Here is a 121,602-nt window from a genome sequence, read left to right on the forward strand (position 1 = left end):
TACCTTATTTTTAAACACTTCTTGATTTACCCTCGGATATATTCACTCGATCGTTTCGACTATCGAATATCCGGTAAAAATAAATGTTCTGCAAGCGGATCATTGTGGATCGCATAGGAATACTGAATCCGATAGGTATCTAAATAGCGATGAAACCTCCTCAATGCCTGTTGATGGAGGAAACAACGTTCTCTATTCTAAAATAGAGCCCTGAGAAATTCGATCGCTTTGCTTCTTCTCAAGTTCTATAAATATGTAGAAATTGTCGAGAGGGGGACGTCTCAAAGAACAAGCACCTAGTTTCTAGCAAACGATTGCATGGCTACGTCTTCTGCTCTAAGAAATTCTCATTTGTATTTTAGTGATTGCCAGTACTTTTCCGTTCGTTTCCTTTTTTTTCCATACCATTGGTTCACTTCTTTGCATATTCCACACGATATACCTTCTTTAGAAGAGCGCAACGCTAAACATTGCTCACTATGATGTTTGAGGTCAAGCGTGTGATGGGACGAAGAAAAGATAATGAAGAATATCCTGAGACTGTACAATTTATCATGTGAGTTTCTAAAAAAATTTTCTGATGCTAGTCGTTAGAAGCTTCTCAACAACGAAATTGGCAGTCAAATGTAAACATAATAAATTAGAATGGCTGGAATTAAAAAAAAAGAAAGCGTACAGAACAAAATGAGTTTTTCGTTCTCATTGTGAACTGTCAATTTATTGCACGCAATGTCAATATCCAAATTTTCTGGCATGTTAGCCACGAAAAATTTTATGTGTGCCTTTTCTAATGTACGTTTCATCTTATCTTCTTGATAACTCAACTACTGGGTCAAGGCCTATCATCCTCTGGTGAAGGTCTAACTCGCTAACTAATTAGTTGCGATGAAGAGCATAAAACGCGGCACAGCCCCCAAACCTGATTATATATCTGTAGACTTTCTTTGGGCTGGTCTCTATCCTCTTCATGCAATTTTAACGGCGTACAGACACCCTGTTCTCTGGACGGAAAGGTGCAAACCAGTAATCTAAGAGCTAATACGTCAGCCGCTTGAGCAGCAGATAACCACGGGCTCACGTCGAGCTCACCAAGCTCTCAATTCGTTACCTGTCGGGATGCTATCATCCTAAACAACGGAAGTCCAGCAATACCGTGCTGCTGTGTGAAAAGGGGATCCACACGAACTCGGCAACTACGGCTTCTAGCATATTTGCGTTATCTACAAACTCCTCACGGGAGTGATCCTTCATAAGCCAAAGAAAAAATGCTGTGTGAAGTACATCCATTCGAGCAAACAGAGTTTCGAAAAGGATTCAGCCTCAGACACCCACTGTTTCCGCACTCATCGAAGTATCACGAGATTGCACGATGACGCTCTGCTTTCCTTTCAACGACTTAAAGAGAGCGTTTGGTTTGGTTGAGACGGAAGCGGTCATGGAAACCTCGCACAGCGCAAGTGTCCCTACTCAATACGTAATAATAGTCCGAGTTCACAACCGAAATCTCATCGTTATACAAGAACATCGGCATCAATGCGAACATATGGGTAGGACAGATTGACGCAATCTCACCCATGATACTCAATCCCACTTTCGAGAACGCAATGTGAAGAGTAGCATGAGATTGAGTGGAAGTTGTTCGGCCGCTACACCCTATTTGTTCCGCTACTTCGTTCTGCTATCGTTTTGGCAACATGTAGCATCAGCCGCAAGCAAGCGGAAGTAACGCTGACTGAATTCAACGAAGCATGTGGAAAGATTAGTCTTCAGATGAGTCTGAAACAAGCGATACTCATGAAGAACCGATAGGTTTGTTCATTATATGATACCTCATTCACACTCAACTATCGTAGCCGAATGGACCATCTCCATGTATTGAGGTCGAGAATTGAACATGATGGACACCCCTCCATCTAGACAGACAGGAAGAAACCAGCAGTTTGAAATTCATACATGACTTTGAGGACATAGCGAAGAAAGCCTGCTTTATGCTCACTTCTTTACCACCATCGTGGCCCCTGGTTCAATCAATTTTTCAGAAACCTGGGCACTTTGCAAGAAGAAGGAGAATGCAGTCAGGATATTTGGACCCCCAACCGGATGAACAATGCTAACCATCTCCTCGCAAGTGAGACAAGGGATTTGAGGTTTTGTTTTACATGCATGACGAAATATTGGAGACACCGCTGCATTTGACGAGGAAATTAAAATAGAGGGGACGGATGCGTGATGTATTTTAACAACATTCGTTGAAAAACAGCAACAAGAAATCGCGTTCTGCGCGATATTGAACGTACTGCAGGAAAACCTCCGTCCGTTGGTCATATCTCTCCACGAAATCCTCTAAAGAAGACTCGATGCTCTTCGTGTCCCTTTCGTGCAATAGGAGGAGTCGCTGAAATACTCTTGCACCCATCTCTCTTCAAGAAAAGTAAGAAAAAAAACTAGAAGATCACAAAATCATGTGAAAGCACGCGAAGCGTGCACCACAAGAAGTTTGAAGTCCGCAAGTGCGTGCTCAACCGCATAGGACAATAAGGGGATGGGGAGGAATTCACATTCGTTACCATTGATTGGCCTTTATTCATTAAGGATGACATCATTCCGTGAAATTCATTCATTAAAAATGTGGAAATAAAATATGAGGAAAGCGGAAAACCTCGGTGGAAGCGAACTCGATGTGTATAACGGACATCTTCGTATGGGGAAAGGGGAAGAATCATAAGCTTCCAACCTAATCTTCATAAGTTAATGTTTCGCTGAAACCGCCCCAGTGCTAACCAAGCCTTTTGTCCTACCGGAATCGATAAAAAGGTACCAGACTTGTCTGGGAAGATGAAAACACTGACTTGATCATCGGCTGGTCCCCGCAATTCATTGTATAGGAAACACGCGTTCGAAAACCTCAACGATTGCGAATTGCAGTAAAATGCGTGGGCGCATCCGGAGTTTATTAATTGACGTTAATGACTTTAGCCTTTATCCTTTTAATGATAATAACAGTAATAATTGTAATAATAGTAATGCATACAGTTGAAAGTGGAGAAGTAGTTTTTACACTAAGCTGGTTCCGGCACTTACAACTGCATAGATCTTTATTTCTATTTCTGGAAAATCAAAGAAAAAGGGTGTTTTTTCAATTCTCATCGATTTTTGACCGATGATTTTCTGCATGGAAAACGACCGAAGTTTCTGCGGTCTTTTGTGCTCTGTTCGATTTCCTCTACTAAACCGATGTCCTCATTTTAGGAGATTATCCGTCGACAGTACGTCGATAGCGTTTCGATCGCATCACTACATGCAACCCATCTGGGAATATTCATTTTGATTCAAACGTAACAGCTAGTTCACTCTCGAAAATCTAGAGGTTCTGAGTCTTCTCAACAATTTTGCACAATAACTTTTGTTTTTGTATAATTTTTTTTTATAAATGAAGAAGTAATTTTAAAGTCACATACGTCCTTTCCACAATTTTAATCGTCGTATGCTCGTCTTTGAGCTGCTGCTAACACTGCTAAGCGCTTTTGAATTATTAACATGGCTGCTTTGGTGAAAGGACTTTCGCAAATCTTTCCCACTGGGTATTCCTCTTCATTCATTCCTTTAGAATAGTGACGTTATCCTATGTGTGTGCATAGTTCATTATCTTTATTCTTTCTCTACATTTGAATATGTACTTTATTAAATGTTGAGTCCATAAAAATTGAAGAAAAGTCTTTTTATTTTGCATAAGCAAAATAATAAATAATCAGTTATATGATATAGAAATTTATTACCTCGACGGGATTATTTATTCTTGTTGTCAAAGAAAAACAGAAACTACTAGAAGTCCAGAAACCTCGTCGTTTGGCTCCTGACATTTCCTCAGTTCGAGAGAACTGTTAAATGGTAACAAGAAAATGCTCTTATGTGAAGATAATCCTTAATACTACTCTTTCTGGACGGATCTCTTTAAAAGACTGGTTTCAATTTCTGCTAAGGGGTTTCCTACCGCTTATAGTCGCTCAGCAGGTGGAAAGCTAGGTCACCTAGATCACATAGAAATAAAAATTATGCTCTTGCAAAATTATTCCATCGATAATCATTTGTTAGAGATTTTTCCGCTCTAGAATACGCTTGTATTTTGACTTTTTTCTTGTTTCCCTTAGTTCGTTAGAATTGAGTGTCGCGACAATAAAATGAAACATTTTTGCCTCACCTTCTGCTCTTTGCATTTATTCTTATTATTATTTATTTTCTCTTCTTGAAACCGCCGATGCTGCTCATGAAAAGGCATCGAGTGAGCCAGAAAAAACCTGAGCAAGAACAAAAGACGTGAAAGAATAAAGAGAAACATGGTGGGAAACAATATGAAATATTGAAAGTTTCAATGAGAGATTGTCGAAAACGAGAACGATCCGAAGAACAAAAAGAAAAAGTTAAAAAAGTACAGGAAAGAAAGAAAGGTGTTAATTAATCCGTTAGAGATGATTTTTGGACAGGCAAAGTTTCTTTGAATGTAGGTGTATGAATAATATTTCTAACAGCTCTTCAAAAACCACTAAAAATTCATTTTTGTGGAAATGTACGAGAAAACAATGAAAAAACAAAAAAAAATTGTAAAAACAATTTTGAAAAAAAAACAAATTATTGATTGATTGATTGAGTTTATTATTATTAAGTAATTGATCTATTTATTGTGTAAAAGAATTTATTGACCTCGAAGCGATGAAAAGCTTGCTCAGCTACACGCCGATCCTGAATAATTGACCGATCGATCGATCGTGTCACAGTCACAGAGGAACCTCTTAACGACTGCGGTACACCCGATCGAAGAGGGAAAATGAGCATACCAATGAGAAACAATGTAGCATCCGTACTATTTTATATTGTTTTGTTAAAATGCTCTCTCTGAGAATATTTTCACATTCATTGTTAGTCATTTCGATGGTGCACAGAAAAATAATCTGGATAAGCGAACAGCGGAGTTTATTCTGCTGTATAATACCTATCAATAACGCATAAAATATGGGTAATTCAGGAAACGAACGGGATCGGTAACTCATTCGTACAGAGGTTTAACAATCAGAGGTTCATGGTAGCTGTTTCAGTGTTTTTTACGTTGTGCTCCGCTCAATCGCAATAAATTAAACTCCTTTCCGAGGAAACATTTTGTTCCACCTAATTATCCATGGATTGTTGTGTAAACTGTTCGCCAATTTGCTATAATTTCAATTTTTTTTTCACAATTTATGTTATTTCCGACGTTGAGATCGTGGAGTAGGGGTTTTCCCTCTTCGGTCGGGTGTACCGCAGTCGTTAACAGGTCCCTCTGTGACAACACGATCGATCAATCGATTATTCGGAATCGCCGCGTAGCTGACCAAATTTTTCATCCCTTCAGGGTCAATAAATTGTTTTTCCACAATAAATAAATCAATAAATTAATAATAATGAGCACAATCAATAAATTGTTCGTTTAGAATTGTTTTTATAATTTTTTTTCGCTTTTTGTTTTTTTATTGTTTTCTTGTGTATTTCCACAGAAATGGATTTCCACAGCGTTCCACACAAATCCAGAAATAGGCTTTCGTAGTAGTCTGGTGTTCGTTTTTTCCTGTAGAAACGGCACATTTTATGACAGAGGACGGGTGACGTCATCGTTGTCCATCCGTTCCCAATCTAACCTATACAATTTAAATAAGAAGTGGAAGCTTTCCCTATCGTACAGTCCGGATCGATCCGTTATAGTTGCGGAGATGGGATGGCAGAAATCAATTCTACGCTACTTTTACTCTATTTAATTATTTAAATACTATACTTTTACTCAAATAAATAGAATAATAATAATAAAAGAGTATATTATTTTATTTAACTATTATAGTCTTTTTTTTTTGAGATTTGTGAATGTGGGGATGTTGAACGTGAATCCTCATAACCTCTCATACTTGTTAACTGCATAATTATCCCTTTCCACTCATACAGAGATCCCGTAATCAGTGGATCTTACTTTTAAATGAACTTGTCACTACTGTATCGATTGGTAAACTTTCAGCTTTTAGGTTCATAGAGAACAATCTATTTATGGTGCTGCTTCCGTTGTGATGCTCCACAAGTTATCAGCTATTAAGAAAATCTTACCAATTCTGCTATTAATTTGTGAGTTTTATCCGTTAGAAATAGTTCAGGACGCATTTTCCAGACTCAAGTAGCGAAACAGAAAGATAGAAGGACATTTGGACTATTTGATGCATTTTATTACATATATTACTTTTATTTATTGTTTTAAACAAAGTTGTTGATTTGTTTAAAGTTTGAAGTAGACTGAAAGAAATAATCGGCAAATTTTTCCTGCAAACACGCAACTTAAGTTGCCTGAAATAGTTCCCAAATTTGTTTGGGCAACAAAATCACTAAAAACAAAAGAAATAAAAGATTTTCTTGTTTTAGGGCAAATATTTTGATTTATTTCGAATGTTGCAGAAGTTATCAATGTTATAACTAGTCCTTTGTTCAAGTGTTCAATCTTGGCATGTTGAATACAAAGCTTTTCTGTTGATTTGCCTAAGCTATAGCCAACATTGTTAGCAGTGAATCAATTCATTTCATTCGACGAATCACAGGCAGGGGCGGGGCTCAAGCGTGGCGCGCTGCAATAGAGGAACCGCATTCCGAAGCCGCCCGTTTAAAGTGATGCAGGGAAAGATGAGCGGAACCACCACTGTATTCATAATCTACGATCCGATATAGGTATACTCCGACGAGATTCCATACCACGTAAGATTCGTGGAGTGATGCCTTTAAATTTTCAAGGGGTTAAAGTTTAACTACTGAACTGAGTACGCACATACTTAGTGATTATCAGAGCTCACTGCCTTAAATATGTTTTCTTTTGTATGGACACTTACTTCCAATATTCAACATTTTTCTTTTTACTCTTGGAACAAAAATTTATACAGGAATAATTTACCTTTTCAGATTGTCTCTTATTACTGGAGTTTAGCATACCGGTGACGTTCTTCAAGCGTAGTACTTTCAACAACATTATTCTTCACGAAATGAGCTTCGTGAATTATTCACTACATTACAAGTATATCATGTTACCAGATCTTTCGTTATGCGATGGATCACGAGGCCAGTGAGTTTTCATTCTTTCAACAGATTTAACATCATTACATCTGCGCAGTACGTTTTCTTAGATATGATAGATTCTTCCAACATTTTTCTTCGGTAAATGTTATAAATTTTATGCACAGGATAAATCTTATTAAAAAAAAACTGTGTCTGGCGTTAATGAATCCGCTTGAGATGCACCACTTCTGTGTTTTTTTTCCGTTATGCTCAAATTTTTCAAGAGTGATTACGATCAAAAAATAAAGAATAGCATTCTTAGCGTGTTTTTTTTCTTCTAATCAGAAGTACCTGCATTCATTACCACGGAGTAGATCAAGCTCGACGTTGTTCACTCCACAGATCGATTTGGTTTTGCCGCCCGAATCCAGTGGCGGGAAAATAGTGGACACTTTTTGGGATGATAATGTCGTTCTTTCCCGCCTCCTCCATATCAGCAGATACCACATTTCAAAATATTTCGCTGTCAAATCGTAAGGTGTTGTCGTATCATCCTATTCAGCTCAACCTGGTTTACTTGCGCACATTCTACTTTTTTGTGTTATTATTTTATTTTATTTTCCTATTCACCAGCTCGAGACTCTCATTAGTGAGTCCGTACTGTTTCCGGAACCTGTACTTTTGGACAAACCTTTTCCACACCTTTCCTATATGCGTCTAAGTCCTTAGAGGCGCAGTCGGTTAGAGATCATGACTTCTTGCAGACAACCATATGAGAGTTCTGGTGCTACTGTTGTGTTGTCGTATATTCCACTGAGAAGCATTGGTACATAAATTTGCACCGAAGTACATATCCTGGATGCTTTGTTAATTTTCTTTTTTTTGTTTTTTTTTTCTGAAGCACTATTCAGATGGTATTTGTGCAAGAAAATAGCTTTGGATGCGCCCTCACGTTCACTTTGGTTCAGAATCGTTTGAGGTTCACGAACGTGTAACTGGCCTATACAATGACTTGCGTTGGCTAGCCGATGTATCAAAAAAAAGTCAAAAATGAACAAGATAGACGCTGAAATTAAAAAGATGGATCGTTTTGCCTCAAGTCAGTGTTTTTATCCTCCCAGACAAGACTGGTACCAATTTATCGACCCCGGAGAGATGAAAGGGTTTGGTGAGCACTAGGGCAGATTCGAACCTCTTAGTGATCGTGCAGGCAGCGGAACCTCCTAACTACTGCGGTAGACCCTCCCCATCCTACGCGTCATACGCCTGTATGTTTATAACGCTTTCGTTATGCCTAATTTCTAAGAAATATGGCCGAATATTCTTACAATATGCCTTTTATAGGGTACAAAGATGTGCATACCTTAATTAGTCAAGCTTGAGTTCAGTAGAATTGAGCTTTATACCTTGTCTTAATCGAGAAATCCCTCATGGCAGTCTTACTGTACTACAATATCTGGACACAATCGGTTATTGTACGGAGAAAATACAGTAACTGCATGATTCTTCCCTTCGCCTACTTCTGCTGAAATCTTGCCAATACGCATATAGCACATCTATCAAATATTTATCTCTGCATATATACACAACGTAATAAATGTTGGAAAGTGAAAAGTGTTGAGACGTGGCTATTTCAGTAATCCTCTAGTCGTCGTCACTGTCCTCTCAACTGCGAACCGTTCAGATACACGACGGGCAATTCGGGAAAGTTGGGCGTCCGCTCGAGAATCCATCTCAGTCAACGTGAGTTGCTTTGAGTGTAAAATTAAACGTGAATGCTCTAGAAACTGTTATCTTAGACTACATTTTCTAGTACTCTCAAAAAAAAAATTGAAAAAAGACCAAAATTTCAGTACTTTGCAGGAAAAGAAGTCCTGTGGAATCAAGAAGGATATTAAAATTCCCTCCTAATTGTTATTCTAGCACAGCAGAAATATTTTTCATACTAGTTATTAATTCAATAGTTCTCTCGAGTGATCATTCCCAATCCACTCTAACGTTTTTTCAGTCCATCTATCGCTTCTCACCACGTGAGCATCTCTGTTTTGTCTTCGATTTTTATTGTATTAATTTGTGAGAAGAAGCATTACTCTTAAGCCAAAAATTTTTGAGCGAATCGGAGTTAGGCGTCATTTAAAAAAAGATAAAGTCACTGGTGTATCAAAATCCACTTGGGATGCATCAACGCGTTTTACTGCGATTCGTAATCGTTGAGGTTTTGGAACGAGCGTTGGCCTATAAGGGGGCTTGCGGGGGCCAGCCGATGATCAAGTCAGTGTTTCTATCCTCCCGGACAGGTCTGGTACCAATTTATTGACCCCGGAAGGATGAAAGGCAAGGTTTGCACTAGGGCGGTTTTCTAATCATTGACCGTGTGGGTACAACGGACCCTAACCGAATGCGCCACACCCTTCCCTAGGTGTTATTTGAGCCGACTAAATTTTCGAAAACACCTTTCAATGTCTATGTCTTTCTAGTGTGCGGGAAGTAGCTTCTTTCTGAAAAACTGTCAAGTTGGTCTAATTGGCGCAAAATCTTGTTCTGTCAGTTTGTCATGGGCTTCGCACGAACCAAATAACGAACCAAGGTTTTTCGCAGGTTTTAGGTCCCCACGACCTTCTCATCTTGCTATTCAGCTTATTTTCCGAGTGGATCTCCATGTTTGTACCATGTCCGAGGTGTATGATGTTAAAAGGATAAAGGATAAAGTCGCTGGCGTATCAATCCACTCGGGATGCGCCAACGCGTTTTACTGGAATTCATAATCGTTGAGGTTTTGGAACGTGCATTGGCCTTTACAATGACTTGCGGGGGGTAGCCGATGATCAAGTCAGTGTTTTTATCCTCCCAGACAAGTCTGGTACCAATTTATCGCCCCCGGAGGGATGAAAGGCTTGGTTCGCGCTAGGGCGGTTTCGAACCCTCGACCGTGTGCCTACAACGGACCTCGAACCGACTGCGCCACACCCGCCCCGTGTATGATGTTATTCTCAATAATTAACGAGCCTTCTATTCGGATTTATCCCCTCTCAGTAGACGATCTTCATACACGATTATAGATCTCCTTTCTGTTCATCCGCAGTTCTATTTTCTTTCACAATTCTGTTGTTTCAGACCGGTCGCGTGTTAGTTTTTTTCCTGCTCTCCGCTCCAACTTCAGTACACGAACTATACGTGCTACAAAAGGAGCAGAAGAAGCATAGCGATATTATTGTTACCGATTTGATGGAGTCCTACGAGAACCTGGTGTTCAAAGTGAGAATTTCGGGAATTCTGATTGAACTTTTCACCAATCCTATATTGTATCCTTTAGGTTTATGCATCTCTCGTGTTTCATCAGCATTACTGTCCCATGGCACAGTTTCTTATGAAAGTCGACGATGACGTTTGCCTCCAGCTTGACCGTATGGTTCAACTATGGAATATGGACGATAAGGTCAACAAATCTATTTACTGTCAAGTATTACCAAGAGCACGTCCGAAGAGAGATCCTTCGAATAAATGGTAGGTTCAAAAAAGCACTCAGTGGTTGCCCTTATTTCTCGAACTAAATAATCAAATCAATCGGGGTCTAAGACCTTACCATTAATCTTAAAGGATCCATGATCTTTCCTGAACTTCGAAAAATTTCATGTAGTTGTAGGAGGATACGTTTATTTAAAGTAGCTATATGTATCTAATTACTGTCCTATGGCACTTCTCCAAAAAGCAAATAAATAAGTAAATAAATAAACAATGGATAGTGATGATTTGCACACGAAGAACAAGAACACAGACAACAACATTTTGACATCATCCTTTTCAGGAATCACAACAATTAGAGTTCAAAGTGATTTATTAAGGTATGTGCCCGATAAGGTATGGCCAGATCAGTACTATCCTCAATACTGCAATGGTCCCATGTACGTAATAGGTAAAATCGCCGGACAAGCTATGCTCGATCAAGCGCAGATTTTTTCACCACTAACAATTGAGGTTTTGATTTTTTAACTAGTATTAATAGATTGTTTTTTTCCACTATAATGAAAGCAGACTATAAAGTTCATAAAGTTCTTCACCCCTATTTAGGATGTGTTTTACACCGGCGTTGTAGCTGAATCGGCTAATGTTCGACGAATTAACTGGGGAAGGAGCATGGTCTCCAACACCAGGGTATGTTTTTTTCTTCCTTGAAAAATGGCACTTGTTCTGGAATGAGAGGAAAGAGAGTGGAAGACTTAAGGGAATGATTTTCCGGAATTTGTCGCTCTTTACGATCTAAATACCTTTTTATCGTTATGTTACCTTCTTTCCTCTTAAGGTCGCGCATATTTTGCTGCTGAGCGTTAAATGACATTTCCAACAAAGTACCAAAATCTATTAACTGTCACTTAAATGACTGTTTTTTTCGTGAATTCGAGTTCTAAAATGAATATGAACCCCTTATGCGCTCCATAAGTTGCTAGCGCTGTATCATCAACAGAAGAAATAGCAATATGCCTTTTTTAAGCATGAAAAGAAGTTAGACTTAGTAATTTAGACTCAGTTTAAAGAAAAAAAACTCTAGAAAATTCTGTATATCAGCTTGTTAATCCAGGAGATAAGGATGAATCAATTTCGCAGCGGATCGCACGTTTTTCATTCATCACTTTCGTAGTTCCGTTTTTCCAGGAGTTTTGGAAAGGACATCTAAGATGTAGCGTGACAAAGGAGCCCCTATTGTTCGCCGCTCACTCATTTGAAACTCCAGACAGCATGCGAAAAGGTTTTCGAATCATGAAGAACTATCAGTGCCTTCAACACAATTCATCCACGAAAAACAAAAAGAAAAGTTTGTCAAAATTAAGTTGAGGATTATGTGCAATCATATATGTTGTAAATATTAAGGTATACATGACTTATGTATCGGGTAAACCTAGATAATGTGCTTACGTAAGGTCTCATTGATGATTGGTTATGCACGCTTTGAAGTTTTTCAGATTGTTACTTTACTTAAAATGTGATATTTCTTTCATTTTTCATTTTCCTGCTATTTTTGAATAAACTTTTTTTAACGTCAGCTTCTTTGAGATTCAGTTAAAATGGACTTGACAACAAAATTTAGTTCGAACTACTAAATAGTTTGGATTCATCACAGCAGGATTCTTTGGCAATGTGGAAATGGATATTCAGTACCAAACTTCTTTATGTTGCTCACTTATTTCGCTTCAGGAGTTGATTTTTGTACAAACTTTCACAGTTCACAACGTGTACAGGATTACTCTGCTGCTGATAGCATTGTTAATATCAATACAGTGATATTCATATTGGTAGTGCTTAGAGTGGCGAGAATTACTATAATTATACATGGAAATATCGTATACTGTACAAGCAGGAGTTACGTGTACAGGCACTGATTTCACTATAGCGTGATCAGGTATGTATCTGAGTATATACCTTGGGAGTAATGGAACTATCACCTCTACATATCATCATACCGAGCAATTTTCATAAATATCGCAAAAGTTGCTGCCGTCGAGTGTACGGTTAAAGCCCATATTCTAATAGGTCAAATCGGACGGTTGCGTGGAACAAGAAATCTTCGGAAATGAACATTACAACGCTGAAATGTCGGTCGTTGTGGAGTGGACTCCAACAAGCCGCGCTGTCGAGATTACTACTACAACTTCATTGCACTAAACAGGCGTCAGAATACGCTTCTTCAGCAGCATCTTTAACCACACCATCTACGGTGGCGATACTGTTGAGAAGAAAGTGAGAGTGTGCGGGATTTCTGTGACGAACAGCCACAGCAACATGTTGAAGGAGTTGTATCAACGTTGTGCCAAGAAGTGGCTTTGTACGACTACGTGATAGACAGAGAGGACTTCAATCCTGGATCGTAACTGTTCATGCACCTATGGAAACCGCTGAAGTTCCTAAGAAGGACGCCTCTCATAATGAACTCAATACCTTGATGTCCATGCTTCCGCAGTAGTTGTCGATGTGGGACCCGAGCAACTGTGCTTGGAAAACCGTATTAATCTGTGAAACAAACGTCACTCACGGATATCGTCCTTCGGAATTTTGCACTCGGATTCCATCATTGCTCTCACGTTCAATAGGAATCGTCGACGCTATCTGCTTACATAACAAGGGCTAACAAGGGTCAATCTCTCTAACGCTTGAAGGGCAGCACTAGCTGAAGATGACAATTCTTAAAATTCAGCTCGACTGCGCTTTTACAACGAGGATTTCTTCGTCAGATATCCGAAAATATAGAGCTCACTGCTCATTTTCGTTCGATTCCGACCACCGTCCAGTTCTTCGCATTGTACGGTACGGTCCTAGGGAAAGAGTAAAGGAGTTGCATATCAGTCAAAGCACGAATGCGTCTTTCACCCGATCCACAATGGGGCAGACAATCTTTGATTGTGTGCTTAGTAGAACTGTTCATCTGCAAGTTATCAACGCCCGACAGTCGACTGGAGATGACACTTCCTTGAGAAGAAGAATGAAATTAATCCCCGGTGTAGGTGATTTCAGCAACATTTGTCCTGCCTCTTATCTTTCACTTTATTAAATAACAACCTGTGTTGTGACGAGGTATTTCAGGGAAACGGGTATAATCGAAATGACGTGATTGTTTAATTTTTGGTAAGCCGCTACCTACATTTTAGAAGATTATCCTCTCACAACTCTGGTAACATTCATCCGATAACAACTCTGCACTTCATCATTGAACGCACCAATTCATAATTGTATCCCCGAAATAATTGTTATCCATTTCCCCTTTTACAACATTATTTTTCTTTAGCACTCTTCAATTCCTTCAGACAATTTTCTTAGCGTGTTAGATAATATTCATGAAAATCCTTGTTTCTCCGAGGTGCCAACTTTTCTGTTGCTCGAATTACTTTGTAGCGTTAGTAATGTAATGAGAATATAAGTACAATTTAATGTTTTTTGTTTCTCAGAAACAAGCAAATAGATTATTCAAGTGTAGTAAAATAAAGATTTGAATATGCAAGTTTGTTTTGTTCTAGTTTACAAAAGTTGTGAAAAGATCACATTTTATAGTCGAAGAATGCTTACAAAATCACTCTTGATATATTTCGCTGCGTACTTTTCGACTTTCTCTTAGTTCTTCCGTACTCAGCGTCTATTCGTATAACGATCTAAAACATCTTGAAAGGGTTTTACTATTCTGTACTTGGTGGAGTAGATTCTTCTGGTATACACATTGCACATTTGAAAGGTATATGTCCTTACGTCGACGCATATTGCATCGAAATCTATTTTTGTTAATAAGTTCTGTGTGAGCAAGATAGGGGATCGACTAATCTGACGCCAACCACAAAAACCCAAGACGAACAAGCCGGTATTCGCCTTGTTCAATCGACGATTAATCAGATGTTAGTTGTGAGGAGAGTGATTGATGTGTGGCAGCGGTATTCGAAGCCTCTACAGTTAGCTTTTTTGAACTTTGAAGCCACTTTCGATTCTACTCACAGAGATCGTTTTCTCAATGCGCTTCGCGCCGATGGAGTTCCAGAAAAATTCGTACGCCTAATAAACGACATAAAGAGAAGAACAACTGCTGCGGTTCGAACACAAGCAGGATGTATTACACCGGGTTGTATGTTCAAAGTGGAAACTGGAGTGAGAGAAGGGACCGTGGCGGTTTCTGTTCAACTATAACTCGATAGCTATAACTTTCTGTTTAACCCGATAAATTGGAACCAGACCTGTCTGGGCAGTGACCCTTGACACACCGGCTAGCCACCGCAAGTTATTGCACAGGCCAATTACACGTTCGTAAACCCTAAACGATTCTCAATTGAAGTGAACGTGGTGGCGCATCCTAAGCAGATTGATTAACGCCAAAACCCGTATCCTTTATCTCTTATGTACAAGAAACTCTCGCCATATAGCGCTAGCGGGAAACTACATAATGTTCGTTTGAGTATACTTGGATGCCGTTCGGTGAAAACAACGTCATCACCTGCTGGAGAAGTCACGAAGGCTGTGTGAGAAAGTCTGGAAATACTGCATTTTGCCGAATGGTAAGAGTGATAGGAATTGAATGCACGACCTCAGGCTTGTAGAGAGGCTCTTATTCGCAACACAGCCTGTTGATATGCCGCATGAGGACTCGTGCATTCGAAACAATGCATTTTTTTTGGTCTCTTTCAAAGAAAATCAGAGTTATTTCAGCTACTAGATGTTGCTTCGTAGGGTCTCAAAACGATCATAGGAATAAACTTAACATATGAGAACGAGATAGAAATGCGATGATTGCGTGATCGGTAGACTCCTTACTCTGCTCTCATTTTTTCTCATCTCTTCGATCTCTTTAAAGATATTTCGGAATCTCTGTTAATATACTACCCATAAACAAGTGTATTCACGTGCTTGTACTACTTGAGCGCTCTCCTTTGCACTCTAAGTTTCAGGTTTTAGCCGTTCTCATACCTCATCACTGTTTTTTTTTTCTCATCACCATGTTCTACAGGCATACAATCGTTAAAAGGTTCGGAGTCATCTTGTTGCTTGTCTGTGAGTTGCGTTTATTGTTGAGAGCCATTAGGAACTTTACAAATGTAAAAAAAAAATTGTTCCTTAATTTTGTGTTCTCTCCCTTGGGTAGGTTAGGTTCTAGCGAATTTTTTTTTTAATGCTTCCTGGATTTTCACATACCTGGAGGATTCATCTGCCTCGCTGAGTTGTAAAGTAACTAACCAATAGGATTTAGTCGGATAAACCAGTAACACAGTTGTGCCGGAATATCCTAATACGTTTTTTTTCACACACTCAAGAAAATGAATTATTTCAAATGTCAAAAACTCAGAAATATTAACTTAGAATACAGAAGAATTTCAGATTTGTACTATCTTAGAAAAAGGCCGCTTTGTGAGGGTCGAATTGGGAAATTTCCAAAAAATCTCGTGCTTTACTCGATTTATAAATTTTGTAAATTTGTAAATTGTAAATTTTCCAGCATCTTAGGCTCGATGCACCGATGCTCTTTCAAATGTGTGCACTTCTGTTTTTCTCCGTAGAACCACGAACCAAGTAAAAATAATGCGGTATTTCTGTCTGATAAGTTGAACAATCACGTTTTCAAATATTCTGCTATCTCTACTCTTCAAAAATTCATTCCTCTTAGAATACGAAATCTGGATCGTTTAAACTTAGCTTAGAAAAAAACAACAAGGTGAGGAAATATTTCGCAGATGGTGATGATATCAAAATATAATATAAAGTACCGTGTAATATAATACAATGTAATATCCAAATATAAAATGATATAATGTAGGATGTTTCGGGCTTACGGTAATCCCAGTGTTGGATAATGAAAGATTTTATCATTGGTCATTCTTAAAAATCCCTAAGAATCTGTTTTTAGGCTCACTGTTTCTACTGGAATCTAACGTTCCCGTGCTCTTCGTGAGACGCAGTAGCATGCACGAATATATTCTTCACGAAATTAATTTCCATAATTATACACTCTACTACAAACATATTATGTTGCCAGATCTCTCAATGTGCAATGGATTACAGGAGTAGGTTTTTTTATGGATTACAGGAGTAGGTTTTTTTATGGATTACAGGACTAGGTTTTTTTATGGATTACAAAGGTAGATTTTTTTTAACAAATATGCTAAGGAATAACGTTATTCCCTTGCATAAATCATTAACGATATAGTCGGGACCAACACTTCCTGTTTGTTTTGACGCATATGTGGAGTGGACACGAGAAGTGTCACCATGTATGACAAAGTTCATCACTTTTTTGATGTTCTGACTACCTGTAAACTGGATACATAAATATAAATAAATATAAAAAATAAATGAAAATATAAAAATATAAACATAAATAAAATAGATGAAAATATAAGAATATAACTATGAATATAAAAAATATAAATGTAAATAAAATAATAGAACATTGTCACCCAAAGGTACCCTGGATCAGACGGTGTCGTATGACAGTTCACGCGGGGGGGGTGGTGAAGTTCTGAAGGATATGACACAGTAATGAATATATGGATTCCATGCTAGTTCTCGGTGTAGATCGAGGTTTGAGGTTGCAGTGTTGTGTTCAAGGACGACAGCCGAATCATCCGAGCTACCGCGTCAGGCGATAATACCAGTCCATCGATTAAGTCAGTAAGTCAAAAACGTGGATGTCAACAAAGTCATAAAAAATCAACAGGCTATTATCAGGGAACTTCGGGTAAAATCTGCTCCAGTTTCCTCGGAAACGTCTCAAGCACAGTTATGTGCAATTCATAGATGGCACGATTTTCCGAGTTAAATTCTTCTGCTGAATGTTTTCAGCTCCTATAAACGCTGTCATAACGCTGTTGATCTACGACAGCGTTTATGGGAACTTTCGACGTTGCATTCTCTTTGTTTGATCGTCAGAGCAGTGCGCTGGGTCCATTGTATTGATCCAGAAGATTGTGGTCTCGGTTACTCAATGACTCCTGCGCTTTTCATCCTTTTCTTTTTCTTTTCTTTTTTTTTGCCTAGACAACATGGAATTTTGTTCATGAAAGTGCCGGCTTATGTTAGCTTGAGAAATTTTTTTCATATCATAGGAGAACAGCATGTTTCTCAGACAGGACTTTTACTGGTACCCGAACAAAGGTGATGCAGCGCAAACGTATCCAAGAGGTTCTTAGTCGGCCGTTAATGGGCGCCGCGCTGAAATAAGGTACCTTTGTTCCGAAACCAAAGATAGTTGTGTTAGTACAGTTTTTTATTTGTGTAAATGAGACATTTCGACAAATAGTCACCAGTCCGCTACCGACCCCGCTGCGGAGAAGCAGTTTTCCCGCCCTCAGCGGAACAGGCACTTCCTCATTGTTTCGTTGTCCTCTTCCTAGGACTGTTGAGCGATGATGTGGTATGAATTGCTCGCAAGTAATGGCAGGATCACATCCGACTCGCGGAGCAGCTTCGTGAATGGGGAGCACTTGTAAAAATCCGGATCATAACTGGTCGCAATGCTACTGCAGCGCCCGTCCACATTTTCTTTCGATCCTGTTCGGGTATAAGGATTTCGGCCCACCCCTCATATTTCTTTGATCTTCCTACCTCAGAGTACCACTTTCTTATTGTTCCCTTGTAAGAAAACTATAATTAGTCAAGTAGTCGAGAATAGGACAATCCGTTGACGATAGGTTTTTTTTTTAACTCTGTAAGATCTTGGAGGCTACCCCGTACTTCCTCGATGTTTTACTTATTGATTGGTTGCGCATGCAAGAGTTCTAAACTCATGTCGTCAGAGCGACGTTCAGATCGGTGTACATTTTTGTTACACGCTTCTGTACATTATTACTTGGATTTAGGAAAAGTATTTGCTCAGAAGACTCAGCAGAAGCTGATAATTGAGTAGCTTCTTCTATAGTAATTGGTATTCTCTTTGAAGGAAGCATTTATTATTAGTATTAATTATTACTATTAATATAGTATTGATTACATTATTATATTATTATTATATAATTTATTAGTACTAATTATTAGCATTATTATATTAGTTATATTAGCAGAAGGGCGGGTGTTGTGCAGTCAGCTACATTTCCGTTGTCACACGGTCCACGGTTGGAAATCGCTGTAGTGCAAACCAAGCCTTCCGTCCCTCCGGGGTCGATAAATTGATACCAAACTTGTCTGGGAGGATAAAAACACTGATCTTGATCATCGGCTGACCCGCGCAAGTCATTGAGTAGGCCAACACGCGTTCCAAAGCCTCAACGATTAGGAATTCCAGTAAAACGCGTTGGCGCATCCCGAGTGGATTGGCAATTACTGGATGGATAGATGGGTGGATTAGTGGATTGGGAGGTGACTTTATCCTTTTATCCTTTTATAATGATTGAGGTGCGAAGCTTGCTGTGCCTCGTAACAAGTTCTAATGGATGCAATTATTCAGAAGGGTGTGTGCAAGCTCTATCAGCATTGACGGCCTTTCTGAACAGCTCCCCCTCTATTTCTTCTGAAGTTGAATCGGGCTAAACATTTTATTTCTGATTAGATTTGCTACGTTGTGATTTTAGAACCCTTTGCGTCATTCAACACGTCCTCTTTGAAAACAGACTGTGTGTTGACTAAGACGGTTTTTTTTTGAAATTTTATAAGTTTTTTTCTTTGTGACATAGCTCAAATACTGCAGCCGTGATTTAAAGAAACTTATTGATGGTCGCAACTGTACTGTCCACAGTTAACCGCTGGGAAGCACGCCGAGCTATTCGCGAGACTTGGGCATCCAAAGAAGAGTCACAATCTATGAAAGTAAGTTATTTTTTAGAAGCTGTCTTTTTCTAGGAATTTTGCGGCAAAACTATTTTTGAAATAGTTTTTAAAAGACCTTTCGTAGGTTAGCCATTATGCTATGTGCTTACTTCAACCTTATTCTACATACCGAAAACATAATATACTCGGTTAAAAAGAACTGAGGTTCGAGTCCATTACGTAATCGGCTGCGCTCGATGCCGTTTGATCGATGGAGGACCCTGGTTAGCACCAGCAATTGTTGCAGTGCTTTTCTTTCAAAATGCAGTGACAAGAATTTTCTTCTACAGCATACTTCCAACCGAATTCGTTTTTATAAAACAGGAAATGAGTTAGTGGACTTTGTTCGAAGTCGTTTGACGCGCCATTTTTGACAGATTTGTTTTGACCGACCGACAGATTTTGACGCTCCACTGAAAATCCGAAGTTTCGCACTTTTTCTCTTTGTACAAGATTGCTGTAGAGCGGTTGAAAAATTCGCTGTTGTAGGGATAGATAGGGCTTCAAAGAAAACCCTGAATTTCAATCTTTGGTCACTGTTGGTGTTCTGGTTCTCTCAAAAGCTAGTTGAGAAGGACTCGAAAATTTGAGGAAAATTTTGGATTTTTTTCAACTAAGTCTAAGAAACATTAGTGAAGCTCGAAGCACCAAACTTTGTACCGATATAGAGAAAATCTCTCTCTAAAATTTTGTTGTTTTTCTATTGCATGAAATTTCCTTTGAGCGTCGCTGTCCTGAAACTCACGAACCCTACTTTGCACAAATTTTGTCGCTAACACAGGCTGTAGATGTCATTTTTTCGCTCAGTAACAACATCAAATTTGCTTTTTTTTGTGTTAGTAAGAAAATTCTTTTTGGATGAGAAATGTGCTCCATAAACTGCTAAACGCTAAGTGCAAAGTACACACATGTGTGTGTGTGTGATTGATCCCTGATCTTCCTAATAGAAACAGTAATTCATCAATACGAAGTCACCAATGGTTCCATTTCTTTCATATGAAACAATAATAAAGAAATTTGTAGTGCTTAAATGTGATAGTTATGACAACAAGTCTAATTCTTAAGAGTATCTGAATTTTTATTTACCAACGTGTATTTAAAATACTTTGTTTTCATTTTATTATCTTCACAACTTCTATTATATTATTTATAATGCACTATATTCATTTAATTAAATTATGGCTTGTCCTCAAATTGACAGCTTGCTGTGGATATCGGATATTCGTTTGATTTGATTGTCCTTGTCTCATACTTAGCCTATTCCATTTTCTTGGTGAAATTTTCTCAAACAACTCACTTTAAAGCAAGGCCACAAGACTTGCAAGAATCACAAGAACAAGGCCACAAGACTAAGTTCAGACCGAAATATACAATTTATGCACTTTTTCTTGCCTTGGTACTCATGACCCCTCGAATATATCTTAGTTTTGATGCCCTTCATATGTTAAGTATTTTTCCAAACTAGTCCCGGACCAGAAGGTGTGAAGATATACTAACAAAATATTCAGGAAATACTTCACGCTCTCTATTTTTCTAACATTTTGCATCACTTAATATGTGTTTATTTAATATCGACTAAGCCCTCGTCTTTTCTTCCTTGCTTTCTTCATCGTTCTCCTCTACTGACAAGCCTTAAGACCTACCGTTTAGTCAAACTCTCCTCTTACGACCTCTCTGTTGAGGAATTCTCAACACACGCTTGACCCTGTTGTGGGTGTTTCATCGCTGGAAATTCAATAGTAACATAATCTTCTTCCTTTTAACACCAGAGATAAAAAATCATTTTGGAAATGGCTAAGCCACCAAATTTTGTCACTAATATTTTTGCTAATCTGAAATTCTGTAGCTTCGGGCTGTACCTACTTGCGAGCGCTGGTATATTAGGAAAGAAGAAGAAGGAAGGGGAAGATGTGGTACATTTTATCGAAATGATCCACTTTGCAACTTACCTCTGCTTTCAGGATGGTCGCGTTGTGGTCTTCTTTTTAATCTCTGAACCGAACTCTACATATGAATTATTCATGCTACACGAAGAGCAACAAAATTACAGGGATTTAATCGTTACCGACTTGAAAGAATCATACGAAAATCTTGTACTTAAGGTAAGGAAATCTGAGTGGTTTTAAGAACTTTAGGAATAAAAAAAACTGTATAATTTAGGTGTACGCGTCCATCGTATTCCACCAACAGTACTGCCCGGTGGCGCCGTTTCTTATGAAAATCGACGACGATGTAGGGATTCATCTTGATCGCATGTTCCGTTTATGGACCATGGATGCCAGAGACACCAAATCCTTATATTGTCAAGTGTTGTCAGATACAACTCCAGAAAGGCGAAGTTATCATAAATGGTATGTTTGGAATGTTATGGTAAGAAAAACAACCTAAGGAGGCTCCTTATTGTATTGCCCATGTTCGACAGTCTTTGAATCTTGGCATGTTAAAACGTAGTTTTTGATTGATTTTCTTGAAATGTAGCCACGATTGGTATTGATCGTCTTTATTAAACAACAGCTAACGTTTCGGCGTTATCGCCTTCGTCAGAGTCTGGAAAAAATCAAAGTCATTAGTGATTTATCCTCTCAAGCACCTCATCACCCTGCAGAAAGCATCCAAACGGTAAGCAAACTCAAACAGCAACACATAGGCTAGTACTTACCTCATTAGCTAGACTTGTTAACTCAGCAGACCACCACGTACCACAACTACGAGTCACAAGGGTTTTATATAGGGACCTCATGGCCCGTCCCGTAGATCAAAACCCGCATAGGTCTTGATATGGGGATAGCTCGTTTGTGATAGCAATGCACTCATCCTTCTTGTTTTGTTATGTATATGTATATATTTATGTATGGATGTATGTAGGTGAGTATGCATGTGTATCAGTGTCAGCGGAGTCGATGTCAGTTTTGGTTTTGCCATTGTCAGCGTCAATGTCAGCGGTGTCAGTACACACAATCGACTGTTCCGGTGCTGTTGGTTCTCCCTTTAAGGTCAAATTAGTCCCACTACAATACAATTTAGCTAACTTAGATTCTAGAAGAAGAAGCAAGTGAGCTCCACTTAGTTATCCATACACATGTCCACGTGCAGACAAGCGTAACCAACCATTGTATTAGTGCAGTTTGAACATCCGGGTAAAGTCGGACATTAATCCTTTTCGGTGCTCATTTCTCTCGTCTTTGGTGGTCAATGAAAATTTAAAAAGAGTCCTCCTTAGAATTTTGCACAGATCTAACACTGTTTTTTTGTAGTCTTCCTCCAAATTTGAGATTACTATTTCGACCTGTGAACATCTTTTACAAACTGTTCATTTCTATTGTCGATGTTTCCGTTGCGATATACTTCTTAAGAAAATGAGTAAGAGAAAAATGACTGAAAGCCATTGGAACTTACGTGAACTCGTTTTTTTCATCCCTATCTCTATAACCATCTCAGTTTCTTTTTTTTTGCAGTATCATATATGTACGATAAAGTTCATATATTAAGGTATATGCCCTATGAAAAATGGCCTGATTCATTCTATCCCGACTACTGTAATGGACCAATGTATGTAATGGGTAAAGCTGCAGGACAAAATATACTCGACAAGGCGCAAATTTTCGCACCGATGTCACTCGAGGTCTTGATTTTTTTCCTTCAAATTTGTGGACCTTTTTTTGGGTGATTGAAGTCAAAATGAAGTGAAATTGCGAATTCGTTTACAGGTTGTGTAATGAACTAAAACTTGTATAGTAATCCTAATCTATCTAGGATTTATTTTACACCGGTGTGGTTGCTGAGTCAGCTGAGGTGCGCAAAGTTAACTGGAGCAGGAATATAGTAAATACCGCTCAGGTATATTCTATTTCATCAGGTATTTAGCAACGGATTTAGTACAAATTCATAATAAGTACCCATTGAAAGCATTACCCCCCCGTATCTGGCGCGGTATGAATTTTCGTTGGAGTATACCTAAATCAGGTCGTAAATTACGAATACGGAGGTGGTTCCGCTAATCTCTCCCTGCATCACTATAAACAGACGGCTTTGGAATGCGGTTCCTTACGACGTCCTCCATTGCAACGCGCCACTCATGCGCCCCGCCCCCGCCTGCGATTCGTCGAATGAAATGAATTGCCCATCGGCGCGTCCGAATGGCCTTTCGACGTCCCAGGCGGGGGAGGGGCGCAGGAGTGGCGCGTTGCAATAGAGGACGTCGTAGGGAGCCGCATTCCGAAGCCGTCTGTATACAGTGATGGAGGGAGAGATGAGCGGGTTTCTGTATTTCTGTATTCATGTATTATTTCTGCATTCATGGTCTACGACCCGATGTAGGTAAACTCCAACGAAAATCCATGCCACGTTAGATTTGTGGCGTGACGCTTTAAACCTCAAAATCAATGATATTCAGAATCAAACGTGTAGCTGGGACACTATTCTCCCGAAAATGACAGCCTCCCCCCTCCCATAACTCTAGCACTGTTCTCTCGCTTTCTCTTGAGTAATTGATCATGTAACAATCAAAAATTAACTATTTTTGATAGGAAAATTTGAAAAAAAGTGAACTGAAATATTGGTAAATAGATGGAAATGGAGCAAAACAGTATAAGAGGTAAAGTAAACACAGACAAGTAAAGTTGATTATCAGCTTTTAATCACGGCTCGAAGGTGATTTTACCTCTCTCCTCTCCTCCTCCTAACTCTCTCCTCACGACCTCCTCGTACTCCTTCCTTTTTACGATCCACCTGCTGGGAAGATCCTAAAGTACGCCTAAGTCCTGAGTCCGATGATGAGTATTGTGAAAAGTTAGGTTACAGTGCTTGTGTCTCGCAAACATATTGCATGTTTTGCGTAAACACTGGCGTAAACACTGGAATTATTGTATTCCATCACGGTGACGATATTTCAATTCATGTTGTATTAGTTGAACTAATTTAATTTAATAATTGTATTTGTAATTTCTTCGTTAATTGTAATTGTATTAACGACTATGATAGAAGTAGAAAACGCTGGAATAACTGAAGGGTTCCGCTGAGAACGTTCAGAGCTTTTTTTTGAACACTTGGAAAATTTTCTACTTTTACTCACTTTTCAGTTAGTGTAGTACTGTAGTGGATACTTTTTTCAAATTTACCACGCTAGATTATCAAAAATTAGTTCGTGCTATCTTTTTCAACTTGTATTTACAAAATCTCTTAATTTTTGCATTATTATGTTATCAATTATTATTTCCAGAAATTTTGGAAAGGACAACTACAATGCGACGAATCCAACAGACGCCTATTATTTTCTGTTCATTCATTGAAAAAGCCGGAAAATCTGCGTAAAGGTTTCCAACTTATGAAGAATTACTTGTGCTATACTCCTCCATCCGATGAGCAAAGGAATACGCCCCGAGAAGAATCATGAAAGGAATCAATGAATTCTCAAAAACAAACACATTGTTTAAGGGTCCCAGTGTACTTTCTACATATTAAATAAGTTATTTGCGTGTTAAGAAGGGTGATACCAGTTTTTCGACGGTTTATGTAACTTGTTAATGACTCCAATTATTTGTTTACAAAGATGAATTGATGTGTATACCTTAAGAGGTAAATTAATTAATTAAACTGATCGAATATATATGTGAACGTACCTTTTATGTGCATTTTTTATACAGTGGTTTTTATGATTTCCATTTGTTTTATTTATGTGAAACATAAATAAAAAATTTTCGCTGGATTCGTTGCACTGAGAGGAAGAGGTCATCAGTTAGACATGAGGTACTTTCTCAAAATAATTTTTGAGATTCTCAATTCTCAATACTACTTTCTCAAATAAAATAATATGTGTCCCGGATGAGGACAGTAATGATGATTAAGCTGTACTCGTGGGACAAATTTTCCATGATTTTCTCGTACAAATCGAATCTGGATCGAATTAGAAAAGTTGACGGATATGCGTGACAGCAGGTAAGCGGCTAGATTTAACAAAGTATTGAAATGCTGCAGGAGGATCACCGTCCCGCTGGTTAGATCTCACCAGAAAGTTTTTTAAAGAACGATCCGATGCTATTCGTGTCTCCTAGAAGGTTAGAAGGCTTAGCTGGCTTAAGACACGCTCGACGCACGCTTGACCCGACCCCGAATTTCTATACAATTTCAATTTAATTAACTAGGCAATCAGTAATAGAAAATTAATTTAATTAATTTAATTTTCTGTTACTGATTGCCGATTTAGACTTCTTTCTTGTAGTTCTGTGCCCGTAGGAATTTCCTTTTAAAATATAATATTGTCATTTCATTGTCACTTAATTCAAAGTACCTAATTTGACACTAATATAAAGATCTTCTTCCAGTTTTCTAATCGTTTTAAACCCGGAGAAGTACACAGAAGCTCCATGGTAGAAGCAAACATTGTTAGACCTTTTGTGAAAAGCACACGTCATACGGTAACATTGACAATACTAACGGTGACTTTTTTCATCGCTACGCATAATATATGCGAACAATGCAGAAAAAAATGATGATTTTCTCAAATCACAACGGAAATTGAGCGCTTCCTCATATCCTGTACGTAGTGAACTTGGAGAAGGCAATGAATGTACAGCAACTACCGTGGATGTGACTAGTCTGTCGCATTGCTGACCAGCACGAAAATATTGCTGGAATATTCGTTTCGTTCAGTCTACGAGAACGAAAATACAAAATATTAAAAAATTTAGGAAAAAAAACGGGAAAAAAATAAATAGAGAATCATTACCGAAAAGATGAAGACTTCTTAAACTTTTAATTCTGCCTACCACTCCATTAATTAATTCACAAATAAAATATTCCATTCTTTATGTTATATTTATTTTATATATTATTACGTATTATATACTATTATATATATTACTTCATTTATTTATTATATTTATTATTCTTAAATAGCCTTTTTCTAATTGTTCCCAAACCTCGTCAGTGAGTACCATGCTTTCGGACCAGTTTAATCGACGTATCCCTGCAGATTCAGCAACAATACCGGTAAAGAACACATCCTAAAAAGTTATATAATTGAAAATATAAGGAAATTAGAGATGAGATGTGAATTCCTCGACCTTTCTCTCGATTCTGAATGCATCTCAACTATTAAATTCGTACAGAAATTTGTAAAAACTGTGATCATAAATAAATCAAACTACATTTTTGAAAGAGTGAGCGGGGATTTTTTCTGGATTTACATGCTGAAACTAACAATTCAAATAAAAAATTCCTTGAAGACAACACCTCACGAATCTCAGATGGTTTCAGGTGGAGTATTCGTTTACGGGATCGTAGATTATGGATGGGGGGTTCCGTCCATTTCTCCCAGTATCATTGGAAACGGACGACCTTGGAATGCTGTTTCTTATGATGACCTATGTTGCGCAACGCTTGCGCTCCACACAACCCCGCCCCGCCTGCGATTCGTCGAAAACCCATACGCGCGAATCGTAGGCGTGGGCGGTGTAAGAGTGGCGCGCTGCAACTGAGGGCGTCGTAAGAAACAACGTCCCGGGGTTGTTCGTTTCCACTGATACCGGGAGAAATGGACGGAATCATCTCCTCTCCATAATCTACGATCCCGTATACGAATACTCCATCTGAAATCCGTACCACCTCGAATTCGTGAGGAGATGCTTCTAAGTTACGTTCCTCTTCCTAAATGTAATAATCAAAGCTGATACCATGATGTCAAAACTAAGTAAATGTGAACTTCTCAAAAAAAAATTAGCTCTCTAAATTAGCTTACATTACAAAACAACAATTGCACAACAAAAATCCCCACCTCAAAGCTGAAAGGAGGAAATTTGGGAGTGTTTTCGATCAGTGCCTGGACAGCCTTCCTACCCACTATGTACAAAGGACCATCGCAGTAATTAGGATAAGAGGATTTTGGCCAAACTTTCATTGGTACGTACCTGAATGAGCACAGCATAACTATCGAAAAAGAAAAGATGAATCAGCCCTGAAGATAATTCTGCTTGAAGATTCTAGCGATCGAAAATTAATGAGGTCTCCTCAGCAGCCTATTCGAGTAAAGCCAATGAATACCCCTTTAAAGGTACCGACAAACCCTCTTATCTTCAACGCGTACCTCACAGCTGTTAAGAGGGATTCAGGCGTTTTTCTGGACGATTAGGGAGGATTAAGCGGGGGTGCTACGCCCATACTCGAAATCTACACCTCGAACTCCGATTGCTGCTGTTCACAAAGACATCAACATCAATTTCGTGATACACTGCCTTTAGAGTAAAAAATATGGAACTACTCAAATTTTAGAGGTTTTTTTCCGAGTTTTTTCGGATCATTTTGGTCAACAGTTTAAAGGCATCATCCCACGGAACTGTGGTGGTACGGATTTCAGGAGAAGTATTCTTATACTGGGTAGTAGATTATGGAGAGGTGGGTGATTCCGTCCATTTCTTCCTAATTGCCGTAAAAAACGGCCCAAAAGATGCGGCGCGTGCACAAGGCTGGCGTGCTGCAATCGAACTAGTTGTGGAAAATAGCGCACCGGAACGCTCGAAGCCGTATCTTCCGGGCCGTTTTTTTACGGCAACTAGGAAGAAATGGATGAAAGGAATCACCCTTCTCTCCATAGTCTACGACTCCGTATACGAATACTTCACCTGAAACCCGCACCACCTCAGATTCGTGGGGTGATGCCTTTAAGCTATCTGTTCGGACATTTTCCATAAACGTTTGGAATAAGCATTGCCTTTTGATGAGTAAGAACAGTCTACGGTTCGAAATTGTCGTCCTAGTTCAATTATATTCAATTATATATGTCTCTGTAGCGTGGAACCGCTGGAGGAGTCACCTAGCGGATGCGTGGGGTGCTCGGCGAGCTACAAACCTGAGCTATTATACTATAACCGTACCATCCTTCCTACGCAAATAACGAACGCAGTTAAGAGAGATATTTTGAACTTTGTTAATCTGTAAATTGAATATAATATTATTTAAAAGGTCGTTTTTCTTTCTGAGAATCATGTTCATGTGAAAACAGATGAGATTTTCTCCAATTTGGTGTCCACTTAGGGATTCTATCCAGCTGTTATCCAATTCAAGCAGGTGAACCACCACACGGCTTGTTGGCTAAACTAAACTCTGGAAGCATATTTAAAACCAGCAAAATTTGTCCTTTTGCATGGTATCTTCAAAAATTTATAATGTTATCATTTATTATTTTTGTTATCCGCTCCGAAGTACTCCGACGAATTATTTCGTCAAGGGCGGATTTTGGGATATAATTTAAATGCCATTTTGAAGGTGGAATATTACTGCCTTAGCGGTTTCTAAGAATGACTCTTTAAGAAACGTAATATCAAACCATTTATTAAATGGGTTACGGACGGGTGCGTGACTATTCCAACGTTGGCAATACACATTGTGTTCAGAAAATGCTCCCATACTCCATATGCTCAACATTCGATCTAGAATAACCGTAACATCGTCGTCAATTTTGATGAGATAGTTCACATTTGAGCAGTATTGTTGGAAAAACATTAGCATCGCATACACCTGAATATTCGTAGGTTCTTTTTGCGTGAAAAAGGCGTAGGACAGCCTTGAACGTTTATTTATTTATTTATTTACTTATTCCTAATTCTCTTAAAAAAGAAAAGGAAGGTGAATGGTATCACGGCTACCAGTCCCACATCTCAAAATAAGGAAAGGTTACACGAGAATCTCAGGATTGCGAATTGTTTTGGCGAAATTTTTCCATTTCCGCAACTTCTCATTAAAAACGCTAATGCATACCTTCTTATCTTAGGCTGAGCTTCCTCTTGAAATCTTAGCGATCGCCCTTATCGATGTGACCTTAAGGAAATAGCATTTTTAATGGGAAGTTATGGAAATGAACCCTTTTTCAATTCAATTCCATGGAAGATCAGTTGCTTTAAGTTCCTTTTCGGGCAACTGAAACTACTGTTGTTTTAAAAGATTCATTCCAGAAAATCATGACCTGTTTGGAAAGTCATACGAGAGAGTATAAGTCTAATTTTGTAGTGTATAAACTCATTGAGTCGAGACTTTTTACGAACCTTTAAAATCAAATTCTTGTAAGACTCTACAATATCCGTAACAATAATGTCATTATATGATTGCTGTTCCTTGGTGAGTCGTTCAAATTCAAAACGGAATTTTGGTGCCGATATGATGAAATAAACTGCAATAGTTCCATTCTGAAAAAAAATGAAAACAGTTTGTTGTAGGAAATGAACGGAAAACGATATTTCTTGACCAGTATAAGTACAAAATATTTCAGCAAATTTGTTGCTTATCCGAGTTGAGGGAGCCTGGTGGTGGGTTATGCCTATACGGAATCTTGGATTATGGGGAGAAGAGTGATCCCACCTATTTCTTCCCAATTGCCGTAAAAAAAAACCCTAAAAATACTGCTTCGAGCGTTCCGGCGCGCTATTTTCCACAACGAGTTCGATTGGAGCGCGCCAGTTTTGTGCACGCGACGCATCTTCCGGGCCGTTTTTTTTACGGCAATTAGGGGGAAATAGACGGAATCGCCTTCCTGTCCATTATCTACGACCCCGTATATGAACTCTCTATCTGAAATCTGCACCACCCCAGATTCGTGGAGTGATGCCTTTAATACTTATTTGTATGAAAGATGAAAATCGATACGGAACCTGCTTCGATAAAACACACCAAGTTCGTATTTGCCCGCATCCATTTGTACTAGTTGTTCTCTGTTCGAGTTTTTCACAAGGAATGCCTCACCTTAACAAACTTTGACCTGCTTGTTGAAGCCCATGTTTCCCTGATTGCAAGCCGGTTTTTGTAGTGATCTACTCGTGACAAAACTATGGTCAAAAATTGAACACTCCTGAAAAAATTACGCAGTAAAGATCAGCTTGCTCACACTAAGTCTTTTAAGATTCAACTTGTGTATTTGTGGATGTAAATAATAACGTCACGTACTTAACTTACTTGACTTAAACGGCGGGCAGATGTTACTGTCTAGCGCGGCTATCGCATCTTCGCCGGGGTGTGTTGTCCTCAAACACAATCGAGCCTATCCTGTTCCGCTAGCGCTCACATAGAATCTGCACATCCATCGTATTCCACGAATTGTTACGTCTCGCCTGAAGTGCCTAGCGCCGCCAAGTTTCTGCTTATCTTCCTTCGCAATTTCCATCCACAAGTTTCTTTAACGTCTACGCGCCCTTTTCCATTTTTTTTTTTGATTGGAGGCGATCTCAAGGTTGCTTGGACAAGGCGATCTGATGTCCTTATAATGTGACTAGGGAAACGAAAACAGTTTTCCGCGACTACTTCAGTGGGCAAGGCAAAATGCTGATGTTTTCCACATCTCGTCCGTGTCACCATCAACAAAAATTCTCGTAGCAATAGTCTAAGCAGCTTTCTCTGCATGCAGTCATGCTTCTTCGCCACCGTTGACGATGCTGTCCAACTCTCTTAACCGTACATTATGATAGGACGAATTGCGAACACATAGACCAGCAGCTTGACTATGTTATTTCGGGGTAGAGCAGCTAGCCCTTCTTGGATGGAGTTGACCACAGCCACTTAGTCGAGGAATTGAGCTCCCAGATGGCTTTAGCGTACCTTTGCTGAGTATTCCTTTCCTAGTTGCCATCGTTATTTATCGTTTTTCGCATATAACCCAAATAACAGAACTCATCCAACAGTATATTTTGGTTCATCGCTGTGGTTAGTTGTTCTCTCCAGTTCCCGACATTACTGGCGGTGCTGAGGTGAACATCTTTTCATTTTGCCACTATACTAACTTAGAGCTAAGGTTTTTCTCGGGTTCTTGTCCTCCCACGTCATTTTGAAATCTCTTGACGTCCATTCCTATTCACATTTCAGCTGAGGATCGAAGGAGTACAGGTCAAATTGCTTATATTTCTTCTAGAAAAAGAGCACAGAAAGCGCTTTTGAAGGAAAGACATGGCAGGATTCTGAGTCAAGAATTCAAGAAGAGTGCCATGAAAATACCAAGCAAAAGAAATTAAAACCATACATACGGATTATTACATTTCTTAATGTCTGGAAGAAGAAGATATCGGAAGTTGATCGATCGCTTAGAGAAAACCAATTTATGTTGAGTAGAATTCTTTCCAGGACTTTCTGTTATTCTTTCCGTTATGTAGAATTTGACCAGAGTAACAAAATCTGAAAAGGAAACTGTGTTATTTATTTTCCCTATAATTTTATTACAGATTTTATCAATCAGAATACATGACCTTCTATGTGTGGGAGAATCTTTAGAGAAGCTATGAGTGTCATCATCAGCAACATATGGAGTGTTGGTAAATAAAAAATAACATAAACTAGTAAATAAGACAAAATAGAAATAAAATATTGAAAAGATATTCTTGAGGAAAGTAGACAGATAATCTTTTCTTTCGATCTTTTAATTTGTTAAATACACACGAAGAAAGACGAAAGTACTACGTTTCAGAACAGTTCAATCCATAGCTCAAGTCAATCGCTTGGTTTTTTTTCTCAAGAAAGTCAGTAAAAATACAGAAATAAACAATCAATAACGTACATATTAGAACAGAATATAGAAAAGCAGCCTTGATATAGTGGGCTCTCATCAGCAATTCGATTGTGATTGTGAATCGAGAGCTCTTCGAAGATGCTAAATTGTGTAAAGTTGTATAAAAATTAGCAGCAACGTCAATTCCACGAGCTCATCTTTCTACAAAAAAAAGTAACGACATATCTGCACAGAAGAAAAGACAACGAAAAAATGGATGGAAGAAAAGATTTGTGTCATTTTGAATTCGATGAGTTTCTTCCAGCACATTATCTGCAGATCTGAAGAACGTGTCCGAATTAGGGGTCATGTCTTATTTTTCCATGGAATCCGAGATAGTCGGGCATTAAAGGTCCCAATGGATGGATGCATTCTTCCGTGAAGGGCTTGACGATTGGGATGACTTGGAGCAGAACCAAATCTAACTGGGTCGGATCGGCAAAATTTTAATGCATTATTTCAATCCAAGTGTAAGCAATGAACAGTTGAAACGTGTACACTCTAAGAACGTCGATAAAATGGAGATCTAATCGCTTTCTCGCATCATACACTTGCAATTATCTTGGACAGCGATGGTTCCCTTCAAATTTGGCCACAGCCACGAAATTATTACATTGCTTTTTTAAATTTTCCACATATTGAAAACAAATGCTCTAAGCAAATCTCTTTCCTCATCGAAAAGTAAGAGGGAACTCCTTGACCCGAATTTTTATCCGTTTTTATAGCATTTTCACAGGATTGTAAAAACCAGAGTTCATTTTTCTGATCTCTATTCGATGCGAGACCATTTTTTTACTAATCTCAGAACCATCGTAAAATATTTCGTTGTTGCTCCTGTCACAAAATCCATGGTTTATTCTCCTTTTTCTCCTCTCCTGTCGTGCCTGCCACAGCCTTTTCGGCCAGCTGGCACCCTTTCCTAGGCGGAGCGCGGGGAACATTGCCATCGGCAATGTATTACGGTAGCGTTCCCGCGCCAGCCGCAGTACATATGGTCTGGCTCCGAGCACTCGCGCACTGATCCACTTTTTGATGTCGTGTGTTTTGTTATTTGCATGTATTGTCGCCATTAGGATAAAACCGCGTATTAGAACCACTTCTACTACATCGGATTCGCAGACAATAGGGTTGTGTGAGTGGGATGAGGGGGTAGCCCCGAGGCCGCTGAAGGGGGATAAGACCCTGGGCGCGAACCCGCAGGGTTCGGAGGGACTAGGTACTCATGTGGTGGCTAGCCCAGCGCGAGCCGCTCCGGATCCGGAAGGTCGGCCTAGGGTCCTATTCTCGGATGCCCGCCGCTCATCCTTCGAACGGACCTGGTGCAGGACGTCTCCCTTGAAGTTCCATCTTTTTCCATATTGTTGTTTTCGTTGTAGATTATGGAAACAAGCGTGACTCCGATCATCTTCTAATCGTCCCTAATCACCGTACATTGCTGCTCTTCTCAATGGTCCCACCTCGATCCGACCGCTAACTCAACCGCTTACGCAACGTACTTCATGTCGTTTTGACCCAACTATATGTAAACTCATCCAAAGATTTGAAGTGGCCCATTAGTGGCCGAGGATAATAGTACCAAGAACATAAGAGTAGGATCACATTTCAGATTATCTCATGCTCTATCTACCTCATTTATGTTGGGCCGCTTGCTGAGTTAAAAATGAAGCGTCTGAAGTTGTCAATCATCGTATTTCTGTTATTGTGTATGTTTACTCAACTTCGAAAAAAAAAACAAAAAAATACATATTTTGATATACTGTTGTTTTATTTATTGATACATTGCAATAACCCTGTACATACATGGACACCGATGATTTTTCACTTTTATTTCTGAGCAGAGATGGAATATATAGTTGGAAAATACTGTAAACAACTGAGTATTTACCACGTTTGATCACCTACAAATTAAAAAGTAAAGAAGACCGTTGAAATCCTTAGTATCCTTGGAACTTAGTGCATTTCATATTCGTAACGGACTGTTCGTGGTCTAATTAGAAAGCATTCAAACTAAGGGATTACAAATTGTGTCTCTTTTTTAGAAATCCTATAAGCTCTTCACTATGGTAGGATTTCAATGAAGGTAAATTTAATTAACGTTAGCTAGTTTACTTGCCAGGGACCTTATTAATATTAATATTGTATTAATTTCATTATTATTGTGTATGTATTGAGTACCAACTAATTAATTTTGTTATTATTTTTTAATAACAGTGGGAAGGAAGGAAGTTAGACGCCTTTCACTAAAAATAAATATTAGATAATATAGTATAATAAATAGGCAAAATGGATAACAGATAAAATAATAAATAATAAAATAAAATATTAATATTAATTAAAATATTAATATAATATAAGGAATAGATAATAGATAATAAAATGGATAAAATAGAAGTTCAGATAAAGCTTTTTCAGGGATTATATTTGTGTTCAAGATCCATCGATATTTTATCGTAATAAATATAATGAAATCATCGAATCTGCACAAAATAGAGTTCCGGAACATGTCCGTGGTATATAAGTACGTGCTATTGCCAAACCTCTCAAAATGTAACAGACTGTACGTACTTCTTTTCCTATTTTTTTTTCATCCTATTTCATTTAATTTTTTTTTGTGTGATTGTTTTTTTATTGATTTTTAATCTTTCTTTTTGATTCTTCAGTTTTTGTAAGAAAATCCCTAAGAAACGAATTTGATCAAAGGATTCCTACAAAAGTTTATTATCAAGAAAATTGTACTGTCGCCTTTTTTGATTGGTTATTTTCTTGCAGTGGGACTGCTATCGTAGCGATAATTCTCTCCACACTTGAACGATTCGAATCGAGACAGGTTATACGGAAAACGTGGACATCAAAAAAACGATCGAAAGCGATAAAAGTAGGAGAGAACTCGTGTGTGTGTGTCGAAAAAAATGCGATTATTGATTGCTTTCACGAAATAGCTACCTGATTCAGGGTGGTTACGTCGCTGTTTACTTCATCATCGCTGCGCCAAAGCACGATTATGATAACCATAAACTCATTGCCGAACAGGAACAATATAATGATTTAGTGGTGACAGATCTGGAGGAATCCTACGACAACTTAGTGCTGAAGGTAGGGGTTTTAAAAAAAAATTAGAAATTTTAAATTCAAAAAATTAAGATTACTAACTTTCTAACGGAAAAATTTAAAATTAAAGACTGAAATTGTAATCATAAAAATAAGTGGTGTGTGTAGCGCAGGCGGTAAGGAGCCTGGCTGTGGCTGCACGATCGATCCACGGGTTCGAATCCGCTCTAGTGCCAACTAAGCCTTTCATTCGGAAATTTCGTTCGGAATGTAGGAAATTTTGTAGTGTCACTGTCAATCCCAGCTTTATCTAAAGGTGGATTTATCAGTTTACAAGGACGACTAAGAATCTCTGTTCTAACAAATTATATGAAACCACAAAATAACTCACAAATTTTTAAAAAAGTGTTTTATTTTATACACATTAAAACAGGTGCTAAGTCATCTACAACTATTACAACTACATAGTGTTATCAGTTTTACCAAAAAAAACGCGAGAAAAATAGGAAATAAATTTTAAAAAATATAAAAAATAGGTGCATAAAATTACAATCACCACAAATATCCTACTACATCTTTAGCGCGTTTATACTGTAGCGTAAAAACAAATAATTTAGGTCTATACAGCTATGCTATTTTTCCAACGATACTGCTCGAAAGCAAATTTTCTCATGAAGATTGACGACGATGTTATAATCCACTTAGATCGTATGATTCAACGATGGGATGCGACGGCAAATGATGAGAAGTCTATTTTTGGTCTCGTTTGGGAAGAACATCAACCGATTCGAGATCCAAAGAATAAATGGTTTGTGTTAGAAGAGTTCTGTTAATAAAATTTTAAGTGATTTTTTTTTAATTTTAAGTTTAAAAATTAGTTTAAGCTGTACTAGTGATTCCCACACATCTCGAGGAAGTAAATTTAATTTTTGTAAAAAAATGGTTAATTTAAGTATTAGTTTAAAAAATTAAAATCACTAAAAAAAAAGAAAATTGATTAAAGGATTTCTACATAAGTCCTACTTGAGTCTAGTAAATCACTCCAAAAAGGTCACTTCTCTCGGGGAAGACACAGCCGATGAATCGATAAATCGATAACTCGATGCGTCGACTGTTCATACATTAAGCAGCTTGACCTTCGTTGTATCGGAATTAAAATCAATGTAGTAAGTAAAGTTGATTAGTCAGCTCCATTAAAGTATCTAAAGGATGTCCAGAAATCCACGCAAGATTTGAATTAAACAGAAAATACACTCTTTTGCAATTTTTTAAAATCGAAACATAAAGTATATAGGATTATGGAGTGGTTATGTGTGGAATAGCACCTCGGGGGACGAATGAACTCCCAGGCTTTGCTGCCACATTCGCGCCCTTTCGTCGAAATTTTCCAGAACATTTTTGAATAAATATGCCTGAATTTTGTTGATGCAGCGTTCAATCTCCTATTTCAATGCCACCGGTGAATTTGGCCTTGTTGAAATAAAATTTAAACTACATACTACGATAAACCTGTTTGTTGACTTCCGGCAACTGTCAGGATCTGACTGTGGAAGGTTATCAGGGAATAGAAATTCGTACGAAAAAAATTCCAGGTTTATTCCTTATGAAAAATGGCCGATGAAGTTCTATCCGAATTACTGCGATGGACCTTTTTATATGCTTGGAAGAGGAGCGGTGAACAAAGTTATTGAGTACACAAAGAAGTTCGATCCATTTCCTTTTGAGGTTAGTCCTACTACTTCTAAAAAAAATACATGTCAAAGTCTGTCGCTCATCACTTCGTTGGATTCACACCTTCCAGAAAAGTTGTTGGTCACGAGTAGATCGTTAATGATCTTCAAATTGAGGGAAGCAAATAAATCTTACCGGCACGAGCACGAAATTGAAAATTAAAAAAATTATTTTAAAAATTATAAAAAGTGCGCTTTTCTTACACTTTTATGAGAGAGATAAAAAGGAAGCACCTAAAGAATTCGAAACATTAATTTACAAATTAATTAGTTAATTAATTAATTTGTAAATTAATGCTTCGAAATTGAGTTAATTTAATTTAATTTAATTTAATTGAGTTAAGTTACAATTTACAAGCTATACATAGCGAAACCTGTTCGCGCACGCATCCCGGAAGAGAGCGGGGGCATTAAAAAACAAAAAAATCAAAATATCAATGAAATTTGATAATTTCCTGAGGGTGTTGTCCACGATGTATTTACATATCCACAATGAAGTATCCTTCTTTTTTCTCAGCTCTCAGCTTCAACAAGATAAATTTTTATGATTTTGCATTAAATTAAGTTGCATATTTGATCTACACCAAAAATTCCCCGTATATAGGATGTATTCTACACTGGAATTGTTGCAACATACGCAGGTATACCAAGGGTTAACTGGTCCGACGGTGTGATCGCAACAGATGAGGTATGTGTGATTTTAACGTTCCTTCCATAAACTCATACTACAGTGAGGTTGGATCGAGTGAAAAAGAATAATTATGGGTATAAGTATGATTATAAAGTAAGTAAGGAGCGGGTGTAGCGTAATCGGTAAGAGGTTCCGCTGTGACCGCATGATCATCAAAGTTCGAATCCGCCCGAGTGCCTTCCATCAGCCTTTCCGATTTTTCCGCCGGTCGATAAATTGTCTAGACGGACGCACCCGTTCCTGCGAACGCGATGCATCCATTTCTTTGTGTTTTGGAGAGGAGACATGATAAATCCTGAGTTCAACAATTTTTCGTAGGCCCTAAAATTAGGAAAAAAACTGGATATCTACAATATTTTGCAGTTTAAATGGAAAGGAAGAATCGCTTGCGAGAACTCGTATAAACCCCTAACATTCGCCTTATATTCATTTACAACGGCAGCCGGTACTATGGATGCGTTCCGGAAATTGAACATATACAATTGTTTGTATGTACGTCCAGGAAAAATAAGTATGGATGGATTTCACTAGAAATTCTTCAGTTGAAGGCCGGTCACGTTTCTTATCTAGTTTTGTTGTATTTAGCTATCGCTCATGAACGCTTTATTGAATGTAATTTTTTTTTTCATTACTCTAGCTACAATATGAGATTTTCTACAGAAATAAACAATTTTTAGTACAATTGCGACCAGACATGAAGATGGGCACTCGATAGTTTGACTAATAATTTTTTAGCTGCATTTTCTGTAGGTAAAAGGATTTTTTTCATTTGCGATGCGATAATACGACTCAAAAACACTGCGTCAGGAGAAACAACATGAACTTTGCGAAGGATTGGGATTCCAGATTAGATTCGAGTATTTCAGCGCGACGAAGAAACAATATTTCTTATTCTTATTCAGATTCGTTTAGTGTTCATCGGGGTGGGTGTGGCGCAGTCGGTTAGAGGTCCGTTGTAGCCACACGGTCGATGGTTCGAAACCGCTCTGGCGCGAACCAACCCCTCCATCACTCCGACGTCGATAAATTGGCACCAGACTTGTCTGGAAGGATAAAAGCACTGACTTAACCAGCGACTGGCGCCCAAAAGTCATTGCATAGGCCAACCCGGGTTCCAAAACCTCAACGATTACGAATTACAGTAAAATGCGTGGGCGCCTCCCAAGTAGATTAGTACGCCACTGATTTTACCCTTTTCTATTTTATAGTGTCCACCTTATGCCGATTATTGTTGTGAATAAATCTGTGCCGGCACCGTATGACACAAACACCCTGTTATTTTTTAGTATTCGTGACAGGACCATTTAGCACTGAATACTTCATGGAACCCGCTCGATCAGACACGGTTACCACTGAATGACAACTTTCTAACTGAGTGGACCGAGTATAAAATCAAAATCTTAACCGAATCAATAACTTTTATTCAACCAATCAATAATTTTTATTCAACAAATCACTGAGCCACGAACCAACCCTTCCATCCCTCCGGCGTCGACAAATCAGAAGCAGGCTTGTCTGGAAGGATAAAAGCAGTGACTTGAACCACCTGTTGGGATGCAAACGATCCTGAATTAAAGTGAACGTGTGGGCGCATTCCAAGTAGATTAATGCGCCATTGATTTTATTTTCTTATTTTTCTTGTTTTTTTTTAAATTTATTTTCTCGCACGAACTGTCTGAATAGTGCATCAGAAAAAAAGACAAAAAAGAAAATTAAGCAGCATTCAGGATGTGTACATCGGTGCAAATTTATGTACCAATGCTTCTCAGTGGAATATAGTACGAACCACAACAGTAGCACCAGAACTCTCATATGGTTGTCTTCCAGAAGTCATGATCTCTAACCGACTGCGCCTCTAAGGACTTAGACGCATAGAAAAAAGGTGTGGAAAAGGTTTGTCCAAACGTACAGGTTCCGGAAACAGTACGGAATCACTAATGAGAGTCTCGGGCTGGTGAATAGGAAAATAAAATAAAATAATAACACAAAAAAATACAATGTGCGCAAGTAAACCAGGTTGGGCTGAATAGGATGATGCGACAACACCTTACAATTTCACAGCGGAACATTTTGAAATGTGAGATCTGCTGATATGGAGGAGGCGAGAAAGAACGAGGAATCCAGTGGCGGGATTCATCCCAAAAACTCTCCACTATATTCCCGCCACTGGATTTGGGCGGCAAAACCAAATCGATCTGTGGAGTGAACAACGTCGAGCTTGATCTACCCGTGATAATGGATTTTTCTGATTAGAAAAAAATATGCTAAGAATGCTATTCTTTGTTTTTTGATAGTAGTCACTCTTGGAAAATTTGAGCATAACGGAAAAAAAAGAAGAAAAAGAAAAAAGAGAGAAAGAGAAGCATGTTGACAGGGAGTTGTGAGCTAACGGTAAGCGATCATAAATCATCGATCGATGATCAACATGCTGGATTCACAGCCGTGTTACCTAGATCTAACCAAAACCACGGAATCTTGTGGTTTCTTTGCAAAATTCCGCTTCAGCTGTGACACGGTCCTAAATTCTCGCTTTAAGATGTCAATTGTAACCGCTCTCACTACAGGGTGGTCCACAAAAACAGTGTCGCAAAAGACTACCCGCAACTTTGCACCATTTAATCCAAATAAGAGGCTGTTTTTACTCAAAAGTCACAAAATTCTACTAAATTAGTCAAAAAGATCTCACACATCACGTTCAAGAATTTTGCCTTTAGCTTTAATGGAAACATCCAATCACTCCCGGAAATTTTTGAAAGTCCTTGCGATCATTTCCCATTCCCCATACCTTCTCCAGGACTCTTTTCAGCGATGCCACTAACTTGTGCATAAAAGAGGAGGCCTTTTGCTCTAGAATCAATCAGACAGCAAATCCAAAGGAATGAGATCGGGGGAGTATGACGGCCAGACACACACTCGTCCAGAAATCCTCCGAAAAATTCGTCTCACATCACTCGAATGTTTTCTTTGCACCGTGTGGTTGCCGCCAATCTTGCTGAAAGGTCCAGTCAATGTCCTCAGCGCGTTTTCTTTGTTTCTCGTTTCTCGACCAGAAATCTTCAAAAAATTTTACGTAGTCCGTCAAAATTCATGTAGACCCTATATTTTGTAATCAAAACAGTACATATCAACGTCTCCCGCGAAACTTGTCGAAACTTTTCGAAATGACCGTTTTAAGGGACAAATTGCCGGCAAAATGGAGAAATCGCCAACGATCGATGAAATTTTCTCAACATCCTGGCTGCATCCAAATGTCGATAGAGCATAATGTCTCTGAATTTGCGTTCGGTACTTGCTTATCTGTATTTAAATATTCAAATTTAGGGAGAAATCAGGAACGAAATTTCCGAGTTCCTAGGATATACTAAAGAGACCGCCCAGGTTCCATTGACAGTAAATTGGTGCCCGATTTTTTTGAGAATGTTCTGTTTCAAACAAAGTGTTTTTTTTTCCTTTCTTTTTTTTTCTGGTGCACTGATTGGTGCATGTGAATAAATGAGTAAACAAATAACTAAATAAATCGACAAATAAATAAATATAAAGATGAAGCGTGTGTTGTGGATGTGACGTTTTTTTTATTATCAAAACGTTCATCAAAGGACGAATAACTTGCGAGAACTCGCTTAAACCTCCAACATTCGCCTTATATTCATTTACGACGGTAGCCGATACTATGGAGGCGTTCCGAAAATTAAACATATTCAATTCTTTGTATCTACATCCAGGAAAAATAAGTATGAATTGATTTCACCAAAAATTCTTCAGTTGAAGCTCGGTCACGTTTCTCATCTAGTTTGTTAAGTTTAGCTATCACTCATGAACGCTTTCTTGAATGTAAATATTTTTTCCTCATTATTCTTGCTAGGCTGTAAAATTTTCCACAGAAATAAACAATTTCTCACACAATGGCGGTCAGACACAAAGATTGGTAACTGCTTGATCGACAAGGAATTTTTTTAAGAGCATTTTCTGTAGGTAGAAGAAATTTTCCGGAAAAAAAGAACTTAGAAGAAACATCATGACGAGTAAAAGATTGGAGATTTGCGATTAAATTCGGTGATTTAAGCGACGTAGAAGCAATTTCTTATTCTTATTCAGATTCGTATAGTGCTCATCGGAGTGGGTGTGGCGCAGTCGGTTAGAGGTCCGTCATAGCCACGCGGTCGATGGTCCGTAGCCGCCCTGGTGGCACCGTGTGGCACCAAACATCTTATTACTTTTTTGGTATTCGTGACGGGACCATTTTGGACCAAAAACTTCAAAAAATGACTTCATCCGACACGGTTCCCAGTGAATGACAACTTTCTGACTGCATGCGGCGACTATAAAATCAAAATCCCAACCCAATCAATAATTTTTATTCAACAAATCACTGATCCACGAACGCGATGCGCTTTATCCGAAATCGTAACATGCGATACTAATAAATTTACTAATATATGAAATCAGTGAATGTATAAAAAAATATATTCTACCTCGTTACCGTATCATAGATGTATACAATGTACGAAGAAAAGCAGTGGATTCTGTACAAGGATGTAAGCGACCAATCACAGCTTCTCTGCATTTTCACATTGCGATTTAACGTGACAGTAGGACAGCGGAATGTGGGTTGCCTTGTGAGGTCGTCTAAAAAAAACAAATAAATTTCCAAAGTTTGAATGAAAACAATTTTTCTTTGGAAAATTACTATACGTACAACTTGTAGTATCATCACAAAACGGGTAAACCACGATTTGACCTCTTTTAAAAAAATATTTTCGGTGGAGCCATCCCCAAATTACGAGTGCATCAACAGTCTTTTCAGTAACATTCGAAGATCCAAACCCACGAATAGCTCAAAAGATCAATACGAATTCTTCCAAGAAGCGAAATTCCATGGAACAGAATTTTTGAGGAGCTGTGACATTGGCATGAGCAGGGAGTTATTTGATTCTCCATTAAGAACATCAGGAAATTTTTCTCCTCTCAAGGCTTGCAGCAATTTTTAGTCGGTAGAAAAAAATCGTTCCTAGAAAATTTCAAAAATTGGTACATTCTATTACATCTACATGTCTACACTCCTCTTTGAGATCTATAATCATACAATTTTCTATTCAGTAAAATTCTTCAGAATGTTCTCAGTTTTTTTGCTTCTAAAGAATTTTTGTTACAGAATTCAAATCAATAATGACAGAAAAAATTACTCTTTTTTGAAGAAATCAGTTTAGGAATCACAGCTCAGTTTTTCTTTTATCGTCGGTTTAAAAAGAAGCTTAAAGTTAAGTTTAGTGCAGTAGTTTAAGTAACTGCACTCGAAGTAACGCGGAGGAGATGGCGGTTCGATTCTTGGTGGGACCGTCGGGAACTGCAACTATGAATGGTGCGAGAAAAGGTCCCACCTCAACCTCAACCCCTAGCTTCACCGAACCGCTTTAAGCGCATCCGTTTACGCAACCGCACCGAGCTTCAGGTGGTTGTGACCCGACTACACCACCCTGTATGTACCGTATTGTCATGATTACAGTAATAGGGAATAATTATAAACGGACTGTTGTAGTAAAACAAAATACTGGCTACAAGGCGTCAATAAACATCTAAACCAGCAGAAAAAGCAAAGAAAAAATCGCTTTCTGAGCTGTAGTCTGACTCAGGTGAAAGCACTTGATACTTGTACAGATTAACATTACTTCTGTTGCAAATATTTTCAAAAACTATTTTAACTCTCATTACATTCAATTTATAATTTTTTATTATTATTAACTTATTTATTTACCTTCGGTGTTCATGTCGATAGGAGTGATGGGGATTTTTTTCTATCCAAAAGTCATCTTGAATCTCATCCTAAAATCTCTGTTTTTAAAACACAAAAATAAAAAAGAAAAAAGAAAAAGAAAAAAAAAGAAGTGAAAAGAAAAAGAAGTGAAATATTACATTGTGAGCGGCGACTTGTCGGAAATGAACATGTGTCGCGTTATGAACTCGAAGTATTCCGAAACCGTAGTCGCTAGATCTCTTTGCACTCCACGGGCCTGGATCCGACACAAACATATCAGTTCTTTCGCGGCAGCCCTCAAGAAAACATTCATGAGAAATGTAAGACAAATTCTCGTTTTACAAGGGAAATTTGAAGTTTCAGCTCGAAAGTAAATCCTGTAAGAAAATTGGTTAATCCGTAAACAATATTCCCATTTTTGAAAATGACACCTTCATGCCATGGTGTAGTTGCTGTTGCTGGTTCACATGCTATTGTCAAGAGTTCTGGGAAAGAAGATCCGAAGACGGGAAACTGATAGGATTCTTTGGATGAGGATGACTGAACATATAAAAAAGGAAACGGCATGAAATCTTGATGACATCAGTTGGAAGGCATAGATCTGAGGACCAGAACGAAAAAAGATTATGGTGTGAAATGCGTCACACCGGCTCACGAAACAGAAATATCGGCAAGGAAGACGTTGGAGGCGTTTTGGGTTCTTGAAAAAAATCCTTCATTGGACAATAGGAATGGATGTTTGTCGATAACGAATGAATTCTTGTCAGTTGTACCCTCAGTGGCCTTTAACCACCTGATGTTGGTGTAGATCAAATCATCTATATCGTCGCTAGTGATCCTACACAGCAATTTTCATTCGTTTCGCTACTTTGAGCAGGAACAAGTGCGGTGCAACCAGCTGTCGGGCATCCGGTAGAACACTACGTAAGACTATTTTCAATGTAGATGGGTTCTGTTTTCACTACCTTGAACGATTATCGAAACACTGACCCAGGGTAGTGTGCTACTTGACGGGATAAACGTAGCATTGTTCCAATCAACCTCTACTTGGGCCTCTGAAGACGGTGAAAAAGCCGAAACGTCAAGCAAATAAAGAACCTCGCAGGAACACAAATAAAAAACGAAGAAATATGAGTTTAGGAGAGACGTAGTGTTTTGTAAATTATGGAATGGCGACGGATGGATGAACTCAGTGGGGCTTTAGTCGAAAATCGAACGGAAACGGCTCAGATTAGCTGGTTAGCTGAATCGTCCTCTCGGCCTCCGATGGCGCACGTGTGATGTACGTGCCACTTCCACCGGCATGTGTCAGTCAGATCACCATCGCTTCATTCTTTGACATTAATAGACTACTAAAGTTGACATTGACTTACTTGACTTGACTTAATCGGCCGACCGATATTATCGCACGACCCGGCCAGCTTATATTATTACCAAGGTGTTTTCTCTTTGAACATAGCTCTGCCCAACCTTCTCGATCTTCAGCAAGAGGTTGCACAGGATCAGTCCATTCGTCGCTATTCCATAACCTGCGTCCTTACGTCAAACCTTACGTCTCGCCTGAACTGTCTATCTACGCCGAGCCCTCAGGTCCCCTTTCACCACCTCAGTCCAGAACTTCCGTTTACGGTCGGGTAGCTTTTTGCAGCTTGAACCCGACGAATTCCTTAGAAAACAGTGAACAAGGTGCTCTGCTGGCCTCCTTGTTATGTGACCAAGAAACCGAAGACGATTTTCCGTCGCTGCTGCCGGTAGTGGTGCAAGTTGGCACTAACTAACCAATTTCTATACGATTGCAGCCTTTTCTGACGGACAATATTTTCATTCAGAGATCATAACAAGCTTATGACTCCTTTTTCTTCATCGCTAAATTTAGTTTAAAAAATAGGAAAAATTACTACAAGAAATCTACAAAAAAGTCTACAAAAAAATTAAAAAATCAAAAACAAAATCTATCTTACAGCTGATCCTGACACAATATGAACGGGTGCAAGAGGATTCAAATAAGGCGATACTGTCCCGTTGTAAACCTATAATATTGCTGTTTATTACTTCGATTCATAGATAAACAATCCTAACAAAATATTGTATGCCAGAGTTTCAAAGTCCTAACAGCTTCAGCTGTATTGACCTCAAAATTAAAAAAAAAAAACTGAAAAGGCTTAAAACACTGACCGTCCTATTGTAAACCGGCCACATTCGCTCGTAAGAGTGTTCATGCGCCCATATTTCTATGTCAACACCAAATTCATAGAAAAGCTTCTCCAGTCCATACGCATGCGTTTTAGGAAGACCAGTTCGAATCTGAAACTTGAATCCTTACTTACAGAAGCGGTTGATAAGAGCACTGCTGCTATTTTGGTATTCTTTTTAATATTTTAGTACATGACCAGCTCATTTACTTCAATTTTCGTTCAAACATTTCACTTCAAAGCGGATTTAGCGCAATCGATAAGAGGTTGCCCTGTGGCCGCACGATCGATCGAAGGTTCGAGAAACAGTCTTGGTATCAGCTGAACCCTTCATCCCTTCGAGGTCGATAAATGGATTCCAGACTTGTCTGGGAGGATAAACTCTCCGATGTTTCATTCGAAAGCAACAATGAAGCGTCAAAAATTGAGAATTTCTCGTAAATTTCCACAAAAAGTGAACTTCTGGTGGTTTTTGAAGAGTTGTCCCGAATATTATTCACACAACCACCTTCGGAGAAACTTTGCCTGTTCAAAAATCATCTCAAACGGATGACCAACGCCGTCCACTATATCTTTTATCCCTTATCTTCGCTTCAAAACATTGAAAACCAGAAAAAATTAGACTCACGATAGACTCGTATTTGGTGCAGTCGTCTCCGTCGAAATCCGAGCAGTACATTGGTCGATGACCAAATGTTAAAATCCACGGAACATTCCCTCTATTGGCGATGGCCTTCTGAAAAAAAGCACTTAAAGGAAGAGATTGGAACGAGCAACATTAGGAAGCAAAGAAAAAAAAAGTAAATAGGTCATTTCTTATGAAGAAGATCTTGTTTTTCTGCTATTTTCACAACCTGTTTGTATTGGAAACTGAGGAAAATCATGATTGATCTTCCCACTGTTCCTCTGGTCGTTTAGACCGTCACGCATAACTGGTGAGAATGCAAAAAAGAAAGAGAGAAAAGAGAAGGAAAAAGAAGACACAATAAACAAGAAAAGGTACTAACCGTTAGATCGTCGATCAAAAAATTCCATTGATTCTGTATCTGCTTCCATCCATATTCAGTTGAGAAATAGAATTCAGTTGAAAAGAAAATGAAATGAGCGTGACCAAGATCGAAACTAGAAAAAAAACTTCTTTTTTTCTGACAACGAAGTCCTTAATAGAATTTATTTTTAGGAATTTCATCCTAGAAAAAAATGAGTCCGAGATTATAAGTCTATTGTCCCTTTTAATCAATGTTCATCTCGATTCCTTTTTACTTTTTTTGCAGTTTTAATGACGGATAATCCAGGGACTAAGAATTTTTGTAGCCTTCATAATTTCAAAGTAATTTAGTGGAAGCACCAGACGTAAAGAAAAAATAAAGCATGCTTTTAGTTGTCTGTTTACCTGTACAACATGTTGTCGTCGGTTTTCGGCATCGAGAAGCGATTTGCGTAGTGTGAAAAATTCGCCGCTGCCTTAAAATACCCGATACAATTATTTTGAGAGTTGTAATTACCGAAAAGACACCCAGATTTTATTTGCTATCGCTGAATTTGCTGAGGAATCTCATTTTCCCAGAGATAAAAACAAAATCGAAGCAATAGTGTAAAAAATTAAAACAATAGTAAATTGTTGGAGTCGCAACATAGGATCCGAAATAAACCACCTCTACCCACACCACATGTACTTTTCGTTTACGATCTACGAGAGTACTACGATCATTTTCTCGAGAAAAAGTGACTTTCCCGGAAAATTTGTATGAGAATCAGAGGGTTCTTCAGGTTTCGCCAGATTTTAGATCCAAACGAAGTAGAAATTCCCAAACTATGCTTAACTGGTCACCAATCTTGGCTACAGCCCAAGCAAATCAAGAAAAAAACTACGTATTCAACATGCCAGGATTCAAGGAAAGTCGAACATGAGGAATGCTACCTGATTATTTTCAGGGTTTTTTTAGGGGGGAGGGGAGGGAGAAAGGGATGCATTTACTGGGATAATGTCTAAACAGAACGTCGAGTTAAAGAGGTTAAGGTCATCGGATGACGTCCCGACGTCGTGATCTAAAAAAAGCTTTACTTTTAACTTTACTACTTTACTTTAGGAAGTTTTAGATGTGCGGAATGGTATCTGCCCCAGACGAAACTTGAGTTTTTACGAGATATTCCTGCATGGAGCAACCCAACTGATAATTTCATTCCGATTCACAAGTCGCTTGAGAGAAACTCTTCATCTTAGGTAACCACAGAATGTTCAGATGGGACACTTGATAGAATAAACCAGGATCGAAATGTTGTTGTGTCCTGTGTCCTTTAATTGATAACCTCTAATTCACCACTACAACTCCGAGAAAACTATCGTAAAAATTACCTCATGGTTGCCTACGGCAGTCATGTAAGGCACGTAAGCTGCGATCGGTTCGATTTGACGAAAAAACTCGTCACCCACTCTGCCGTTGTCCGTATCCATATTGTAAGCAAAATCTCCTGGGAAAAAGGAAGGAAAACAGATGGGCACACCAATTTTAATGGTGGGAAAATTTTCGATTTTCGTTGAGGATATTTCGCTTTCTTCAAAAAAAAAAAACCCGGATATGTATATTTTCATGTTTGCCCGACATACCTACATGGAAGACCATATCGATATCGCCGTCCTGCGCCAACTGCTGTAATTTCCCGAGAGATCGAGCATTTTGATTCCCCAAATCCCCGAAAACGGCGATTTCGTAGCCACCGTCTGCTCGCGGCGATAGAGCGGTGAATCTGTAGAGAGGACTCCATCCATGCTCGCTGCCAACGCGATATACTGAAAAGGAAAAGAACAGCTGCTCTTCTGGAACTTTTTTTTTTTTTGGTGATAAATCCGACTTTTGTGCCGTAAATTCGAAACAGACACTGGATTCATCAAATCCTTGTTTATTTAGAAGTCAAATTAATTTAAGTTTTATTTATTTAATTTTTAATCTATTTTTAAGTCTAGTTTAAATTTGATTCATTTTTAATTCAATCCTTTCAGTTAATTTCCATTTTAACAACTTTATTAGTTTTTCAATTTTTTAATGGGAGAGAAACAGTGATCGATACTATCGTCTGAAATGATAGTTCCAGATCCAGAAGAGTACACAAAAATTTTCGTGCTTAATACGAATTTTCTTTGATCCAAAAACGAAGGCGGAGAAAAGAATTACACTACTCGAAGCATACAGAAATGTGTAGAAAAGGTTTGTTTGGAAGTGCAGGTTGTCAAAATAGAACTGGATATTTAACGATAGTCTTGGGTTAGTGAATATGAAAGTAAAAGAAAATAAGAGAAAATAAAAATAAATAAATAGAAGAAATAGATACAAAAAGATATACAATGTGCGCAAGTAAACTTGGATGAGTTGAATGAGATGATACGACAACACTTTACAATTTAACAGACGAACATTTTGAAATGTGACTCTGCTGAAATGAGGATGAGGCGGGAAAGAACGACGTTATCATCCCAAAAACTTGTCACTATTTTCCCGCCACTGGATTCGGGCGGCAAAACCAAATCGATCTGTGGAACGAACAACGTCGAGCTTGATCTACCTAATGAATGCGGATTTTTCTGATCAGGAAAAAAGTATGCTAGAAATTCCATTCTTTGCCTTTAGATCACAATTACTCTTGAAAATTTTGAACATAACAGAAAAAAAAAGCAAAAGAAAACGAGGAAAACAGGGAAAGAGATGCATGTTGATAGGGATTTGTGAGCTAAGAGGGTGAGGGATCATAAATCATCGATCGATGATCCAATGATCCATCAGATTCACTGCCGTGTCACCTAGATCTAACCAAACTACGCAATCTTTTGGTTTCTTTGCAAAATTCCCATTTCACTTGTGAGTTGATCCTGAAATCTTGCTCTCTGTAACTGTTCTCCTTACGGGGAGGTCCACATGAAGTGTAACGTAAAAACACTATCTTCAATTTTATTTTTACGATTATGATCCAAAATAAGAAGTTTTTCTTTCTTTAAAATACTCACAAAATTCTACACAGGGTCACATACTTATTACTATACTCACGTACATTTAAAATTTTAAGCTTTAACCTCACGCACTTCGTCATAAACCATGACTTGCTAACTAATAAAAATAACCAATATTGTATGACAGGATTATTTCGTGACCTTTGTTTAGATTTTCAATGGTTTTTTTTGTTTTTGCTATGTTGTTTTCTTGTTTATCTCTCTCATTTTCCTCTTATGCCTCTTCTTTTCCTCCCCGATAATTTATTGATTGATTATTATTTATGATTGATTTTTGATTTTTATCCACTGCCAATTCATCGGTCATCGTCAATCCAAAAATAATCATAGACTCACTGTAGGTTGTTCCTGGCACGAGATTTGAAAGTGTTACTCGATGAATATAGCGTCGTTTCACCTCTCCTTGTTTATCCAGAAATTCAACACATTTCCCTTCAACAACCTGAAAACGGCGAAAAAAAGTATCTTTGGAGTTTTTAAGGTTGGAAGCATTTTTGCAAAATTGGTTGTTAAATTCACCAGTGTTGGTTTTCTATCCGTGGCTGGACCGTAATTAACTAACGTCTTGCCGGGGTCGTCAAATGTCAGCCAGGTAATTACCATGTCGGTTGGAGTTTCTGAAATGGCCATGAAATAGAATTCCAGATGGAAACACGCCGATTCCTGATCAGTTTCTGGATTAAAGACATCACTCCACCATCCTGGGGTGGTGCGGGTTTCAAGTGGGTTTTGCCTGTATGAGATCGTAGATTGTGAGGAAGAGGGCGATTCCGTCCATCTCTTCCTAATTGCCGTAAAAAAAACAGCCCGGAAGATGTGGCGCGTGCACAAGGTTGGCGCGCTCCAATCGAACTCGTTGTAGAAGATAGCGCCCCGGGACGCTCGAAGCCGCATCTTCCGGAGTCGTCCTTGTCCCCATAATCTACGACCCCGTATAGGCATAATCCACCTGAAAACCTGCACCACCCCGGATTCCTGGAGTGATGTCTTTAAATGAAAATTGATTCAAAGGAGCAGTCCCACTACGTTTCAATAACCCTACACCATCTTCTCATCGAAGGAATCGTACCTCCTAAGGAAAGATGTACTTGCTCCGGTTGCCCGAAATCAGGTCCATAGTTTGGATTATTTGTTTTCCATTGAGGAATTCTGTTTGGATGAAGGTATTCGCGAGCGGTTGCGAAAGTTACCACGAGAAGTAAGTAGACATTCATCTTTCTGGAATAGAATAATATTTCTTACATAATTTTTGCATAACATACGATCTTGAATTAACGATTTTAAAGGATTTTTAAGTTTAGTTTTTGCAAATTCCTCTTCAAAGGAGTAAAAAGACTAAATCATTGTTTTATCATTAGCGGAGAAATAGAAATAACTTTGCGAGCTCTCAGAGATGATGAGAGGTGAAAAAAAAGAAATAAACTGCACGGTTAAGTGGATCTGCAAATAAGCTGCGTAACAATGTTGCGAAAGAATAGTCTGGATTATCCAGCAGCCTCAGAAGAAGCAATCGTTCGGTTCCAGACACTTATTTTTCTATGACTGAATGATATCCAGCGTTCATACTCACGTATTCTGGATGTGATCGAGCGCAAAATTCTTATTTTCATCACTATCACTTCCTTGACAATACGTGACACTTTTAATTATAATAATTAAACATAATGATGTGAAAAATTGCCAAAAAAGGCTTTAGAACGAAGAATGAATGACTTAGAAAAGAATTTGAAGAAAAACGATGTTGTTAAAAAAATTTTTATGGACTTGCATATCACGCTATGAAAAAATGGTCTGAAAATCAAAGAAGCGCTTAAAAAAGTGGTGAAGAGACTTTGTCGCAGATATTAGCAATTTGGGATTTCTCCACGAATCCCTAAGTGTAAGAGCATAGTTCAAGGCTATGAATGTGATTAGACGTTCATTTTCCCTTTGTATCGAAGGAAAAAGGGGTGAGAAACGGCCTTGTTGATCAAATTTTCCTACGATGCAACTGAATTGAGAAGCTTCAAGAAAATCTTAACTACAAATAGTCTGAGTCAGTTAGTGTCAGAAATTCTGATTTTTTCCCATTTTCTCAATATATGCAGTACCGTAACAAGGAAATTTCGTGATCAATAAACGATAAGTGAGAAAATGAGAATATAATATACATGAATAATAATAATAATAATAATAATAATAATAATAATAATAATAATAATAATAAATAATACCATATAATATGAAAACGTTAAATGAAAAATTAAAAATATAATACAGATATATAAATAATGATAAATAATAATAACAAATAAATAATACTATATGATATGAAAAATACAAATGAAAATCCTACCGCCACGCCTTTTTTTCGCTACTCTACAAAATGTATGATATAGTTAAGGCAAGAGTTCTGTAGCATTGATAAAAAAAACAAGGATATTGGGATAATGAAATCCCAGATTCCCTAAGAGCGAAAGTTTCGGGGAATACAGAAAATATGAAAGTAGACGAGAGATAGGAAAGGGTCAGAGGTATCTGGCCACCGAGCGAACGCGTGCCCAAACTGCGTCCCGTTGATAACATTGTTTGCCATGATAACAGCTGTTTACTTTGTGCTCCTTTAAAATGCTTAGAATAACGCTTTTTTCCGAAAAATAATACATCAAACGGATATTTCTTCGGTTCTCGCTCTGTATCTGGCCCTATTCTCTCTTTAATAACGATTGGATAGGGAGTTATTAAAGGTTACATAAATATCTCCCCGTGGTGAAGAGAAATATACTCGTTAAGGACTCAAGGAAAGAAATTAGAGGACAAAGTACATGTTTCACAGAAATAGGAAATGAAGAAAAAAGTATAAAAGTTTGAATTTCACTCATATAACACTATCGTGTAACACTAGTAACACTATCGTGCCTTGTGTAGGGCTATATCGATTCTAAACTTGGCCAAATTAAAAAAAAAAAATAAAAATGAAAAATTGAAAAAGTATCCTAAAACTATGAAATTATAGAAAATTTTTGTGTATAAAAGAATAAAAGGTCCGGCGTTAATCAATCCGCTTGAGATGTCCCACCGTGTTCAATCCAATCCAGAATCTTTTATTAACACAATGTTTTTATCCTCCCAGAAAAGTCTGGCACCAATTTATCAACTTTGGATCGATGTGGAACTTAGATGGCAGTAGGGCAGTTTCGAACCATCAATCGATCGTGCCGACACAGCGGAACCTCTTACCGACTGCGCCACATCCGCCCACAATTATAATTGCTTTGTGGGATTGTGTTACTTGGTCAGTTTATTAACTCTGGAACTATTTTTATATGGTAGGGTAAAGATAGAGAAAACAAACAAGGGAACAAAAGCAGAATTATTGTCAAATTCTTCACAAAACCCGGGAAAAAACATTTGAAACACTTTGAAATCCCTCAACTGACGTTTTTATCCCGAAGCGTAATGGAAAACGTTGCCGCAAAGAAGGCGAAGATGTTACGGCGACTAAACAAGGAACGAAGACAAGAACAAAATTGAGCTAGGATTTTTTAAAGGATCCTTTCAACGAAGGCAGCATAGGTTCATTCCATGTAATGATAGTGTTTGGAAGGTGGCCCACTGATGTTATACGGAAATTCATGTAAAATTTTATGTAACTTTTTAGACATAATAAAAAACGTAAATATAAACATTGAATAATAATAACATAAATAATAATAAATAATAATAAATGATAATAAATAATAAATAATAATGGTAATTAATGATAACAACAATAAATAATTAATAAAAAATAAAAAAACAAATAATAATAAAACTAACTAACTAAACATAAAAAACAAATAACAAAAAATAGTATTAAAAAAATAATAACTTAATAAAAAAACAAGAAGTTTTCTAGACCCATCACGTGTTTTTAATATTGAATATGTTTGTGAGCTTCAGCAAAGGCCATAAAGATGAAAACTCAGGATGCGACAAAAACAAATAACGAAGTTATTTTAGTAACTCCGGGCTGGCTCAGGGTGTGATGTTATCCAGATACTTGTGAAAACTTAAAAGAAGGTGCCAACAGGCATAAAGTGTAAAGTGATGTAAAGTGTCAGCCGTCAACCAATCCGCTTGGGACGCACACGCGTCGCGTTCTCTTCGATTCAGAATCATTTCAAGGGTTGCCGATGTGTGAAGTAAGTGCATTTATCCACCCAGACAACCCTGGTACCTATCTATGGACTCTGAGGAGATAAAATGAATGAAAGGATATGAAAGTTTGGTTGACTCTGAGGCGGTTTGGAACCATCGATCGATCGTAGAGTCAAAGCGGAGCCTCCTACCGACTGGGCTGCACACCCACCTACTGCCGTAAGAAGTTTTTATTTTTGCAATACAACATAAAATTAAAATTACCATTGATAACTACAATGAATTGTCGGAATTTGATTACTTCTGCCCAGCGAAACGATTCATTTTCCAATTTTATCTTCTATATTATTTATTTTGACTTTTTTTTAGTAAGAGGACTGTTAAAAGACCACCTAAAACTTCGAAAACGGCGATTTTTTCGAAGAAAAACAAGGATTTCATTGAAAAACAAGAAAACCGTAGTGTTCTGGGCCTGGGAAAAGGTATTCGTGTCAGGATTCCTCATCTTCTGTAACAGGAGAATGACCTGCCTATCCACCACCCATTACGCTTTGAAGGGAAAGTCTTGTTGTGTAAAATTTTGGCGAAATTCTAGTGAGTTCTGCTCCATTTTGTTTTTGTTTTATGGTACATATTATTCAATTTATTTATTATTTTGTGTAGGTGTTTTGATTAAATAAACAAATAAATTGTCGAACTAATGTTACAGGTAAAGGTGTAAATAAACAAATAACTGAATAAATAAATTCTCATATTACAGGTAAAGATGAGTTGCTTAAAAAAAAGAGCACAACTGTGTATTCAGCTTACCATTGAGAAAAAGGCTAGAATGACATCCACAGAACCTTCCACCATAATCAATTACCGTAGTTCCTTGGTCTGGGCACAACTCCTGACACGAAGAATGGTGAATTTGTTAGAAGACGCGAATCTTGATCGTTGCAGAAAATATAAATAAAATTTAAAAATATATTAATGTATAATATGTATAATAATATGTTATATACATTATTGTTATAACATATAACATTTATTTTTTATTTATTAACAACAACAAAAATCCCGAATCTACGAACTTTGTGGAGACCTACGAGCTAGTTGAAATTTACCCAGCTCATTCACATGAAAATAATCTGGGAAATTAGGAACGTTAATGTAATTTAATTTTCTTATAAATCATCTATTCGATCTATTTACTAACCAAAAAAGAACTATTCGTAGGTAAATATTATAATCATTATAATATCGTGTCTGTTACCGGCCATACTCGTTATTGCCGGTAATCCTCAATAGATTACAGAGGAGTTCGGCGAATACGATGCGGATTTTATCGCTCTTTTCCAAAGTTCAACTTTTGTTTAGGTATGTTCTGTTCTGTTATGAAAAGTGTCATTGAAATTTAACTAATTTTAACGATTCATAGTTATTATTTTAGTAAATCCTCGATTTTATTACTTCATCATCTCAAGCGAAGCGATATCTCTGAAATAGTCGATAAATAATCGTTCTGCTCCTGATTTTCTCCATTTTCTTAATCCCCTCTTTCCTTTTTTTAGTAAAAATGTTTTTTTTCAGATTTAAATGAAACAGATCTGATTAAGAATTAAAATCAACTAATCTTCACTAGTGCTGAATGATTCGAAGGATAGCGGGTACCGTATCTGGTGTCAATTAATCCGCTTAGGATCCGCCAACGTGTTCACTTCAATTCAGAATCGTTTAAAGTTTACGACCGTGTGTGTCCAGTCCTATACCTAGTGGCTAGCGGAGGCAAACAAAGTATCAGATCGGTGTTTTTATCCTCGCAGAGAAGTGTGGTACTCCTATTTATTGACCTCGAATGGGTGAAGGGCTCGGTTCGCCGGGGTAGTTCCGAACCATCGATCGTGCAGTCATAGCCAGACCTCTTACCGACTGCGCTACACCCACCAGGGAGTTCTTAGTGATAGTGTTGGCGATGAGAGGCATAAACTTACTGGAATAGAGAACCGCAAGAAAGTTACTGTCACAAAGTATCAAGCAGTCTCTTTGATAGTTTTTTTTGTAATATATCATTTTATACATTATAAATAATAGTATGCAAAATAATATATTTTAAAAAATAATATGTGTAGTACACATAGTAATACACTATTGCATATATATTATGCTACATATTTTTATTTTATTTGATTTATATTTTTCTATGAGAAATAAGATCCGCGTCTTCTAGCATGTTCGAAACGATTAACAGCAAAAAAGGTCACAATTATTTCATGTTTAACGTACCAGTAACGCATAGAATTCCTTAAATTTATTCTATAATTATATTAATTTTATTCTATAATTGTTATAATTATAACTATATTCTATACCTTTTCTTACGAAGTTCCATAGAATCTAGAACTCCTGGAAGTATCCTCTTCTTTTTAACTAATTATGTGGGATGGGTGGGTGTGGTGTGTGACTGCATAGTCGATGGTTCAGAACCGCTTCTAAGCTTCAACAACGCTTCGTTTAATCCTCCTGAGGTCAATAAATTGGTACCAATCTTGTCTGAAAGGACAAAAATCCCACTCATCCCAAGCGGATTGATTAACGTCAGACACTTTATCTCTAACATTCTTACTAATTTTAAAGAAAATCTTACTTCAACTAGGTGGAAAATTCTGAAAGGAAAAGGAAAAAAAGAAAGAAAAAAGAAAAGAAAAGTCTGTTTTTCTCTGAAAAGAAAAAAGTAAAGATGTTTTTAGAAAATTTAGTAAAAAAAAATAAATAAAATGAAAGCTAAGTGTAAAATTAATACAGATCTTTAGTAGAATTCACCACATTCTTTTTCTTAATCTGTGTACTTCTTGTCAGCATTCCTGGAACAAACTTCCGTTGCTCTGGGAGCAGTATGCTACCTGGATCTTCTTCAACTTCTAAGTGCATTAAAAACCTAAAGGGAACTTTAACCTAGCAGTGATTACGTTCTGTACCATTCATTCTTTTTCACAGAATCAAGGATAGTTAGATGGCTTTGAAATACGACAAATGAAAGTAAATCCCGTCTTACTTCTATTTTCTAAAATTATTATTACGGTACTTTTCAGACAGATGATAGTGTTGTTTTTGGTATTGCTGCTGCCATTTGTGAAGCCAATGCCATGCAACACGGAAGGAGAATGGGGCCCGTGGAGCGAATGGACCACATGTCCACAAGGATCAAGTGCAATGATGAATTTTAGAACAAGAATACGGTAACTTTGCTCGCCTCGAAAGGATCTAATTTGATTATTTTTGATTGATTTTATTTGACGGAAAGATTTTATCTTTTTTCTGCTCCCCATCACTTGCAATTAGCCCAAATCACAAAAAACTTATTTATTTGATTCTTTATTTATTCAAATTACTCTTAAGTACTCAAGTAAGTAAGTTCAGTAAGTATTCATTATTTAAGTTGACTTGATTAAAGACATCACCCCACGAATCTTAGGTGAAACGGATTTCAGGAGTACTATTCGTATACGGGGTCGTAGATTATGGAGAGAGGGATGATCCCGTCCATTTCTTCCTGATTGCCGTAAAAAACGGCCCGGAAGATACAGCTTCGAGCGTTTCGGCGCGCTATTTTCTATGAGTTCGATTGGAGCGCGCCAGCCTTGTGCACGCGCCGCATCTTTCGGGCCGTTTTTTAGGGCAACTATTAAGAAATGGACGGAATCACTCCCCTCTCCATAATCTACTATCCCGTATAAGAATACTCCACCTGAAATCCGTACCACTTCAGATTCAGGGGGTGATGCTTTTAATTAACTAAAATAATTACTGGGAAATTAAGGAGATTTTAACGGACATAATTGTGGTTTATGTTTCTGATTAATTTTTAGTGCATCGTAACCAACTAGCCGACTTTTCTAGATTAATACGGTACGAATGAGGTGTTACAGACGTAAAAATAGCTTTTTTTTGAAATCTTTTGTGACCTACAAGGAAGATATGAATGGAAATTTTCTATCGTACCGGTGGAATTGTATTTTTTGTGATCTACAAGGGAAATATAAATGGGACCTCACTATTCAATCACTAAATTGTAGTCGGATTAGGTCGGATTAATGGATTCTGGCTCTTGAGTTCACCGGAAATAATGATTAATCCGTTTCAGAACATGTGAACCTCGGCCAACGGGTTGCGTTGTTGAAGGACTGTATTCATGTCGGTGAGTACATCACTCGCTATTTTTCCCATTAACGTCAAATTAAGGGATTTAACGAAAAAATCAATATGAATCCACGATTCACAGTTTTGAAATTACAATTTCTTAAAATTTTTGTAACCTCAAAAATTTGCTATGTTATTTCTCATTTGTTGTTCACATATTAAAAAATGGGTAAAGGATAGAGTGCCTGGTGTTAATCAATCCGCTTGGGATGCGCCACACCACGTTCACTTCAATTCAGGATAGTCTGAGATTTACGATCGCGTAACTAGCCTGTACTAATAATGTAATAATTAATAATAATAATTGCCTGTAATAATTTGCGAGAGCCAACCAATGTATAAACTCAGTGCTTTTCTCCTCCCAGACAAGTCTGGTACCAATTCATCGACCCCGGGGAGGATTAAGGACTTGGTTGGCTCTAGGGCGGAATCGAACCTCTGATCGATTGTCCACTCTTAGCCAAGCCTTCTACCGACTGCGCTACACCCGCCTACAATTGTAATTGCTTTCTAGGATTGTGTTACTTGTTAGTTACATTTTTCTCATTATTGCATAGCCAATTTTGAAACAAATGAAGTGTTCCACACTTGTATTTGACCTTTTTCTTACTTCTAACCATTGAATCTAAAACATTACGCCGTTAATTATAGTTTAAGTAATAAACGTACTAGGATATCAATTAATTTTTTAAAATTTTATAAAATTTTAAATTAAGCAATTTTATCAGATGGACAAACTCTTATTTTCTTTCTTTTTTCCAGGAAATTAAATCATTCCTCTTTGAGGACATTTTTAGGATAATTTTTGTAATTTTCCCATTTTCCATGATAAATTACCATAAATCAACTATAAATTTTACTTCTACAAATTAATTAGTTTATTACCATATATTACCATACTACCATAAACTGTTTTTTTTTAACTTTTTGAACCTTTTTAAAAACTTTTTAAACCTTTTTAATTTTTTTTGTTCTTATTTTCTAAACCATTTCTCTTCTGCAAACGTCTGCAATTCAAATATACCCATGGTTCCATTCCTGGATAAATTTTGAATTTGTACTTTTTCAGTGGGACGTACTCAGAGGTGACTGATTGTGACCTAAAACCACCTGTTGCTCCCTTTCCGTTAACGATAACTTCTGATATTAGTAAGTTTCTGATTGATTGTTTTACTTTTCAATTTTTTTTAGCACTTTTTTTTAAGGTCTATCGATAATTGTATCTCTCTAGTGCTCATACTGAAAGAAAAATTTTAGATTTTTGATTAGAAGGTACCTAATTTTCAGCTGACCATGTGACAACAATGATGTCTTTGACAGGATCCACTTTGCAAAGGCATAGGTAAGGTCTACATACTTTGCTACAGTACTTTCTAAAATTTTACATTTTTTGGGTCTTATGTATATTTGGACTGTCACCAAAAAACTCATTAGTTCACAACACAAGAGCACATACATATTGGGTTGGTCCATAATTTCTGGCTGGCGTTTTTTTTTTTTTCAAAACGTTAGTAAGAAAAAAAGGATAGAGCATGAAACTGAAAAGGTGGATTGTTTAAGTTTAGATTTTCACAAAAACAAAGAAGAAATAAACAACGAACAAATCAATAGTGCATTCTAAATTGTTGTTTACAACTTCTTCCGAGCGTTAAATAAGCTCTGCACAATGCTTCGACCGCTGCAATCACATAGTTTCCACTCAAAGAAATCGTCCAAGAATTTGAATCGCATAAAAATTTGAAAATTTTCCCCTAAACCAATTTTTAGCCGCCCTAAGAGGCATCATTTTTTGCCATACACTTCACAAATCTCTCAAATGATTTCTATAGCTTTGGCACCTGGATTCAACGCAAAAAAACGGAAAGTGTCGAAAATGTGCTTTTTGTCAACTTGACGCACCATTTTAATGACCTGAGAGAAACAGAGTGTATATCAGTATGAAGAAATATAAATTCACATTTTTGTAAAGCATACGATTCTCTATCGAACAGCATAGAACATATTGCCAAAATTTTCTTATTTTCACACAAAATTTCCATTCGAAGAAACGCCAGGACTTATAGGCCAACCGGTTATCAAAGGTGTCCTCGTCACTCCGACTAACAATCACCTCTTCTGTTGACTTGGGTTGCATGTTGAATGAATGCTGTTTTGTACGATGCCTTCTGTTGCAGTGCGCCACCGTTGCACGCGTAGTATCCGTTTCTGCCTATCGAAGCAGTCCGAATTGATTTTCGACCAATGGCAGGGCGGAGGCGGCGCAAGGGGTGGAGCATTGCAATAGATGGCGTCGTACAAAGCAGCATTCTGGAGGCGGGCGGCTGTTTGCAGTGATGCAGGGAGAGATGAGCGGAACCACCCCCGTCTCTATAATCCACGACCCCGCACCTGAAACCCGCACCACCCTTCAGATTCGTGGTATGCTGCCTTTAAAGCCAGCATATCACGAAGCTGAGGATGTCCTGATCTTTCATGGATAATGTAATGGTCCTGAAAAGCGACGTGCGAAAATTCTACGATACCTTATTACGCGCCACCATCGGACCGACATCGTTTCCGCATAGCTCGTGCCGTTCTTCCAGACGATTAGGGGGAAAGGAAAAGGAAGGACAAGTTCACATCGTAAGCTATGTACATCTACACCCTCAATCCTATATAGTGCATCCATGGGAGGGAGGTCCCACCATCGTGGCCCCAACAATTTCCTGCTATGCTGCCCTTAGCACAAGTGATTGATCTCTGTCTTGATTCATTTATTAATTAAAATATGTGTACACTGAATTATCCCTTGTTCCACGGCTAACCTTCCGTCATCGAAAGAATTTGAGGGTGGTCAGAAATGGATTTTGTCACTTCATGTTATTTTTTCTACAAAAACACCTCCTACAAAAACTTTCCCACTTCCTACCAAACGCACACGGTAGTTGATCCTGATTTTCCTGCACCAAGCACTTACAGCACTAGACCTCCTGTTTACATTTTTTGTTAATTAGAGCAAAACAATGAGTAAAACTCAAAGAATTCTTCACTGTCCTATAACTTATAGTTAGATGTTGAAAACACTACCTTGTTTTTGTTTTTTTGAAAAAATTAATTCAGGGAAACAACGTACGATTCCACAAATACTTCACAATTTGCAAGCTTTTCTACAATGTTGGCATGTTCGTAAGATAATCATTTCAATTCTATCTATTTAGCAAAGTTCAATATCAAGGCTTCTGGTTAAGGTAGCTTTAGTTTCCTTCAAGGCATCACCCCATGAATCTGAGGCGGTACGACAAGTGGAGAGTTCCTATACGGGATCGTAGATTTGGGAAGGAGGTTGATTCCGTTCATTCCCTCCTAATCGCCGTAAAAAATGGCGCAGAAGACGTGGCGCGTGCACAAGGCTGGCACGCTCCAATCGAACTCGCTGTAGAAAATAGCGCCCCGGAATGCTCAAAGCCTCATCTTCAGGGACCATTTTTTTACGGCAATCATGAAGAAATAAAAGGAATCACCCTCTTGCGCACAATCTACGGCCCCGTATAAGAATTATCCACCTGAAATCCGCACCAGGCCAGATTCCATGCTGCCTTTAGGTTTTTCTTGTTTTTAAATGAAAAAAAGAGCAATAAAAGAAAATGATACTAACGATTTTCCTGGGATTGCTGAAGAGTAAAATCTCAAGTGCATCAATCTGCTTGGGATACACGAGTGTGTTTCACCGAAATTCGGAATCGTTAAGGTTTTACACTCGCGTATTGGACACCTATAAAAAGACTCGCGGAGCCCAAGTGATTTGCCAGTTCAGCATTGAGTAGGAATAAAGCGTTTAGTTGGCACTAGAGCGATTTCGAACCATATCGATGGTGCAGTCACAGGCAAACCGCTTACCGACTGCACTATACCCGCTCCGTGATCTTCAGTAAAGAAATTTGAGACGATTATTTTTCGTCTTCTCATCGTCTGCGGCAAGTCTAGTACCAAATGTTCCAAGCTAGGAATGGAGCGCTTAGTTGGCACTAGGGCGATTTCGAACCAGTGATGTCAACCAGTGATGTGAGTCACAACCGGACCTCTTACCGACTGCATTATACCCGCCGGTGATCTTCAGTAAAGAAATTTGAGATGATTTTTTTTTGTAGAGTAACTAGATCTACGTCTACAAAATAAAAAGAAAAAAAACAATTCTTACACTGTTGCTCAATTAAAAAATTTCAGCTGATCATACTGAAGAATCTCCTGCAGTAGATGCAGATGGAACAACAGAAATTCCTCATAGCTCCGTGATGGCAACGGGTTACGTAACGACTGCGGCTGCGCAGCAAGAGTCCACAGTACGGATTTCAACAGCTCCAACAGATCCGATGAATGAGGACACTACTAGAACAGCTGAAACAGAGATGAGAACGAAAAGCACGCTTGTTATGAACGAGGACACTACTGAAACGGCTGAAACGGATCCGAGAACGAAAACCACTTTTGAACCGATTGAAACAAGCGCTGCTTCCGAGTTTTCAACTACGCGCCTGCCTGAACCTGAACCTGACAGTTCCGAAACAACCGTAATCGATTCCGATTCCCTTGGAACAACAGGTTAGTCAGTTCATTATTAGCATATTAGCGAAGTTTCAGTGTTCTGACACATACTTTTTTCATTGAATAGCGAAAAGAATGATGTAAAATTTTATGTAATGATGAAAAATGCAAAAATGAATGCTGAATATAATAATGTTTTAAATTTTTGCTTCAGCAACTCTATGAGAATTCCGATAATGATTTTCACCGCAATAACTATATTATTATTGTTATTATTATTATTATTATTATTATTATTATTATTATTATTATTATTATTATTATTGTTATTATTATTATTGTTATTACTATTATTATTATTATTATTATTATTATTGTTATTATTATTATTATTATTATTATTATATTTTGGAAATTGAGCACATTTAAATTCATTCAGCAGCAAGCTGGGATTAGAAGCACACCTTTTTTTCTTCGTTTTTAATCCTTAGTCTCCTTAGAACTTTTCAAGTCTCCTAACATTTCAAATTTCTCGTAATTCTAGCGTAACATGATTTCTGACCGAGTTCTTTTCCTATAAAAAAAATACTCTAAATTATTATTACTATTATTTCCATTATTATTATTATTGATTACTATTATTATTTTATTGGTAAAAATAACCTAAATTATTGTTTTTCTACTATTATTATTATTATTTATTATCATTATTATTTTACTTGTAAGAAAAAACTAAATTATTACTATTGTTAGTACTATTATTATTATTAATTACTATTACTTTACTTGAAAAAAATACACTAAATTATCACTATTATTATTATTACTATTATTATTATTGTTTTATTTCGAAAACGGACCACATTTAAATCAGATGATTAGATTTTCTATCAAAACCGAAGTAAAAAGCGACTTCGGCTAGATGCTAGCCCTTTTATGAATTTTGTTCGAAAACAGCTCAATGTATGAGATATTTTTAGTAGTGAAAAAAATAGTTCGGGACTCCTGTAGGGCTCCTGTACTATGTGTTTTGGTGCATATACAAAATTATTGCATTTATGTGAGGCCTTCCGTAGTTCTTTAATGATATAATACATTTTAATTATCATGATATGGAATTATTAGATTAATTGTTAGATTTTAGCAGGTTGAGCGGTAAGTCTTGCACAGAACCTTTTTAAAAAATCATACTTTGAAGAGTTACAGTATCTAATGGACATGAGAATCTTTTAGGGCTTTCTCCTTCTGTTATTCTAAGGTCACGTAAGCGCTTTGCGATGTTAGTTGACAGTTAAATGACATGGAAGCAGCGATGAGTAGTGCTAGCTAGGGTCCTCCTCGAAGCGCTTGGGGCGCAGCCGCTTACGCAACTGCGGCTTCCGTTCATTTTGATCCGACATTAACTGGTTTTTATTTTTCGGTAAGAGGATAAAAAAATCGGAAATAATTTCCAGAATTCCACTTTTGGTGAGCAATTTTTTTGTTGCCCAGTTCAAAATGTGGTGATTCGAAAATTCGGTGACAAAATGGATTGAAATTGACAAATTTAAATTTGTATTTAAATGCAGCTATCTCTCTCTAGAAAATTTCCATCAGGAACATCAGCAAAATGCTTTCGAACGAATAATATAGGAATGACCGATAAAATCTGAATTTGTCCTGTTCAATATTTAATTTACAGAGCCAATGGAGATCACGTCAGTGGAAATGCCGAGTACGTTTCCATCAAACTTCGTTACTACAGTGAAAACATCATTTCGTGAACACAACTCATCCTTCAGCAATTTGCGACGATTGTCCTGAATTGAACGTTCGACTGTTCGGTGACAAACCATACGAGGATGGAGCTTCTGTTCTAAATCGTTATTCTGAAGAAGGTTGCAAATTCGTGCAATTCTTCTGTCGTCCATTCGAGGTCATTTTTCACGTAATTTCGATGTAATGTCGTTGTCTATTGACACAAGATCCAGATGCACTTCGTAAATGGCACCATTTATTCAGTTCTATACATAGAGAAACTTCCCGCATAACGTATAACTCCGATTTTCTATTTTCTCAAAGTTGCTTTTCAGTGAGACCCTCAAACGCAGAATTTTCTCTTGAAATTGTTGATATATTTTTGCGAACAGGTTAAAATTACTCTTAAACTTACTTAAAAGGAATATTAGTCAAAGCAACCTCTTATTCCCTTTGTCATTTGAACATTTCTAAACATCTAGGAATCAAATCTAGGAAAGTGGGGGAGAAAAATCTGGGCCAATCTAGGAAAGTGGGATTTTCTTCGTTAGTTAATTACTTCGTTACTGTTACTTCGTTAATTCGTTGGTTTTCTTCCGGCAACTCCACCACTTTTCTCTTCCGTCAAACTCCTGGGCCAACTGGCCTGGCAAAATCTTAGAATATAGCTCAACTTCATGCAGTGGTGCTGTATGTATATGATGTTGCAGGAGAAATGACTCCTATTTTTGAGGTTCACAAAAATTAAGTACTTAAGAAGGTAGATAGTTCTGCAGCTTCTCTTCACTCATTCATAATTTAGAGCATCATGCATAGAAGAGAAGTCGTGAGTGATGTATAACAATATTATTAGTAATACGAAGATAAATGATGCATTCTCTTCCTATAGAGTAATATTCACATTATTTAGCAAAAAACATAATCTTGTTCATTATCTGATACCTTACCAGTTCTACTTCAGGTCTTCTATTTGCTAGAAGGCGCTAATACTTACTTACTAGTACTTACTGGCACCTTAGCCGCTCCTTGAGAAAAGCGTCGTATTTTCTTCTGTGGGCTCAAATAGACAATCTTTTTGATGTTCGCCATCTCCATCCATAAAACCTAAAACGCACACTTTCACTTTTACCACTGATAGCACCACTGTTACGGAGAGTACAGTGAAGTAAATGCAACTTCATTCCGCCTGTTGCAACATCATTACTATACGTTAGTGGGGTCGACACTCATTGGAGGAACTGCCCTAGTAGTTTGTCCTAGTTGTCCTTGTAGTTCATCATGTTTCCTTATCGACTTTTCCGGCTCCAATTTGAATTCCACTTAGCGGTCACGTGCGCCCCAGTCACATGATATCACGCGGGAAACCCCTAAATAGCTCATTCACAGTCGCAGAGACCCTGTCACTTCGTCTAGCCTAGGGCGGAAAGCTATGGTTTGAAAAATCGAGTTGATTAGAACTCTCGTTCGACCTGATGGCAAGGACCAATGCACTGGTACACTGTGACAGAAGAGGTAGCTTTTCGAAGGGGTTTCCCGGGAGTGGGAACGGTTGTAGCCGAAAACAAGAGCGCGGAGTCGTCAAGAAATCTTAGAAATCCCTCCGGTTCTCATCGCAAGTCCCGAGCCTTAGCCATTGAGGGAGCGTGAGTAACACTAGAGCGATTGATACCATTGGTACAGTAGGAGCTGCCCACAATGCGGAACCGTTCTGGACCGGTTGACGAGGCGCCCGGAGGAACAGCCAAGTGGGCGAGGTTGCTCGTGCGGTTCCCGTCTTATACTTCTAACCTACTAATTGTATTGGTATGTTATGAATAAAAGTTAACCGGCTACCTTCTGTTTACTGAAGGGAATGATGGGACAAGGCTGTAAATGTTATAAGTTAGATATAGTTACGTTCCACTATACACACCTTCTGATTGGGATGGAACTCTCCAACCTCAGCAGCGCTTCTTTCTGCGTTCTCTTGTAAGTAACTTTTGTCTGCAAGCAGTTCAAAATACTTACTTACTTGGATGGCCCTTCTTCACTGGACATGCGGACCCCAGCATCTCTTCCACTCGTTTCGTTCCCTCGCCATTGTCATCCAAGATTTTCTCAAGTTTCGTGAGTGACGTTGACGAGGTCCTTGAACCGTAGCCAGCTGAGTCCTCAGCTGGTCCGTCCGTGTAGCGAACACGTCACCCCACCTCATTAGGGGGTCACCCTCGAGGGCGTTTAGCATCTACAACAAATCCTTGAAAAAAGAGTGCTTCAACAAGGTTATAAGAGTAGAAAATAATGGTTTACGGCAACCAAGAAGGTGAAGAGCACATGGTTACACTTAATCTGTTGATTGTGTATAGCTGGCAGATATCATTCATAAGACAATGCTTATCTAGTAAAGATACCCAGGACTGAAGGAGTGTTGGAGGGATCCTCCGCGTTTCCTCTGGATAATGATTGCTCAACGCCTGCAGCAAGCCAATAAAGCTAATAAGAAATTGGATTACCACTACTAACACTTCTTATAAACAAGTAGCTGTAGATTCTCCATCAACATTCACACAAATATTCGTCTCCAATACATAGAATACTTTTAACTATATTATAAGAAACATCGTTTTTAAGCAGATCGACGAACGACCCGTGCAAACAGTGTTCAATAACAATCTAACTTTTACTGATCTACCTCTCAATGTGCAAATAAGTTGCAAAAATGGACGCTGGTATGATGAGCTACTGAACATAGCCGTTGAATCATTATCCTGCATCTACAAACCTTTAGGTGAGCTGTAAACAAGGTACGATTTTGAGATCACAGATCTGTGAACAACCTAATTCAAATCAGTTCTGTATTTTCACACTTCTTAGTGCGAAAAATACTCCCAAAAATAAGAACATATTTTACCAAAATTTTGAAGAGTAAGGAAAAGAGAGTTCACATGTGACAAAGAAGACAAGAATTTGTTGCAGTGACAACGACGGAAGTATCCACAACGGATGCACACAGCAGTAAGTGCTAGATAATTTCATCCCATAAAAGTTGATCTATTTCTTTGTAACATTTCAGATTTAAATCGTTCCTGTGTGAAATGCAAGCGCGAACTGTGCGCAACACCTATGAAAGGGCAAGAGGGATCTACGTATATGGACTTTCACATAGATCAATGCCTTTCCGTTGATGTTTTCTGTCAACCTATAAAGGTTAGATGGTTTTTCTTTTTAATTACAGCTGCACTAAAAAAGGAACACCTTGTTGTCCAAACCGAAGTTCCCCGGTGAGATAGTGCTATCAGAAAAATCTAGCATCCTAAGTAATCCCACTTCTAGCTGATTCTTTTCTTGGATTCTGGTAACAAACAAATTGTTCAGCTCAGCTAAAAAATAATTCAGACAATATTTGTTCTTTTCATTTTCATTTTCACATTTACGAAGCTGCACTTTTCACAATATTCCAAAAAACCTATTTCAGTAAGCACTGTTTAGGGTAATCTCTACGTAGACCTTCTCGAAGACTACAAATCCGTGGAAATCACCGGAACGACAGTGAACCGCACTTTCACATGCACTGATAACATGGAATGGATGGACACCATATCTCAGCAAATCGTTGGGAACGTGACCTGTCTGATGAGAGATGGTTAATAATTTTTCTGAATAAATACTTTAACTCGTGATAACTTCCAAAGTATTGCAAAGGTAACCATAGTGTTGTGTTCTATGAAAAACGCGTTAAAATTCACTCATGAGAGGAAACAAAATTGCTTGAATTACAAAAACCACAATTTAACATACTGCAAACGTCAGCGATCAGAGAAAAAGGCGCCTGGTTGGGATGAAACCTTTGCAACAATGTAAAAGCATACAAAGAAGTAATCATAGCTTTCAACGGGTTGGAAGTAGCAAGGTGATCCCTGATTCTTTCAGGAACACCGTCGACTCCTGCTGCAGTGTTGTCTAGTATGGTGGGAGAAACCAGCGACATGCCCTTATTCACGACTTCTGAAACATTCTCCACTACAATGAACGACGGGACAACAACAGATTTCAGTGACGAGCAAACAACTAATCCCATTGAAACAACTGAACCGTTTTCTACAGAAGAAGTAACAACTACAGAATCTGAGATAGAATCAAGCGAATTTACGAGCACGGACAGTAGGGTTACTTCACCTATCCCTGGAGAGGAAACGACAGACCTGATAGAAACAAGCGAACAGTTTTCTACGGCGGAATTAACAACTTCAGAGTCTGTGATGGAATCTAGCGAACTGATGAGCACGGAAAGCAGAGCAACATCACCTATTCCTTATGAGCAAACGACAAATGTGATAGAAACAACCGAACCGTTTTCTACAGCGGAAGTAACCACTACAGAATCTGTGATGGAATCTAGCGAATTTACGAGCACGGACAGTAGGGTTACGTCACTTATCCCCGGCGAGCAAACGACAGACCTGATAGAAACAACCGAACAGTTTTCTACGGCGGAATTAACAACTTCAGAATCTGTGATGGAATCTAGCGAACTGATGAGCACGGAAAGCAGAGCAACATCACCTATTCCTTATGAGCAAACGACAAATGTGATAGAAATAACCGAACCGTTATCTACAGCGGAAGTAATCACTACAGAATCTGTGATGGAATCTAGCGAATTTACGAGCACGGACAGTAGGGTTACGTCACTTATCTCCGGCGAGCAAACGACAGACCTGATAGAAACAACCGAACAGTTTTCTACGGCGGAATTAACAACTTCAGAATCTGTGATGGAATCTAGCGAACTGATGAGCACGGAAAGCAGAGCAACATCACCTATTCCTTATGAGCAAACGACAAATGTGATAGAAACAACCGAACCGGTATCTACAGCGGAAGTAACCACTACAGAATCTGCTATAGAATCAAGCGAATTGACGAGCACGGACAGTAAGGTTACGGTTACGGTTACCATTGGCGAGCAAACAACCAATCCGATAGAAACAACCGAAAAGTTTTCTACAGTGGAAGTAACGACTACAGAATCCGCAATGGAATCTAGTGAACTGATGAGCACGGACATCAGAACAACAACACCCATCCCTTACGAGCGAACAACCAATCCGATAGAAACAACTGAATCGTTTTCTACAGCAGAAGTAACAACTACAGAAGTTGTAATGGAATCTAGTGAACTGACGAGCATGGACATCAGAACAGCAACACCTATCCCTTACGAGCAAACGACAATCCAGCCAATGTCAGAAACTCCAACAGTCTTCGGATCTACTTCGCCAGCGACAATTATAGGGGAAACTACACCGCATGTTATGTCAAGTCAGGCTGAAACTACCACAATGAGCGAAATTACTATGATTACCGGAGCTCCCTTGGGAACTACAGAAGAAATGACTCAACCACAATCGTCCATCGCAACCATGGATTGGACATCCATTAAGAACAGTTGGTCAACTGGTGATTCCACAACTGTTACAGAAGGTGCTGCGTTAACGAGCACATCTTTCGTTGATACAAATGGACCTATGACGATGGAAACTACTGCATTTCCGACATTTAGGACTGAACAAACTGTGGGGACAGAGAAGTTAACGACTATGACAGAGGAAGCTACAACAGAAACTTCAGGTGGCAAATTTCTAATGTCGAATGCACTGAGTATCGTAGCATATACAAAAAATACAAGTACAACGTTGTCTCTCTCAGAGAGCAAAAATAGCTCTTAGTGTGCCAGATTTATTTAAGAATTAGCATCCACTTCTTCTAAATTTAGAAATGTCCATTTCGGAGAAGACCACACATGGCAGACCAACAGTAATAATGACAACAACCGAAAGTATCACTGTCGAAGTTTCTTCCCTACTTCCAGATTTCGGTAAATTCCATACTTATCACTCATTCCCAAACACTGTGCTTTCCATGAAAGGTGATCTGAACCCTAATCACATCGCTAAGGATCATTACTTATGAAAAAATGTGCTATGTACAAAAAAAGAGTGACTCTTTACACTAGATTCGAATCTTTCCCCTTTACTTGTTATTTTCTCCATCTTCAATTAATTTAATCTGATCTAACTCATGATCCAGTTCTCTCATTCCACTTCAAGTTCATTGAGGACTCAAGTCCATGAATTTTGAAGCGTATGGGCGCACCTCTGTGACAAAACGAGAAATCTGTAGTCGAGAATGAATCCGTTTTATCAGGGACCCCTGGAAATGAAATATAAAATAAATTAATAAAAATAAAGGTAAATATAGTGAATAAATGCGATAAATGAGAGAAATAAAAATAGATATTTTGATGCAAAAAGTTTTTGAATCAGATATAAAATGAAATGATAAAAATAGAAATAAACATAGTGAATAGATACAATAAATGATAAAAATAAAAATAGATGTTTTGACGCACAAAGTTTTTCAATCAGATAACCTTCGACCGTCAAATCTAGCTCATAATACTTCAGGTGATTGCGGAATGTGTAGGAACATGCAGGTTCATGATATGGGACGAACGGACGCCTATAACGGTATGATGGTGCTTGATCATACTATTGATCGTAACGGTTGTAAATTTGTGGATGTAAGCTGCGTACCAACAAAGGTGGGATTTTAATTTAAAGTTCTGTTTTACAACCATTAAGTAGAAAGTACAGAGCGGGTGTGGCGCAGTCGGTTAGAGGTCCATTGTAGTCACACGGACGATGGTTCAAAACCGCACTGGTGGAAACCTGGCCTTTCTTATGTTTGGCAAGTCATTGCAGAGGCCATTTACACGTTCGTAAACCTCAAACGATTCTCGGAGACTTAATCCTTTGTCCTTTTAAGTAGAAAATAGTAACTAGCAATAATAATTAAGAGTAAATGTAAGCTTCACAGAGATGAAATCACTTGTGACACTAAATGTATGTGTATGCACTATGTATGCGTCAAACTACGCCAAATTGGGGTCAATAACCTATATGATGGGGGCACACAGAGAATAATCATGCAACGACTAATTGTAACATTGTGTTAAGAGGATAACGTGTCTGGCTTTAATCAATCCTAGCGCTCCTAACTGATCAGATCGAACGGGATGGCTTTGTTTTGAACGTGGAGTGGCCATATGGCCGTAAACGTCTGATTTTCGCCAAAGTTCCGCAAATAGATATTTAGAAGTCCAAATTAACTTTGTTAATGACTTCTTAATATGATCCACAGCAAATAAGCTTGCGGCACCTCAGCCGGATACCGTAAAATGTCAAACCATGTGAGTATAGTTAAAGCAGCATCTGTATAACCATTCAATCTTCAAATTTCATGAAAGTAAGATTTAAATACGACATCAATCGAAAAAGCGAGATTTCTATGCTCTAATTTCTATTTTCGTATTTTCTACCTTAGCTAAATTAAGTATCGAACTGCTTGAGTGCACCACCAAGTTCACTTCAATTCAGAATCGTTTGGAACTTACGAACGTGTAACTGGCCTATACAATAACTTGAGGAGAGGTCGGGAGGGCTAGCAGATGTCTCAAGTCAGTGTTTTTATCCTCGCAGACAAGTCTAGTACCAATTTATCGACCCCGGAAGGATGAACGGCCAAGTCAGCACTAGGAGGAATTCGAACCTCCGATCGATCGTGCAGACAGCGGAACCTCTAACGGCACACCCACCTAGTGATCTAATTGTCCACCGTTGGGTGCTAGGTACGACCTAGGCAGGAGGAATATAGTTTTTTTTTTTGACATTGTTGCATCAAAAAATTCTCAAACAAGTGTGAAGTATTCCATAGACTTGAATTTGACCTTTTTCTTTGGGAAAAATCAGATTATACAGAATCATTGTGATATCATTCAATAAGTAAATTAAGTCTGTTAGTATTAGTACAGTAAGGATAAGTGTTAAGGCAACCGAAAACGCTACACTCTACATAAACGGAGTAGATGTTCTGGCAACTGGTCAAGGATCTCATCGCGTCAAGTTGTCATGCAACAAAAACAAAATGTGGATAACAAGCGATGGCCAAGTTACGGATAACGTCTCATGTTTAGTTGCAAGTAAGTTCATTGCAGTGTCCACCTAGAACTTATCTATATATTTATATTATATTTTTGTTATTATGTTATGTTTATTATTATATTTTATTTATATTTTTGTTTATATCTTAAGAGTTTATTTCAGAGCAGCCAGCAAATCCGCAAACGCTTCCTCCGGATCTATCATCCACCACAACAGCCACGACAACCACAACACCGCCGCCACGTGACAGAGGTACTGAGGAAATTTCTTGGACCTAAAGGCTCCTGGGCAATAGCGACGAATAACAGCGATAGAGATTTCGCTTTAGACGGGTATTAACAGTTGGCGAAATGATCAATGGCATCGTTGCACTATAATATATAAAATATAATAATATAATGTAATATAATATAATGTGACGATAATGATAGCTCATATTGGTCGTCATCCAGCCAGGAAATGTCAAAATATACGTTTTTCATATGTTTATCGCAACAAAAATTACGAAAATATGAGAAAAAAATCCCTGTTGCTGAATCATTTTGATGATTTTTGATTTTATGCTTAGGTCAACAGCAACTTTATCTCTATTCTTTATTAAAAAGACTTACTTAAGAATTCATGGATACCTTTGACAGAATTATCGCCCAAAAAACACCAACAAAGAAATTCTTTTTGAGTACTCAAAGAGATTTTCTCAAAGAAATTCTTCAGCTTTATTGTCAGTGTCCAGAAAAAAAAAAGAAAAGAGAAGAAAAAGAAAAAGAAAGAAGAACGTTTGAGATCTACCCATAGAAAAAACTAAGTAGGATTTCTCGATTTCTTCCAGTGACGATAAACGTTTCCCATTGGGGAATAGATTTTGAAGAAAACATCCAGACAGAAACAATGTATTAGGAAATAAAAATAAAAATAAACTTTGGGAATATATGGGAAAGGAAGCAAAAAACGCCGAAAAAGTGTTTCTTTCTCACTAATCCAATATAAATTGTCTTTTGAACCGTCAACGCCGCTGAATCTAAGAAAAGGATTGAAAATCCTAAATATTCAGAAAACCAGAGCGAGTCCGAAAATTTTAGATTAGAAGTACATCCGCCTTGTGAACATGACTATCGAATACTAACTTTTTTTCTTCTGAGTGATATAGAGAAAATTATTCTGTTAATCGTATTCTTGGAACATTAATAACCCTTATTTCCTAACATTTTTGTAACGAAAACAGTGGCATATCGTTCGAGGTATTGAATTTAAAAAAAATTAAAATTTCTTTTAAATTTTTACCTATGAAATTCAATGAATTGAAATAAAATAAATTAAAAGTAAAATAGTAGTAGTAGCAGAATATTATTTCTATAATTTATAATTTCAAGAACCGTGCATGTCTTGCGCACGTCTTACCGTGGAACCGCTCGCTGCTATCTATGACAACGGGTTCACAACTCTTCTCACATCAACCGATGGGAGGTGCATGACTATTGAGTTGACATGTGAGGGAAATAAGGTAAGATTAGCAGATTTTACAAAAAAAAACGGATCGTAGATTCTTTGTAGCTGCAGAGATGCACTGAACGAAGGCACCATCACCCCACGAATCTGACGTGATATGGATTTCGGATGGTCAAAGACTATAGTTGATCGTAGATTGCAGGAACGGGTGGAATCCCGATCATTTCTTCCTTATTGCCGTAAAAAACCTGGAAGAAAGATTTTACCTGGAAGTTGCGACTTCGAGCGTTTCGGGGCGCTATATTTTCTACAATGAGTTAGATTGGAGCGCGCCAGTTGAACTCCCTGTAGAAAATAGTGCGCCAGAACGCCTGAAGCTGCGTCTTCCGGGCCATTTTTAACGGCAATTAGGAAGAAATGGACGGAATCACTCCCCTCTCCACTGATATACTATCCCGTATTTGAATACTCCACTTGAAATCCGTACCACCTCAGATTCGTGGGGTGATGCCTTTAATCAGTTCATTGATCCTCCCCTCATCAAACTCCCTCTTGCTTCCACCTCCCTCTTCAGAACCCCTGCTGGGAAATTTCGAACTTGCGCTTGATCCAGAATTCACTTTTGTTATTTCTCCTAGAGTTGTTAGAAATCTATCTGTGGAGTATAAATCCAGGTAAAAGTGATTGAAAAACGTCTTTGATTCCTGTGGTCTGTGATTGAGTCACCCGCCACAGTGAATATTTCGAATAATCGAACTTTTTATAGGTTGATGATGAGCTTGTTCTGGTGATCAGCGGGACGGTTTTCGAGGAAGGCGTGGGCTCGTTGAAAATGAATCTCACATGTAACGATATGATGACATGGGTGACTTCAAGTGGATACGTCGTTCCACTTATATCTTGCGGAATTCGACAAGGTGAGATAAATATGTGGATAGATAAAATAGATAGATAGAATAGATAAATATGTCAAAAGTGATGACGAGAACTCCGAAAATCACGGATAATCGATTTTCTATCTTATCTCTACGGCAACGACATTATTTAAGGAAGCTGGGATCATCTGGAAAAGAGTCCTTGGTCCTAGTAGTTCTACTGGAAAAAAAAGAAGAAGGAGAAATAGAAAAGAAGACAAAGTTTCTTGCTTGATATATGTAAAAATTGTGATAAGCCTATTCAAGAAAAAAAAAACGTTAACTGTCGAAAAAAAAATGCAAGCGCACCAAAATCAGTGAAATCAATCGTCGTGGGTGAGAGAAATCGTCCAGGGAGTACGCCCATGATCCGTGATCAGCGCGGTCGATAAGTCGTTAGAGTCAAATTCTTTCCAATATTGTTTCCAATTCCGTACGACGGGAAAGAAAAAATGAGTTGACTGCTTCAGGCAATGTTCCATGCTTCCCTGGCCTTGCTTTGCTCTTCATCATCGCTCACATTAGGAGTGTATGAGCGAATAGCTCTGTCCACCTTGCTCAAGTATTGCCTCGCAAATTTTATCGCGACCTTCTAAGTCGATATTCCTCCCGGGCGATGTTCACGTTGTAAATTCTGGACATGAGCGGTATAATAGGCAATCTGGATGGGTTCAATCACCAACGATAAAGTTCTGGTCTTTGATTCTCTGCGGGAATTCATGTCGGATGAACGGATGATGGCTGATAATGTAGCGCTTAATATTGTAGGATAGTGATTAATAGATCAGATCCTCAAAATTGAAAAAAAAATTGAAAAATTAAAAATTGAAAGAGCAAAATCCTCAAAATTCCTCAGAACTGAAAAATTGGTGAGAAATTATATGTTTGATAGAATATTTATCCTGGATCTTGGAGCTAGTTTCACACTTCCTTGACCTCTGGACCACCTGGAACAACCTCAATGGATGAAAGAAATGCTCTATGGGAATTCGTTGGTTACGCCAGGACTAAATAAGGAAGCCAATAAAATATGTAGAAGGAGTAGAAGTGTTCCCTTATCTTGCATACTTCTCTCAATCTCCAGTTTCGGCTTCCACCTGCTTCACCAATAGAATACTTCTTCCGTGAGAGAATTCTTAGGAATTCCAGGAAATCGTATTCGGGGTCCGAGAGTCCTTCGTGTCAAAACGGAGTGAATTGTTTGAAAATTTCACTGAATAATGCTGTAAGACCACAAGTGTGGCAGTGGCATATTTTAAAGATAAAAGCGATATTTTTATAATTTGTTTATTTTTATTATACAATGTATTTTTATTTTTTTATATTTTTTATATTTCATATTTTTTAGTAATGTTTTTGTAAATGTGCTTTACTACATTTCATAACTTTTGACTCTGCTTAAAACTTATCAAAAGAAAATTAAAAAAATAAAAATAAAATTAAAATTAAAATAAGTTTAAAAATATAATTTATACATATAAACATAAAAATTATGAAAAAAAATGTTTAAAAAATTCTCTTTTAAAAAATCTAAAGGAATAGGCTTATCCATCCAGAACCAAAATTTAAATAGATATTTTAGCTGATCTACCCTTGCCTACCACGGTCAGCGCCAGTTCGAGCACTTCCACAATCGCAACCACCACCACCACCCCGACACCTACCACAACAACAACAATGACCGTATCAACAGCTGCGAAATGTAAGCGTTTTCTGGCCAGGACCACTTGAAATTTTGAAAATTTTCACATTTAGCCAAATGTGATCAATGTCCGAACATGCAACCAATACCAGCCAGTTCAATGAATCCTACTGAAACGAATGGAATGCTAACATTAGACCATTTTTCTGATTTCAACGGTTGTAGAGTTGTGGTGATACGATGCTCGGTTGCTCCTGTAAGAATCCGAATCATTTTTTTTCGGACTAGTACTAATGAGAAAAAAAAAGAAAACACTATTTTCTTTCAGCGATCTGAAAATGCTACGATTATTTTCAACGACGGTATTGACTCGCTGTCGTCTTCAAGCAGAATTACCACATCCTTAACATGTAATGAAGAAGGGAAATGGATTAGAATGAACCAGGAGATTACTTCTGCAGCATGCCGTGTTTCATGTGAGGATCTCACAAAGATATTTAAAATTTTTTATTTTATTTAATTTACAGCTAAGGAGCTGGTATGAATGATTGGAGAAATGGAGAAAGAATAAGAAAATGAAAGATCAATGTACTAAACAAATCGTTCCTTTCCTTTCTTTCCCTAGAAGAAGAACCGCATACATGTCCTGAAAAATTCAATATAGCGATATCTTCCAGAAAATCGATTAATAGAACTAGTGGGTTAGAGCATCCCGCAGCGATTTAATGTGGTTACAAATATAGCACAGCAGCGATAAATCAAATTTGAACTGGTTTGCAGAACATCTATTTATTCATTTGTTTGTTTATTTATTTATCTACTTATCCATTTCTTTATTTATTTATCCATCTATTTATCTATTTATCCATTTGTTTGTTTATTTATTTATTTATTTATTTATTTATTTATTTACATGGCTATCAATGTGTTTACATATGCAGTATACAATGAACAAATAGCACGAATAACACCAGAAAAATAATAATAATGAGTACATACATAGGTTACTGAATACAATAAAAAATAAATAAATAAACATCTAATTTAATAAACAACTAATTACTTGCTCGCTTAAAAGCATCACCCCACGGATCTAGGGTGGTACGGGTTTCAGGTGGGTTATGCCTATATAACGGGGTCATAGATTGTGGAGAACAATGTGATTCCGTTCATTTCTTCCTAATCGCCGTTAAAAAAACGGCCCGGAAGATGAGGCGGCGCGTGCGCACGGCTGGCGCGCTCCAATCGAACTCGTTGTAGAAAATAGCGCGCCGGAACGCTCGATGCCTCATCTTTCGGGGCGTTTTTTTTTACGGTGATTAGGAAGAAATGGACGGAATCACATGCTTCCCCACAATCGTGGACGGCAGATTCGTGCTATGCTGCCTCTAAGGAATCTGTTAAAAGCGGTGCTATTTAGAATCTGACATGAGCTTAAATGTCATTGGTCCTCTAAGACTAATATTTAGGCCTTAGGACCCCGATTGATTTAATTATTTACTTGGAGAAATAAGGGCGTCACTGAGAGCCTCCACCCCCACCTCAAAGCACATTTTACCCGTGAGATTGTTCTCGTCGATTTATATTTGTTCTATTTTAGTGAAACAAAACGATGCAACCGAATCTCCGACCACCACTTCAATACTTCCAACAACAACGACAGCACCTGGATCTGGTACATATAGGAAGCTTCTATGTTTCTTTTTTTTTCTCCTGAATTTTACTAACGAAGGAAATGTCCGATTGGCGTAAACGTAGTGTATTAGGCGAACTTTAAATGCTCGCTTACTAATTGCTTAGACTTTAAATTAAATACTTCAATAAGTAGGTCACGAAAAATGATATCTACCCCTCGCATCACCTCTGTTTCTGAGGAAAAATCGAGAAAAAAAAACAGGGTCGCACCGCTATCAGCAGCCGAGTAGCTGACGCTTGGAAACCTCCCTGGAGGGACACATTGGGACGCATTGCTACCCATTCCATAGGTCTCTATTCTACGGATTTTTTTCTATTCCCTGCTCTTTTCCGTGCTGCTGTCAAAAAAGGAACAATTCGTTTTGTAAACTTTTTTTAACCTAGCGATGGACGAAAAAAAGTCTGTAACTGGTGAGAAAGTGTGAAAAAATTAAGAAAGCACGGATGAAATTAATGAATTAATTTAAATTTCAAGTGAAAAAAATACTTTTGGAAGGTGCTGATGAAGGCAAAGAGTTTAGAATGATTCAAAAATTGCAACCCACCAAACTCTACAACAACCCTAATTTTTCAAGAAAGTAAACGCTGGAAAAAACCTAACTTCCATTTTTTTCTGTGATTTGTAAAAATTGTACCTGTTCGTCTTCTGATATCAGTATGAGGAATGAAATAAACTGAGACAATGCGGTGAGTTCAAAAATCTCCCTCAATTTCTGGAAAAATCACGAATTCTTCGAATTACTTATTATTCCAGGCGGCGATGGATCAATCCATTTGTTCAGTTTGCGAATTAATCATTTAGCCAATCAGATATTTCTCATTCTAGTACCATGCTCTAACTGTAATCGACAGTTAGTCACAAGTGTTCCTGCTGGATATTCCAGTGGATTCTTAACAATGGATACCTCATTCATCGATGGATGCCTCAATGTCGCTCTTTCCTGCTCAGCACCAGATGTACGTTCTTATTTGAAGATGTTTATTCAACATTTGATTTAATTTTATTTTAATTATTTATTAATTTATTCAACTGAAGAAAATCACTGTAATAGGAACAACTTATAGAGTAGCAAACAATTTTAAAATTTTTAAAAAATCACAAAAAAAATCAATTATATCATGGCTGAACATTGCAATAAACACGATTAATGCAGTTTATTGAAAAGTGTGCCTTAAAAACACTTGGACTTCGTTACGGTACGGTAACATTCAAAAGTAAGAAAGTGCCAGAAACTCAGTACTGGTGGGTTGCTTCTCACATCTAAATAACAAGATAATCTAGTAATAATAATAGTAATAATAATAATAATAATAATAATAATAATAATAATAATAATAATAATAATAATAATAATAATAAATAATAATAGCGCATATTGTTTGTACCCGTCAGCACTACCACAATATATGTGAAATTTTTTCGGTGACATGCTCAGGGGTTTCCCTACCTGATTATGTGGCTACTCCTAGATTCTTTTTCGAAAATACTATTTCTTTTGACCTAGGGATGGGACTCAACTTTGAGAACCACTTAAGGATGATCAGAACGCAGAATTTACACCAACACATTATCCACGAACAAGACCCACCCCAGTACATCCCCTTGCGAGTAATAAGGGATAGATAAGAAAGTTACCAACCTTGTACTGAACATTTCCAGGAAGTTTTTTTTTTCTATGATTGAAAAAGTACAGGTTAGTTTAGTCATAAGAAATACCTTCGTAATATTTCATGCTATTCAAATGAACGAAAAAAGCAGTTTTAAATAGAGTAATAGTATTTTTTCACGAGATATTCAAAATATTTCCATCAAAATTCTGTATCTCAACTCCACAAAAATTTGTTAGTGTTTTGGTACAAGAAAACAACCAATATGTACGGATTTAGAGGACTATTTTCTATTTTGAGTGCAGAGACTTCCGAGGTACTAAGGGTGCTATATTTTCGAAAAGTCATCAAAATATAAAAATGAAAAAATAGCGAAAAAAACTCTTCTGTTATTTTTCTGTCTAATTTAAAAAAACGCACTAACTCTGGGATATTATACAGAAGTCATCGGATGTGGCTTTGGTTAACAACGTGGGCGATCGTCTTGTAAAAGAGAGTACAACTGTGAACCTCACTCTATCATGTAACGATCAATCCTATTGGGTCACACCTTCAGGTACAGTAGTGGACAACCTCAGCTGTGCCGTTATCGAAAGTAGGTCTTTTAAAAGAATATCGCCTGTTTATCTTTGTTTATTATAGAAAATCGGTTGAAAAAGTTTATTTTATACACATTTTAGAACCCACATTACCGCCCGTGGTCAGAACAACAACAACAACAACAACAACACCTGTTGAAGTACGTTGTCACATTCCCTATGTTAAGTAACATTCTGGATCAAATTTAGCTTTAAAGGCGGCACATCATGGAGAACTGGCGATGTTGAGATCTTTCTATCAAAAGATAGGGTAAGAAGTGTAGATTAGGAGTACTGGAATAACCACGATCAATTCTCCTCTTTGCCATGAAAAACGGCGAGGGAAACAGTCTTCGAGTACGAATCTTCCTACGAGACACCTTATAACGTGACACATCTGTACACGCGTCGTGTCTGCAAGCGAACAGACGAGAACCAGAAAAGTTTCCCCAGAAGCCGACTCAATCGATTCAATTTAAGACCAGTGGACGGCTGAGGAAATCGGTGCGTATGCAAAAATGGTGTCATGTAGTGCTTCGTAGGAAAGTTCGTACAGAAAGGCGGTTTCCCATGCTGTTTTTCACAATTAGAGAGAGAGATTGTCATACACTCTCACATGGACCCTAACTTTTCTCTGGAGAAATCCTTTAAAGGAAATCCTTTCTGGAAAAATCCAAAAGTTTCGTTGTATGTTGCCTCTGATCGCAGTCATCGCGCCTGATGAGCAGTCTCAAGCAGAAAGGGAATGGGAGGCACCGCTTTTTTTTCAGAAATAGTGCCTTTACAAAGTGATAGCACTGAATTTTACATCGAGTGCTGATGAAGAGTTAACCGAAAATTGATCGGTAATCCATTTCAGGAAAACACCCTTCATCTTCCACAAAACACTTTATTTCCTAGAGATGCTTATGCTCTACGCAGCCAATTTTTAAAATCAATTATGTTACTTTTTTTTAAATTTATTTGTGTATTTTAGCAAAAAAAAGTCCAAAATTGTTGCGCATACGTTGAGTTCATTGCTAGTACATCTCAGAGCACAACCATCTCCTGCGCATCTTCGAGTTGGGCGGAATGGAGGGAATGGTCCAATTGCACTGATACATGCGGTTCATGTGGCACTATGCAGCGATTTAGGGCTTGCAACAAGGCTAGACCGGACTGTATTTGTGAGGGGTGAGTTGTGCCGTTTTCAACGTCGAAAATATTACCAACACTAATATTTAATGCCTTTTCGCATCAATATCTACCCTAATCAAACGTATAGTTGAGTCAAAACGACATTAAGCACGGTGCAGTTGCGTAGACGGCTGCGCGCAGGTCGCAATTGCGGAAATTTTGTCTTCTAGATTATTTTAAGGCCGCTAACGAAACAATTTACACCCATGAAATTTTGTAAATACTTCTGAAAGCAAAATAAATCCTATATTAATGATTTGCATGCTGTTCAACCCGTTCTTTCTACTCTTTCAAAGTCTTTAAAATTTTTAAAGTTTTAAATGAAGATTCTCTAAAATTCTGTAATCAGTGCGAAATGTGGAAAGTTCTGGAAAAGTGTACTCGTTGACAAAATTTTTTCCTGATACTAAAAACAGTCCCACCGTATTCCTTCTGAATTCACAAGTAATTAGGAAATGATAGGAAACAACCTCGAATAGCTATGGATCTCTTCGCTAACGTAGCATCAGCAAATTTTCACTGCTGCCACTACTAACGTGGACTTTCTAGGACTGGATTCGAGAAAGTGGTCTGTAATCGAGAAGTGTGCCGATATCCACGTGACGCCGCGTGTTGTGACGGATTCGCACCAACATCATATAACGGGAGATTTTTCTGCATGAAGATACAATCAAGGAATTAGAAATAATAAAATGCATCGTTACTAGATAAGTTTATAAAAGTGAAAAATGAATTATGTGAAAAATAAATTATGTTTCAAAATTTAATTAAATCTATGAATGATGTAAAAATTCAAACACCCTGAAAACTTTCAAGGAGCAAATAATTTCTCGAGTTTACCGAGGCTTCCTTGGCAATTTAAAGAGCTATTTTCAAATTGAGCAAGCGGCCGAAGCAGCTGGACCTCCTTCAGCCGAGTAGGGTCCGGCTCCTCCCTGTCGCACCTATGGTGATCGGTCCTCTCTTCCATGAAACTGTAGAGATTTCTGGAATGACCAATTCGACGAATGATTGCTCTATGACTCCCCGGCCGTTGTCCTGGGTTTTGCTTACGTCACGCTATTTTAAATTCTATAATTATTAATACTATTCTATTAAATTTTAAATTAAATTTGTTCTAGCATCGAAAAATCTATATTTCTCGTGATAGTTTGGCGTACTATCAACAGTCCTTCCTCAGAAAAACGTACAACGAAGAATAAACAACTCACTGGGAGTGGAATCCTCCCAAAATCTGTACCTACTATTCTTCATAAAATGTAAATCTCCTACAATTCAATACAAGATTATTTCCCTCTCAAAGCTTCCCTTAATTAGTATCAATGTTTCCATTTAAACAGAAAATAAAACGAGTGAACTGCTAAATTTCGTAAGAAATGGAAATGAGGAAGTGGAACTGGCTAATCGTAATCAAAATTTATCATTTTATCACTCACCCCATGTGGAAGAAAACAAAGACAGCTGGGTAACGATCATATGCTTCATTTTTCAACTCCCAGCATGGTGCTTATTTTGACCTTGTTCATTGAGGAGGTTAGAGTCATCTAATACTTATTCGCTACCACAGTGAAACTATACCATAGTATTCAGGTCAGCAGCGGTCTTAATCACACCTCGTAAGTGGCTGTTTAAAATCTCTTCTATTGATTATTTTGGTCAAAAACAAATCTAACTCGCAACCTATCATGATATGTAATATCGAGCTTACTCCGTGTGTGTGTGTTGTGTGTGTATGTGTGTGTGTCACGAAGTTCAAAAAAAAGGGGTGCGACGCGTCCGCCCGGCGTCAGATAGCTATAAAATGAGTTGCGACGGGTCCGCCGGCGCCAGAAAGCTATTGTATGGGGTGCGGCGGGCCCACCGACGTCGGATTGGTGCGCAATAACTTGTGCATGACGCAACAGATAGATGGTTGCAGCCGTTTCATAGCCGTGGCCACTGGGCGCTTTGCTTTTCACCTTTATGACTCCTCCGCATGCCTGTTTCCTTCTTCGTTCGCCTCAAGTTTGTAGCATGCCGCTCTCAGAAGGTGGAAACACGCATGCAAACGACTGCTTAAATAGTAGCAAGATGTTTATGTGATCTGACGTGGAACGTTACCTTTATCAGTAGGATGATGTCTTTCACGTCATTTTATGCCAAAACATCATTCTTTGATAACTGTTTATAGGAAACAGGAGGAAATTCCATCTTTCGCGAGGTATTTTTAAAAAAAGTCTATACTATATTGATAAGGAGTGTTTGAAGCTGATGTTCGAATGTTCTCCAAATGTAGAACTGACGCGTTTAGAAAGAAGACTATGAAATCTTTCGCTTTTTGTTATAATATAAAAAAGGAAGAAAGATTGTTAAAAGTCACTGGCGTACCAATCCACTTGGATGCGCTAACGTGTTTTACTAATTCGTAATCGATGAGGTTTTGGGACGCGTGTTGGCCTATACAATGACTTGCGGGGGCCAGCCGATGATCAAGTCAGTGTTTTTATCCTCCCAGACAAGTCTGGTACCAATTTATCGACCCCGAAGGCTTGGTGAGCACTGGGGCGGTTTCGAACCCTCGACCGTGTGGCTACAACGAACCTCTAACCGACTGCGCCACACCAGCCCGAAAGATTGTTGGAGATATACAAGTCCAGTTTCATAGAACTAATAACACTAATATTAATTTTCGTTGATCAGTGAAGGCGAGCGAAGAAAACACCACAGAACGTCTGAAGTATGGTAAAAAAGAACGCTCATACTGGTAAAGCATAGAAGGATAAAGTGTCTGGCGTCAATCAATCCGCTTGGGATCCGCTACCACGTTCACTTCAGTTCAGAATCGTCTGAGGTTTACGGACGTGTAACTGGCCTATACAATGACTTGCGTTGGCTGGCCGATGTGTGAAAAAAAGTCAAAAATGAACAAGATAGAAGCTGAAATTAAAAAGATGGATCGTTTTGCCTCAAGTCAGTGTTTTTATCCTCGCAGACAAGTCTGGTACCAATTTATCGACTGGTGAGCGATGGAAGGCTTGATGAGCGTTAGGACGGATTCGAACCTAAGATTGATAGTGCAGACAGCGGAACCTCTAACCGACTTCACTACACCCACCCCTATACTTGTCAACATTTCCTTTACGCAGGGATTCTGGAACTGTTTCCTCTTGTAGCTATTTCCTTATATGTTTCTTCATTCTTTTTTCTTTTTCAATTCTTACTGCTTATTCGAGAACTTGAAGAGCAACTTTTCGCTTTCATTAGTTATGTTGTTAGTTAGTTAGTTCAAACTGCGCCTACTTTATGTTGCTTTAACCCTACTATACATCAACTAGTCAGTTCATTGTGAATGACCAACGCTAACCACTTTATCTTTTTCTATTCTGAAGAAATGTCAGAATCAGAATCGTCGGAACCAATACTCAGTGTGTAACTCCCAGAATATACACTTCCTCAGAAATGAAATTTTGCAGAACGGGAGATTGGACTACAGAGGACCTTGAAACAGTCGAATATTCTACAGAATCACCATACCTTCTTGGAACAACAAGACGTGAGCTCCAGTTACCATATCTTCCAAAGAAAAAAAAATCTTACAGCTACATCTTCTGCCTGGACTTGTGATCCTAGCTCAGCTCTATCTTGGAAACTCAAACTACTTCACTTAAAGGCATCATCCCACGAATCTGGAGTGGTACGGATTTCCGGTGGAGTATGCGTATACGGGATCGTAGATTACTGGGAGAAGAGTGATTCCGTCTATTCCTTCCTAATTGCCGTAGAAAACGGCCCGGAACATACGGCTTCGAACGTTCCGGAGCACTATTTTCCACAAGGAGTTCGATAGAAGCGCGTCAGCCTTGTGCATCTTCCGGCCTGTTTTTACGGCAATTAGGAAAAAATGGACGGAATCACACCCCCCTCCATAATCTACTATTCCGTGCACAAATACTCCACCTGAAATCCGCACTACCTCAGATTCGTGGTATGCTGTATTTAAAAGTGACCTACAAAGAAATTGACGATATTGGGATCTCTCCAGGAACAGATATGGATAGAGGTGCCGATCACAAATATGAGCGTAATCAGGCACAGCAGTTCGCATAGCAGTCCACAAAAAGGCGGGCGAAGCAGCCATCTGTGATCTCAATGTCCCCGAAGATGCAACTTATTACGCGAAAGGAAGTATTACACGAAGGAAGTATTAAATTCCTCCGTCGTCCAACATCCTAATCCCGCTCAAATAAATCCCACCCACAGCACATTTACTCTTGTTTGTTAATCTTTTCTAAGCTGCATCGCCGGGGAGATGCGATCACAAGAGTGCTTGATGAGGGCAGAAGATGGATGATGTGAAGGGCGGGCATAGGGCAAACGCAGCGCAATGCTCTGCTGACGCCATTAACTGCTGCGCAGCGCAATTAAAGGCAGCATACCACGAATCTGGGATGGTACGGATTTCAGGTGGAGTATCCGTTTACGGGGTCGTAGATTATGGAGACTGGGGTGGTTCCGCTCATCTCTCCCTGAATCACTGCAAGCAGCCTTGCCCTGAATGCTGTTTTGTACTATGCCTTCTATTGCGCGCGCCACGCTTGCACGAGTAGCGTCCTTTACTGCCTATCGGAGCAGTCCGAATTGATTTTCTGATTTTTTTTTTTTGATTTTGGCAGGGCGGAGGTGGCGCAAGGAGTGGAGCGTTGCAATAGATGGCGTCGTACAAAACAGCATTCTGGAGGCGGCTGTTTACAGTGATGCAGAGAGAGATGAGCGGAACTACCCCCGTCTCCATTATCTGCGACCCGTATTCGGATACTCCATTTGAAATCCGTACCACCTCAAATTCGTGGTATGCTGCCTTCGAGTGGCCTGGTGAGAAAACATCACCAATCTTTGACCGCTAGCACTTCGATGCGGCGCGTGCGCAAAGGTGGCGCGTCGCGACCTCTACCTTTTCACGCCGATTCTCTCATCACGTCAGATTCGTGGTGTGCTGCGCTTAACCGTTCAATAAATGTATTGTTGGTTCTCCAAGATCTGATCATGGTTTAACACAACGTATTTCTCCGATCAGAAATTACATTAGCGATACAACAATTTCTCACTGATCTTTGACCGCTAGCACTTGGATGCGGCGCGTGCACAACTGTGACGCGTAACGGATCTCTAGCTTTTCACGCGGATTCTCTCTCAAAGGTTTTTAGCACAAAACGTAAACACTAAAGTTATGTAGCGTTATGTTTGTAAACTATCATCGAATACGTTGTCTGCGGCCAAAATTAGACATCATAGCCACTGCGTAGTAATTTTCACTGTTCACATGAAAATGATGAAATATACAGTGGTATAAAAGAAAAAAAAAGCAATTTTTGTTCATTCAGGGACAACGAAAAGAATTATTGCGACAAGGTATAGCCGCACAAAAACTTATACTACAACGAAAACAACAAGAGAACATAAAACAAGCCGTACCACAACGAAAACAACAAAACAACACAAAACAAGCCGTACTACAAGGAAAACAACAAGAGAAAGTAAAACAAGCACAAAGAAAAAGCCGATTACTGTACCATCATCAACACCTAATGTATTTCTACCGAGTACAACAAAAAAATTGACGTCACCGAGTACAACAAAAAAATTGACGTCACCGAGTACAGCAAAAAAATTGACGTCACCGACTACAAGAAAAAAATTGACTTCACCGAAACCTAAAAATCGAACTTCGGAGAGGACTGTGATTCAAAGTACCCCATTAGTTCAGACCGCTATAGTTAAAACACTGAAAACCTTCGTCACCGTGATTATACAAAAGGTCTCTACACCTGCTCCATCTCCTCGCAAACGCAGATCTACCAAATCCGCTGAAGATATGACGCTGGTGGGGATTTCCTCTAGAATCTTTGTGTTTTTGTTTTTTTTTTTTTGTTGACGATTGAATGTATGTGTTTACCGTAATCAGATTATTTCGACAAATTCAACAAAACTTCTCCGTTGTCTTAGCTAAGCGCATTTGTGCACCCATAACAACCCACAAAATTATAATTCTATTAGCTTTGAATTTAAAATTAATTTTGAACTAAATTTGAAGAAATGAGGCATTCAAAAAAATTCCCTGTTATGATGACATAAATTCCAATAAATACGATAAAGGAGAGGACAGAATAAGGCTTCATAACCGTTCATCCTCAGTCCAATTGTAATTTGTCCATGAAACCCATGTCGTCCTTCCTATAGCCATTTTTTTTCTTCCTTTCCTCGTTAGTTTCTACCTTTGAAATGATGGATGCCCAGCTTTTACGTGTACATTTGCTTCTACCAGTACGAATCTCAATTATCTGGAACATTTTTCTTCCTCTATGGTTAGAAAACACAGTTTTTTTCCCAATTTTCAGCTGTATTTTTTTCATTGAAACATAAAGTGCGGTCGGGTCAAAACGACATGAAGCACGGAGAGTTGCGGAAGCGGCTGCGCTCGATGCGGTGCGGTGGAGCGTAGCGGTTGAGATCGTGTAAGGATCGTGTCCTCACTCGTGTCCTCGCTACCGCCACTCATCTCAGCAGTTCGCCGCGGTCCCACCTCGATTCTAACCGCTACGCTCCACCGCCGCGCCGCGCAGCAGCTAACGCAACTGCACCGTGCTTCGTGTACATAATCTCATTTATCAGCACATTCGCATAAAATCATCAAATTCTTTGATTCCATCCGTCGTATTACCTTCTAATGCTCACTTTTTCCACTTCTTCCGGGCCTAAGAACAATATTACGAGTTCTTCTCACTTTTTTCATTGGAACACCATGCTGAAGTTGCTGAATCCAATCGTCTAATCCGGCTTCTCGACCTGTTGGGACTCATGCACCTTCCTATGGCGGTGGGACTCTGTTTCATTCTTTTCTGGAGGTGACAGATCAATTTGACACCATGGGACCCGACTTTGACCCAATTTCTAGCCTCTATACACCGTCGCGTGATGCGAGTCGTCCACCTCATCTCCCCTCCGCCAATTCTCGCTGTCAATCGAATTTCATTTGTGGATTTCGGAAGTGTGTCAAGTTGTCAGCAAAAAAAAATCCATATACGTAACGCAATAGACGCAATAAAGTAGCACAATAACGTATAGCGTAACGTACGCATAAAGGATAGTATATTATCATGGATTTTAGGGTCCTCTTATGTTGCAACAATTAAACGAACTTCGGGACCGAAGTCGAATTGCTTTCGAGAATTCAAGACGAAAACGAAGAGATTATAAGGAACATGAGTTTGTGTTTAATTTTTCTAGCCTTTCTAACAGTATTCTTTTTCTATTATTTTGTTTTTCTCCTATGCATTTGTGTACTTTTTACAGTATCTGAGTTTACTTTGCAGTATTCGTTACCTTTGGATCCTGTTCACTCTTCCGATTATAGCACTATTCGCTTATATTCTATCCGTTATTATACGAAGAAAAAAATATCATGCAAAAAGTGAGTGTTTACCTAAATAACTCAAACACATCATACCATAAATCTGACGTGATGAGGAAGGATTCGCGGGCGGGGGAAAGCTAGAGACGGGGATTCTGGACTGCGGATCCGGAGTGGCCTACAAGTTACGCTGCGCCTCTATGTACACATTCCATTACACTCAGCCTCCTGTTCATTGGTTCCATTTGAATTTGAACTCACTTTCAAATGTTAAATTGAACTTTCAAAGGTCATTTCAAGTTTCTAGTTTCTTTTGCAAAAATTTGACTCAGCCGGGCGTCGAACCTGCGTCGTCCCATTGTCACCATGCAGGAACAAAATGTTGATTTTTTCGTTGTTTTTTTTTCTTCTCCAGACGTTCCTGAATAGTTCGACCTTCAACACTTAAATATTCTCTTTTTTCATGTATAATATGCTTTAATCACTATTTAAAGATATTTCATACGTTTCAGAAAAAAATAAAACAGAATAAAAACGGGAACACTAACACTAATATCTGAGAAAAAAATTGAAGTTTAGAAAAAAAGAAAAATTTTAAAAAAATGAGAAAAAAGAAAGGAATAGAAAAGGAAGAAAAAAGAAAATAAGTGAAAAAATCTAATTTGCTTCCTCTACTACTTGTTTTTTTTTCACTTTTAAATGTCAAATTTCCCATTTGTTCCTCGGGCAATTTTTAATTTTGGTTTTTTGAAGCACACAAAAGTCCCAATATATTGAATTGGCAGCAACCGAAGAGGCAAGAACTGCCGCAGGAACGTCGGAGAAGGAGAAGAAGAAGAGAAAGAAGAAGAAGAAGAAGGAGATGAAGAAAAAGAAGAAGAAGAAGAAGAAGAAAGGGGGAGGGGGTCGTTCTCGAGAGGATCATGTCCCATCACCACGCTCGTCCGAGGAGAAAGGTGAGCGGAACCAACCGGGGGATCCGGCGATCTACTGCGCCATCTCTAGCTTTTCCGCGCGGATTTCCACATTACGTCAAATTTGTGGTACGCTGTCTTTAAGGACGGTGATTTGTGACTGAAACATTATTTGTTTTAAAAGAAGATCAGGTAAGATTTCTTAGACATAAACTCAACACTGAGCTTCTGGAAGCCGTAGACAATTAGATCCATGAATTAAGGTAGTTTTAACCATAAAACTCTTCGAAATCAGTATGTGGTTCGATGTGAGATTCAATGTGGAGTGACAATTAGAATTAAATAAATATTAATTAATTTAATTACATGAAAAAATGTATAAATACATATATATAGTATTATAAAGAATATAATATAAATATAAATATCGCCACCTATGGTAGCTCAACTAATTATGGTTCAAATGAGGAAAATAAACTATAGAGAGTCAAAAAGAGTGCCAAGAGGAGGAAAGCGACACGGATTTGTGGAGCAACGTTGTACAACGTTCACCACTGGTTGCTCTCGTGGCGAAGATTGATTCAGTTCCATAATTGATCAAAATTTTGACTATTCGCATTTGTTTGATACATTTGAACGACAGCAAGTTTTTATTATTATTTTATTTAATTGAAATATCATCACCAGATATCAATATCAAGTAAAGCAATGAATTTCTTCTGGATGTAAAAGCATAGCGGCCAGCGGAAATCCGGAAAATCTGATTGCTCTGCGCAGATCGAGATCCTGATCGTATCGATCTGCCGACACACCGCACCTTCCCGAAAAAGATGGAACTCGCAAGAAAAACGGTTTCCGATGGTTTTTCCGGAGGAAATCCTTCTTGAACCTCGTTTTCTCTCCGGTTCTCCCCCAGCTTGACCCAGTTTGACTTTCTCCCTCAGTTTGACTCTCATAAGTATTGCTTTTTATTGCTTTGAAATGGTAAGGACATCCATTTTTCGTAGATCACGAAGAAAAATTTGACCTGACAGAAAAAACGCGGCATTTCACATCCAGCCATTGCCATAGAACCGTGTCCCACGATTGCGTTTAGTTTCCATTCTCATTGTTGCCCTCACCGTTGTCGTCACAGTTGTTCTTCCAGAGATTTTTCTTACATTAAAGGCAACGTTTCACATGTTGGTTCCTCCAGATATTTACTATTTCATCACCACGTTTTTTTTTTTCGTTTTTCTTTCTTTAGAACTAAAAATTATGAAATGAAACATTTTCTTGAATTTCCCAAGCTATCGCAATAAATATTTGTTTACGTAGTTTGATCCAAAGTTTATTATGAGTAAAATTTCTCAAACGTTTAGTGGGCTCATCTAGGACGCAACCGGCGTTTAAATCGGAAGTGAAGGTAATAACAAGTGAAGAATTGAGGCGGAAGGTAAGTGGTTCCTTGTATCTCAGGATTTACAAAGAATGTATGTTTGGGAGAACACTTCCTCGAATAATTGAACGTTTTCAGAACTGGACATACATCAAAACACCGCTAACACCTGTACGTGATCAATTTGATGCGAAAAAATTTACGGATCGTGGTCCACTAGTGCTAACGAAGGAGCTTCAAGGCGATGTGGTAAGTTCCCTTGACTTTGAAGAAGTTTTGAAAAAGTTTGCAATGTAATTGTCGTTGAAAATTGCCACGGGAATAAAAATCCGGGAAATTTTGATGCTTCCGAGTACACCAATTTGCAAACGTTAGTCATTTAGTTGCGCCTGTACACATCTCATAAAATGAATCCATTTTGTCCGATTTCCACAATATTACAGTACCAATTCTAAGTCGCTAAGGATAGTTAAAAACTCAATATGTAGAGACGTTGGCTTAAAGGCATCGCCGGAAGATGCGGCGTGTGCACACGGCTGACGCGCTCCAATCGAACTTGTTGTGGAGAATAGTGCGCCTGAAACGCCTGAAGCTGTATCTTGCTGTACGTTTTTTACGGCAATTGGGAGGAAATGGACGGAATCACCCCCCCCCCCTCTCTCTCTCTCCATAGTCTCCCATGCCGCATACGAATACTGCACCTGAAATCCGTACCACCTCAGATTCGTGGGGTGAAACCACCCCTTTAAGCGCACTTCGGCTCTCCTTTCACGTGTGTAGCAAGATATTTTTTCTTCGTCTTTTAGAATTTATCATAAAAGAAAAATAAAGTTCTGAAAAACTGATTGGAAGTGATCTCTTTCCTCAGTCCACCTTATACTTTTCATATTCTTATACAATTTCCAGGAAAAAAAAAGTGGTGGAAATGATACTCCTAAATAACAGGAACTAATTCTCTATTTTACTCTCGGAAAATTAGAACCTCAAAAACGTTCTCTATCCTAATTGAAATTAGAGCTTTGTTAAAGAAAAAATGAAAAACGTTGTTTTAGAAACGCTACAAAAACGCTGCTTTAGAAACTTTAACTTTAGAAATTTTAGATGCTTGCGCCTTAACATCACTGTATGACGCCGAAATGCGTTAGTTCTTCAATTACCTGGTTCAACTAGGAAAAGATATTTTCGTTCTCCTTTTTTTTCTCATTTTGCCTCATTTTCCGCTCCATAGCATTGTTTTTCAGAAATTTGCTGACGTAACATCATCGAAAGAGATCACAAAAGTGGAATTCGATGAAGGATTAAATGAAATTGTTGGAATAGGTTCATGTGTAGAAGTGATTACTGAGAGTGAGGTAAGATTTCCACCTCAACCAATTTATATATTTAAATTTATAAATTTCCTCAATTTATATAGAGCTGAAAGCTCCGTAGGGACTTATGCGGGCGCATTCGCAGTCAAACATGTTGAGGCTGGGGCCCTGGACTGGGTTCCTTTAGCTTGACTCCCACAAAGATTTGGATTTAATGGATACGGTAGACGATGAAGAGCATGTGGATGATATGGATGATGAAGGAAAGCTTGGAGGAGGAGGAGGAGCAGGAAAAAGGAGTAAATACTGTCAGAGGACTAGATTTTATGGGTCAAAATGATACCTAGGCAAGGGGCCGTCTGCTGGCGTTGTACTTTATGTAGTTGAACTGATATAAGTTCGTAAACTTCATGTATATATTTGCTAGAGTGCTCAATAAGGGGTTACTATGTAGTAATATCCGTGAAGCTTACGAACACACTTCTATTCTACTGGAAAAAGCGCAAAAATAACCGCAAACCCAACCCTGAGTGGGGGGTGGGGGTGCGGAAGAGGTTACTGTACCATTTGTAACCGAAGAAATAAGGCTACACTCCTCTCCCTCAGGCAGTGCTTTATTCCTGCTTGCCATTCTCCTCTGATACGTGTTCATCTCCACTTTGAATAGGTCTGGATCACCTACCCTCGCTTACCATTATTGATTTAACTAGATCTTCAGGATCAAGTGGATTTGGTCGCAGATCCAAATTTCCAACTCTATTTCATTCCTCGCTTCCCACCAACATCCGATGGCATACATTTGATGATGTATTCTTTATTTTTCTTATTTTTCTATTTTTGTTCATATTTTTCTTATTTTCTCTTCGTTGCTCTGCTTTTCTACTAAGACCCCCTTGAGAAACATTTTGAGCATTATTGATTTAACCAGATCTTCAAGATCAAGGTGGATTTGATCGCGTTGTTTCCTCGAATAGCCAATGTCGTTCGACTGAATTCCAGCGCTTTTTTTCCCTCCTATTCAAAAATCATTCGGATCGGGAGCTGTAGCACAAATTGACTGTTTAGTTTAGGATCAGTACTGTTCAGATGTTGTAACCAACTTCAGGAGCGTAAACATAAACAAGTGGGTCAACAAAGAGTGCTTAACTATAGTGATAATTTCAGCGAAAACCATCAATAATCGGAGTTCAGCCAACTGCACAAACAAATAGTGAAATCGATAAGGTTTGTACGCGGCCAGTTAGTCAAATTCACATTCGTTTTTAGACATCGTAGGGAATTATTTACATTGTTTATTTATTATTTATCTACTTTTTAATTTCCTACTTAAACATTTCATTATTTTTTTCATCTAATGTGTAATTATTCTATACAATACCGGACTAAGTCTGTCACTGGTGTATGCGGTTGCGTGTGAAACCGAAATCCAGAAAGCAGCGAAACGGGTCCAACGACATCAGAAAGGTCCACCGGTCCCAAAAATCAACAAAAGTTCTTTTTGGAGGGTGATTCCGTCCACTTCTTCCTCATTACCGTAAAAAACGGCCCGGAAGATGCGACGTTCTCATTCTTCGGGAAAAGCTAGCAAAAAATCCATCCATCGACGTTGTTCCATATCCGAAGAGACTTCACGTCTCGCATGAACTGCCTGTCGACGCTGAATGCCCTCAGGTCCTTCTTCACTGGTTCATTCCGTAACTTCCGTTTTCTGGGAGGCGATCTCTTCCAGTTTGCATCCGAAAAACTCTAAGGAATACGTTGAACGACGCAGACTGCTGGTCTCTCCTCATAGGAGAACCGAAGAAGTAGAAAAGATTTTCCGGATCTTTTTTGAAGGCTGTGGGAGACATTGATGCTCTCTAGATGTCATCGGCAGGTGGAATACGTACAATTTCGACAAGTAAAAAGCAATAAATAAATAAATAACATTTGTAAACAAAGTTTCCTCGTTTTGGCACTTTTCGAACCAAAAGTACCCAAGCCCAAGTGTACATAGCTTTCTTTCCTTGCCCAATTTTTTTTTGGCCTTATGGCTGTGGACGACAGGGTCGACAGCTTTTCGCATTATATGGAAAATCTGCACTATCCAGCAAGCAAGTCGTGGAGAATGTACGGAAAATCCAAACGTATAAGGAAAGGATAAAGAATGAAGGAGAAATGATTCCCCGTACAAGGAAAATGAATAAATATATTATCGAATTAATTAATTAATTATTGAAAAAAGACGAGCTGAAAATTATGAAGCTTGCTCTTCATTGTACGACGTTAGATGTATCCTTCATCTTCGCTGACCCCCACGGGCCCTTCCCCTTTTCCTTCACTACTTTTCATCCAGGTCAAATATGTAGAACCCATTGTTCGAACCACCATCATCATACATTCTCATTTTACCGCCGAATACTCTTTCGATTTTTCGATTTTTTTGTGTAAAATTGTTGGAGAAAAAAATGTATTTTTTTCGGAAATCAGAATGAAACGTCTCATAAACGCTACGACGTCATCATATCATTAAGGCAACGTTTTCATTTCAGCCAGCCACGAAGCCAGCCTCTCAAAAAGCAAAAATGAAAGAAGTTGGAGATCTGGAATTAACGCAGGATAAATCAGTAAAGAGTATGAAAAACAAGGTTAGTGTGAAATAAAATAGTCTATAATTTAAAATAATAAAATTATACATAAAGAATGAGAAATCAAAATCACTTCTAGAAAAATTACAAAAAAAAGAGATCGAAAATGTCGTCTTCAATTTGAGGTTGTAAAATAATGTTCTGTTTTCGAAGCGTTTCAGTCCTTTAACATAAAATCGGCTAAAACAAATAATAAAAATGTTGACAAGCACTAAACGTAATGCGATGATAAATCTCTATAAATTTTGCTATACTTTGTAGATAAATTTTAAAAAGTTAAGATGGGATATTTGTGATGAAAATTGCAATTTTCAGCAAAAAACCGGATCCGATTCACAGGCGGATCGCAAAAATTCCCGGAGAGCTATTGCACGAACAATGGGTACGCCGTCAAGCAGAAAAGAAAATCGGAAAAATGTTTGAAGTTTTTATTCTCTAAAATGGAATTCAATTGTGTTACAACAATTAAAATGAATCGTATGGGCTTTTGTACAGATCATTGGAAAAAATATTCACCAACGTTTCTTACGTCATCCACATTCAAACACCAATACGAACATAATTTTGTTTAGAAAATCATTAATATTGCATTACATGACAAATTTGATGGAAAATTCAAAAAATTCAATAAATATCAGATGGCTGCCGATCGAAGTAACCAAGTAAATATCACGAAATTGACGTGGTTTGGAAATCCCAAGGAAAACGTGGAGTTCGGATTGTGGATTACGGAAACGAACGTGGTTCCACTCGTCCTCCTCTAATCGTCGTAAAAAATGTGTGGAAGTCGCCGATCTTTCCTACGAAGTCGGTTGCAACGCGTCAGCCGTGTGCACATCCACGACTGAGCTGTCAAAGACGAATAAGTGATCTCCTCAGTAAGTTGTCCAAATAAAACCAATGAAAGCCTACTGAGGGATCGGAGAGTGTGCAAGACGGTGTGTTCTAACGCGTCTCGTAGGAAATAAAGTGATTCTCACGCCGCATTTCAGGACGACTAGGGGGAATTGAGCGGCGTCACGTTTGTTTCCGTAATTTGAAGCTCAAACTCGAATTTTCCTGAGGTTTCCGTGCCTCATCAGTCTTGCGATACGCTTTGCAGCGACAATGCAATTCTTCACAACTCTTCATCGTTGAAATGTTGAAACTGACATGTAATGTAGGTGTTTTTTTTGTTCTTCCAAACAAATCTGATTCCATTTTATCGATCTCGGAGAGGTGAAAGGTTTGGTTGGTACCAGGACGGACGGGTTCGAAATATTGATTGATGATCGTGCAGTCATTGCGTAGCCTCTTACCGACTGCGCTACTCCGTTGCAAAAGTACAAATATGAAGTCAAAAAGTCGTACACTGCGCAGAGTTATATGATAAACAAAGTAAATAAAAAGAAGGATTTTGAATCACCGTTAATTTTTTTATGGTACGTTTGTTTTTTTTTTTTCATAATGTGCTAGCTATAAAATCTGAGCAGAACAATGACCAGGGTTTCGAATCATGAACAACATTTCGATGAACATTTCGTTTTAGCCATGATAACTTCAGTGAAAAAAAAACAGAAAAACAAAAAATAAAGTTGTATTTGCTTTTTATTCACGTCAAATACAGTTTGTTTAAAAAAAAAAATCCAAATTGCGCGACATCGCCTGCTTGCATCGAACAAAACAAACACAAAAAGAGGACTTATTGAGAGTATGATGGTGGTGTCTGTACGCCTTATCTAAAGGGAATTCTGGATGAATCAGGACGTATATAAAGTACATTTATGCCCTAGATGACTCGAAAAAAAAACATAATCGACCAATGTACGTAATTACGTAGTTACGTAGTTGAACTATTGCAAATACATCAACTTTAGCTTCTTTCTTTTTTTTCTTAAAAGGGAACACCAACAAAACAGATGTCTGCACAATCAGTGATCATACATGTACGAATAAGACGTAAGGTTGCAAGAGCTTCCCGTTCACCAGCCTCGCCAGGCATATGACCTAGCTCATGTGTTGCTGCCTGAAAAAAATTGCTCATTTTTCTGGAACAAAATCTTTCTTGACTGAAGAATTTTTGAAAAAGTTTACAATATAATTGTCGTTGAAATTCTTTCGTTAAAAATTCCTACGGGAATAAAAAACGAGGAAATTTTTATGCTTTCGAATGCACCAATTTGGAAGTGTTAGTCATTTATTCGTTCCTGTACAAATCTGCTAAAGTGTATCGATTTTGTCTGCTTTCCAGGATATCTCTGTTCCACCCGTAATTTGCTAAGCACATAGTTAAAAACTCAATATGCAGAGATGTTGGCTTAAAGGCATCACCTCACGGATCTGAGGTGGTACGGATTTCAGGTGAAGTATTTGTATACGGGATCGTAGATTATGGAGAGGGGGTTGATTCCGTCCGTTTCTTGCTAATTGCCTTTAAAAAAGTCCCGGAAGATGCGGTTTCAAGCGTTCTGGGGCGCTGCTGTCTACAACGAGTTCGATTGGAGCACGCCAGCCGCGTGCACGCGCCGCCGCATCCGCTTCCAGGCCGTTTTTTTACGACAATTATTGAGGAATGCACGAAATCGCCCTCCTCCCCATCATCTACGATCCCGTATAGTCATAACCCATCTAAAACCCGTACCACCCCGATTCGTGAGGTGATGACACGGCAAAAAATCTTTAAATGAAATATTAAAAAATAATAAATTAAATTTGAATCTCGGCATAAAAATTCCTACTTCTCGATAGTCAAATTTATGTAAAAGCTAAGCTAAATTTTCAAACATTTAATTTTTATAATATGTACATATCTATCTCACTCACCGATGCAATAGTGTACCAACAATCTTTTTTGCAGCATAGACAAGGCATTTCAGTATGTTGCTCCGCAGTGCATGCTGTTCGCACTTGAGGCGTTGGCGTTGAATGGGCTGAAGAAAGGCCGAATATATATATACGTCATCTGAGATGAGAAATTTCAAAGGGTAAAAAAAAACCACCTAATGTAAACTCTATCTTCGAATAGCATTTAGAAGTTATTAAAGATTTTTCATATGTTTATATTTGATTTTTCTTTCGGCACTATGAAAAGCGAATAGGATCTTTCCAACAATTCATTTTAGGTTACATTTTCGTCTTTTTTTTCGTTAATTCGTAAAAAATGACTTTAAGAGTAGCATATCAAGAAATTGGCATGGAAATGGAAACCGCAGAGAAAACGCAGAGGGAAACTCGGCTGTACGGATCACGGAAGCGGGAGTGATCACGATCGATTCCTTCTAATCATCCTAGAAAACGGCATAGAAACCGCATTAATCCCGACGAGATACGTTAGAACAGGACGCTGTATGCACTATCCGGTTCCGTCAGTAGCGTATCCATTGGGTTCAACGTGTGCACGAGGCTGGAGTGTTGCAATTGAGTTCGTAGGAAAGAATCCCTGTCTCCCATGCCATCTTCTTTACGACGATTACGGAAGGATGAGCAGAGCCACGCTTGTTTCTGTAATCTACAATCCAAACTGTACGTATTCCTTGGGGTTTTCCCTGGGGTTTCTGTACCATGCTAATTTCGGAATACGCTACCTTTAATCTAGTCACAAAGCTCATATACACATCCTCATAACTCATACCATACCACAACCTTTAGACAGTTACAGTGTCCCGGATTCTAATACTGTATCTCTCAGAATCCTGCAACGTACCAATGGCCAAAAAAAAAAGTTGTTCCGAGTATAATTCCCGATATTGATACCGTTTCAACAGTACATACTGTTAAATTGGCCAAGAAATGATTTATTTGACTCAAAACATTTTTATAGTTCTGCACTTATGTTGAATTTTCAAGTACACAGAAGAGAAGAAAAAAACAAATATTTTATACGGATTCATTCTGCACATTAGAGTAAAAATCCACGCAGCAACTGGACAAATCCAATAAATTATTATTATTATTATTATTATTATTATTATTATTATTATTATTATTATTATTATTATTATTATTATTATTATTATTATTATTATTATTATTATTATTATTATTATTATTATTATTATTATTATTATTATTATTATTATTATTATTATTATTATTATTATTATTATTATTATTATTATTATTATTATTATTATTATTATTATTATTATTATTATTATTATTATTATTATTATTATTATTATTATTATTATTATTATTATTATTATTATTATTATTATTATTATTATTATTATTATTATTATTATTATTATTATTATTATTATTATTATTATTATTATTATTATTATTATTATTATTATTATTATTATTATTATTATTATTATTATTATTATTATTATTATTATTATTATTATTATTATTATTATTATTATTATTATTATTATTATTATTATTATTATTATTATTATTATTATTATTATTATTATTATTATTATTATTATTATTATTATTATTATTATTATTATTATTATTATTATTATTATTATTATTATTATTATTATTATTATTATTATTATTATTATTATTATTATTATTATTATTATTATTATTATTATTATTATTATTATTATTATTATTATTATTATTATTATTATTATTATTATTATTATTATTATTATTATTATTATTATTATTATTATTATTATTATTATTATTATTATTATTATTATTATTATTATTATTATTATTATTATTATTATTATTATTATTATTATTATTATTATTATTATTATTATTATTATTATTATTATTATTATTATTATTATTATTATTATTATTATTATTATTATTATTATTATTATTATTATTATTATTATTATTATTATTATTATTATTATTATTATTATTATTATTATTATTATATTGATATCGTTGCTGCCTTAACGGTCAAAGAGTTGTTTTCTAGTTAGAAATACGGTAGCAAAAAGGAACTGTAATATGATACAGTCTGGTTAAAAGGTCCGAAGCTTGGTACAGCTGCGTAGGTGGGGTTGGATCCTGGTTAACACAAACAGAAAAGCAGAAAATAGTGAGGTCGTTTGGAGGACAGGTAGTATCCGGATCAGGATTCGGATTGCTATGAACGGATTTTACATCCTCTACGATTAATAATATAATGGTAAATATATTAATATTATACATAGTGAACGTAGGTAAATTATTTTACCACCACGCTAAAATTTGGTGAAAAAAAAATTCCCGGAAAATTTTAATTATAGATCCATTAATTATTAATCCAGACTAGGGTTTTTTTTTCGAGTGAAAAGAGAAAAAAAACCCTTACAAATGTGCTTACCAATAGCGACGAGTAGAGCGCAATGGAAGACTAGTAGGACTGTGAACTGCATTCCGTGAGTGTACCTGAAATTAAGTGGATTTCCCCTCGAGTGCACTTATCCTCTATATCTACATATAGCAATAAACAACTTTCATTAGACGCAATAATCAAATATTCATAGAGACTTCGAATGGGACTTAAGTGCTCGTGTGCATGTCGATATCGTGCATTTTTATTAAAAAGTAGAGAATTTTAAAGTAATAATTCGAAGTAATAATTTAATAAAAGTGATAAATTATGTTAATTCCACAATTTCTTCGATCTTCACTTTATCTACTTTGTTTTATCTATTCATTTATTTATCTATTTATCTATTTATGTCTCTTTACTTTATCTACTTTGATACCTCTGCTATATTGACACTCAAATTTGAGGAAAAAAGAGGAAAATATGTGCACAAGGGGTTTATTTTAATTATTTTCCCTCGCAAAAAATATTCTTCTGGATTTTTTAAAATTATTTTCCCTAACAAAAACGTTCTTCTGGATCATCGCTTCGCCGTAGAACTGCCCACGAATATTCAAAAAAGATAAAACGAATAAACGAATAACGAATATTTATATGCAGTGAAAAAGTGAAAAGTTTTCAAAAACGGCCCATTGCAAGAATTGGACCATTATTTTATGTTTAATATAATTTAAAAAACCCACAACCCATAAATACTCGTAATGCTGAAGTTTCCCACAACCAACAAATAAACATGAACAACTGTCAACAAATAAATAATGCAGTTACATTTCTCATAATGTCCCTGAATATCCTGGATGTTACTCCTCAGTTCCGCAATAAATAGTGTAATTTGAAGCGCAGAAACTGGATTCTTTGGTGGCTGAAACTTCTGGAACTTCCAAAAAAAAATAAAGGATAAAGAATAAAGTCCATAGTTTTGATCAATCCCTATGGGATCCCGCCTACGCGTTCCACTTCATCTTAGAATTTGTTAGAGGTTCGGACCGACTGAACGACCGTGCGGCCTTACAATAACTTCCAGGAGATGGCCGTTGTGTCAAGTCAGTGTTTTTATCCTCCCATACAAGTCTGCTATCAATTTATCGATCTCGCAGCGGTGAAAAGTTTGGTTGGCACTCGGGCGGATCCGAACCTTCGATCGATCGTGCATGCACAGCAGTACCTCTTACCGACTGCGCTACACTGTAGAATAAGGAATAAAGAATAGGATATAGAAATAAGAAATACAAGGTATATGACTTGTAGAACACCTATTTTGCATCTGATTAAATGACTCAACGTTTGGGTTTCTTTGAGTTTTTTCCTCATTTCATCAAAACTATCTTCAACTGGTGCCAAACTTTCAAATAAATCCGTTTATTTAGAATCAGTAGCTCGTAATCTACCCGGTAAGATAATTTTTTCTACGATGGCTCGAAATTCTTGTAAATCTTAAATCTGTTGCTAGACCGTAGATCACATAGATAATTTTTTGCTGTGCCCTAAAGTAGATCACTTACACATAGCCTAGACTAGGATGTAAACGTAACTGAAGGAGGAAAATCTTAAAATATAGACTTTTGGCTCGAAAAAAAGAAGAAGATCTTCTACTCATCTGGAATATTTTTATAGTAGCACAGAAAATCTATGCAGGAATCCGTCGAAAATTTCATTCGATTCGAATTCGCCTATTGTGAAAGTATATTGTGACTCACAAGTACATACATTGTAACACTATGAATCATTGAGAAAATTTTGATGCTTCACCTGTACAAAAACAATAATTTTGAAAAAAAAATTAGAAAAATTTCTTTTAATTTTAATTTTAGAAAAAAAGAAAGGGAATTTTCTAAAATTCATTATTGATAGAATAAATTGATAGAATTTCTAGAATTTATTAATTGCTACTTTTCTGTTCAACTAAAATATTTCGAAAAATTGTAGTAAACAATTTTATTTCTAAGTGATTCCCGATGATGAGTGATTGACACTTTCAAAGAGCTATACCCCCTTTAAAAAACACCTAATAAATAAAATTACTTCTTAATTTCCTTAAGGCAGCGAATAGCATGACAGTTAGTCGGCAAATTGAAAAGATAAGAAAAAAAAACTATTCTCTATTTCATTACTCAGAAGAATTTGAGCGTAATCCTTGCACTCCTTCCGTGAGTTTTATTTTTTTTTTCTTTTTATTCAATCTAACTCTAGGGTTGAGAATGAAGTAGTGATCTTTTTTTCTTCTAAATTTCTTGCTAAATTTCTTATGATTCATTTTAAATTTTTAATTCTTGTGCTCTAAATCCTTCTAAGTTAAAAATGTATCAAAATGAAAGTTGGGGGAAAATTTGGTGTGTTATTTGACATTTTTTTTCTTCAAATGCTTAAAGGGAAATTTCAAATGACGGTAATTCGATGGAGTAGAGGAATCAAATACGAGAAGCACAGGTGCACCTCATTATTGTAGGGACAGGTGCACCTCACTTCTAATAAGAAATGGAAATGGAATTCTATTGAAACATGGAATGTGGAAGGGTAAAAGGGAGCAGGATACTCGTCATGACCGAAACTTTTAAAGCCTTATGTTTAGCAAAGGACAAACCTATTAGGTTGTCACATAAATCCCTTTCAATGTTTTTGATGACCACTCGTATATTTTTACGTTTTTTTAAATGTTTATCGAGTACGGAGATTCCCATGATTGACACTTCGCTTCTCTTTGCGCTTCTCAAGACCGATTTAAAAATGACACCTATCATTCTAATTGTCAATTTTTTAGACTTAACAAGGAATAAATATGTAAAACTTCGACGATCATCGTGTAATAGTCAAATTAAAATCAAAAGTACGGAGACATTAGTTTGCTCCAATCTCTTATATTAGTTAGATGCAAGCATAGATGGATGATTTTAAGCGGCAGCATCGGCTACTGGAGCTGAACATCGACGGGGATCCACCGTGAAGGAGTTAGCGACCGATTTTCTTTAAAGGCATCACCCCACGAATCTGACGTGATATGGATTTGGTGGATGATGGTCAAAGACTATACGGGATCCTAGATTGCAGAAACGGGTGGGAACTTACTCGGTTCTTCCTGATCCACGTAAAAAAACAGCCTGAAATATGCGACTTCGAGCATCCAGTGGCGCTATTTTCTAGAACGAGTTCGATTGGAGCGCGCCAGCCTCGTGCACGCGCCGCATCTTCTAGGCCGTTTTTTGCGGGAAAGGGTTATGACTATACGGGGTCGTAGGTTATGAGCAGAAGAGTGATTCTGTTCATTTCTTCTTAATTGCCGTAAAAAACGGCCCGGAAGCGGATGCGGCGGCGCGTGCACACGGCTGGCGTGCTCCAATGGAACTCGTTGTAGACAACAGCGCTCCAGAACGCTCGAAAACGTATCTTTCAGGCCGTTTTTTTTAAGGCAATTAGCAAGAAATGGACGGAATCACCCTCCTCTCTATAATCTACCACCCCGTAAAGGCATAACCCACCTGAAACCCGTACCACACCAGATTCGTGGGGTGATGCCTTTAACATCCACTAATCCACAACTGTAGCCAAAACTGGCGTGGTCATGAGACTCGATAGGGGTCAGATAGATATCCGTCCAGCTGTCGGCGCTCGAGCGCATCCCTTTCTCTCCTCTCTGTTCGGAAGAGACTTTACTTTCTTAGGAAGCTCATCATTAAGAATGAGAAGGTGGTCATCTACGAAAACCCTGTGGTGGGGAAGCAAGGAATAATTGATGGAATAGTGGAAGAGCGAGAGTGGATCCCAAACTTCCATTCTAGAGATGTTCTTCTCTCGTGTTGGTGGAATAGGATGAAATTAAAGGAGAAGCCGCTTAAGAGGTGAGTTCTTAATACGTAGACTTACAAAACTGCGAGAAGTGAAGTCGAGATGAAGTATACGCAGACAAGATGCCGGAAGCGGTTTCCACTACGAAAACATCCGAACAACACACGATTATCCTAACCCATGCCGTGCTGGAGAGCTATCATTGTCTTGTAATTCCTCAGCCTACTCCTCCCCACTACGAGCTCCTCCGCCACCTCCAGCAATTCTTAGATGGAAGGAAGTGCAGGAAAGCTGGGGAGGATGTAACAGAAATGCTCAACATCTTCAGGACCTATTCCTAGACCTTCTGGATGAAGTGAATCAACAAGTTCCCCGAGCGTTGGAGTTGATCAGGGAACGCGTCTAGGGCAAACCACTGATTTTCAAGTGTTTTAGTTTTATTTTTTTCAAAGATTTATAATAAACTTTTATTCAAGGAATTTGAACTTAACAGGTGGGAACTGAGTTCCCGTAGAAGAAACAGAAATACACGCAAACACTGAGGGAAATTTTCAGAAATCTCTAAGCACTACCTTGAACGATTATCAAAACACTGACTCAGGATAGTATGACAGGCGACGGAATAAACGTAGGGTTATTCTAACCAACCTCAATTTAGACCTCTAAAGAAAACGTCAGGTGAATGAAGGTTCCATCTAGAAAATCTCGTGAGCACACTATTAGAAACCATAGGAAAAAGTATGACGAGGTTTCAGGACACGAGAACGTTCCCAGTACCAGATGAGTACAACCGATATAACTTCCGTTAGGAGAAGCTAGACAGCACCATCGATCTAAAAGGGAACACCTTCATCCCTCCTCTCTCTTTCTCTTTTTCTTTCTTTCTTTCCTTCTTTCCTTCTTTCTTTTTTTTCCTCTCTTTTTTTTCTTTCCCTCTCTTTCTCTTTCTCTTTCTCTCTGAACAACCTCAGCTTAAAGTTTCAATTCATTCAGAAAATGCTTGACTTCGTTCAAAAAAGAATCTCCACGATATCGGTATAGTAATAAGTAGTAAGTAGTCGCAAAATTAGTGAGCACATGGTTCTTTTAAATGATAAATTGTTCTTTTATGACAATAAATAATAGAATTGTCTTTTTCATATAAAAAATCAACATATTTAAATGCTAAGATCCCATTACTATCGATAATCATTTCCAATAACTGATCGTTTTGCAATGAAAGCGCTAAATAATAAATTCTAAACCTCAGTATATAAAAAAAATTAAAAAGTTGAATAGAGACAGAAATATAGTGTATAATATAATAGTACATAATATTTATAATATATAGCATAAAAAGTATTAAATATAACGAATATATATATAGAGAGAAATTAAATAGAAATAGGAATTTAATTGAAAGCAGCATAGAAAGTCTATACGGTTGCAAGATGTGGTTCTATAAATCTAATATATATTATTATATGTATAATGTATTATATATATATATATATATAATATGTTGTTAGATGGATATATAACAGGAATAATTGTACATCAGTTTTTTTTCATGAAAAAAAAGTCAAAAAGAGCAGGATGAGTAAGAAAAGGAGGCTGAAGAGGGGAGGGGTTCAACTATCCGACTATCCCCGTAACATGCTTCGCAGGTGCCCGCGGCGACTCCCCCCGTAATTTCATTCCGTGAGCTGTAGAGCGGCAAATAGCGACAAAGTTGAATCATGTACACCCTGAGGGTGTGGTTAAAATCCAAAGAATAAAGAAAGTTGACTAACATATAGGGTACCAAGTTCCTAGTAAAAGTAAAACACTGAAATTAGTACATATATAAAAAAAATTAAAGTCAGTAATTGGTATCTAAGTCAGTAAATATAGATTAAAAAAAATATAAATAAAAAATAGAATATAATTTTAAAAAAATAAGATGCGGCACTTCACTGATCGTTGATTGACCGAAGGAGGAATTTTTATGTATGTACTAACTTTACTACTAACTAACTTTACTAGGAACTTGATACCCTAACATCTCTTTCATGCACTTTTCTCGGATTACTGAGCTTAAATCAAAGTTGATTATGTTATGAGATTTAACCATGTAGACAGTAAAATAATTTTGAATAACTTGATCGGAGTGGATTTGACAGATTTTCCAATAACTTGAAAACGGAGTGGATTTGACAGTTATTTCCAGTTATAGTTTAATAAATTCGAATTTAATTTTTCAGATTTAATTTAAGTTTTTTTCTATAGTTGCAGTTTTTTGCTGCAGTGAATCAGGGAGAAAATCTGAATTTTACAGTAGGTGAAAATTTTGATAATTTTGCTCGAAAAATCGATTATATGAGAAAAGTCCGCATTTTTTCCTAAAGTCCTATTTTTTTCCTTCCTTTTCGTTTTTTTTTTCCTTTTCCTTGGTGTATGTACATTCTCGTATAGAAACCCTCTTATACATCGTCCCTCAAGATTCGCAAAGAGGTGTCGTCACTGTTTTATCCAGAAAATAGTAACAAAAAAGGAAAATAATAAAGCAGAAAAAAATTATCTACAAATAATGGATGCTAAGTAAGAGCTTAAGGAGTTAGATAGGCATCATCATCATCATCATCTGTTCCTCTTCTACTCAATGTACTCGTAAATTTACTCAAGTCACCTGTAAGTCCAACCGGGAAGAAGGATGATGTCCAAGGAGATGACCGCTAAGCTAATATTCCTGGTCCTTCTCGTTGTACCCCTATTTTGTCATTATTTGCTCGTAACTTTTTCTTTTCCTGCTGTTCATCGCTAAAGTCTGTTCTAGGTAAATAAGATTACAGTACGATCAAAGGGCAATACTAAAAAATTTGAACTAAAAATAAAGATAAGTAAAAAAAATAAGAAATAACATAAATAAATATAATAATAAGATAAATATATATATAGATAAATAAGAAATAACATACATACATCATGACATATAAGATTTTTTAGAGTAATAGCCTTGTTGCTAAACTCAGAACTCTGTCAATTTGCATTTATCACGCTATATATACGTTCCTTCCTAACATTCCTACACTTTTGAGTCAATCTTGAGTCTTTCTGACTATTATTATAGATGAAAAATAATTGTAAAAAAATTAGAAAGTGAAAAAAATTACTATTCCAATAAATTCATCTGTGAAACGGGCCTAGGATGTCAAATATGCATAAGTTTTTCACCAAAATCGCTTTTCTTACGTCCAACCGTAGATCAATTTCTCTTCATGTCTGGTCAAATTAGATCAGGATTAGTTCCGCTTGGTTAACGTTTAGTGTTATACCAACAGAAGTCATCAGCGAAGCAAAGATCTCGTAAGCTCATCATGTGTCCGTCCCTTCCGTCCCACTTTTAATCCGGAGTCTCAGTATTCGCATTATCATTCGCGAGTATTTTCGAGTATTTTCGAGCTGATTTTCGATTTTGGTGAAGACCCCTCACTATACGAAGGAGGCAAATAGATGTACCCGTTGAAAAGAAGAAAAGATTAGAGTTAGATATATATATATCTTCCTCTACGAGGTTGAATGTGGCGCAATCGGTTAGAGGTCCGCTATGGCCGCACAGTCGATGGTTCGAAACCGTCCTACTGCAAACCAAACCCTTCATCCCTCTGGGGTCGGCAAATTGGTACAAATTACCATACTTGTCTGGGAGGATAAAAACACTGACTTGTTATCCATCCACCGCAAGTTATTCTATGGGCAAGTTACACGTACCCAACCATCAAACAATTCTGAATTGAAGTGAACGAAGTGGCGCAGGTCCCAAGCGGAAGGTCCCAGACACCTTATCCTTTGTCCTTTATCCTCATATTCTTTCCGTCTGGTGTGTGTGTTTTGCTGGATTTTAGCAAAGTTCTTAAATTTCTCACAATGATCTCCAAACACTGCATAAGGTGATTTTAAAAAAACCTAATCTTAAGCCTTAATCTGAACCTTAAGTTGGGCTGCTGCTACAATAGGATTTACTTTTTTTTTCTTATGAACCACCTGCACAACATTTTTATAGAATAAGTGTGAGTTCCACTTTTCGAAATTCTTTGTTTTCTCCTGCATTTGCGAGAAGAAAAGTTGTTTAGGAGTGTTCGATAGAGTTTTTGGAATAAATCCACTAGATTCTGGAATGTTCATCGAAGAGTGTCGAGAATGTGTGACATGCTCGTCTTGATTCCCGACAAAAAGGAGGAAAAGGATGGTGGATTAGTGGTCTGATGAGCTGCGGCAACAAGGAAATGTGTTCAATACAATAAAGCCATCATCAAGCAACGTGAAGACACTCAGGATTTACGTCGATCAGTAAACTTGTTCAACCATGAGAAATTTCCTAATTTTCTTCACCGGCCACTGTTTCACTGGAAAAAAAACTGGCCAAAAAAATATACCGAATGCTGATCCTTTGGAACAAAGTTGTCAGTTACTATAGCAGCCAGGATTTCGGAAGAATAGCGAATTACAAGCACTTTTTTAACCTTATTCAGCATTTTAAAAAAGTGGTAACAAGATAAAACCAACTACTCATTATCTAAAACGAATACATCATGAAAACTCCAAAATACAGGTAGAGGTTACGGTACTATCCTTGGTGTCCGAAATAATAGCGTCCAGAACACTAGAGGGATTTTGGATCACCGCCAAAAGTTCAAAAATAAACAGAAAGGATGAGTGAATTGCGATCACAAACGAACTAGCCCCATATCAAGACCTCTGCCGCGGTTTTACTCTACGAAGCAGGTCATTGGGTCCCATATAGAAACCCGTCTTACTCGTAGTTGTGATACGTGGTGGTCTGTTACGTTACCGTAACCACCAAATGGTGTAAAAACTACTCGATGCGTTGTTTTTTTTAGGTTTATCTATCGTTTGAATGCTTTCTGTAGGGTGATAAGGCGCCTGGGAGGATAAGTCACTGATGGCTTCGATTTTTCCAGGCTCCGACGACAGCGATTACGCCGAAACGTTAGCTGTTAATAAAGATCAATACCTATCTTGGCTAAAGCTGAAGCAAATCAATAAAAACCACCTACTGTTTCAACTTTTTTCGAATGTAATCTTCACCTAATTAAACGTGGAAATAAAACGTCAAAAAGGAAGAAATCCGGAATTTTTGAGTAAAGAAAATATAGCAGGAATTCTACATAGCACCCATCGGACCTGTGCAGCAACCAAGTTTATCATTTCCTGTGTCTAATTATAGGACTTAACATTGAGTTGAGGAGCGGATCGTCAATTTTTTCCAATATAAAAATTCTACTGGAAACATTGTTCATATCTCTTACATTGTTTGAAAAAGAATCCTCTCATTTGCAAGAAAATTAGGATTAAAATTTAAAAAAAAAGGAAAAAAAATTGGATTTTATTAGTTCACAATTAATTTTCTACTTTATTTTACTTAAATGAAATGTAAAATGGTAAAAATAAAGCGTTTCTGACACCAGCAATTTACATTCACTAAACCCATCGACGCAGTTCGTGAGATTTGCACCGTGTATGAGGAGCATCGAATGAGTCATTAAAAATTGAAGAAAACAAAAATAAAAAGTTAATGCATGAGAAAAACCTCGGTGGGACATTAAAGAACGTATTCAGCTCTAAAACGAGGTTGCTGGGAGCAGTGCGAGGAAGAAAAGTGAGCAGTAGTGAGTGAGAATAGTGAGTAGTATAATATATCGAGCAATTTTTTTCCTACTTTTTAGTTTAAGGAAAAATTGAATGAAGGAGTTTTCTTCAACTCGATTTTTTTTTCGTTTGGTCCGTCTGCGTGTCAAAAAATCAATTTCATTTCATTTTGAAAAGATCGAAAATTTTAATTTCTGAAGCGAGAAGACCAGCAGCGGGCGGTAATTTCAAGCATTGATACTTCTCCATAAATCACACCGTCGCTAATTTTAGTACCTCGATTAAATACAATAAAACAATTTGTCGAAAATTCATTTTTTTTGTCTTCTCGATAATTTTAATAAAAATGTAATATAAAAATCAACAGGCGCATCAAAATTCGCTCTCATATGGAGCAAAAAAAAAACTCTTTCGAAATTATCGAGAATTTTTCGAGTGCTCTTTATTTCTATGCTTATATTTAAGCTTTAAAGAACATTCACGATTTATTCATCGGCGCCGGAAAGCGTAATCCACATTAGGGTGTCGGACTACACCAAATAATCATTCCTTAATAAAAAAGAGGCTTCTGATTGCAGTGTAAAAAATAAAAAATTTTCTTTCAATGAAGTGGATTCCCACTGATAAAAAAGATTTTTGTTCTTATTTTTTTTTTTGTTTTCATTGGAAATGTTATTCTCAATGAAAGTTCTCTTTTTTTTTGCTCTAAACTTCTCAAATGTACTGTCTTGATTTGGCAAGCAATTTGTAACCCTTTCAAAACGCTTATTGGAGCAATAAAAGGTCCCAAGTCCCACCGTTCAGAAAATATCAAACTTGCATGTATCCACCAAGAAGATACGCGCTAGACCTGTCTTTCTTCCCCTCTCCAGCATCAGAATTCGATCCCTGGTTTTAGGTTGTGTACATCCACGTTGTTTACACATGTGTTGTGTATCTCATTTGGAAAACTAAAGAAGGTTTTGAAGCACCACGACCACCACCACCATTCTTAATCCGTCCATCAACTACACAACTATGGTCGGCGTCATTTAATCTTCTCAGGATGAGCCAACGGGATCCGCTTTAATTAAGAATAGTTTGGATTTAATCAGGTTCAGGTTTGAGTTATCGCGGTACATTCTTACCCTTCTTAATTCCCTGAGGGCTTACCTCCTGAAATCTTGTTTTTTTTTACCCGTGTCTGGCCTAAACAATGAAAAGTCTATGCGTCAAGTTAGTGTTTTTACCCTCCCAGACAAATGTTATTGATGCGGGAGCGATCAAGGGTCTGCTTAGCCTGGAGCTATTTCCAGCCATCGACCGTACAATCGCAGAGGAATGTTTTTTATCAGCTGGGCTGATCTCCCTCAATTACTCAACTAAATTTGAAAGCGAAAGATTTGGTGAATTTCAAGGAACAGCGCCTGAATTTTGTAGGAGTATCAAATCTCTAAGTACTAACGATCCCTCTACATTCTTACCTTTTTCTAATTCCCTCAGGGCTTACCTCTTGAAATCTTCTCAGGAAAATCAGAGTATGAGAGGTATGCTCATCTAGGTGGTTCAAATCAAAAGCAAATTCAACTTCAATCAAGCACCTCAGGCAATCAGAGAACAAAAGCAGAAATAACGCTACAGTATCCGTCAGAACTGCACTTGTTTGGTTTAAAATAATTGAAAACAGTTAAATTGAAAACAGTGGCAAGCACCCGACGTGTGTTCCCGTTAGAAATTGATGGTATTTGATTAGAAGAAAATGTGGTTCAATTTCCTGTGAAATAATGGCTGCCATTGATTACATTGGCATGAAAATGAGGACACACGTATCGTAAATCAACGTAAAGTTATAAATTCGCGAGCATTTTATACTAAGGCTCGATTTCAATTTGTGATAAAAGTTACCTATACTTTAATAATATTTGAAAAAAAGAATAATACAAATATAAATCAAAATCGCATTAAATTTAAAAAAAAATGAGCACAAGCTGAGGAAAATGCTAAGAGAGTTACTGAAGAAACCTCACATAAAAGATTCATCCGCACAAGAAAATTCACACAAGGAAAGAAACAAAGAATAGAGGATATCTATCATTGCAAAATATCGGTTTATACAAAATGAATTCTCTCCATTAAACGTTTTTTTTTCCATGCGTTTATGTTGGATTATAAATGAGCTCCATAAAGCCTGGAACTTATAAAGCATCAATTTAAAAAGTTTGGAAAGTATGTACGGCTGTACGGGACATGCTTTGTTTAACCGAGAAGTGAAAGCCGTAGAAGGAAGGTTCTGCCACATCGTATTCGTCAGAACTTCCGTCTAGTCCGATTTCCGTCGATTTCCATCTTTCCCATAGAATCTACTACGTAGAATTCCCTTCAGAAAGAACATTTCTCGCTGAAATCAGCCGAATAAATTCTTTTTTAGCTGAACAAATTCTTTTTGTACAATCAAGTGATCTTTTCACGCTGTATACGGTAGATAAAATAGCAGAGATATGAAAAACTGGAGGAGAGCACCATGTTGCATGCTACTACCTACATATTTATATTATGTATTTGTATTTTGTATTATGTTTTATTTTTGTTATTTTTTATTTTTTCCCGTTTTATTATTTATATTGTATATTTATATTTATGTTATGTATTTAATTATGTATTTATTACGTGGGAAAATAGCTTTTTGGGCAAAAAGGAGGAAAGCAGAAATGTACGGAACGTAACGTAACATTTATCTATGTACGTGTACGAAGCCATCTATCTAACTGAATTCATCTATTCACCGGAATTCATCTACCTTTCTATCAATTTATTTATTCTAAATTTAAAGAAGACTGATTGTTATTATTTCCTGCATTTCTAAACGTTAATCACTTTCAAACGCAGAAAATTTCTGCCAAAATTAGTTCTTCTTACCTGGGGAAAGGTCGTTGGTATTTTTGGCGGGATTGCATCACCTTGGACCCCTCTTTTCACTTCGATGATGATATTCTTGTAGAATTGCAACACTCTGGTCGTGAAATTACTGTACAACTCTCAAAGTACTTCATGTGCTGAGTAGGGACATCCTGATTATACAAGGCCTCCATGACCGATTCTGTCTCAACTGAGTCGAAGGCCTTCTTTATGTTGACAAGGGTGAGGCATAGCGGTATCTTAAACTCAGGCGATACCTCGATGAGTTTCGAAAAAGTATGAATATGGTCATGGTGCCTTGAATCGAAATTGTTACTGGTAAAGTAAATTTTTACTGGTCACCTGAGAGTGATCCAAGAATCGGGGTCGCAATTTAGTAGAGCCTTTGGCCAAGCAGTCCTCCTCTACCAGTTTTTTCTTAATTACTTTCCTCTTTGAATGGTATGATACGTTGAGAGAGAGAGCTATTTCTATGTATACTCTCATCAAGCTACCATATAATCTTTTAGACTATTAAGCTCATCGTCCCTCTTGGTTTTTCTCTCTCGCATTTCTAGTCTTTCGCAATTGAAATGAAACGATCCCATTTAAATTCATTGACTACATGAAAAATGATTTAGAATTAGAGAATATAAACCAGAATTTAGTAAGATTCTACATTAATTCTCGTTGCACCACTTACATTTATTGAAAAAATAAATAAATAAAATAAATAAAAATGAATAAATAATAAATAATAATAAATTAACTTTATGAACAAATTTTCTATCTGCTACGTGGTGGAAAATAACACCGAATTCTATTTTTTCTTAGCGTGTCCTTGAAGGATGCTACGGGTTTTACCGTTGATATCCGTCAAATACATAGTGGGGACATCTGCGTAGCATAGACGACGGAATAAAAATTCAAATGATAATGGTAATGGAAAAATGGTAAAAATGGGATGATAATAGCTTCGTGAGCATTTATATTGTTAGTACCATTTAAATGGATTTATTAACAAGTTTAAAGGTAAAGTTTTAGAGATAGATGTAGACAGTGTCTCGACTCAAAGTGGAAATGACTTGAAAATAATAATAATAATAATAAATGATAGTACTCGATAAAAATTGAGGAAAAAAATAAAAAGAAATTCCTCAAAAATTGAGAATCCATTAGTGTAGAAGGAAAACACTAAGGCACAAATCTTTAGCGTCAGACTTAATATTGAACAGCACTTGACAGGACAGGATACGCAGAAAGGCCATGTTTGTGGACTCAGCACTTAAAGGATTCCATTTCATTGTAGCAGACTTGCAATATATCCTTTTTTTCTAAATGTCTTTCTCCTTCTCTTTTTTTTCTCCTTAATTTATCACAATGAAATATGAAGCTGTATGCGTGATTGAGTGCTAATTATTATTTTTATCATTAACATTACAGAACGTATTGACGTAACGTAACGTATGGAAAAGATAAACATAAACGAATAACGTTCCTAGCATTAATCAATCCCATCACAATGCGCACCAGCTCGTTTCCTTTCGATTCAGAATCGTTTGAGATTTATGGATACGTATGTATACGGCCTATACTAATGGTTTATGGAACCCATCCAATGTCTCATTTCAGTATTTTTATGCTCCTATGCAAGCTAGATGTCAATTTTTCTTCCTAGAAGGATGATGAAAAGCATGGTTGGCATTGAGCGGTTTCGAGCCAACAACCGTCCAGCCGCAGCCGAACTTCTTACCACTACGCCGCACCGGAGCAGATAAGGCGGAAAAAGAGTTCACGAGCAAATTTACAGAAGTCCCAGAGTGATGGAGGTGTTTTCAACGTCAGGCGTCAACAAAACGTTACTTCTTGGGAAATAAATTCTTATTTTGACTCAACCTCAAGAATAAAATGTTCTTGAGTCAACAAATTTGTTATTTATTCCATTCATTTCATTTTTTTCACGAGAATGACGGTCCGCGACCAATATATTCCCTGCTTGGAATAAAAACGGTAGATTTAACACTGATTTAATTGACTGATTTAATTTAGTAAAATAATAATTAATTTAATTAACATTAATACTTTATTACTTATTATTAATTATTACTTTATTATTAATACTTAATTAACTTTAATACTATTTAAAGTCATGTATTTAACCTAATGAAATTGACTATAAACTACTAACAACAACAACAACAACTAGCTAGGTGAAAATAATGCGATTATTCACGAGAAATCATTTAAAATTAATTGCCAGATACCAGAAAATCGGCTCAAAACAACAGTAGCATAAGATGTTCCGTATAGTTTACAGCTTTCCATCAGGTTTAGGTTTTGAACGAATGACATACTTTTCTAAAATAAATTCCATAATTTACGGAAAGTTCTAGTTTTCATCTCGAATTTACCGAAATGTGGCAATCATTTACATTAATGCATGAGGTCAAATGTTAAAACAAATAAATCATATATATTATAGAATAAATAAGAATAAATAAATCATATATATAATAGAATAAATAATATAATAAATTTGACATGTGCTCGGAAAAAAAAAACTGAATTGACTTTCTTGGAATTGATAAGTAGCCACTTTCTTCTGCTTTCATGCCAATACATATCTGCATGGGAACTGAACGTACCTACAGAGTTTGTGGACATCAATTTTAACTAAATAATGTAGATTTTAGCAAATAAAAACTTGTAAAGAATCGTTAGCAGGGAATACTACGCGACATTTTGTGTTGCCTATTCATCTTGCGGAAAAAAAACCTCATGAGCTGCCACTCAACCAAGATCGGAAATTTGACTGGTGGGTCATTCGGTTAAAAATGCGCATCGAACTCCACATCACCGACTTCATCGAAATCGAATCGATACATTGGAACTTGAGAATTGCCGAGAAATATTATTTCTAACGTGTAAAATATATGAGCTCGTGTAGCGTCCCCCTATAGCGGGAACAGGGTGTGGCCCCAAGGCAACGGATTATATATCAACCTAAAATTTGTGATCCGTAAAAAACGCTAAGAAAGGAGTTTCCTGTTTTCGTATTTTTCAGCTTGGCTTCCCACTTGCATAACGTTGCATGCGTTTGTTGTTGAAAATCTGTGGTCCAAGGGTAATTAAGCTAATAAAGCAACAAATTGAAAAAAATGCTGATGATAAAGGATAAAGGACAAAGCGTCTGGCGTTTACCTAATCCTCTTGGGATGCGCCTCCACGTTCGCTTCAATTCAGAATCGTTCGAGGTTTACGAGCGTGTAACTAGCCCACAAAATGACTTGTGGTGGCTAGCCGATGTGCCAAGTCAGTGTTTTTATCCTCCCAGACAAGTCTGGTACAAATTTATCGACTCCGGAGCTATGACAGGTTCCGTGAGCACAAGAGCTCGTGGAGACCCACATCTGCTTGCATTTATTAGGGCAGAGTCACAGTCCGTAGGCTGCAGTTAATTTCGAGACAAAATTAACAACATGTTGTAACTTTGCGCTGCTAGATGCGAATATTACCACATTGTCGGCGTACTCGAGATCCACCACTGAAAGAGCAGAAGGTGCTAAAATAACATCGGCAGAGTACTACACTCTTCTTCGCATTATGTCATCGACTGCAGAATTGAACAGTGAGGGTCCCGCCACTGCCCCTTGTCTCGCTTCAGTGTCTACTTCGAACGGAGACAGGTCTGTGTCACTCTCCCTCTCTCTGAAGTGCAGAGTAAACTGTCCCACAGTGGTTTATGGGAGATCACGAATATGATGGTGGCTTCGTAAACTTCTCTGAATGTTCCATATTCATAAGATTTGGTCGGATTTTTGGAAGCTGGAAATTCTTTAAACACCACATCAGGAATCATTCTTTTTCAAATGCTTTCTAATGAGTAATGAAAGAAACATTGAAACAGTGAAACTGCATATTATTCAAGTGCATTTGAAAATTATGAGGTTTGATTATAAACTTCGTATCGTGTAACATGCAGCTCTTGTAAACCAATACGCAAAAGAACACCACCTTTTATGCGACAGAACATGATGCCATGAGCATGACACACATTGCGTCATGTTTGTTGAAGAAGAACGCTGACATTTGTTTTCTAGTAGTGTGTCTACGAAGTTTTTAGACGGAACCTCTATTAGTTTGACGTTTCAGATCTTCGCAGACCTCAAAAGAGGTTGATTACAAGAATCCTACGTTTATTCCGTCATGTACCACACTATCCTGCGTCAGTGTTTCGGTAATCGTTCAAGGTAGTGAAAACGGATCTCATATACATTGGAATTTGTCTCACGTAGTATTCCACCGGATGTGCGGCTACTGGTAGCGTGCGTTATCTTTGGCCAATGTGCCAACGAATGAGTATTGCTATATAAGATCACCAGTTAGGAATTAGTTAGGAATTTCCTCTTTTACTACCTTGAACGACCATCGAAACACTGAACGGCAGTGTGACACTTGACGGAATAAAAGTGAGATTGTTCCACTCAACATCTATTTAATTATTTATTTATTCATACACATCAGTGTCACCCGAAAAAGAAAAAAAAACAAGAGAGGACAAGAAAAACATTGTCTGAGTCAGGAAATCTTGCCTCTGAAGGTGGTGAAAAGACAAAACGTGAATACACTATGATAAAGGTCCCATCCAAAAACCTCGTAGGCATACTAATAGAAAAAATAGAAGAGATAGAGAGAAATATTTATTTATTTATTTATTTATTCATCCATTTATTTATTACGCCCAAAGGCGTGCCAAGAGTAAGAGGCAAGGAATGAAAATATGCCGATGTTTCAGGAAACGAGAACGTTTGAATAGCTGGTACTTATATTACTGAAAATCAATCATTTCACACCAGAGCAAGTTCTTCATCAAAAGTTTCCGATTTCGTTCAAATTATTTCGTATTAATTTGCAAATATATTTTCAGCTTCGCTCCACATCCTCCTTCTAGTAATGTATGTAGCAATCTTCCGTCTGTTTTCATTGTACACTATCGATTTTATAATGATGGACGAGGAAGAAAATTGAGAGTTCTTTTGTATGACTTCAAAAAGGTCAAAATTAAAGCACTGAAATTCTATTGCAATAGCTATAGTAGAGTCAACACATGAAGCACCGTGCAGTCACGTAAGCGGTTGCGCTCGATGCGGTGCGGTGGAGCGTAGCGGTTAGGATCGAGTGAGGACCCCTGCTATCATAGTTCACTGCTGGAGTTCGTAATGGTCCCATCCCAACCGCTACGCTCCACCGCGCCGCTTACGCAACTGCATCGTGTTTCATGTCGTTTTAATCCGACTACATATTTGAGATTTGGACAAAGAACTGCCAACTACATATAAATATGTACTGTTTTAAGGATAAAAAATATTTTACAATCCAAAAGCAAGACTCAGTGTGCTATCTAAAAGCTCTTCAACGATTTCCTTTCAATTTCCTTTATTTTATTCATTTCAGTTATTTTTCTTTATTTGTTTCTTAGACACCCATAGGTGTGCCATAGAACAGAAACAAGAAGGAACAGAGTCCACAAGAATTTCGTCAAAGTTTGAAACAGCAGGGGAGGAGGGATGGGGGAGCATTAGTAGCACATTGTGTGGTGGGTTGACAGCACATTGTCCTGCTACAAAAGGTGAAAAATCCCGACGCGGCATCCTTTTCCCAAACCCATGACGCTACTATAGAACAACGGTTACCATGGTTTGGGTGACCAGCTTAATCCAGAATGGACGAGTCTATCCGAGGACTTGAACAGATGGGTGAGAGAACCTCAGGCGGAAAGGCTCACTAACTTTGCTATCCTTGAATGGCTAACCACAACTAGGAGTGAATAAGGACCAGTTATAGGGATGAACTTGAAAAAGAGCGTATCAAAGCAGAATTCCAGTTCTTGCTAGTGTCGTAAAAGAACAAGACAGGTTCGTTGATTAAGGATAAAGGATAAGGGTTCTGTTCTGTATCGAAAAGATGAAAAATGGAAAATCTGATGGAGACGGCGGGATTACGGCAGAAATGACTCCTCATTCTAGAATTCAGTATGACAGACGTCAATTGTGGATCGAGGAAAAGACGAAACGAAAAGAGTTGTATGGAAGGGATATTGATATTATATATAAAGGATAAAGGATAAAGTGTTTGGCGTTAATCATTCCGCTTGGGATCCGCCACGCCACGTTCACTTCAATTCAGAATCGTTTGAGGTTCACGAACGTGTAACTGGCCAACACAGTGACTTGCGGTGGTTAGTCGATGTGTCAAGTCAGTGTTTTTATCCTCCCAGACAAGTCTGGCACCAATTTATCGGTGCCCCGGAGGGATGAAAGGCTTGGTGAGCGCTAGGGCGGATTCGAACCTCTGATCGATCGTGCAGGTAGAGGAACCTCTAACCGCTGCACTACACCCACCCTACGTTCATTAATTATTTTATAAAACTGTTCTAGATTAATTCTAATTTTATAACTTTCTCTGCTGCTATGTACACGACCTGTCTTAAACTTGAGTGAAAGTCACAACTATGTAACGCCCTTTAGCCTAAATAATACACCTAAATAATCCGATCAAATCAGGTGAGGTCAGCCCAGCCAAACTTCATCTCATACGAATACGTATCTGGTGTACCAGAGAAATGTGCCGGCGGGCTTGTGATTACTTCCTGTTTTTGTCACAGAGTCCGTTCTTGACATATGACGCGTACGGAAATACCGCAGAGAATATTGAGAAGAATAGTAATAAGCTAATAAAAGTCGTGTTTATAAAAAAAAAGATTTTTCTTTGTGCACCAGTGTAGATCACACTAACAATTTTTGATAATTTTCCACTTCCACAGTCCACTAACAGCAGAAAAAAATAAATTAGTACGGTGTCCATCAATAACAATACAATCAGAAGTTAATTTTTTTTAATAATTAATTTTTAATAATTCCCTGTCACTATCAGGACTGGTTCAAGGTAAATAAGAGAAAAGTAGGTATTTTACTTGAATGGGGAAGTTCAAAAAAAAAGCGCAAATTTGTAAAAGGAAAAAGCAAAAAAAAAACACAAAAAACAAACTAAAGCGCAAATTTGCTTTCTAGTATTCCATGTGGAATATTTAGTTGAAAAAAAAAACAATCCCAAAGATTCGATACATTGAAGAATATCCATGAAAATCAATGGATATAAGTGATCTCCTATGTAAATTTCAGTAATATCTGTGCCTAACTTCAAATGGGGCTTAAGAAACAGGAAGAGTGGATGTAGTAGGAAACGAGTAACAAATGACGTGTGAGAGAAAAGCAAATCTAAACTTTCCCACATTTTTAATGAGATAAAGCTTGTTGATGTGGCCCAGCGCAATTGGCAAGTTTATTCACATCACGCACAAATGTTTGGGGAAGAATTTGAATAAAGAACTGGAAATTCGCCAAACATCGCCTCTTCCTCGCTTTGAATTGTGCTTTGTTCCACTCAATCGTAGGTTAGGTTTTTTTTCTAAAAATTTTAAAGAGTTTAAGAGTTTTTTTTTTGCAAATCTAATAATAAGAATCTGAGGAGAATCTCTGAAGAATTTTTAAAGGATTTAAGAAAGGTTTTTTTTTGAATTAGCAGAGCTCATATTTCATAAATATTTCTCATCCTCATTAACAAAAGAATGATCTTCTAACCCAGCACAGAATGTCCTGCGAAGGCCAAACCTTGGTGTTTAAAATTTCGGCGAAGATCTATGGCGAATGAGCTCTGTTCCTTTTTGTTTCTGTTTTATGGCACAGCTATGGATGTTTTCGAATAAATAAATAAATAACACTTATCACTTTTAACCTGCTATGAAATAGTTATTAGGTTAATTATGTTATGTTAATTAATTATGTTAATTATTTTTTACTGTTCACTTATTTGAGAAATGGATTTTTAAGCCAAAAAAAAAAGTTCAAATCACACCACAAATTTTGTTCAATCACCAACTTCCCTTATGCTAAATACGTGATTGGTGAGTTCAGTAGCCAGAGAATTTCTCTGTTTTTTTTTCAGGATTTCAGGTGTTTTTCAAATTATCTTCATGCAGGTATCCCCTCAGGGACAATTTCTACTATGTAAAACTTTAGAGAGCCTGAACAGGAGAAGAACTGAGAGCAATGAATGTGAGTTATGTGCCAGGAAGACATATTGATTCCATTAATATCGCTACATAAACGTATTTCTTATTTTATTTTATTTTATTTTATTCACATACCGAAATGGTGCACCAGGAAAAAGTCGGCAGAAAAAAAGAAAGAAAAAAAGGAAAACTTGTCCGAGTCAGAACGTTCTACAATAATTTTAAGAAATCGGCACCCAAGTTATTCTCATTGGACCCTGGCGCATTCCTTTTCCTGGCGGATAACACCACAAACATTTCGTTCTCCAACTCCAGAAAGTGAAAGATGCTCTTATTACATTAACTCCGCCTATCCGGAACGTTTAACATCTAAATATCAAGATTTCAGTTCATCTACATATCAGGGTTTGGACGACCAACTTAGCCCAAGATAGAAGGAACGCTATGGGATCCATAGAGAATCTGACGGAAACCTTGAGCAAGAGCAAGAGGATTCACCAACTTTCGTGGATTTCACAAGTATAAAAAGAACAAAATCAGTACTAACTAGGATTTTTAAAAAAGAGAAAACATTATTTGGAGTGAAATAAGCTGCAATAGGAAAATTCATCCACCATCAGTTTCGAGGATTCATCAATATAAAAGCCGAAAAAATCTAATATGTTTACTGAGACCGAGCGCAATTCTTGCAGATTTCATTTAAAACCGAATGCGCCCCGTCGGTTCATATTAATTAAAATTAAAAATTAAAATTATTAAAATAAAATTAAGCTTGTGAGGACACATAGTGCCCATGATCGACTATCCTTAAATCTTGGCATGTCGAATACGTAACTTTTTGATCGATCTGCTTGAGCTGAATCGATAACGCCGAAACGTTAGCTGTATTATTTAGAAAAAAAAAAGAATGATACCAATTTTGGCTACAGCACCTCAAGCAAATCGATGAAAATTCTTAAGAAAATGTTGTGAAAAGTTGCAGAAAGTCAAAATGTTAATCACTAGGCTCATTATTGGATCGTGTGAAGGTAAGCTGTTGGCGTTTGTGGATACCTCAATTCCATTTCGTTAATCAATTCACTTCGAAGTCACTAATTCCACCCAGGGGACGAACTAACTCGTTCAATTTGCAACGGCATTGGGCGATGTAATCATCCTAAAAATTGATCACATTGGATCCCTAGTCGATTTAATATGTACTTCGTCTGCTGTTCGTCTAATAACTGTTTATCTATTTATTTATTCGAAAACATCCATAGCTGTGCCATAAAACAGAAACAAAAAGGAACGAAGCTCCTGGAATTTCACCTAAATTTTATACACCAAGGTTCGGCTTTCACAGGACATTCTGCTGTGCTGGGTTGGAAGATCATTCTCCTGCTAATGAGGATGAGAAATATTTATGAGTTAAGAGCTCTGCTAATTTGAAAAAAAACCTCTAAATTCTTTTAAAATTCTTCAAAATTTCTTAGATTAGATTCTTATTAAATTTTGAGAAAAAAAAAAAA

The 121,602-nt window shown here is 37.6% G+C and overlaps 11 protein-coding genes across 19 annotated transcripts; 7 read left to right on the forward strand and 4 right to left on the reverse strand.

The window, feature by feature from the left end:
• Positions 1-479: 479 nt before the first annotated feature.
• Positions 480-12,914, forward strand: RB195_012755 (uncharacterized protein; the record flags this gene model as incomplete). 2 transcript variants are annotated; one of them, XM_064202277.1, is made up of 11 exons in its annotated part: positions 480-556; positions 6,042-6,066; positions 6,111-6,138; positions 6,958-7,117; positions 8,688-8,793; positions 10,165-10,305; positions 10,364-10,554; positions 10,893-11,025; positions 11,119-11,202; positions 11,701-11,860; positions 12,835-12,914. In XM_064202277.1, 11 exons carry the CDS (start codon positions 480-482, stop codon positions 12,912-12,914), a joined length of 1,185 nt encoding a protein of 394 aa, XP_064058157.1. The 2 variants fall into 2 exon arrangements, with proteins under 2 accessions (XP_064058157.1, XP_064058158.1); XM_064202276.1 differs by lacking the exon at positions 12,835-12,914 and adding an exon at positions 2,040-2,147 and having other exon boundaries at positions 6,050-6,138; positions 11,701-11,880.
• Positions 12,915-15,512: 2,598 nt separating this feature from the next.
• RB195_012756 (uncharacterized protein) lies at positions 15,513-24,703 on the forward strand (the record flags this gene model as incomplete). 2 transcript variants are annotated; one of them, XM_064202278.1, is made up of 10 exons in its annotated part: positions 15,513-15,567; positions 16,418-16,574; positions 17,106-17,181; positions 17,700-17,731; positions 19,206-19,311; positions 21,273-21,413; positions 21,472-21,662; positions 22,801-22,933; positions 23,065-23,148; positions 24,530-24,703. In XM_064202278.1, 10 exons carry the CDS (start codon positions 15,513-15,515, stop codon positions 24,701-24,703), a joined length of 1,149 nt encoding a protein of 382 aa, XP_064058159.1. The 2 variants fall into 2 exon arrangements, with proteins under 2 accessions (XP_064058159.1, XP_013307571.2); XM_013452117.2 differs by lacking the exons at positions 17,106-17,181; positions 17,700-17,731.
• A 1,036-nt stretch (positions 24,704-25,739) lies between these two features.
• RB195_012757 (uncharacterized protein) lies at positions 25,740-33,233 on the reverse strand (the record flags this gene model as incomplete). Its single annotated transcript, XM_064202279.1, has 5 exons — positions 25,740-25,937; positions 26,229-26,312; positions 29,346-29,486; positions 30,040-30,145; positions 33,145-33,233. 5 exons carry the CDS (start codon positions 33,231-33,233, stop codon positions 25,740-25,742), a joined length of 618 nt encoding a protein of 205 aa, XP_064058160.1.
• A 1,096-nt stretch (positions 33,234-34,329) lies between these two features.
• On the forward strand, positions 34,330-40,562 carry RB195_012758 (uncharacterized protein; the record flags this gene model as incomplete). 2 transcript variants are annotated; one of them, XM_064202280.1, is made up of 8 exons in its annotated part: positions 34,330-34,346; positions 34,598-34,703; positions 34,781-34,921; positions 35,494-35,684; positions 36,469-36,601; positions 37,211-37,294; positions 37,661-37,789; positions 40,473-40,562. In XM_064202280.1, the coding sequence occupies 8 exons, from the start codon at positions 34,330-34,332 to the stop codon at positions 40,560-40,562; spliced, it is 891 nt and encodes a 296-aa protein (XP_064058161.1). The 2 variants fall into 2 exon arrangements, with proteins under 2 accessions (XP_064058161.1, XP_064058162.1); XM_064202281.1 differs by lacking the exons at positions 34,330-34,346; positions 34,598-34,703; positions 34,781-34,921; positions 40,473-40,562 and adding an exon at positions 38,584-38,657 and having other exon boundaries at positions 35,548-35,684; positions 37,661-37,781.
• Positions 40,563-41,844: 1,282 nt separating this feature from the next.
• Positions 41,845-50,458, reverse strand: RB195_012759 (uncharacterized protein; the record flags this gene model as incomplete). Its single annotated transcript, XM_064202282.1, has 13 exons — positions 41,845-41,923; positions 43,050-43,117; positions 43,208-43,345; positions 45,011-45,079; positions 45,225-45,353; positions 45,870-45,977; positions 46,249-46,363; positions 46,635-46,705; positions 47,598-47,713; positions 47,850-48,032; positions 49,581-49,686; positions 49,764-49,861; positions 50,314-50,458. The coding sequence occupies 13 exons, from the start codon at positions 50,456-50,458 to the stop codon at positions 41,845-41,847; spliced, it is 1,425 nt and encodes a 474-aa protein (XP_064058163.1).
• Positions 50,459-56,441: 5,983 nt separating this feature from the next.
• RB195_012760 (uncharacterized protein) lies at positions 56,442-81,506 on the forward strand (the record flags this gene model as incomplete). 4 transcript variants are annotated; one of them, XM_064202283.1, is made up of 26 exons in its annotated part: positions 56,442-56,584; positions 57,490-57,543; positions 58,615-58,694; positions 61,749-62,123; positions 63,748-63,780; positions 63,848-63,981; positions 66,414-66,570; positions 66,856-66,989; positions 67,272-67,425; positions 67,713-69,413; positions 69,559-69,711; positions 70,250-70,386; positions 71,673-71,823; positions 71,948-72,037; positions 73,156-73,286; positions 73,998-74,148; positions 75,728-75,847; positions 75,901-76,043; positions 76,116-76,263; positions 77,388-77,462; positions 78,309-78,439; positions 79,532-79,685; positions 79,771-79,829; positions 79,887-79,939; positions 80,645-80,841; positions 81,394-81,506. In XM_064202283.1, 26 exons carry the CDS (start codon positions 56,442-56,444, stop codon positions 81,504-81,506), a joined length of 4,971 nt encoding a protein of 1,656 aa, XP_064058164.1. The 4 variants fall into 4 exon arrangements, with proteins under 4 accessions (XP_064058164.1, XP_064058165.1, XP_064058166.1 ...); XM_064202285.1 differs by lacking the exons at positions 56,442-56,584; positions 57,490-57,543; positions 58,615-58,694; ... (4 more) ...; positions 69,559-69,711; positions 77,388-77,462 and having other exon boundaries at positions 66,906-66,989; positions 70,250-70,365; positions 80,702-80,841; XM_064202284.1 differs by lacking the exons at positions 63,748-63,780; positions 63,848-63,981; positions 66,414-66,570; ... (17 more) ...; positions 80,645-80,841; positions 81,394-81,506 and adding an exon at positions 62,281-62,485 and having other exon boundaries at positions 61,749-62,127.
• On the reverse strand, positions 64,819-66,027 carry RB195_012761 (uncharacterized protein; the record flags this gene model as incomplete). The annotated part of the gene is made up of 3 exons (XM_064202287.1): positions 64,819-64,907; positions 65,815-65,930; positions 65,993-66,027. 3 exons carry the CDS (start codon positions 66,025-66,027, stop codon positions 64,819-64,821), a joined length of 240 nt encoding a protein of 79 aa, XP_064058167.1.
• Positions 81,507-82,344: 838 nt separating the features above from the next.
• On the forward strand, positions 82,345-94,883 carry RB195_012762 (uncharacterized protein; the record flags this gene model as incomplete). 2 transcript variants are annotated; one of them, XM_064202288.1, is made up of 14 exons in its annotated part: positions 82,345-82,377; positions 82,435-82,460; positions 84,297-84,376; positions 86,205-86,704; positions 87,989-88,086; positions 88,194-88,291; positions 88,352-88,520; positions 88,985-89,187; positions 90,507-90,580; positions 90,662-90,772; positions 91,765-91,875; positions 92,998-93,057; positions 94,365-94,460; positions 94,776-94,883. In XM_064202288.1, 14 exons carry the CDS (start codon positions 82,345-82,347, stop codon positions 94,881-94,883), a joined length of 1,767 nt encoding a protein of 588 aa, XP_064058169.1. The 2 variants fall into 2 exon arrangements, with proteins under 2 accessions (XP_064058169.1, XP_064058170.1); XM_064202289.1 differs by lacking the exons at positions 88,352-88,520; positions 88,985-89,187 and having other exon boundaries at positions 86,205-86,410; positions 86,588-86,704.
• A 1,450-nt stretch (positions 94,884-96,333) lies between these two features.
• On the reverse strand, positions 96,334-99,784 carry RB195_012763 (uncharacterized protein; the record flags this gene model as incomplete). Its single annotated transcript, XM_013452110.1, has 3 exons — positions 96,334-96,465; positions 97,263-97,369; positions 99,733-99,784. The coding sequence occupies 3 exons, from the start codon at positions 99,782-99,784 to the stop codon at positions 96,334-96,336; spliced, it is 291 nt and encodes a 96-aa protein (XP_013307564.1).
• RB195_012764 (uncharacterized protein) lies at positions 97,888-99,303 on the forward strand (the record flags this gene model as incomplete). Its single annotated transcript, XM_064202290.1, has 2 exons — positions 97,888-97,989; positions 98,359-99,303. The coding sequence occupies 2 exons, from the start codon at positions 97,888-97,890 to the stop codon at positions 99,301-99,303; spliced, it is 1,047 nt and encodes a 348-aa protein (XP_064058171.1).
• Positions 99,785-102,736: 2,952 nt separating the features above from the next.
• Positions 102,737-103,927, forward strand: RB195_012765 (uncharacterized protein; the record flags this gene model as incomplete). 2 transcript variants are annotated; one of them, XM_064202292.1, is made up of 3 exons in its annotated part: positions 102,737-102,792; positions 103,398-103,574; positions 103,639-103,927. In XM_064202292.1, the coding sequence occupies 3 exons, from the start codon at positions 102,737-102,739 to the stop codon at positions 103,925-103,927; spliced, it is 522 nt and encodes a 173-aa protein (XP_064058172.1). The 2 variants fall into 2 exon arrangements, with proteins under 2 accessions (XP_064058172.1, XP_064058173.1); XM_064202291.1 differs by lacking the exon at positions 102,737-102,792 and having other exon boundaries at positions 103,546-103,574.
• Between the last annotated feature and the right edge of the window lie 17,675 nt (positions 103,928-121,602).

This window comes from Necator americanus, chromosome V (assembly GCF_031761385.1).
Source record: "Necator americanus strain Aroian chromosome V, whole genome shotgun sequence".
In the NCBI taxonomy this organism is placed as follows: Eukaryota; Metazoa; Nematoda; class Chromadorea; order Rhabditida; family Ancylostomatidae; genus Necator; species Necator americanus.